This window comes from Lissotriton vulgaris, chromosome 7, assembly GCF_964263255.1.
Source record: "Lissotriton vulgaris chromosome 7, aLisVul1.2, whole genome shotgun sequence".
Taxonomy (NCBI): domain Eukaryota; kingdom Metazoa; phylum Chordata; class Amphibia; order Caudata; family Salamandridae; genus Lissotriton; species Lissotriton vulgaris.
The window spans coordinates 1,570,691,136-1,570,835,314 of NC_141695.1; the positions used below are offsets into that span (position 1 = coordinate 1,570,691,136).

The 144,179-nt window shown below is 46.3% G+C and overlaps 1 protein-coding gene across 7 annotated transcripts; it reads left to right on the forward strand.

The window, feature by feature from the left end:
- Window positions 1-9,273: 9,273 nt before the first annotated feature.
- SPATA2 (spermatogenesis associated 2) lies at window positions 9,274-99,186 on the forward strand. 7 transcript variants are annotated; one of them, XM_086932474.1, is made up of 5 exons: window positions 9,362-9,536; window positions 23,062-23,252; window positions 23,866-23,954; window positions 30,983-31,418; window positions 95,380-99,186. In XM_086932474.1, the coding sequence occupies exons 4-5, from the start codon at window positions 31,104-31,106 to the stop codon at window positions 96,631-96,633; spliced, it is 1,569 nt and encodes a 522-aa protein (XP_086788600.1). In that variant the 5' UTR covers window positions 9,362-9,536; window positions 23,062-23,252; window positions 23,866-23,954; window positions 30,983-31,103; the 3' UTR covers window positions 96,634-99,186. The 7 variants fall into 7 exon arrangements, with proteins under 7 accessions (XP_086788598.1, XP_086788602.1, XP_086788600.1 ...); XM_086932475.1 differs by lacking the exon at window positions 9,362-9,536 and adding an exon at window positions 9,684-9,833; XM_086932476.1 differs by lacking the exon at window positions 23,866-23,954 and having other exon boundaries at window positions 9,361-9,536.
- Window positions 99,187-144,179: the final 44,993 nt, after the last annotated feature.

A 144,179-nucleotide genomic window follows, 5' to 3' on the forward strand; every position in this document is an offset into this window, starting at 1 on the left:
GTCCATTGGGGCGTTGGGGCCTAACCCCACTAAGCAACATGGATGCACGCACGCTGAGCAGGCAAAATACAATTGTATTTGCCAATGCTCCTTACCTTGACCTTCGGTCCTTCCTCACCTGCCGCTGAAGCCAGGGGGTGGGGTGGCGCCGGCTGGGCTGCGGCATCTTGTTTAAGTGGCACAGGGCTATGACCAGACCAAGCATGCGCTGAGCAAAGGCTTCCCTCTTTACTAGGGACCCAAGGGTGCAGCTTCATGCCGCCAGGGCCGCGGCAGCCCCCGGGTCTAAATGGGCGATCAGGGCGAATACTAACTGAGCCCCCCTAGCCAATCCTGGTGCTGCATGCAGCGCCAGGATTGTCTGGCCCACCGGTGCACGTCTATTATTGGGTGTCGCGTGTGGGTAGTAGCACGCACTACAGTATGGCCAATCACTGTATGACTTCAGTGATTGGTCATACTGTAGTGATTGGCCATGGCTGTGTGTGTGGTGACGTTCCAGGCCTGCCACAGCTCACGTCACCGGCGCACACAGGCACACTAAACCTAAACTTGTGCAATTATTCTAGAGATTGTTTTTAGGCAGAACTGGAAATATTCCGCCCTAGTAGCTACAAACCGGATGTAAAAAGGCTTTTTGTTCTGCATAAACTGCATCCTTTTTAAAGAGAAGAATCTTAGCCTTGTCAGTCATTTGCCACGCTGATGAGTCACCATGCTTTGATATGTTCTACTGGATTTTCCAGAGATGTTTATGCTTTGCTTACAGCCACCGTCTGCTATCCTGTGTGCCGCTATTCCCTGTACGTCTGATCCGGTGTCTGGGATGTCGAGAGTGGATGATCTAATAGAATGATGATATGTTGTGCAGGGTGAAGACTAGGAGAATGGGAGAGTTGGAGGGAAGGTAGAGAATGTACCTGCTGTTGCAGTAAACGAAGGGCCTAATAAAAAATAAAGAACTTACCTCCTTGCGAAATGGCTCCAGACTTTTGTATGAAGAGTCTGCCTTCCAACTACAGCATTTTGGGCACAAGGTGTTAAGGACCGGCGTGAAAATGCAGCAAGACCTTGGTGGCAGTTGGGAGGCGGACTAGTCAGAGGCTGCCCACCCTCCAATCCACTGGCAAATGTTGTCAGCTCAGGCTGCTGGGCAGGAGGAGCCCAGTGAGGAGGGAGGCCAAGGTCTGGCACCGACAAGAAGCCACTTGGGAGGAGTTATAAACTGAGGTGATGTCTCCCAGTGAATAGACCTAAGCTGAAGGACAGTCCTATGGAGTCAGTGTTATAAGGACAGCACAGTGGGAGAAAAGGCAGGAAATATCCTTTGCAATAAGTATAATTATGAAATGACCCATGGAGCTTCAGGCGGTGGCCGAAACATTAGGAGAAACATTAGGAGAAACATTGACGACTAGACATGAGCCTTTGGTGGGTCCTGTGTGCCGGTTGATGTTAGTGTACAGCGATTATTGCACATTGCTCCATTTAAATTCAAGTACCGCTGGGCGCATGCATTACTCAGTCTGTATTACTAAAGGGATGCACGCTGCATTACAAGCGAGAACCCTAGTGCACACATAAAGCCTGATAATTTGAGGACAGCATACATCCCTAAATGCACTGGTTAAAGGCAATTTGCATATTTCATGGCACTCAGCACACAGTGACCAGCGGAGATGGTCACAAGATGTCTTGTAACAACGCTATCTAAACGACCAAAAGTAGGTTGACCTAAACTTACCGTTGGCACGAGACTTTATCAAAGGGAAGTAGGGCAGATGAAGTAAGTGGAGGTAAGGAGAGGAGTGGTGGGGTGGGCTGTGGATGGTGAGAGGAGGAGAGGAGAGGATAGAAGAGAAGATTAGTAGATGAGAGGAGGGGGAGGGGATGGGAGAGGAGAGGCAGAGAGGAAAGGAGGAAGGAAGAGAGAAGGTAGGATGGAAAGGCCAAGGACAGAAAAAAGGGCAGGCTGAGCAGAGAATGAAGGGAGAGATGGATGAATTAAGGCATCCACTTCTACAGTCTTCAAATATTACCATTCTACATACTGTGGTAATTACTGTGTAGTAATACCTGTGTACCTGTCATTACAGATTTATGAAGCTCTGTGGTTATACTGAATAAGCAGCTACCTATGTTACATGACATCTCTTTATTATTGTAATAACTGAACTTTCACAATTGCTTTATCAACCTTCCTGCTTTCTCAAATTTGCTTGAAAATGCACCATTTTGCTTCTGTTTTTTCAAATGGTGGTTCGGGCGAGCTCACTGCGCTCGCTCGCAGTAGCGCAGAATACCAATCATTCTACGCCCCCACCACGTTCAAATGTCACCAGCCGCCCCTGGGTATAAAGTGGGTTACCTGACTACATTTGGATAAGATTCTGCTAAGAAGAAACTAAGTACTTCGACTGCCTGCACAACGCTGGACAACTGAAGAATCTCCTTTGGAATAAAGGAGTTACTCTCCTGCAAAAGCAGGCACCTAAACGCATCTGACCGCTTTGTTCACCCAAGCTCCTGAGGACTTAGAAGATTTCAGCAACACAGGAGGTGGGTTCCCGAAGGTCGATCTGCCCTCTCAGCGATTCTGAGACTAGTATCCCTCGCGGGGACCGTGCAACCCGAACCCCTGTGCACTACGCACATTTGCAGTGTCATATGCTTGTCGACGATTCCAGAGCCTGTGCATTGGACTTCGTGTAGTCCTGACCCCGAGCAGTATTTGCACCGAAGATTTCCGGCCTCCACTCTCCGAGTGTCCTGTGGGCTGGTACTTTGCAAACTTGTTTGAGGTCTCCTCGTGATCCCTGGTCCGTAGGCCTGTGGGTACTGGCGAGGCTCACCTTGTTTTTTCTTGGGCTTACCTGGCTACTCCAGACGTGCCGTGACTCGAGTCCCCTGGACCTTGCTGGTCCACTCTGTAACCTGTTTCCTCTGACCTCGTGGGTTGTATTTGTTGCATTTGCAAAGGCTTGTTGGCTCCAGCCGGACATCGACTCCTCAGCACTCGACATCCTTCGTGGGACAGCTCACTTCCTGGTCCTGGTCATCTGCGACATCTCCTGGTCCCCGTGGCTGCAGTCAAGCAACCCTTCATTGCACCTGAAGCACCCGACATCGGTGGGCATTCGACTACCGAGCCCCAGGTCACCTGAAGTGAACCAGACTCTGTCCCCTCTGCTTTCAGGCTCCTCTCACCTTGAATCCAGGCTTGCATTCCAACGGACACTTTTCGCCTTCCTGGCAGCAGTACCTCTTTGCAGCTCTCCATTTAAAATGACGAAGGTTTCCGACACCACTTGACCCTTCTGCACCCGGCTCCTCTGGAAAAGGTAACACGGGTACCTCAGTACTCACTGGTGAGTTGACCTTAGAACCTCCTATGTTCCAAAGGGTTTGCTCGAAGTCCACGTGGAAGTGTCCATAAAACTTTAAATTTGCAACTGCGACTTTCCCGTTGAGTTGTACGGAGAACGCGTCCGTGTATCCTCACTGCACCCGTCCTTCGTGGGCTCCCTGTCACTCCTCTGGGTGGTTCCTTGTGGTCTCAGCGATTCTACGTGCTCTAGGCACTGTGTCTAGTCAAATTGTTGTTATTCTACTATTTTTTTTAGAATATGGTTCGGTCTCCCCCTGGAGCCCGCTGTGTATTGTGCTATTTACGAATGTTCTATTGATGTATTGCGTACTTTGTGCCCTAGTCTCACATAGACTAGTAGAGAGTGTTAAATCAATAAATACATATTTTTATATAACTACTGTGTGGTTCTCCTTTCATTTAGGAGGTGATATTCTGGTAAAACAAGAATGCTTTACATTCCTTCAAGATTAAGCCAGAAGGCTGCTCTCCATAACTACCACTCGGATAGCTTTCAATAAAATTATCTTTGACCTCATACATATACCAGGCCACTTTCTCACAGCCACTACTTTCCCTTTCAGTGATGGCCAGGGACAATCTGCCCTGAGCTCCTTCTCCAGTGGTTGGTGTATTTTGCTGGCAACAAATTTGGCAACCTTATGGTCTAGAGTCCACTCAGATGACCCCTAGGATGATATATGTCAGAAGGGTGAAACATCTCCGAATTCCCGCCATCGGAGTCTGGGGACTCAAAGGAATTGGATCCAAAGGCGCCATGTTCCGCCCGATTCTTTATCCTCATTGGATGTGATGTCCCAATCTGATTTACCCTCCCCTTTATAGGGAATCCCACAATAGAGGTGGAAATTTTGGTGACCTAGCCAGTTTTCACCAGGTCTGTTGACCTCTCGGTGGAGTACATATTTAAGCATGCGTGCAATCTTACAGAAGGTTTCTCTAAGCTTTTCAAAACCTTCTAGGTGCCCCACGTCATGCAGAGGTTTTTTCCCCTCCCGTTGCACTACCGCTAGGCCCTGCCTCTAAGGATGAAGGGTCACTGAACACCCCGGGAATGATCTTGGCCAGCTCATCTACTTGATAGCTAAGGGAGGCCAGAGCTCTGGAGTGCGCCTGGTCTACTGCTGCAGGTAGGCCATTTTTCTTCTGCCTTTTAAAAAGAGGACTATTCATGATCCCTGGCAGAATCCATATTTTAATGAGGATGAGAGCACAACTGTACCTTTAATTCGCCCTCAAAACCTATCTAAGGCAGTTCCCTCGTGAGTGCTCAAATGCCGTGTAAAACGGCTGCAGTACCTTCTATTCACCGCCAGATGGTGTTGTAGCCCTCCGGCCGCACGTGGGGTCAACCGCAAGCAGTGTGAAATGTGAAGGTTGGTCCTAAGGAAACTCCACAAAGCTTCACAGCGGTATTCCCCAATAGCGGGTGTGCTGCCAGTGAGGGTGCTTGTATGAAGTTTCCTCACTTTGCACTAACGCGTCTCACAGGAACGAAGTCTGCGCCCAACAGCATCCCTTCAGGGTCCATAAAGTGCGCCCAGGCAAAATGCCTAACGCGCTTTTTAGAAAGTTGTAATAATATATGCTATTAGCACAACTGTAGTCAGCGCTATTGCTACACTATATATAGCAACGAATTAAGACAGTTAAGAAAGGCAGCGACATAACTGACGAGCAGTGAAGAAAGAGGAACAGGATGGGCTGTCACCAGAGGTGCAACTAGAGGCAAATTTTTGGGGGGGCTGAATCTTAAAGCAATCTTATCTTATCTTAACAGGAATTTATAGAGCGCACGGTCACCCAGAGGTTTCATGGTGCTGATTAGCCAGGTCTTAAGCAACCTTCTGAATCTCAGGAGATTGTCGCACATCCAGATTGCTAGTGGCAAAGAGTTCCAGAATTTTGGGGTGAGGTAAGAGAACCTACGCCCACCCTGGTGTTTGAGCTTGAAGGTGGGGGTGGACAAGAGCTGAAGATGGGCGGACCGAAAGTTGCGGAGAGGGGCATGCCTTATATCAGGCAGCTAATAAATTTGGGGCTCCTGCTGTGCAGGGCTTTGAAGATTATACACCCTGACTTGAAGGCAGCGCGTGGGCAATAGGCAGCCAATGAAGTTTGTCCAACAGAGGTCTAGCAGATAACCATCTGGGTTGCTTGTGAATTAACCTGGCGGCCTGGTTTTGCACCAGTTGAAGGCGCTTGAGTAGGCATGATTGAGATAAATAGAGTTGGAAAAATCAAGGCGAGACAATAAGATAAGCGATCACAACCTGTATCAGGGCGGAGTGGGTAAGCAAGTGGGCAATTTTCCTAATCCTGCGTAGCTGGAATAAGCAGGACGAGACCACTGCCCTCACTTGGCTTCTGAGAGATAGGTCTGTGTTGATGATGACCCCCAGACTTTTCACAGATGAAGAGGGGACAGGGGAGGGACCCAATTCTGCCGTCCAGTAGTGCGGGCCCCAGGAATGTTTGCTCTTCCCCGGTAAGATTAATTTGGTCTTGCCAGGGTTAAGTTTCAGATGGTTTAGGTCCATCCAGCTCTGAATGTGGAACATAGTGGTTTGAAAGTGATGTATGGAATCAGAGGAACTGTCCAGTGTGAAAACGAGCTGGAGGTCATCCGCATAATTAAAGGTGGTTACCTTCATGTTTTTTAAGGAATGGACCAGGGGCCGGAGGTAGAGATTAAACAGGAGTGGGGAAAGGGACGAGCCCTGTGGAACTCCGCATGAGGTCGCGAGCTTAGGAGCAGTGAATGAGGCGAGACGGACTGCTTGGGTTCTGCCTTCAAGGAAGGATTTAATCCAGTTGTATGCAGAACCCTGTGTGCCGGCCTGTTCGACACGGCCCAACAGAATTTTATGGTCGACCGTGTCAAAAGCTGCCGACAAATCCAGTAACAATGCAATTGAAAAACAACAACCTAGGCAACTGGTGTTTTAGAACAAGTAAAAAATATATATAGAAGGACAGTCGGCCACAAATTACTTATAAAGCTCAGATTTTTATTAAGTGGTTAAAAAATCAATAACATAGCAAAATTAAAAATGGACGACAAATTGACAAGATTAAAATTCTGCAAAAAACATAATCAATGAGAAATACATTTTCAAGAGTTTATACAAACACAAGTTAAAAAATTAAGAATAGGTGGCACAATAAATCTCTACGCGCGTTTCGGCGACCAGCGCCTTCTTCTGGAGCAGCCACGTAATTTCTACAAAGTAAAAGCGTATACAAACACAATTATACATTGAATATGCAACATATTTGCAAAGTTAAGATCATATCATCACGAGTTTAAATGTCAGTAGCCACATAGTACCTTTTATAATCACACATGGTCAAAAAGACTCTAAGTTCTAAAACACCAGTTGCCTAGGTTGTTGTTTTTCAATTGCATTGTTTTCCCTGACCTAGGAACTACAGTATCCATGTTTTCAGGGGGTCCTTGATACATATAAGCTGACAAATCCAGTAACACCAGAGCCTGAGAGCCATTCTTATCAGCATTGGCTCTCATAGTGTTCAACATAGCCAGAATTACAGCCTCCGTAGAGTGGGCAGGCCGAAAGCCTGCCTGATGCGACTCTAAGTATACTGTCTGTTCGATAAAGTTGGATAGGCTCTTAGTGACATGAGCCTCTAGGATCTTGGCCAAAAAAGGAAGGAGAGAAATAGGCCGATAATTAGAGGGGTTTGCAGGATCAGCCCCCGTTTTTTTGAGTAGGGGAACCACTATTGCATTCTTAAAGGCACTAGGGACCCTGCCCTGCGTGAGTGACTCATTGAGAAAGGGTAGCACACTGTGTGGTAAAACAGAGAGCGCGTCCCTCATAACATGGTGGGGGCAGCAATCGTTAGGAGAACCAGATTTGACACGAGTCAGTAGATCTGAAAAGGTCAGAGGGCAAATGCTGGGAAAATGGTCCAAAGTGGATACATTAATTATCAAATTGTCCAAAGATTCCCTATGCGATGTGGTGGAAATACTGGCTTTGATAGTAGAGTTCTTATCCAGGAACAAATCGTTCAGGGAATCGCATAAGTCTTGAGTGGGTGTCTGTTCGGGAAGGATCCTCTCGGAGTTGCATAAAGCGTTGACTATTGAGAAGATTTCCTTCGACTTCTTCTGGGCGCCTAATATTCTGTGCGAAAAGTAGGCTGCTTTAGCTCCCAAAATGGCAATTTTGTATTATTTGCGGGCGGATGAGAACTGGAGTTTGTCTTCAGGGGAATAGCGTAGTCTCCATTTCTTTTCTTTTTGGCGGAGCTCAAGGTTCTGATTTTTTAGCTCAGCAGAGAACAATTTTTGGGAGTCAGCGTGGCAAGCACGGGTACATTTAGTAAGGGGGGCATGGGTATTGCAGGACGACAGTAACCATGTGGAAATATTCGCTTCCATGGAGTCAACATCAGAATTGTAGGTGGGTACTGAGCTGGCCAGTGTTTCAGCCAAAGCTTGTTTATCTAGGGCCCTCCATTTTCTTGTCACTCCACCCTCAGTTGTGGGGATCTTGGTCTTAGGAGGCAGTGTGGCATTGAATTGTATTAGATGGTGATCTGACCATATACATGGGGAAATGGTCAGTTCTGTCAATGTAAGATTAGTGGACCAAATTTGGCCCAATGCCTGGCCTTTTATGTGAGTGGCAGAATGAATATGTTGGACAAAGTTCAGATTCGATAGTAAGTCGAGCAGTTCTGCAGCATGAGGCCCACCTAAGGCGTCATTGAGCCAATAGTTCAAGTCGCCTATGAGTAAGATGTTGGTGAAATTCATAGCAAGGTTGGCCAGCTGTTCACATAGAGAGATGGGAAAATTAGGCATGGACTGGGGGGGACGATAAAGTAAGACAAAAATAAGAGCTCCAGAGCTGGAGTGAAGTTTAATGACTATGTTCTCCACTGCTGGCAGAACCAGAGGAGATACAGAAGTAAACTTGTGGTGTTTGAGTATAATTGCGGTGACTCCGCCACCAGGCCTACCTGAGGATCGGTTGGCCTGCAGTATATAGTAGTCCTGGGGTAGAGCAGCCAGTACATCAGGGATAGAGTCTTGGGTCAACCAGGTTTCAATGAGCAAAAGTACATCTGGTTTGTCTGATAAGAGCAATAAGATGTTGAGCTGATGTTTGACTAAGGAGCGTGTGTTAAGGTAGAGAAAGCGAAGGGCGGAGTGTTAAACGATGCTTGTCACACACTTATATACACTGGATTGGACTAAGATTATTATGGAGACTCATTCCACATGGTTCGTGGGATATGAAGCAGGTTTCTTTTCTTGAAATATGTTCTTTAAAGGCTGCGGATTAGATAAAGTTAAGAAAGAAATGCATAATCCCTGCCTCCGGTCCTGACATAGAATGCAATTAAGACTGATTTAGAATGTCGAGTTTGCATTTACACACAGTCGAATAAATATGTATAATCCTAATCTGCTGTGACGTAGTCATTGGAGGGTACCGATTGGAGGGTACCGTACTAAGGCTGGGGACGATGCTACATGAGGTTGAGGTCACAATCCCCAAATCAGTCTTTCCTTTGGTCCATACCTCAGAACAGCTACCTGGCCAGAATATTGTCACGCTGTCCATTGCTATTTGAGGCTAAAATAATTTAGTTGCTTTATCCCTAAATGGAAGTCTCCTCTTGATTTGTCCTGTAATTACGCCAACCTGAGTCACCGTTTTGGTTCCCAGGCGCTCGTTGCCAGTGAGCTATTAGGTAACGTTAAATATAACGATCTTGCATCGGTGTCTAAGATACCTAAACTAGGATTGGCTTGCTAAGCATATGGTCAATTTTCATTGGATGAGGGACTTCATTAGCTGCGGTGTAGAGAATGACCTAACGTAAACTGACATTGGCTGAGGAAAGACTGTCAGTTGTTCATTGGTTGCGTGCCTCTAAGATTTGCACGTGCCCATAGCTCGGTGTTTAGCTGCTGCTCAGCTCCTCCGTCTGTGGGCGGGGTCTAGCGACGAAAGTGAAGCGACGGTGACGCCTTACGGAGTGACTACTGAGCTTGAAGAAGCTAGCGGCGCGGGACTAATGCAGCCTGTTTTGCCTACTAAGCCGGGACGAAGGACTGTAGCCAACTATAAGATACGCTTGACTCGTGTCAACGAGATTTCTGGTGGTAAGTAAATCCACAACACCGGTTCAGAGAGCTGCTTAGACTGCATGTTGATGCCATACTTACTATGCACGAGCCACACGGCCCCTACTTGTACGTCACTACGTCATCTCCTTCACTAGCCTCTGCTACTTCCGGTACTGCGACTCCCCTCCTCGGTGCTGCGACTCCCACCGATGTACGTCCTTCTGTTTAGGAAGGCCTGCAATAGGCGATTACGCCCGGGTTGTCACTGCCATCATTTACCTGTGCATCCGTAGGCCTCCGTCCCAGTCCTTCGCCGGTAGCAGCACTCATCCGGTGAGTCCTCCCTCACCTGTCGAAGCGGCTTTTCCTTTAGGGTCCACGTCTGCCGCAGAGCACGGGACAAGATGCTTATTGTTGTACTTTTTAGACGCTTAGTGGAGATATAAGTGTATCTTTAATTTTTGGTGGCAGTCAAGTAAATAAAAAAACCGGACTGTTACGTACTAAAATTGGGATACGTGTTTTTGAGATTTCAACACTTGTTAAACTGTTATAAAACCAGCAACAAAAGCCCTTCCTTGTATTCGGTGACGGAAGGATATTTTGTGTTGCCACAGGCAGTGATCGGTATGGTTTGAGATCACACGACTGTGCACTGCAACCAGGGGGTTTCCGTCTTCCTTCTTTCCCTAGCAGTGGTGGCTGTGACATTTGAAAGTGGTGACGCTTAAAAGTGCTTGATGAGTGTCCAGTGGCAAGCGAGTGTAGCCCAACCCTCACAAGCGTCCCCCCACCCCCCAGAAATTGTGAAAAAAGAGTTGGCATATAGTGCATTTTCATGCATATTTGAGAAAGCATGTAGGAAATCAATGTGAAAGATTAGTTACATCAATAAAGAGATTTATTTTGATAATGACATGGGTAGCTGCCTATTCAGCATAACCTCACCTGTAAGCACAGCATTTTCATTTACTTTTGCATTCTCAATATTTTGGCAACAGTGTACCTCCTTCACACAAGGTTGCACACAGGGCTTCAAGTGGGAGGAAAATGCTGGGTGGGGGTGGGGGGCTGCCTCAAAGGGGCGTGATTAATGTAATTAAGGGCGTGGCTTAAAAACACGCAAACTAAAAATCTGTGCTTAGATAGTGTGCAGCCCACTGGTATTTTGCCGTTTGTCATTGCATCCAGCTATATGATACAACAAGTAACATACAAGTCAGGATAATTGGCTTTGTCAATGGTTGTTAGTTGCATAAGATAAGCTGCAACTATGGCCTGTAACAATATTGAAAATGCTTCCACTTAAAGCCCAGCTGACACCACGGCAATGTTGCTGCGCCCGAGTTTCAAAAGGAGAAGGCGAATCCAGAGAGAAAATGACTCTTTAAAGGATTTCCCTTCCCCTACAATGCTCACCTGGGTGATGTCATGTCATAACTTCTCCACTAATGAGAAGTGAGCAGTGTGAGCACGCACATATCGATGTGCCTGCTGTCACTGCATTCTGGAAAAAAACGGACCACCTGTGCCAGGGCACAAAACAGAGCCCGATAGACCCGTTTCGAGGCCCCTTTTAAACAAGCATTTACAATGCAACGGTTTCGCCTTACAAAAAGTTAGACACGCTTTCAGTTTTAGTAGAGGAGACCCCTTGCCTCCCACTGCAGCTGAAGCATTTCAGCGCTGTGAATTAACCCCCTCCTGGGAGAGTTAGCTCTACTTTTTCAGAGAACTTTTAAGGCATCTGCAAAGTAGACTCTGGCCCAGGGCCCCAGCCTTTCAAAGGGGGTGGGAGTGAAGGGGAGGTGTGGTGTGAAAGAGCCAGCTCTGTTCTACAGATTTTTGCGCTCATCACTTAAACTATTTCCAAGATTGTCTTTAAAAATTAATCTATTTTTTAATTTATTTTTAATGTATATTACAGACATTTTGCAGACAAAATGTGTTATACAAGGAAGCCATAGCTGGATGGATTAGTGAAAGTATGAATGGATGAGTGAAGGGGTGAATGGAATGATGAGGGAAAGGATGGATAGATGAGTGAATGAGTGGAAGGATGGATGAGAGAAAGCGTAAATAAATAGATGTATGTGTGAAACGGTGGATGTATGCGTAAGGGTGGATGGATGAGTGAAAGGATGGATAGATGAGTGAAAGGGTGGATGGATAATGAGTGAAGGGTGAATGGATAATGAGAGAAAAGATGGATGGATGCATGAGTGGAATGTTGGATGAGAGTACATTAATTATTTTATTGGTGGAAGTGTAGATGGATGTGTAAAAACAGGTGGATGTATTATTGAAATGGTGGATGGATCAATAAAAGGGAGGCTGATGCATCAGTCAGTGGATGGATGAGAGAAATTATGGATGCATTGATGTATTGATAAGTGAAAGGATGAATGAATAGATAGATGGATGAGTGAAAGCGTGGATGTAAGGATGTATGAGTGACATTTCACAAAATGGGAGCGAAATTAGGAAAGCAAGAGGGGGGTTCTAGAAAGAGGGTAAGGTAGCTGAAAAAAGGAGTTTACAGGAAAGGCAGAGGAAGAAGGCGAGTGCTCAAGGAAACTATTCACGGAACCAACTTTACTCTAGCAGCAGTCTGGCTTTTCTGATTTCTGGCAGCCCCCAGGTTCAACTCTGAAATCCAGAATTCAGGTATTTGGGGAAGGTGCCTCAACTATATCGAACCTGCAGGGCTTTAGAACACTAGATTGAGGCAAAGGTGTTGCTACTCAAGAGAGACCCCGTCACTGTAAAGAAATAAGATTCTGGGTGCCGTTACTGTCCAGAGACCACAGAGCAGATGCAAGTCTACACTTTCTGAGACTTTGATTTAGCAAAGAGTGCTTGGAACACAGCACTGGTGTTCTCAGATGTTATAGCCATGGGAGAAAATCCAGCAAAATATAACTCAGGCTGCATCACTCATGTATTTGTGGAGTCCAGAGTCAAAAAATTGAAGCGGAGTCCTTCGTAGTATGAGGAACTGTTTCAAAGTTCAAAAAAATATCCAGTGAAAGAGAACCAAGGCAGATCCATCATCAGTGTGATCTAGAGGTACTAGTCATGTTAGTTACTTCATCTTTAACAAATAGGGCCCCGTTGCTTTAAAATGTATAAATAAATGTCGCACCATGAGAAAGCAGGGTGCCTAGGGAATAACGACCCTCTACGCAGCCTTCTGTCAGGGCAGCACTGTGCTTACTGTAACATGCACAAAAATGTAAGGCTGCTGCTACTTATTATGGTTCTATTTTGAGTAAATACACTACAATCATGGCTTTTTCAATCCCCGCATTGCAACACTTTCTTTATTACCGCTCTTTATCCATGCTGCCATCTTGGAAATGATCACCCCCACATGGCTGCGGCTCTTCATGTTCAAACCTTTATTAGCCTTCTTTGTCTACCCAGAGTGGTACTGGTGGTGCTTTTCTTTCAGTGTTGCAATGCCTTTGTCTTCTCATCACACATTTCTGCAGTATTGTCTTTGTAAGGCCTTAGTCAAAACTCTTAAGATTTGCCTTTTCATGACTTCAAAGGAATCCATTCATTGCCTGACACACTAAAAGTCAAGCTGATTTGAAAAGATTATGCCCAAACTGCTATAATTCCATAGCCACGCCTTTCTTAATCTCGGTTTCTGCTGCGAGTTGACTTCCTTTCAGTGCTAATAAAAAAGGCCTGACCTACATACAATTTTAGGGGAATTATCTCAGTGTGAGGTAATTGAATGGGACACTCAAGAACAAACTTCAATAAAAATAAATCACCAGATGAAGTTGACAGAGTGAGGGGGAGAAGAGGAAACAGAAGATGCGCTGTCAGCCCATCAGCCTGGGCACTGGCGTGCACTAATGTATTATTCTCTGGGTGAATGTTCTTAATGTGCTGCTTTGACAAGATAATTTCCCCTCCTGACAGGTCGATAGTGGACAATTGCATGCCCTGAATGGCACATTTTACAACAAAATTCTCGGTGTCAGGCACAGTGCGCAATTAAGCTTTCTCCCACACTCTAATCATGCTGAAAGGTTGGAATTACCGGGAACAGGGTGAAACTGCCACAAAAAAAATCAATGCTGTACATGTTTTTAAATATAGCAACTTATTACTAAAGTGAATTTATTGTGTGGCTGTCTCAAAAACGACTCGCCTGTGCCAGCTGAATACTGCATGCACTGAAAAGTAAGTACAGAGCGAAGTTATTTTGCGCGTCTCCTGCACACATTACATGTAATGCATATGAAGCTGTTCTAGAGGCGGATTTGGCGCTCATTTCTCGCAGCGACGCGTGCACCAGACTCCATCCCAAAATAAACAAACCACACAAGTGTCAGACCTGACAAGAGTCCAAGGGGAAAAAAAAGTTAATTTGGTGAAGTGCCCTTCGCCCCCACGTGTCTGCCAAGGGACACAAGCCGGCTTTGGGAAGGAACAGCCAAGAGGGAGACAGTGCAGCAGGAAGAGACAGCTGCAAGCTGCGCTTGGCCGGTGACTGCATTGGACCGCGGGATGTTTCAAAACGAGAGAGTAAAAGAAAGGAAAAAGTCCAGACATAGATTGAGCAAAGAGGAACTAGTACACCTCCTGATCACAGAGAAGTGTGACGAGCGGTACGTCCGAGCACACAAGGCTCTTAACGTGAACCCGGGCAATGCCAGGGAGGATGTGCCAGGGAGTACATGCACACGGGTGGATGTTTAAGGAGAGCCCTAGGGCGCTTCAGGCAGGTGCACAAGGGCATGAACCTCGATTCCAGAAGGGGTGGGTGGTAAGGGCACATGCCGGCGGCAGAGATAGGGCACAGCAGGTCCACCCGGGTACATTTATTCAGCCTTCTCGTTCTGTCAGCCCTCGCCTTTCACTGTCACAAGAACCACTGCCCTAATGCAAGCACGGCTAATGTCCCCTCCCGTGATCAGTAGAGTAATAAAATAGTCCTATATGGGGTGCAGCGGAACTTGGTGCCACTGCACCTGCTGCACGACGGATAACTACCCCCCCCCCAATTCCTGTCATCATAGTTACCTAAAACTGTCATAGCTCCCCCCAGTGACCCAGTGATACGCCAGCATCGCAAGCTGCACCCTCGGCCATGGGAGAACCGGTTGGCTGTCAAAGTAAAATGAAAGCAAGGTGAGGGAGTAAACAGCTCACTCTCTGGGTGCGGACTGTCATTAAAGCTACACGTGGGACACTCAGTGAGTTAAACAAAACTCATCCAAGGCGGAGATCCCACGGCAGGATCCGGCTGCTCACCCCGGAGGCACTCGACGCATGCACGGGCGGGGTGCCAAAACCAAACACTGCGTAAAGCAACCCATGACGTAGTGCACACTTTACACCCTGCAATGAGACCCAGTAGGCTTTGAAACCATTTGTCGCAGTAACTACAAATAAAAGCAAGCATCGCACAAGGCACTGGATTCGGGGACCACAACGAGCCCTTCCTCGGAGGGCTACAGAGCCGTCTGAGGGCAGCACACAGCTGCGCTTGCAAAGATCACACGCCACGGCACACGGGAAGCGGTGACTGAGTCCGGCTTCGGGAGAGCACACACTGTAAACAAGGAGCACGTGCACGGGGCTTTGGCTCTTGCAGCTTCACTGTCAGAGCCCTCAGTGCTACACTGCATTCTGGTACTTGCAGTTCAGGGTTTTAGAGGATTATAAATCAAAATTAGCAATGGCATACATTAAAATAAAACGTATAAGACAGAGTTAGTTAAGCACCCTGGCACGGGACAGCGGGAGGGGGGGGAAGGAACGCACTCACCTGGACTTCTTCCGGAGGCCGTGGTCGGCATGAAATGAGGAAAACAAACAGCAAAAAAAAAAAAGTCAGGTCCCGGGCCGCGCTGTGATTGGCTGACGTCACGGGGGTGTCCCGGGCCGGCAGCCAATCACAGCGCGGCCCGGGAATGACGTCACGGGGGTGTCCCGGGCCGGCAGCCAATCGCAGCGCGGCCCGGGACAAAGGGGCGGGGCTTAAAAAAAGCACCAGGAACGCCCCCGAATCGCGTTTTCGAGAGAAAGCGCGATTGACAGCCTCTGTCTCCCAATGGCTAGTCTCCATTTATGGAGCTAACCAATTGGAAACAGAGGCTGTCCTAACCTCACTATTAATAACAACAGATTTCGATCTGGGAGGGGCTTCGCCCCTCGCCAGGTTACGAAACCTAAAAACTGCTGGTGCTCAGCAACGGTGAGACCCGGCTCACTTGAAGCCCTGGTTGCACATAATTACCATTGCAACTGGAATAAGTGACCATTGCACTGTTTGTTCAGCAGAGAGGCCAAGGATTGGATGACCAAGTTTTCTAACCGCTTTTTTATCCCACTGACTGGCACTGTGTAAAAATTTGCCGTGCTTTCAGCCTCTACACCTTTGAACAGTGGCCCTTTAAAAATGCTTGAATGTGACTCACTTTAAAGTATGCACTATACAAGAGAAATATGCTATACACAAATACAACATCCTGGAATTAAATGCTGTTGTTATATTTACTTTATTCGATGGAAAATTCATCATAAAAGTACACAGTTTATACAGTACATTAAAAAAAATAAAAGAGTAGGGGCACAACACTCATATATTTACAAACATCCTCATATACTACTCAGTAAAATTGTCTAAAATCGAGCTCAACGCTGGTTATTTAAAAACCGTAAAAAGCACTTCATGCCCTAATGCTGTCCGTTGGTTAGGTTAGAGGAGCGAGACGCTTGGCCCTCCTGGTACGGGTCTGCCATGCAATACCCAGAAATTTGGCTACCCCACACACCACAGCAGTAGAAGATGTGTCAGTACGGAGGACCCGGAGGGCCATTTTATGGCATCTGAGGCCCAGCCCCATGCATAGCGGTTTTAACCATATTTTCCTTGCAACCCTATAAGCCGGGCAGGCAAACAAAAAATACGCTACTGACTCATTAGGGGCTGCACAGCCGGGGCATGATTTAGGGAAAACACCTTTACTTTTCCACCAAGAAGAAAAGTCATTCACCGGCAAAGTCCCGTGCCTGAATTCGAGGTAAAGTGCTCTGTCCAAGGGTTTCTCTATAAAGTCAAGGAAGGGTTTAAATTTTCTTGTCAATTTGATCTCCAGAAATCGCTGGGAGATGGGCCCCCCTTCACTCCTACTTATGGTCGTTTCCTGTACCCAGTCCCAATAGAGTTTCTTAATCACTGCCTTAGGGGGCGGAGTTTGGCTCAACCATGATTCGCTTAGGCCCAGTTGCACCACCAGCTGCCTTGGGTTGCACAGCCACTTGATTTTGTTACCTGTGTTGAGCAAGATAAGTTCATCTAGGGCCGCAGCGTAATTATGTAGCTCCTGGGTCCTTCTTAGTCGCACCCAGAAGAGCAGTGGGCGCAACCGTACTTTATCGTTAAGGGTGCGCCTACCCAGGTCTAACCGCAGCGGAACTAGCGGGGTGGAAACCGGCAGGGCCACCAGATCTCTCATGAATTTATTTTCCGATGTGGCTAGCTCTGTTATGTTCTCAAACCCCCATAACTCAGAACCGTAAAGAGCTGCCGGTAATACTTGGCCATCATATATTGCTAGGGTCGGAGCCACAGGTTTACTCATCGACTCCTGCTGTTCCCTTAATACCACCCCTGAGACTCTTTTGTGGTTTAGTAACATTTTGCCCAAGTGGTCTTTCCATCTCATCCGGCTATTTACCCTGACTCCCAGATAATCAAAATAATTAACCAGCTCCAAAGGGACACCATTAAGCAAAATGTTATTCCTAAATCTCTTGGAGGGTGAGATAGCCATAAGCTTTGTTTTAGAGGTATTGATGGTGAGACATCTACCAATACAAAACTCACTAAAGCGGTCCAGGAGTTTTTGGAGACCTAAGGGGGATTTGGAGATCAAGATGGTATCATCCGCGAAGAGTAGAGTAGGTGTTTTTTCCCCCGCCAGGGATGGTGCATCTGCCGCTTCCTCCCTCAAGTGATCCACCACACCATTCACAAAGAGGGAGAAAAGGGTCGGTGCCATAACACATCCCTGGCAGACTCCACTCCTCACGGGCACCCTCTCTGTCAGTTTGCCGCGGGTGCCCCATCTGATCCTCGCATAGTTCCCTTCATGTAGCTTCACTATAAAGCCCAAAAGAGCCTTTGGGAAACCCATCTTCTCCAGGATGTCCCACAACCTTGCCCGTGGAACCAGGTCGAACGCCGTTTTGAGATCTATGAATGCCAAATAAAGGCTACCGTTGTTGATGGTCACGGCCTTCCAATAGATCGCAAAGAAACGGAAGACCTGGTCCATTGTGCCCACCTTCATGCGAAACCCTGCTTGGAAGTGGGAGAGAACCTGTTCCTCTTCCATCCTGACACCCACCCTTGAGATGATGACCCTGCCAACCACCTTCTGGATCACGTCAATCATTAAATGCTCATTCTATAACAATTAGTTGTCCGTTCTTGTTTAATGTCAACTCTTTCAGATGGGGAGTAATTTTTCTTTGGAAGAACCTTTGATGGAAAGTGGATTGCGCTGGAGAATATGGCATTTCAAACAGATTAACGGGACATACATCATGACACACGGAGCCCTGCTTATCGCAGCTCCCAGTAGCATAAACTGGTCAGTGCCTTTGGGCAGTTACAGAGAAAGCTTTGGACTATAAGCCCTCTCCTCCATCCTCTAGCTCCTGTGCTTAATTTGTAAAAACAATTATCAGGTCTCTCATCAGGAGGCCACTTCAGCCTATTCCACACATTGACCCCTCCCAAGCGCTATCAATGACAGTAACATCACAACTGCTAACCATCACACTCCTTCAAGTGGGGCAATTCAGACTATTCCAGGCCCCCAAAGCTAGGAGATTAGCATTGGCGGCAGGTACTAGCTATTTTTAACGTATATTGAAATAATAAACAACTGTTATACTCACACTAAATCAGGCAAACAGCCTACCTTGTAGCAGACTCTCATAAGTGCCGGTGCTGCCAAATAAGTGCCAGTGTCCTAAGCAGCACTCTCATTTAACCAATGCAAAGATCACGTCATTTTTTTTCTGTAAACAATCCTTACTGTATCCAGTTCTGCAGTGCAACTCTCATTTGTCAGCACTGCAGCGACTTCTGTATCTTGTCCAATTTTAGTACCATCTTTAGGCAGTTTCACTTCAATAAACACTTCGCATTCCAGCAAGCAAACATTTATTTTCAGAAAAACAAGCAGAACATCAGGGTCAGCCTCAGACTGTCTGGAGCACAAAATGATCACAAGCACCAAAATAACAAGCATTGGCATAGCCAATAGGTCTCGCTTTTGGGACCTTTATAAGTATTTAGTTATGCAGCACAATTTCCTAGGTGCAACAACATCAACTGTTGCGTGGCTAAACACTTATAAGGTCCCAAAGGCGAGACCTGTTGGCTATGCCAATGTTTGTTGTGTTTCTGTGCGTTTCGGGAGGTTTGACCACGCGTCCCGGATTTGCAGGGACAGTACCAGGGTTTCACCTGCTGTCCTGACAGATTTCTGTAAATCAAATGTCCCGGTTTTTAGAGAGAGTTGACTGAAAACGGTGGCAGGTGTCTTTTTATGTTTTACAAAGCAGGGATAGTTGCCAGCTGTTAGAAGAAAATGATTTAATTAACAGGCATGATACTGGCTTCAAAAATTGTATTTTAATTATGTTTTTATCGCCTTTTCTGTAATTCTACAATGAGTATCAGTCTGTGCGCTCAGTTATAATAAAATTGTAGCCCTTCTATTTTAGTGAAATGTCCCGGTTTTTGGCTTAAATTCTGGTCACCCTAGTTTTGGGGTACACAAGAAGCGTCTCGTGCCAGAGGAATGACACTTCTTGAATAGTCACCTACAGCGGGCTTTGAGCTCCTTCCAGGTTAGTAAGGCCTGCAGTTGGCGTTCGCACAGCTTCAGGGAGCAGCACTTTTAATCACTAGCTCCTTGTGCAAAGTTTGAGGGACACTTCGCACGCTTTGGTGAACAGGAACCCTTTAACCAGGATTGTTTCAGGAGTATTTCCCTTTTTGTTGTTAACGGTTCATAGGATACAATAGAAGCAAAAAAGCTGTATAGAAATGACACGGTCTGGCTACACGTTTACCTCTGTGTGTCTCTTCACGCAGCGCCTTGACTCTCTTCGAAGCCTTTACTGCGCTACAAAAATCCGTAAAATAATATGAGAGGTCTTGAAAGTTAACAACCAACACAGGCCTGAGGCTGATAACACACACATCTTATTAAAACTGCCCCTTTGTCTGGCCTACGTAATATCCCACCCACTCGAAAAACATGGAGGAGAAGCGAAAGGAACTGTTTCCCTGCAGGCACAGCTACCACAGAAAGCACCTTGTTGTCTCTGAATATATAACAACTGCGTCACACGGAGAAGGGGGTCACTTGATTTGCAACCGCGAGACGCGGAGGCAGTACCACGAGCGCGCTGGAGATAGTGTTTGATGTCAGTAGAGTCAACTATAAATCTAAGAGCACACATTGTCGCCTCCCAGAAGCTGAGCGCCGGGATTACGCAGGCACATTCAAGCCCTCTGTGTCACATGACTTGTCGGTTGTCGCACCAAGGAGCCATGACGTAGACACACTGCAAGGACACATGTCTGTCGGGTTCACGGAGTACTCCCAGGAAATGAAACGCCTGCGGACATTTACAGAAAAGAGAATTGTCATTAAACGCATCCAAAACCCTGTCGGTGTCTTGAAAGACGGCTTCTATCCTGGGCGAGCAGCACAGCCATACCTCGCCCTTCACTGGCTCCTCAGGCGATGCAGAATGTGGTGTAACAAACACGAGCTGAACGAAAACATTGACCAGATTATCTTAAAGTTCGATTTCTTAATTTAATATTGTCGGAGTAGGCCCAGACCCATTGTTCTTGCTCCCTAAAAGCATAATTAAGATCTCATTTCCAATGTAAAGTACTATACACAGCGGTAAAAGTACATTAAACAAGGAGGGTCCACTGCAGTGCCTCCTTCCAGCAAGTAGAACGAGGCAACAACGACAATCACCGCACGCACAAAAAAAAAGAGGAGCGGGAACAGCTACTGAATCCCTCCCCTCCAGGACTCCGTGACCGAACTCGTGGTTGCCATAGAAATGTTTCTAGAAATCGGCTTGCGACACCAGAAGTCAGGTCACGGAGTCCTGAAAAGGAGGGATCACAGCCGGACAAATCATCCAAACAGGGGCATTGTCCTATGGCAGGCCTCCGTTTCGCGAGGCCGGCCAATGGCAGAAGGGGCGTGGTTTCATGCCCTTTCTTGTTTACAAGAACTCTCGCCTGCAGCAGCGCATGCGGTGCAACGCAGGTTTCGACCTAAAAACAGACTCTAGATAGCTACAAACCGTCCCACATAATGACATTTGCAAATGGGGGCAAATTTGAACTTGTAAAGACATGGTGATAGTGTATAGTTATCTTATGGTATGGTAGACCGCATGCATTTGTGTTTTTGCTTTAGTGAATGTTTAAAAGTAATACGATTGGGGAAAACAACAATAAACCTGAACCCAGGCAGCAGCAAAACATAAAACAGGCTAAACAAACAACCACAACAAAAAAGACCCACACACTGACCTGTTGGAGCAGCCCATCGGACGCTGCCAGATTGCTCTTAGCGTTAAGCTGCCTGACACTGCAGAAAGAACACCCAGCAGGCCCAGTCCTCCCCAGAAATCAAATTCAAATTCACACACACGCTCTAAGGCATCTAAGTGCTTCGATGCCAGCTGTATATCAATAAAATTACAATCTAAAATGTTGCGGTGTCTCATCTCCGCTCCTTTAAAACAGTTTGACGAGCAGCTTCTAACCTGCGTGGCCATCGAAAACATATATGTAACCTGGACACATTTCCTGCTGCTGCAAAGCACTTTAATATTCAACTAGCCAAACTGGACACCTTTTAGAACAGGTCAAAGCTTAATTTCAAAGCAATCTCTTGTTATGACAACGGAATTGGTCAAAGAGATTGGTTCTGGAGTCGCAGCTGAAATGTGAGGCGGATGCCTAAATGCACTTATCTGAGAAATAAAGCACGAGGCCGCTGGGGCTGGTAATCCAAATTTGGGGGGTGGAGGGGTACGGAAATTTGCACTGAATCGGGGGTTACAGACTGTGTCTTTAAAAAAAAAAAAAAAAAAACTTTGTTCTCACGCAAATTTCTGGCAGAATTTGTGCCGGGTAATTATGCCACATTCCACATTTTTAAGCTCCGGACGAAGAACGGCATGGTATTACCTCATCAGTAGTCATTCTGACAGGATACACTCAGAATGGTAAGGTAGCACTGCAAACAGTAATTCCACACATTGTGCAAAGAGGACATTAGAATGGATAGCAGAATCAACCCGTCTGATCTAATAAAAAGGCCTTTTGTAAGTCCTTGTCAATCACTCCAAATACAGTGATGGAGGCCGACGAGGGACTACAGGCATTCATCCCAGTAATCAAATCTACAGAATATCGTGATTGAAGATCTCAAATCTTTAAGGGGCAGTGATTGTAATGGGAAAAAAATGTGGCTTTTTGGTAAGGGCCATTTTGGGGAGAGGATGTAGCTGTTTAATGTACTGATGTCTGCTTCCTCCAAAGCCCACAGCTGACATTCACGTAGGGGGATGTCATCCAGACGAGCCACTTGAAACATGGCCCTGCCCTTAAACGTTGTCGTCGGAGCTGAGGCCCTGTTTCAAACTAACACAAAAATGATATTTACAAATTAAGATTGAGTGACTTACAGTCACAGAGAAGAACCTTGTTGTTGCTTGCTGCCTCCTAACATTGCACAGGCTAGCGAGGGTTCGTGTGCGCATGTTGGGCTGGTCAGAGAAAGGCACCTGTCCAACCTGACATGCTCACTTCACCCCCCCCCCCCCCCCTCCCAGCTACACCATCAATCATGATTCAAGCTCCACCCGCCCATCCTTCACTTCCAAAGGCAAACTGCGGGGCCATGCCAGTGCGCTAAATTGAATCCAGTAACACGTTTATGGAGCTGTCGCAGGGCAGCAAAACAAATCGGAGTGATGCCTGAATAAAGAAACAGCCGCTGCTCCCTAGTAGTAGCGGTTACACATGCAACATTTTCTGGCTGCCGTGCTGGGCTCTATGATGCATGTTACACAGATGGGTAGTCCGACTGTATGTCGGGTTGAGGGAATAACGGCTACAAGTTATCTGAAATGGCACATAACACCCCATACACGCACAAACACCTCCAATCCACTTTATTTAAATTCAAAAGTTTAATTTGACTGATAGGTTGATGTCACAAAATCCTGTGCAACTGTGATAATGAAACAAATTTGCTGCTCTTGTGTTTGACAGTTGAGTATGTAGTTTCACAATGTAACCTAGCTGTTGGTACAAAACTGCAAGCGAAAATGGACGCTCATGACTGATTTAAAACAAGTTGTATCGTCTCTTGAGGCTGAGTGAACCAGACTGCAAACCGTAAAGTGTACATATTAGTCCTAAATGTTCTTGACTAACCAGTACCAATGTTGTTTTGTTACTTGGCAGGTGTAGACTGACTGGCACGGGTAGTAGAGCTCTTGTACTTTCCTCTTCCTGCCAAGCAGCCCGTTTCAATATTATTATTGCTGAATGACGAAGAACAACGGCAAGGAGTTTGTCAGTGAATAACTAAGGAAGGTTGCATCTCATCGCTTTCAGAATCCGCATAGACACCTTCCTAATTTTAACCGCTTTTGGTAGGTACAGCAATAGGCAAATTGGGTCTGGGCAGCGTTGTTCGCAACAGGTGCATAGGGGTGCGGTACACTTGCAGCTGTGTCACTTGTTTGATCTATTGCTTGGATTGGAGCAAAACATAGTAGTCCCCTTTTAATGACGTCATTGGTGATGTTACCTAGTTCTCTCACTTAAGCACTGTTACATTGACTCTCTTGGACCCTGGAAGTTTAAGAAGTGAGGGCTTTTTCATCTACTATTGTTAAAACGAATCTCATTGAGTTAGGTACTTAAAGCGCTGATTTAAAACTCCACATGTCTATACTGTTGGTTGTATGCTTTGTGTATAGTCTTATGGATCACTGATGGTTCTGTTTCCAGTATGAGAGGCTACATCTAGCGGTCTTTTGTGGATCTTTGAGTTAAGTTTTCCTTCATGGATCTGCCCTGAGTAGACTAAAATAGGTTAAGTGTTGAGAGTCGCTTGTTATTTTCAGTGACAGCAATTTCATGAACTCAGCCTTGGGATTCCATTGCCTTTATATTTCACTCTCTAAATCATAACCTGTTGTGAAAAGAAGTACAAATAGAGTAAGAGTATTTAATTGTGGTAAGAGGATTTGTTCTTTATAGGTTACTAATGAAGAATTCATATTGAATTGTGACTGTCAATTATAATGCTAATGATCACCACGTGGTAAGATAAGGAACCTGCGTTTGAGGTAAGTGTCACTGGAGCTTGTTTTCTATCGAACTTGGTGGTAAATTTATGTCACTGTTCAGTATTCTATACCTTGCGCTGGAAATATGTTTTGCAAATAAAACAGCTAGATACATGTGGGATGTTCCTCGTTCTTGACACCCTCAACTTCACTTTATTGTTTTGGGGAAAATGTCCTTGTGCTGAAGGACAGGGCTTGCACTGAGTTTCCTTTTTACTATGCTTTTGAAACAGTGAACTAAGTTGTCTGTCGTATTGGCATGAGCCTCACTTTTATGTTGGTTTATGTTTGAACTTTTCTGAGTTGTTACTTTATTCTCCTTACTAGGGCAAATGAACAATGTTAAAAAACATTCTTCTGCAAAAACTCAATTAGATAATTTAGATCTTCTTTTTTTTTTTTTTTCTTCTAGGATATAGTTAATAAAAACCATCACAAGTTCATCCAATTGTCATTCTAATATTCCAATAGTTAAACCCAAAAAGTATAAAACAGGTAAAGTTCATGTCAGTATAAGGGGATCTAACACAACATTTATAGCCTAGGAAAACAGTTAAAATACAGATGTTGCAATATTAAGATTATTAAAATAATTTAGACAAATCATAATGTAGATTAACTTTTCTTGTGTACAGTTTGACAAACCTTCATGAGTCATTCCAAGTTATTAGTGAAAAAATGCAAGTGCAGATCAAAATATAACTACACCGTGGTGACTACTCCTGTGTGATATTAGAGAAAAAATAATTATATAAAATCACTTTAGATAGCAACTTGACGTCAGAGCATTTTTCCTGAGAATCGAAATTTGCCTAGCAGTGTAACGGTAAGTTTCAATTCTATTAAGGACACGGAGGCGAGGATTATGCTTTTGTACCTTCTTCGCTGTTTATTACAAAAGTCACAGCAGCCAAAAACAAACCAAATAACAACAACCCTACCTTAGAACAAAGGATATGGGCAAAACAGAAAAACAATGTCCATCGACTACAACTCCCATGAGTAATACTAGGCAGTCCATATTATAGTCCTTTCTCAGTCTCCACTGCAGCTAGACAGGACGTCCCCTTCATGGCCACTGCCTCTTTCTTAGCGCGAGGCACGCTATGTCATTACTGATCCTGCTTGGCACCATCATTTCCTATCAAGAAAAAATGCCACAGCGTCAGCAGTGAAAGGGCATCCAAAGCATATAAAATGCAACACCGTCATGTTACCTCAACATAAGACTGGAAAACCTGAGTACTTACTGCAGTACGGGCGGGTAATCTCCGCAGGAGACCGGGAGGGATAATCCTCGCCTCCGTGTCCTTAATAGAATTGAAACTTACCGTTCCACTGCTAGGCAAATTTCGATTCTATGTCCGGACCGGAGGCTTCAGATTATGCTAGTTTAAAGCTTACTTACCACCAAATAGGCAATATCAATCACCGGTTTGAAGTAAAACCTTTTAAAGGTGGAGTCCGAAAACCAATCCGCAGCTCTCATCAGATCCTCTAATCTGGCTCCTAATGAAAACGCTTTTGAGGCCATGGCCCCTCTAGCGGAATGCGCACCGAACTGTTTTGTGTCAAAGCCTGCTTCCTGCATGATCCACCGTACCCATCTGGCGATGGTGGGAGAAGAGACAGCCTTGTGTGGCTTTCGCAGCGCGATTAGCAGCTGTCGTTCGCCCGGAGGGCGAAGTTCCAAGGTTAGGTCCTCATAAACCTTTAAACTGTGAACCACACACAGTTTGGGAGAGTCCACGAAGCATGGATAAGAAATCGACTTTGAAGCACACTTCGTGCGAGGCCCCAAGGTGAAGACCACCCCGTCAGGGGAAAAAACTCTCGCCGTGACATCCAAGGCACGTACATCCGATACTCGTCTGCATGAAATCAGACATAAGAGCATTGCCAACTTCGCTGAAAGTTCCTTCAAGGACAGATACTTATTCGGCGGCCACGACAAAAAAAGGTTAAGCACCAGGTTAACATCCCAAAGAACCGAATAACGCGGTTCTGGAGGCAAAGACAGGCGAATACCACGTAGTAGGCGACAAACAAAAGGATGCTCTCCTAGTGGTGCCCCGCCACTGGTTGGTGGCCCGCCGAGATCGCTGACCGCATCGCATTGATAGTACGATAGGCCAGACCTGCCGCGGCCGACTCCGCCAGATAGTTCAACGCAGGAACGACGACTGCGACCAAGGGATCCAGGTCTCATCGAAGACACCAGCGGGACCACTTATTCCAGGCAGAGCGATAACGTTTTGTCGTGCTGACTGCCCAGGCCTTTGAGAGGAAATCCTCAGCCGGTTTCGAAAGGCCCGGGAGCGACCAACGTCGCCCGAAAGCCTCCATGCCATGAGATGAAGAGAGCTCTGAGTGAGCAGATGATGGAGTTCCCCGTCCGCGCTGAGAAGAAGCCGCGGAAACCGGGGGAGTAGGATTGGAGAATCCCAGGAAAGTTCCAGAAGAACTGGAAACCACACTTGATCTCCACCAAGGAGTCACCATTACCACATCCGCCTGTTGGCGGCGCAGATGGGCCGCCGCTCTCAGTATCATCGAGAACGGGGGAAAGGCGTACGACTTCTCTCGGCTCCAGTCCTGGAGGAAGGCGTCCGTGGCCTCTGCTAGAGGGCCCGGCCTCCAACTGAAGAAACGTGGGAGCTGGAAGTCCAGACGGGACGCAAAGAGGTCCACTGAGAACGGGCCCCAGGTATCGTCCAGCCACCTGAACACTTATGGATCGAGTTTCCACTGACTGGAGTCCCGTAGATATCGGGAATGCCAATCTGCCACCTGATTGTCTTGGCCCGGCAAGTATTCCGCCGTCACCGACACCTGGCGCGCCAGGCACCAATTCCAGAAAACCTTCGCCAAGTCCGAAAGGGCTTTGGAGCGAGGGCCTCCTAGATGGTTGACGTATCGCACAGCCGAGATATTGTCCATGCGAAGCAGGACGCAAGAACGAACTGTGTCCTTGGTCCAGCATTGCACTGCGAAGGACCCGGCCAATAGCTCCAGACAGTTGACATGGAGCTCTTGCTCTCCGAATGACCAGGCGCCGCCTGTAGAAAACTCTGCACAGCGAGCGCCCCAGCCCGCACAGCTGGCGACTGACTCTATCACCAAGTCCGGGACAGGACCGAAAATCGCCCGGCTGTTCCAGGCCTCCATATGCGCGAGCCACCAATTCATTTCCTCCTTAACCTCGTCCGATAGGGGAACCACCTGACCGTACGTCAGGCCCCGACGGAGGTGATGCGCCTTGAGGCGTTGAAGGGCTCGGTAGTGCAGGGGCCCTGGAAAGATTGCCTGGATGGAGGAAGACAGCAGCCCCCACCACCCGGGCAATCTGACGGAGAGACGCGTGCGATCGCAAGATCGTCTGGCGGAGGATGTGGCGGATCTTCCCGAGCTTCCTTGAAGGAAGGCTTAGGGTGCATTGCATTGAATCCTCGGTGAAACCGAGGAATACCACTGACTGGGACGGAACCAGAATAGGCTTTCCGTGTTGATCACAAACCCTAGCCCCTGGAGTAAGGATATTGTTTGGTGCAGCTGTAGATCCAACTGCTCGGGGCACTGAGCCATGAGCAGGATGTCGTCCAGATAGACTATCATCCGGATACCCTGGCTCCATAAAACTTCCATCGCCGGCCGGAGAAGCTTGGTGAAACACCAAGGGGCAGAAGAAAGCCCGAAATGAAGGGCGGTAAACTCGAACACCTGGGTCCCCCACCGTAACTGCAGAAAGCGACGGTGCGGGGGATGAATGGGAACCACAAGGTACGCATCCTTGAGGTGTAGGCGCACCATCCAATCGTTTTGAAGGAGCACATCTCTCAAAAGATGGATACCCTCCATCTTGAAATGCCGGTAGACCAACCAACCGTTGAACTCTTTGAGGTTGATAACCGGACGCTTCCCACCATCTACCTTGTCCACCAGGAACAAGTTGCTCAAAAACTCCGCCGGGTGTCGAGTAGAAAGGCAGATGGCGCCTTTTCGAAGCAGGTCTGAAACCTCTTCGTCGACTAGGCGTGCGTCCGCAGAAGAGAAAACGATAGGAGGAGGGGGCCTGACTTGTCGGGGCTGATCGTAGAATTCCACGTGGAAACCTTGGATAGTCTGTAAAACCCAGGCATCCGCCGTTATTGCGGCCCAGGCCTCTGGAAACCAGGCCAAACGACCCCCCCCATGCGGACCTTGTCCGCCGAGATTACACTCACCGTTGGAGGAGTTCCCAGCAGTATTCTTGAATCCACCACGGCCACGGTCCTCTGGTAGGATAAAAGTTGTTGTAGCTTTGCGAGGAGTTATACTGCCCTCGCCCGGAGCCTTGATTTCTGGTGGTCGCTTGCTGACCACCACGGCCGGTCGCGCGGCCCCCTCCGCGACCGGCCCCCCTGGAGAAACGCTGGTGGAAGACCCTTTTGATATTTGACTGAGCCCTATCTAGGGATGTAAAGGTATTAACAAACTTCCACAGTTCCTTGATATATGGCTCTCCAAAGAGACCCCCTTGGGCCACTGCCCCTGCCTCAGAAGAGGCCAGATCCCCTAACTTAGGGTCTAATTTAATAAGGAGGGACCTTCTGCGTTGTGGACAGCGCGCAGTTCGCGTTTCCCAGGAAAACCACCACTCTCTGCGCCCAGTTAGAAAGGACCTCAGGGGAGATGGCCGCCCCGGACACTTTGGCCTCTTCACCCATGTCCAGAATTTTTGTTATGGGGCCTATGGCATCTAACAGCTTATCCTGGCAAGCCCGCCAGGAACGATCAATCCCTTTCCTAGGGTCCTTAACAAATTTTGCCAAAAAGGTAGCCATTTTTGGGTCTAACTCTGGGGTCAGGGCAACCTTCCCTTTAAGCGTAGGCCTGGGGCACTCCCCACGCAAACAGCTCCTCGCCTCCTTTTCTAAGGGCTTGCGGAGGCGGCCAGCGACAAACTTCGCCACCTTCTCCCCAGGAGTCCAGGCCGCTGACCTCGGATGTATTATTTCGTCCGGGTCTAGCATACCTGAACTGTCCTGCGGAAGTTCGGCGGCGGAGCCCGAAGGCTGCCAAGAACGCTCCGACTCTTCGTCATCATCGGTGTCCGCCGGGGAGGTTTGCGCCGGTGACGAAGGAGCTGAACTGGCAGGGGCTCCCGAGGGGCCCGGGGTTGGGGAGGACGACTGGGCGGGATCTATCGCCTTCGCCAAGAATGCGTCGCGCAACCTCTCGAAGGCGTCTTTATCCACACTGCGCGCCCCACTCGACACCCCTTCCTTACAGGGTCTCTTAGGGACTGGGGGAGAACTCCCTGTCGGGGCCGTAGGATTAACTGGGACCCCTAGATGTGCCTGAGTCACTCTCTCGCACTATTGTATGATACGTGCCGAGAGGCGTTCCTCCATAGGTCCCACGATCTCTGTAACGCACCTATAAATAGAGCTATCTACGGCCTGGTAAAACTCGCCATCATTGAGGTAGCCCTGAGACTCCTCCTCCTCATAATACTCGTCCCCCATCTCTTCCAGGTGCCTAGCACTACCACAATGCCCCACGTATAAGAAGGGACCAGGGTCAGCCTGAAGGATAGGGCAGCAGGCAATAGCCTGTACAGGAATTTGGGGCAGAACAAGCCTGCTCGCAGATGGTGCCCAGTAGAACCGGGAATATAGGGAGGCACACACCCCACTAGCGCGCTTGCCCTCTTTGCAAGACCGGGCCTCTGTCACCTCCCTGCGCGCTAGCAACTGTCAAAGGGAAGCCTTCTAGTGCCCTGTAACGCCCGCAGGCGGCCGCACGGTTAAAACCGCAATACAGACCCCAAACGGGGCGTCAGTAATAAATGTGGGGCTTTATACCGGCTCAATGAGCGTCAAGGTGAGGTGACCGGGCGAGTAACGGCAGAAACGTTCTCCTCAGCGCGGCTCTCTGACGAGACACCGCGCCGAGGAGAACGAGATGCTCTGGCTCCCCCTAGTGGCCGGAGGCGGGCGAAAACGGGCAAAATCGCGTAGGAGCAAGAAATGCCTCCGCGACTGACAATGGGCTCTGGAAAGAAAACGGAGCACAGTAATAAACCCCACAATAGTGAACATACAAAATTAGATACAGAAAAACCCCTAATAATCCACTATCATAAACAAATTGAGAAGAAAGGGAGAAAACCAATTAACTGGCTGTGAAGCAGCGAAGAAAGAGGAAGTGGTCATGAAGGGGACGTCCTGTCTAGCTGCAGTGGAGACTGAGAAAGGACTATAATATGGACTGCCTAGTATTACTCATGGGAGTTGTAGTCGATGGACATTGTTTTTCTGTTTTGCCCATATCCTTTGTTCTAAGGTAGGGCTGTTGTTATTTGGTTTGTTTTTGGCTGCTGTGACTTTTGTAATAAACAGCGAAGAAGGTACAAAAGCATAATCTGAAGCCTCCGGTCCTGACGTAGAATCGAGACTTCCAATTGCTAGAGACTCCAGGACTTGGGAGCTTTGATGCTACTTTGTTGAAGCTGTGAAGTATTTGCACTTTCATGGTCATTTCGAGGCTTCCAAGGAATGCAATCGACGTTAATAAATTAGTTTATTCCAGCAATGGGTAATTGCTTCAGTTTGATTTCTAACACTTGTTAGGCTTTTAAAGTTGTATACAGCAGTAACAGTTTAGACAGCCAATTGTTATATATAAATCTATTAGGGGAAGTGTTTTGTTCTGAGCGTTGCTTCTCGTGGATTGAATGAACGCTAGTCACTCGAGACTTCGGGGTTGGTATGGTTATGAAAGATGCAGATGTAGACTTAAACGTGTAATCAATTGTAATTTCTATGCCTTTCCGTGTACTTGGTTGATGCCTGCAGTACAATGTTCAACAGACCGTAAGAACATATGTTTTTTTGTTTATTTTTAGTGCTACCCCAGCACCCCCCCCCCCCCCCCCCAAAAAAAAACTCACACAACTTCCCCTAAATTCCCCCCATTAACTGTTCAATGAAATTTGTGGAAAAGTCAGTTTTCAGAAACTTACATTAAATTCTTCTGACTTTCAGAGCTTGCTACTGACGATTGAAAATGCCCGTCTGCTACCGTCTTGTTGCAGCCAAGTTCCTTGTCCAAGAAAAGCCATGGAAGAGATGATGTATCTGTGCTTCCCAATCAAAGTAAATCTCAATGGATACAAAATATAAAGACGACTTGTTTAGAAAGTATGTGCACTTTCATGAGTCAAAATTGGATGCATCCGAGAACAAACAATGCTACAATGATGACTACCTTAGAACTGCTGCTTCAGCCTTGCTCAGCCTCCATAAAATTGATCCTTGCTATAGATTCCGGTTGATAAAATTTTATGAGGTGGCTGAAAATTCACTGAAATTGATGAAGTCGTCAAATTTGCACAAACTGTACGAGGCAATTGAAATGTTAGAGACTATTGGGATTAATCTTTTTCTTTATCCATGGAAGAAGGAATTTAAAACCATTAAGGTGAGCGCTTTAGAATATTTTTTTTCTTTGTACGCTTTTTTTCTCATTAAATTGTAATCTTTAATTATGTTGATTAGTTTGCAATAATGCTTCTATCAGAAGTGCTGGGCATGCTAAAAGTATAGAAGAAAATAACTGTCGGTTTGGATGGGTTCCGTTTTCGGCCCGGATGAGGCATTTTGTATAAAGAATTGAGAAAGGCAAGGACTTTAAAAATTATTGCCTTTTTCTTTAGAAAGTGTTTTTATCTAGGCCAATTGTTAGTTGGAATTCGTGTTCCACTCCGGTTTATGAGTTGTTTTTGGTTTTCAAGTCTCAAATTATAAGTATTCATCGTTATAGTTGTATATCCTGGTTAAGGAGCCCCATAAGAGGAATCTTTGTAACCTTGATATTGTAGTTCATGTTTTTAGAGTGGTGAGTAGGATATGATTGGCAAAAGAGTGATTATAATCGAGCTTACACAGGTTAAGGGTTTGTCAGCAGTATATTGGGGCAGGCTCATAGAAGGTTGTTAACCCAGCATAACTATTACTTTTTTGAGACCCTATGGTGTTTAGCAAGTCACCCTTCTGATGGTTTTTGATGTTGGATGTGTCTGGGTACATTTAATAGTATTTGCGTGATAGTTTGATTGTATCCAGGAAGAGGAGTAGTGGATTATATCAACTGCAAGGCTTTTACATAAAGTACTCGTGGCAAGTATTTTAAGTCTCTGTTAGGTGCTGCATTTTCCATGTTTACTTGAAATCTGGTAGCAGTCAGTGTAAATGGAATGAACGATCTAAAGTTGTATGCTGGCGTTTCAGAGAATTCCATGTTTTTCAAGTTGAGGGGATACAGTCAAGGAGGCTGATTGTAAGTTCGATTTGGGGCTTTGAAATGGAGTAAGCAAAGTGCCAGGCAATGACTCTTTGCAGTTGGAGGTTAGCGGAGGAAGGTGTGAAGTAGAAGTAGACGTCAACAAAGGTGTTTGGTGTACAGGTGGCACAAGAAGAAGGTATGCTGTGTACAGGTGGTACACAACTGGTGTCAATATGTTAATTGAGTGTTCCCAGCTCTAGGGCTTTAAGGTGTATGCAGGTAGGTGCTGATTGGCCATAGAGCTTAACCGCATGCGCGCTAGCGGAATTCCGCTAGCGCGCTGGGTTTTTCAAAATCGCACTTTGCGTGACGAGCTGGGCTCGTCATCAGTGTGCGAGCGGGCTACGCCATGACGAGCCCAGCTCGTCATGAGCGTCGAAGGGGTTAAACAGCAGCAAGAGACAAAACAGAGGCTTGAGACGCAAGAGAAAAAGAATGATGGAGCTGGTCCCTTGATACTGTGAGTGGCATAGAGATGTTGGCCACCTGTGTCAAAAGCAGCATAAAGTTTGAAGGGCAAGAGAATGGGTGTACGATTAAGTGAGAGGGTGAAGTTGGTTACATAGCGTGAGCATGTTATTCTGCTGTTTATTATTTAAAGACTTAATGAAGATTTTTGTAGGCTGTAGGTGGCAAATGAAAGTTTCGAACGAATACAGCAGGGTGCTGTTGTGTTTTTTTTGTTTTTTTTTGGAGCTGTTATAGGACAGTAGAGGGGTTTAAGGATGTATGGTGCTCAGTGGCCATGTTGACTAAAGTGTAATGTTAAGAGAAACTTTGATTAAGAGTACTTCTGATAATTCGTTATAACAAATCTTTTCTTCCCCCTTCATATGCAGATTAACTTTTCTCAATTATAATACACATAGCGTAAACCTCCATTCTATCAATGTGTTGCTTTCCAGTGAAAATACCCACTTCATGCTACAGGTACCACAACACCTCAATTTTGCCTTCACATCTGTTAAAGTGCTTTTGAAAACTGGGAGCTAATCTTTGTAGATTTTGATTTGTTCACATATATTTTGGGGTTTTGCACACTTCCTTTTTTGTGTGTTTTCAATTTTTTTCCCCTTCCCAGTACTATTTTTGATCGACGTTTGGTTGGCATGATTACTTTATTCTAATTTGCTGTTCTGCAAAACAGTGGGCGTTTTCTTGCCTCTTGCCAATGTTCAACATTTTCCATATATTCTGCCTGTCTGCAAAATACACTAAATCCATCTGACTGCTGCAAAATATGTTAGCAGCTATTACCCATTAGTTATGTTGTCATAAAAAATGTTTGAATGTCCGAACCTATTGATTACTTTGAGCCTTCACACCAGAGAAATGGGCCTCCCCAGCATTGCCGCATCTGGGTTCACTCTTAATACTATGCAAGCATAACTGACTCTCAAACTTTGATCTCCTTAAGCCAGTAAAGACTGGTAACACCATAGGTTTGGCTGACTTTGTTTGCATTTATAAAACTCTTAAAGCCCTTAACTGCTCACCAGTCCACAATAAAGTAGGTTTACAAATGTTACCCTAATCCTATGGCGATGATTGCAGCCTGTTGATGACTGCATTCAATTAACTCCATCTTACTGATTAGTGTCCTTTAGTTTCTAGAATGAGATGTATAAAAATATGTAGATTTTGTTTGGTGTTTGAATGGATCTACTCAGTAGTTTCACATTGCTTAACACTGACAGGTAGCACTACAATTTAATCTTTTCATGTTGTGCTCAAAATGAACTATGCATAATACTGCAGCAGCAAATGATGAACGGAATGCTGACTATATCAAACATTCACCCCTATTCAGGAGATCTGGGATAAATCCATTGTTTTTTTTTTTTTTTTTTTGCTCACTACACCACCCCAGCTAGGACCTCCCATATGCAAATCAGTCTTGACCCTGTGTCTCACAGGAACAGCCTGGGTTTGTGGATGATTCTATTTGAGGGGACTGAGAAAATAGGCAAAATATAGCAACCTTTTTAGGTTTTTGGGAAAAATAGGAAAAAAAGTGCTGCATGAGTTTTTTTTTTATTTCCTCCTAAAGATGGCGTCAACAAACGGTTTGCTGTGCTAGCCTCGCCATCTTCCCAGCTTTTAGGAACATGCAGAGCTGAATAAAAAAAAAAATAAAAAATATATATATATATATATATATATATATATATGTGTGTTTTGGCGAGGCTTGATGTATCTTCTCTAGAGACATTGACCACACCCCTCACTCCCCACTGGTTCCGTTTTGTGCCTTTGGAAAATTCCTTCTTTTCTGTGGATAATATATTAACATTTGTTCCCCCTTGCGGTGGGAGGTTTCCGTCCCTGATACCTGTATTATTGCTTTTCTGCCCATCCATACCGTTTCCTTGCAATTATTTTTGAGTTTCTTTGGGAAGGCTCTCCTTTCAGCAGGGTTTAGCCTTTTTTTAGCCCACTGAAACTGGCCCTGCTTGCGAGTGTGCACAAGACCAAAGCCGCCTCCCCCTCCTGCTGCAGCAGCCAGTCCTTTGAAACTTACGATATTAATTAGCCCCCGGGGTGACGCACCCTCTAGTGCTTGCAAGCACCTGTCTGATGTTGTGATTTCTAGTGCTGCCATCGGCCCAGCTCCATGCCCCTTTCTAGCAGAGCAATCTCTGCCATGCAGAGGCATTCGTGGGGCACACATCAACAGCCCCCGTACTCTTCTGCCTGCGTGATGAATGTGATCCTATTTTTTAAAGGCTTATCTCTAAGTATTAGTTGCCGCCGGTTATAGTCAACGATAACCGTCACAAAGTGAGAGAAATGCCTTTATTTATCCTTTGAAACATTGGAAGGTTCACAAATGTTATGTTGCAAAAATAAAGGGAGGTCTGGAGCGTAGGATAAGGTGCAGGAGAAAGGGGCGGTGACCCCACTCAGAGCCTTCTCCCTCCCCGCCACAAACGCATCCATGGAGGTTCACACGCGTGGATTAGTGCGCAGTAGCGCCCTCCTCCACCTCCCCAGCCTGAGAGATGAAAAAAGTTAAAACCTGAATATAGCCACCACCTGCGGTTTCCGGCTGACGGAGTGCACAGTCTGCTTTCTAATTGGCAATAATGTTGCAAGAGAGTGCAGTGCCTAAAAATTATTAAAAAGTAGTCTGCTGTGCAGCTGCTCATGTCACGAGTAAGCGGTATACCGAGTACTGCTCCCGGTTTTTAGGTCGAGCCTGTAACAGCGCACATGCGCTGTTCTGGCGAAGACTTTATGTAGGGGCTTCTAAAATTAACCTAAGAATCGCACACGCTAGTGCGTGTGCTTTTCGTTTTGGCCCACGCTATTGGCCTTTGCGTGCCTCTTTTTAACAAAGACAGCACGCAATTTGCCAAATGTGGGCACATTCCTCCGCCCTTGGCCTATTGGTGTCGGTTACCCGCAGACCCGACATCTGTTTGCAATTATCGTGCACAGAGGCGTACGTGATAATAGGAAACAGATGTCTCGGTGTGGCACGCGCACACCACTCGTTTTGTTTATTTTCATCTCATTTTTTAGTATCCTCTGTTCAAGCTCCTTATCTCTGTTAAACACTAATGAGTCGATGGTCCAATTATTGATCAGGAAACCAACAGCAGAAAGACAAATAATCCTGACCTGCTGCAGACAAATTTCCCAGTTACAAACCGAATCCATGTACCCGGCAGCTAGTAAGACAAACTGGCACTTATCTGGCATGTGTTAGAAAGTGCTTCAAATGACTGAGACACTTGACCCAACTTCCCCACGTCCCACCCTTGGTCAGTCTCCACCTCAGAAGGTTAATGCGTAGCCAGTGACGAATCGACCTTGAGTCTTCAAGTGAAGCCCGTCAATGTTTAACAAGACTGGTATTGAGGACGCCATTTCCCACATGGTTACAAAGTCGATGTTATGTTACTGTGTATATGCTTGTTGGCTGTCCTGACGCATTGACTCACGGCACGATTGTGTCTGATGTTCTTTTTCCTCAACGGATCACTTTCCACAGGGCTCAGGCAGAATACATAGATTCCTGATTAGCTCTTTTTTACTCGGACCTTGTTATAATTCTGTTTCCCCTTGCTGGAAACAAATAAAGAACTTTACACTCCTCAAAGTTTGATAATATTAGAACAAAAAAAAGTGTGATCAAATCACAGTTTTTCTTCTGCACTAATCCGCCACCGTTTCTTGGTTTATTATTCATAAACAGTATACATATACTATTTTATTTTCGGTTACACAAGCTGTTTGCGTCTACAATGCTCCAGTTTATTTGAACATGGTACTAAACTTCAACACATTTTTATCACTTAAAACTTTGGTTGTTGCAGAAAGAAAACAACTCTGCTTTAACATTAGAAAAAGGTCCCTGTTGTGTTGTAGCTGACATTATATTTGCTATAAATATATAAACAATTACTTTTCTTTAAGGCAATGTAAACCAGACGGAGGACCTTGATATACTTTGTTTTGGCTCTGTTATCGGGTCTCGCTGCTTAAAAAGACTCCAAACTGATTTTAATTATAATTGGGAAGTTTAACAGCCACTCCAGAGTGCTGTAGGCAGACTGCAGGAACATTCTCAACTATTACATTTTGACAAAATTGAGACGTGCCATTGGTCGTTAAATATACCGCACCTTTATTCTACGCCGGCACGCACGAGACGCATCGCCATTTAAAAGCGCAGGTGCTGACACCCAGCTGCTATATTGTTAGCATCGCCTTTCCTGCGTCACAGGCTTATTCCGTTAGAGGGAGTCCTGGCATTTTCTGAAGAGATTTTTCAAGATGCAATTTTCCTTCGTAGTAGGATTTATAATTCCTAGTTGTTGGTAGGCACTGGGATATTAAGTGATTTTGCCCAGAATCACAAGATGTATTTCTCTCTCCTCACTCTACCACACAATTATCTCTCCAACTTTCTCAACCTACCTCTAAACTCTCTCTCTCACTCTACCTTCCGCTAACTCTCTATCTCATTTGCTCTCTCTTCACTCTACCTCTCACTTAAATATGCAAAGAACTCTATCTCTTTATACCATCTCTCGCTCGCTTTCTATCACTTTTGTACTGGCGCTCTCGCTCACATGAGTAAAAACAATTTTATTACAACTCTTGATAGCTCTTACTCTAAAAAAAATGCGAGACCTTTTGCATTGCAAATGCTTGTTTGCATTGTCCCTGCTTCTGAAACATGTTCTTTAGGCACTGATGCTTTAAGAGCAAAGGCGATTGTCTCTAGAAGTGTATTCTAATGGGATTTTTCCCAGTAGCCTGCGCCTGTAACGAGTATCTGATATTACATTCTGTATGCAGTGGGTCACATGCCACAGACTCGGATACAAAGCAACTGAGCTCTGCAAGAGGAGGGGAATGGGGGCGTGGGGTTTACAAGAGGGGGCTGGAGAAACAGCAGGAAGGGGCTGGAGCTCACAACAGTTTGGAGGGCTAGGAAAGGAAGTGGACAGCGTGTCCCCCCCCCTCCACCCCCCTCCCCCTTGAGCAGCTATGGGACCACCTTAACACTCCAAGCCACCCAGTTGACTGTTTACTACATGCCAGTCTTACTCCTTGGGGAGAAGGAATGGCGTGCTTGCATGTAACCTCCCCTCCATACGTTGTCGATGCGTTACAACACCAGAAAACACAAAATTCTGTAGTTAAAAATAATACGACTCAATTTCATGCAGCGTTATATTTAGTTTGAGGAATACCTTGCGGAAGCATTGAAGGTGGTAAACTGTTTCCCCACGTTTTTAAAGTAAATTTACCACACTAATATGTGCACCTGCGTTGGCAGTGCACAGCGGTGTCGCAGCTCACTGTATACCCCTGTCTACGTGCACGTCTTGCTGTAATCTAATCATAATATGGATGTCTTAGTCCGGTGCTTAATGCGTCTATTGTTGAGGATGCATGCCAGCCGACACCCTTGGAGAAGCTTCTCTTTGGCAGGGATAGACAGCCCTTAACTAAGAGGTTATGAGACTTGTTTTTTATGAAATAACATGCAGATATGTCCATGTCAGTTGGGCATATTACAGCAGTGTTATTGTGTGGCACAGATCCCGTCCTTACTTAGCAAGTGGCAGGGAGCTATTTATGGATATAGTGCAATTCATGTTTTGTGGTCTAGAATATCTGTTAGAGGACGGATTCAAATATGAATTTCAAGTACATTGCCCTTCGCAGAGCACCAAGAGAAATATATATATATGTGTCCGTCTGCAGAAGGTTCCGTTGTCTCCTGAGCCGGCCCAGCCAGAGCCACTGCGGGGCTCTGGAGCATCCCAGGGACTCTGAACTGATCCTCTCCAGCACACACAGCGGCTCCGACACCCGTGCCAAGCCCAAGAGACTGGAGCCCGCAGAGGTGAGCGGGGCCCGGGCACGTGGTGCACGCACAAGATATGGACACAGGTGGCAGCGAAAGCTAGGAAGGAGTCATGGCAGGTTGTCACCACCAACGCATTGAAGAGGGGTGCTTTTAGATCACTGACATTTCAGCACCTCGTCAGGGGCAGTAAGCCCTATAAAATGCAATTTAATCTACAGTAAAGCTGTGTTTTGGCCTACAAAAGTCTTTATCCTAAATTGGAATTCGTTCTAATGTATGTTTTTGTTGTTGCAGTTTTTATATAGCGCTAACTCTACCTGATGGTATCTGAGTAGTTTACATGAGCTCCAGCTCAAATACACACGGTCACGTTCATTTTTTGGCAGGGAGAAGGGTATGGGAAAATTAAGTGATTTGCCCAGACTCGCAGGATGTTTTGCTGAAGCTGAGGCTCCAACCTTGTTCCTCAGTTTAGAAGTCTGCAGCTCAGGCTGTTACACCCAACCTCTATTCAATGAATATTGGTACAACCCAGAGTGTGCCCCTGAGAGCACAGTAAATCTGCATTGCAAGATGTCCACAAGCTCTGCAGCACCACAGGGCTGCAGGCCACGGAGCTCCTTCAAGCACCAGTGTGGTGGAAAAGGGGATCAGTGGGCTGCCCTCTAAGTTAAGGGACAGGCCTCACTAGGAAGAGGATCCTTTAGTGGCACTCCTCGCTTGTGGACCTCCTTGCTGATGGCACTCTTAACTGGTGGCACTTCTCAGATGGGAGATACAGGAGATGGAGCTGGAGGTGAGTTGTGAGGGACCATGCAAGTGTCAGGGTGGACTGTAGGAGAAAAGGTAAAATCATTCTTGAAACCCTTCAAACATATCCTAGTTATTGAGGACTGTGAGTTATACAAAAAAGCCAGAGAAAAGCTGTTCATAAATAGGTGAGTAGAGCTCTGGTCATAAACTGTCACCGGCAGGTTACACAGTCCAGTCCCACTGCGAGCGGTCAGGAAGTCAAGTGCCTACTGGGTTTGTCTGTAGATAACATGCAGGTTACTTGTTCTAATGACCGTAAGATGGCTTGATTGGTGTGTGCCAATGAAATGATTTGAAAGGAGCACTCCCTTATTCTTTTATCTTAATCTACTTGCTAAACATTAACCAGGTGTGCTGCTGAGGATCGTACACTGTCCTTGTGTGCCTGTAACTGAATGAATGTGACTTCAAGTGTTTCCACTTGGCCTCTGCGCACTGTTGCCTAAATCTTAGTGATGAAACTCTCAAACTAAAATTAAGCTCTAATGCTGTTTTGCAATATCAATTAACAATAATTTCCACAATACATTATTCATGTCATCAAAAACATATGCCTTTTACTTTGTTGATCTCACAAATGAATTCTTTCTGTACATAAGTTAAATATGCATCACAGAAAAAAATATTTTTTGCAGAACCGCCCAATGCATTTCAGGCCCCATCGGCCCTTCTTCAGGGGATTAATTAATGTATCACTCCGTGATGGTGTGCACAAAATGATGAGGATGTCTGTGAAAATATCCCATTATAATGCTTTGTTAACAAATCACTCCCCGATCATCATCTAAATCGCGCTTACAAGCGGAACCAGATTACCACTGACTTTAAAATGCTCTCAGAGCCTCGGGGCGCGGCTTCATAAGATTCCTATCCAGACGCTCTTTCTAGTCAAACGAGTCGTTCGTCCCCTGTAAAACCGTAGTAGTTTTGATTGATTGGTGTGTGCACCTACTGTATGTGTATATGGTGTATTCTGGATGAAATTGCATTACCTTACAAATTAGCTGTCCTCCAGTGCTAGGAGAAGCTCTACTGAGGTTAGGAGTTACTATAGCATCCTACAAGTGAGTGATGCAGGTTAATTAGGGTTACACTGAAGCATGAGCTACAACATGACGGGAGGTGTTCAGCCCAGCTGTATAACTCAAGTGCCATTTTATCGTCTTGGTTAGCTGCGAAGATATAGAAGCGGATGCACACAGTGCTGAACATCCAATTTAAGGCCTATCACCAATAACTGGCTCCTCTTTACTTCAAATGCAGCATAAACCCTGTTGGCACCATTTGCTTCTGGTGAGGGTTCCTTGCACAAGGGCCTCGTCCATCCTCAGTCACATTCCCGCTAACTCTACAAACCCCCTCTAATCATCCCAAACCTCTTCCTGCTGCTATGAAATCCAAATAAACACTTGCTAGGCCCTTCCCTCTTCTATCACTCCACTATCCTTTTCAATCCAATTAACAAACTCACATCTCCACCGCTCAAAATAATATCATATTTCCGTTTACTAATTTACTTCTAATCTTGTTTGGGTTCCAGAGAACTGTGCTACTCCTCGAAAAGCACTTTGATACCTCATCGGGGTATGCAGCGCTATATAAATGTAAACCCCTCCCCTTCTATCTCTCCACTATCCTTTTCAACCGAAATAAGTTATATGCCCACTGCTCAAGTACATATTATATTTCCCTATTCTAACTGACCACTAATCCTTGTAGGGTTGCGGAGTGGCGTGCTACTTGTCAAAAAAAGCTTCAATGCCTTCTCAGGGGTAGTAAGCGCTGTACACATGCAATTACTGAATGTAGCTCGTCTAAAGTAGCCACAGCCCGCTTTTGTGTAATAAAGCAGTGTAACTCTCTTGCATCCTTCAGCCATTGGAAGCTCCCACAAACCGTAACACCGAGGGGGTGGTTGACACAGAAACCAGTGTTCCAGTAGATTACCTTATTGGACTTACTTTTGGAACGATGTTACCCAGGGAATTTGTTCTTGCTTGACAGAGGATATTATGATTGAGAAGAAAGCACCTGGTGGGTGGTTTAGGCCAGCATGCAGCCTCGGAGTGGGATATCTGTTGCCGTTCCACTTCATGATGCTGATCCCCTGAAGAGATGCATTGGTGATACTTCTGTGTGGCTGCTGAAGGAGGTATGTTCATGTTGTTTAAGCACAACCTGAAATGATTTTGACCTTATGTAGAGTTGCTCCCCGCAATGTGTAGTGCCTTTATCCATTTCCATATGAGGAACATTAAACCACTATAGTGCAGTATTTTTCTGTTCTGCATCAGCTTTCGTTGTCTACTTTTTGCTAGTACTGTCTAATGAAATAGGTGAAAGTGAATTTATCATATGATATATATATATATATATATATATATATATATATCTATATCCTACGGGCGGTTGCCAGTAGGTAGTTATAGTTAGGACCTAGCTACCAAAGGAAATCCGCAATATTCTATTGGGAATAATTTTGGCGCCGGTGGAGGAATTTGCGTGTAATTTTCCAAAATTTAGGCCAGCTCCGCTCCGCTTCTTCCCTGCATGTTTCGGGGGGATTCGTCAAGCGGGGGCCGAGAAAAAAGGGGTGTCCCAAAACGTGTTTTCCCCATGTTAATTTCCATAGGACGAATAGACAAGGCTACAGCCCGAACCCCTGAACGGAATTACACCAAACTTTGCAAAATTGTAGGGACTGGTACGCAGAAGTGCCTTTTCTATATTTGGTGAAAATTGCTCCAGTGGTTTTTACGAAAATTAGGTTAAAAAACACATATATATATCTATATGCGCGCTTCCAGCGCTTACCGGTACGCGTACCGGGGAGAGAACCCGGCGCGACACGGAAGTCCGCGAGCGGAAAGCTGATTGGCTCTCGGGTGTCTGTCAACATTCTAAACAGTCTGGAGAGTCCGCCATCTTGTGTCTCGGTAGAATCGAGACACAAGAGGTGAAAATAAAAAGGTGGAAATGATTATAAGGGGGCAGGGTAGACCCTCCCTGACCCCCTAGGTTTTCTGAGGGGGCCTAAAAGGACCCTGAAGGGCAAAAAACTATTTTTTTGGTTGAAATTTTCGCGGGTTAAGCGCTGGGTGCGTTCTAATGTACTCTTCCCGGTACGCGTACCCAGAGCGTACCACAGGGAAAGACAGTGAAAGAAAATAGTGTTAAATAAGAATTTGGATTGCTTAGGGGTAGGGTAGCTCTAAAAAGAGCTGTTGTGTTATGTGGGTAATTTAAGTACCTACAAGTAGGTACCGATGCAGAGTCTAAAATTTAAGAGAGACTCTGTTCCCCTCATCTGAGAAATGTACACCGTCTCCTCTGTAGATATCTTGCATGTTGTAATGCAAGTTATTGTGGTATATGGAACTCATATCATAGTCTCTCAGGAAAGCAGAAACAGATCCTTTTGGGACCCCCTGAGAAGGTCTAGGGGGTGAGGGGCACTCTACCCTGCCCCCTTTTCACGTTCTGAACTATTATATTTCACTCTCTTCTGTAACTACACAAAATGGTGGCGATAGGGTGCATCCGAGACAGACAGTGAGAGAAAGGAGGCAGGAGATGAAGAAGAGATGTCAAATACACATTGGAGAAAATATAGTGGGAGAAGGGAAGTAAATATGAGTTGCACTCTATACTATAAGTCTCACATTATACTACAATCACTTCGCTACTACCTCATAAATTAGAAATAAAAATGAATAATATGTCAACCAATTTTTAATTTCTAAATATTAATTTATTGTTCAGAATTTTCATAATTTAAAAGAACTTGTAACATGTCCTCATCAGGAATTTACTCTTCAATCATATCATCAGGAATCTCCTCATGAAAAGTCTTCAATGATGATTGTTGGAATTCTATGGTATCCAAACATTCGATAAATTCTTAGTCAAGAGACTGATCAAAAAAATCATTTGTCATCTCCTCCTTGTGAAAATATTTCATTATTGGTGCTGTCAATATCCGGGACATTTATAATTTCAATAAATGTAGTTGAAAAATCAAAAGAAATTTCCATGGTCTCTTCATTGTGATCTATTTTATTTTGAAATTTCTTGCTGTAAATTGCAGAAAAAAGTAATCACTTTCATTTATCGTTTTTATTAATACATAATATAAAACTAGCTTAATCAAGTATTTAGTTCTTTAAAATTAATTGGGCTGTGTATAGTATCAGGCAGGAACTAGAAATATATAAAGCATTGCATGTGATGAAGCCTATCTTAATCCATAATTATAACAGAATGACTGTAAATAACTAACAGAAAACATTTTTCAAATTATCTTAAAGTGTACAACATAGTTCCCCTTACAAATTAACAACTCACCTTTTTTTAAAGTAGAAGAAGTTAGTGCTGTGTAAATCAAACACCAGAAATTGAGCACCAAAAATTCCTCACAAATGTACCTCAGACAGTAGTATCACAAAATGGCCGTGTTTTCCTCTCATTTTAGATATATACATAACCAATCAAACTTCATCACACACAAATTCAAAACCAAAGTAACATTTTAATTGGTTCTAAATTTCAATACTTTCAAATGTGTTTTCCCCATGCAATTTTCCATAGGACATTTAGACACAGCTACAGCCTGAACGGAATTACACCAAACTTGGCAAAACTTTCCATATTTGTTTAAAATTGCTCCAGTGGTTTTTATGAAAAGCAACTTCAAAAACACATATATATCAATTTGAGCGCTTACTGGTACGCGTACCGGGGAGCGCACCTGGCGCGCTACAGAGGTGCGCGAGCGGAAAGTTTATTGGCTCTCGGATGTCTGTCAACATTCCAAACAGTCCGGAGAGTCCGCCATCTTGTGTCTCGGTAGAATCGAGACACAAGAGGTGAAAAAAAAGGGAAATGATTAAAAGGGGACAGGGTAGACATCCTATCCCAGTCAAAGTGCCATAGTGCCCAGGTTATATATGGCCCTGATTCCCTGTAATTCTTCACACATATCACTGGACTTAACCAATTAAAATTCTAATGTCTGTTAATTTTTGGCTGAGGAGGGTCCTCCTGTAGAAACTCATCAGAGTCACTGCTGCTTGGTGCTCTTCCAGCCATTCTTTTCAAAGAATTTAAGAGGAGAAACAGGGAACAGGTCTTGCTCTCTCCAAAGTGAAAGAGGTAGTGAAGGAAATGGGTGGGGTTTTCATTAGTTGTAAAAAAAAACTGTTAACAACCAATGAAAAGTGTCATTTTAAGGTCACATGACTTGACGCGCTTACGCTACGCGCTCCAGAGCGCTGCCGGCGGTGCTTACGCGGCACGTACATAGGCGCTTCTGGGGGCGCTTTCGCGGCGCGTCTGAATGACGTTTTGCTAGATTTTCGGAAATGCCTTTAAAGTTAAAATACTGTTATTTAAAATCAAAAATACTACTTTTATAAGTATGCCACTAAATGTCTTGCATTATTATTTACTTTAAATACATACTTATATATTTTTTTGCACGCGCAAATAGCGCTCTCGCTACGTGTACGGGTGCGCGAACCCTGAGCGCTCCGAGGTAAAATGATTAAAAAAAAGCCACAGGAAAAATACATTGAAAAACTAATTTTAGAAAAATACACATTATATAAAAAAAATTATAAAAAATATAATAGTTATAAAAAACAGCTTTTTAAAAAACGTAATAATTCACTTTAAAAATCGTAGGTTACAAACTCGTTACAGTAAGGAATTAGCTTTTAAAAAACCTTTGAGATTCACTGAAAAAAACATAGGTTTCACACTCGTTATAGTTAGGAATTAGCATTTATAAAACCTTTGAAATTCACTGAAAAAACCATAGGTCTCACACCAGTTATAGTTAGCTGAACATTTTACTCCTACAAAACCATTGAAATTCCCACGTTACAGTTAGTTGGACTCACTATAACTCGCGCGCCCACAATCCACTGCCGATGATGTCACATTACATCATTCATGACATGGTCAGTGACATCACTGATGACATCTCAAATTACATCACTGATGACATCACTGATGACATCATCCAGTGTCTGTCTGTTTCTGTAAAGTTTAAATATGTTTTACATATTGAAGAATGAGTGGATGTATAAGTGTCTGGATGAAGGATTTAGAAGGTGCGTGACTGACTATGAGTGAGTGATTAAATGTGTCTTACTGAATGCATGGGTTAGTGACTAAACTGTCTGAATGTGTCCATTATGTCTGTTGTTGTGTAAGCTGCTGAATGTTTTGATCGGTAGCTAAATAAGTGGCTATATGGGTTATTGATTGGTTGCCCAAGTATTTGTATGTGAGGCTGAGTGTGTGTTTGTGAGTGCCTGGGAGGTGTGTGACTCTGTGCATAGATGTGTGAGCAGTTGATTCATTTGGTGTATGAGTTCAAGAGTGCATGTGGAAACAGCTGTATGGGCGGTTGACTGTGTGCATGGTTGTGTTGGTGAGTGAATGGATATCTCAGTGCTACATGTCCAAGTAAGTACATATGTAAAACATAGTGCTTGGGAGAGTTGGCATATGTAAATGACTATACATGGGAGCCTGTGACTGCGTAAGTGGCTGTATGGATCAATGTGTACTTGTATCAGTGATTGTAAAAGAGAGTAAGTATGTGTTAGTATATGTTTGAATAAGTAAGGTGTCGTGTGTGTGTGTGTATAACTGTATAGACGAGAAAATGGGAGTGTGATTGATTCTTTGTATGACTGACTAGGTGTGTGAGTAACTCCAGGGATGAGTGGCAGTGTGTGAGTGTCTGTATAGGTGTATGAATGCATATGATAGTGTTGTATTGATGAGTGACTGTATGTATGAGTGATTTTATGGGTGAATGAGTGGATGTGTGTGTAGACCTAGGAATCACTGAGTGCGTATGTAGTAACTGGTATTGGTGTGTCAATGGTTTCAAGAATGGTAGTTTGTATTTAACACTGGGTGTATCAAAGGTTATATTAGAGTGTGATGAGGTGTATCATATTATCACATGGATGATGTCATCAGTGATGTCATCAGTGATGTCATTTGAGATGTCATCAGTGATGTCACTGACCATGTCCTGAATGGTGTAATATGTGACGTCATCAGCTGTGGATTGCGGGTGCGCAAGTTATAGTGAGTCCAACTAACTATAACGTGGTAATTTCAATGATTTTGTATGAGTAAAATGTTCAGCTAACTATAACTGGTGTGAAACCTATGTTTTTTTCAGTGGAAAAAAAATATATATATAATATATCTCTCAAAGCTATTACCTTCTTATCCTTTGAAAGAAGAGACCGCACTCTCGGGAGGAGGATCAAGGTTTTATTTCAGACCCTCTGAGCACCAGACGCGTTTCGGCTACTGCCTTTGCCTACCTTTTGTACCACTGACAAAGGCAGTAGCCGAAACGCGTCTGGTGCTCAAAGGGTCTGAAATAAAACCTTGATCCTCCTCCCGAGAGTGCTGTCTCTTCTTTCAAAAGATAAGAAGGTAATAGCTTTGATAATAGCGGGGCACGCCCCCCGCAAACAAGCTCCCGTGCCTGAGTGCATGGTTCGGCGTGAAAAGGAAGCAGAGATATATATATATATATATATATATATATATAATATTCCAACCACTCCCGACTTCTCTTTAATAATCGGACTCCAACACAGGAATACGTTTTCGCCATTTAGCTTTCGTTGATTTCTCTTCCGTTTGGCGCATTTCGGCACACCTGCCTTGTTCACATATGTGTGTGTGTGTATGACCGCTTTGCACCGCTAATATTTTGAAAATTATAAACGCTATCCTGACAAGCAGAAGTCAGCATATTGAAGAGTCAGTTTCTCGTTGTGATGCCTGCATGCATCTATGAGCGTTAATTGATGTGTGTGTGTGTGTGTGTATATATATATATATATATATATATATATATATATATAATATTTCATTCCAAAAGACAACATGGACGCACCACATTTTTCCACTTAATGTAAATATATATTTTTTACTACTCAATAAAAAATTACGGAAATAAAAAAAAAAACAGACCCTTTTTTTCAGCGCATGCGCCGCTCTGGCGAGACTTTTAGTAAGTGGGCTTTAAAAAATCCAACCACATGCTTTTTGTGTGGCCTAAAGCGTGCGGTTACACGCACAGGTGGCATCTGGCTTTCCTCTCTATCATGGTCACGGCCACCCTTACACTCGCGGGACGCTGCAGCTGCATTCACTTTTGCCGCTGCGCGCGCGCCCCACTCGAGTGCTTTTTTAAAATTTCCTTCGCCAGATGTGCCTCCTTGTCCTTGATTTCGGCAGCTTCTGCTCCACGGCTCCAAGACCGGACGCCCGGGGCTGCATGCAGCTCCTTTTGCCTTGACCTCAGCGCCTGGACTTCGGAGCGCACTGCCGAGAACACACCTCTTCCTTTGCCTAGAGTGCCTACTTGTCCTTGATTTCGGCGGCTTCCGCTCCATGGCTCTGATACGGGATCCCTGGGGCTGCATGCAGCTCCTTTCGCCTTGACTGCAGAGTGGGGCGACGGAGCGCACTGCTGCGGACACACCTCTTCCTTTGCCTTGAGTTCAGCCCTGCATGCTCGCTGGTGCCTCCAATGCACCATACACACATGCAGCTTCTTTTCCTAATGTTGAGCGTCTGTGCACTCCAGCCTGGGCAGCTGAAGCACAGCTCCTTTCTCCCGGGTGTCGGCTACACAGGCTCGGTCTGCGAGGTGCGGCTGGAGCGCTTGACACTGCCCACTGCCCCCGAACTCTGCTACTAGGACATCCTATTCCCAAATGCAATATAGTACAATGAGATACCATACACTGCATTATGATAACCTGTTTCATTGCAATAACGAACGATTCTCGGGCTAACATAGGCGCAAATTACGGAAAACTTCTTACACATATTCCAGACCTCATGTTTCCCGGGTACAATGTGCATGAGGGAGTCACTCAGGTCTTGCCCTTGCTTTTACATTCTTTTACATTCTGGGACTTGTAGTCCTGATTAACAGTCGTGGAAACAATAGATTACAGTTTCACCCAGTCAATCGTGCATGCTTCGTTTCTACAGAGTTGCACAGAAATAGAGAGACTGGCGTTTCAATAAAAGGGTTTATTGAACAGTCCTATTTCTCATGCAAGCGATTTGAACTGCTACAATCGTAAGACAGAATGCGAAGTCTAATACAAACAGCGTTAGCAGTAATATAAAATAATCAATAGCATGGTTTGCAGCTATGACATAAAAAAAATACATACATAAATAACACAGGCTAAAAGACTCAACTGGTGCTTCTAAAATAATCCTACCCCAGTGTACCTAACCGAAGTCTAGTACGAGGAAAGAAGTAGGTGCTGTGTTAGCTATAGTTTGGTTGTGCCAAGAATTGCCAAAAGTTCCTCTAGGTTCTAATCTGCTCCATACCTTAAAATGAGCGAGTTAGTATCTATTTCTCGGGACTCGATCTCTAACCCCCCGCAAGGGAAGTCAGGAACACTGGAGCTGGATTCTCGGCGAGGAGGATGACCGCGTCTGGTTAGTGCGTCAGTTAGGGAGTTGACTTCCTTCGGGACTTACTGTGGTGAGCCGCGTCATGCAAGTGGATAGCCGAACCGCACTGTTCCTTGCCATACCAAGTGAAGGTATATTTATACCTTGAAGGTGTTTAGGAATGCTAGTATTGACAAACAGTCTGGCATAAGAACGTCATGAATGAACACCTAAGGAATATATGTTGTTGCATAATAAATGAGTTCTTTGGAGAAATCAATATCCAGGCAAGGGGAAGTCCTAAAGGCTTAAGAGTCTGGTTTTCCAAGAACTCGTTGTGACGAAGAGGATCGAATGTAGTTGACCATGCCTGTATTTGGGTAGCATGAGCAATGCCTAAATAAGGGCTGGATTTCTATGCCTAAATAAGGGCAATGTGAATTATACCTAATATAAGGGCATGGATCGGGAAATCTATATACGGTATCTAAATCGACCCACAACAATCTAACCATCAACCTCACTTCTCTCCTCAATCCATCATCCTTACTTCAGTTCACATTTCTTCCATGATTCTGTGTGACAAGGCCTACGGCTTGGGTTAGCGCAGCGGCGCACAGTGTGCCATCTGTTTCTTCGTGTGCAGCGGCAGGGACAAGCGCGCATGCACCACTCCAGGACTTGTTTAGGCTGCTTGTGTCTTTGGTTTAAGCTTGTTTGGTAAGGCGCTTGCATGCCAGAAGCCGTCAATCAATCAGGAGTTTGTTAAAGCGCAACTACTCACCCGTAAGGGTCTCAAGGCGCTAGGGGTGGGGGGGTGCAGGTTCCATTCCATCATGGAGGGGGTCTGTCGAAGAGCCAGGTTTTGAGGCTTCCTGCAAAGATGGGGAGCGATGTTGTCTGTCTGAGGTGGAGCGGAAGGGCGTTCCATGCTTTGGCCGCGAGGAAGGAGAAGGAGCGGCCTCCCGATCTGGTCTTTCTGGTGCGGGGGACCTCGGCGTAGGAGAGCTGGGCTGATCGTAGGGTCCTTTGGGGTGTGTGGAATTTGAGCCGGCTGTTCAGGTATGCTGGTCCGGTGCCGTGGAGGGCCTTGTGTGCGTGGGTGAGCATCTTAAAGGTGATTCTCGCCTCGACGGGGAGCCAGTGGAGTGTGCGCAGGTGCTTGGAGATGTGGCAGTGTTTTGGCAGGTTGAGGACCAGTCTTGCGGCGGCGTTCTGGATGTTCTGTAGCTTGCGGATGAGGTTTTTGTTTATTCTGGCGTAGAGTGCGTTGCCGTAGTCTAGTCTGCTGGTGACCAGGGCGTGAGTGACTCTTTCGGTGTTCGAGGGGGATCCATTTGAAGGTCTTACGAAGGAGGCGGAGGGTGTGGAAGCAGGAAGATGAGACAGAGTTGATCTGGCGGTCCATTTTGAGCTCGGAGTCCAGGATGATTCCCAGGTTGCGTGCGTGGTCTGTGGGGGTTGGTGGGGTTCCGAGGGCGGTGGGCCACTAGGTGTCGCTCCAGGCGTCTGAGTTTGGGCCCATGATGAGTACTTCTGTTTTGTTGGTGTTTAGTTGTAGGCAGCTGTATTTCATCCATTTGGCGACGGCTTCCATGCCTTCTTGACAGTTGCGTCTGGCGGTGTTGGGCTCGTTGGATAGGGAGAGGATGAGCTGGGTGTCGTCTGCGTATGACACGATGTTGAGTCTGTAGGCTCTGACGATGGGGGCAAGTGGAGCCATGTAGACGTTGAAGAGCGTCGGGTTGAGGGAGGAGCACTGGGGGACTCCCCAGGTGGTAGGTGTGGGGTCTGAGAGGAAAGGGGGGGGAGTCTGACCCGTTGCGTCCTGCCGGAGAGGAAGGAGCAGATCCAGTCGAGGGCCTTGTCCTGGATTCCTGCGTCATAGAGTCTGCGTATTAGGGTGCGGTGGGAGACTGTGTCGAACGCCGCTGATAGGTCTAGGAGGATGAGGGCTACTGTTTCTCCTTTGTCCAGTAGGGTGCGGATGTCGTCTGTTGCGGCGAGGAGGGCGGTTTCCGTACTGTGGTTTTTTTCTGAAGCCGGATTGGGAGGAGTCGAGGATGTTGTGTTCTTCAATGAATGTGGCGAGTTGGCTGTTGATGGCTTTCTCGATGACTTTCGCTGGGAAAGGGAGCAGGGAGATGGGTCTGTAGTTTTTGAGGTCAGTGGGGTCCGCTGAGGGTTTCTTCAGGAGGGGGTTGACCTCGGCGTCGTCGGGGAACGAGGCGGTCGCCAGGGAGCGGTTGATGGTGTGGCAGAGCATGGGTGCGATGGTGTCAGCGGCTCTGTTGAAGATGTGGTGGGGGCAGGGGTCCATGGGGGGCCCCTGAGTGGATTGACTTCATCGTCCCTATTCCGTCCTCATTTTGCATTTATTAACAGCAGTCCTCATGGCCCCGGAGGGCTAAAAACTCGCTGTAATGCTGGCCTCATTATTAAGCCTGCCTGTGATCATACCAAAGGAGTCCGGACCGGGCAGTGTGAGGGTTACTTGAGGCTGTGTTGCATGATCGCGGGCAGCTGCCTTGCTCAACCTAGGCATGGGGGACCCAGCGAGGTTCACCCCAATGAATTTTGCCGGGTGAGTGTGCCCCTAATTTTTAACATTTCGTGGGGACACTGATTTGCTTGATCAGGCAGCAGAACAGCGTAAATCCTCAACGCAGGTCCCGATCTTGCTGCTTCTGAATTACTGTAATCAATGTTGTAAGCGTTCAGGAGTTCCTGTAACCTACATTTAGGGCTTAATTACTGCATGACCTGGAATAGAAGCGCAGATGCGCTGTACCTATGTGTTCCCTGAAATTGAATATGTTTAGTCTCTAAACCGTATGGCATTAGGTGCTCTAATGTTCATTTTTTTTTCTGATTGCCAAAGCAGTCTCCTGTCAGGAGGATGCTACGGCTTCCCTTCCTGTGTCTTGTTCATTGAAGGTAAGTTATGGCTTTATTTTGGGAAGTATGCCACAACGTGAAATCTGTTCTTCAACCACATTTGTAAGGTCCCAAAAGCAAGACCTATTGGCTATGCCAATGCTTGTTGTTGTTAAATAACAAGAGGTCCCAGATATTAAAAGTTCCAGGGTCTCTTATTTTTATACCAACCTTGCACCAGTCTACATACACACAGCACCCCATCACTACAACATCTTATTTTAAAAGGCCTCTGGCAAAGAGCCCCCTTGAGGGACCCGTTGGGCATTGAATCACCGGCCCAGCGTGGAGCTGCCCAATGATGAAACATTAAACCCATCTGAGTGTGTGAGGACTCTTGCTTCTCAGCAACCGAATCCCCGGATATGCTTAATCTGACCCCTCCCAACTTCCTGACTTTTCTCTTTCTTAATATTTGAGGAAGTGCATACTCCACTTCTATGTATCTCCCATGGCAAGGGGGCATTAGACAGTTATTACTGTTCCTTACCCCCTTTGTTTTCCAGGAGGTGACAGGCAGTGTAAACTGACCTGCATGTCCGCACATCTAAGTTAGGTAGGTGGACATAGAGGTCAGGCGCAGGCGGTCCCTACTCGGTCCAGACATGGGAGGGGTGCCACCATGCCAGAGATGGAGCAGTCTTCCCCCACGGTTACACCAATGGTCGGTCTGCATATATAACTGGCGGCCAGGCCATTATCTTCACAGTAAGGATACTCTGTCGCCATTGCGAAGGAGTATCCTTACAGCTGCATCTATAAATCCAGTACTTATCAACGTATCTGAATATTGAAACCAAGGCTACTGAAGGTGAGCCATAAAGGCACGCTAAGGCACCAACTGCTTTATTGTCAATTAACACGCCATTCATGCACCAAACACAAGACTTTCATACCGCCGCTACGGGCCTAGTCCAACAGATGAGTGCGCTCACATCAACATACCACCGCCATTCAAGAGCCTATCCTAGCCACAGGGCGGAATCGCCATTAAAAACAATCTCCCAAGCAGTCATCAACCAAATTGCACACAAACACACCTGGAACAACCCTTTGTAAACACATGTCCAGACATGTTGACAGTTAGTGCATCTACAGCCTTCGCAAATGAAAAAGCAGTTTGACTATATTTTACCAACTGTCAAGTAACCTCCTCCATTCTGAACATTACCGAACTAATGCCTAGTGAATCTTTTCTAATGGCTCCCATGGCAGTCACATGAGGCTCAGGAAGACCTGTTTTACATGCGTTTGTAGCGCATACAATGTGGTAAAGCCATCTCCTTCCAGTTTGTGGATGCAAGTTGCGGGGTGTCAGCAAATGCTTTCAGGGGACTACATTGCTCGAACTGAGTGGGCATATCTACCTCTGAAGCTAAGGCAAACATGCTGGTGAATACTGCCTAAATTCCCTAAAGTAATAAGCCACACACATTTCCTGTGGGACTCGTTCACTGACACTTCCACTTGTTTTATTTCTTAATTTTTTTGATTTTATGCAACAAAAACTAAAAAAAACACTCAACCAGTGCACGGCTCATCTCGAAGAGGAGGAGAAGTTCCGTCATATGTCAGGACAGTACATTGATAAATAAAAAAGCAGTACATAAGGTTGAACTGAAATACTCCACTTTTGCCTTCAACGTATGAAAACTCAATTAGGAACTTGTATCATAATCCATGTTATTAAAAACGGGTACAGGACCAAGTATAATGTATGATGGTGATTTTTGCATTTTTTACAATGATAATACCCATTTCATTATGTGTCCAAATTTGTGCAGACGACGCAGTGCTCAGACAGTAAACCGGTATATCTACAACAAAATGGAACAAGACACTGAACAGATCCCAAAGTTACATAGGATTTTATATCAAATAAACATAGGCAGAGATCCTGTTGTTCATATTTGTTATCTCCTAGTGAATCATACCATGTTTTGAAAGCAAATTAGCAACTTTTTTTTAAAAAAACACGTTTTATTATAGTTTTCAATTTTAGACAAACATCAAATAATTTTCTATAGCAAGGTGCATATAACCAGAGAGAGTGTTGGAACCAACGTGCAAGATGCAATTATTTAAAGCATTCTATGTTTGGCATCGTCTCTCCTTCGCACTCTAGTTCAATCATAAACTAAGGCCATGAAAAATAATCCCACACTGTACATCAACTTCTCAACATACGCTTCTGACATTGTCAAAAATGTAACCCTAATCCAACTTCCCAAAACGACCCCCTCCCATCCCTCTCCCCCAGGCATACCCCTGCCAGTTCTCCGTACCAGTTGCAGTTTGTGTGCATGTGATGTTGTACCTCCGCCACATATCGGCTGTATCAAAGCAGAGTGTTATGGTCAGCAGCTGCAGAATTATTACATCAATGCATTAGAACCCCCATAACCTGTCTGACTCATGTAGAATCTATCTGGTCTCTTTCTACAGGGGAAGGTGTCCCAGGTTCTTCATCGCTATGGCTGTCAAGGGTTTTGAGGAGCTTTGCCAATGTTTCCCATGCCTTTGCCGCATCTAGTGCCTTATCGCTCCTCGCCCTCTTTGCCATCTGCATCTGAGCTATGCCCTAGCAGTCAGCCCATTTAATGAACTCTTTCTTCCAGCTATCTATGTTTGGGCCCCTCTGCGCTTACCAATGCATAGAGATTTCCCGTTTAGCTAGCAGGAGTCCCAGGTCTATGAACTTGGTAGTGATTTTATTTTTAGCCATATGAGGAAACCAATGCAATATGTACGGTCCTATGGCCATTTCCAAGTCCCAGTCAGTAATTGCGTTAAGCAATGCCACCACTTCAGGCCAATATGCGTCTAAGTGTGGGCACCCCCAAAACATGTGGAGAAAATCGGCTCGCTCCCTACGACCGCGCGGACAAGTATCTGATTCTGTGTGAAAGTATTAATTAAGTTTCACTTGGGTAAGGTAGGCCCTATGCAAAATATAAAAGTGCACAAATTGGAAGCGAGCGTTCCTGGTGCTTTTCCATGCCCTTTCTACAGTATGAGCTGAAGCTTTGCCCGGGATCTCTATTCACACATTCTCCTCCCATCTGTGTCGCAACATAGTCGGTGGTTAACAGCTCTCCTGTGTTAATCATCTGTGTAGGCAAGTAACCACTTTACAGGTTACTGCTTCTGTTACCAAATATTGGCATCCCAGTGATGATGTTGGTTCAATAAGGCCCTTCTTCCAATGTTGACGCATAGCTGTAGTGAGGGCTTCATGTAATAGAAAGTCCCTCCCCCTAATAAATCATACCTCTCCTGCAGATTGCTAAAGGGAATCCTCATACCATCAACATATAAATCTCCTATCGCAGATGATATGTCTACTTTTTAACCTGCAGTTAGGCTTCGAGAGTCGACAGAACAAAAGTTGTCTGACTAAAGTTCCCAAGAAACCTTGGAATCTTGGGCCCTTCAATAACATGTCCTGTATGCAATATGTGCAAGAATGCTTCAAGACAGATTTTACAATGTATACCGGGTCGCTCGGTTAGTTGGACAGTTCTGGTAGGGTAAACCAATTCGGGCGAAATGCACCTTTTGTATTATGTGGCGAATGTTGTCACACCTCATGATCTGCAATCATGTTGGCGACGTGACACAATGCAAAGGTATGCTTTTCTCAGGTAATCCATTTACCTCTAAGGGACAGTCTAAGGAGAAGAGAGGCCCATTTTACTTTGTTCGCTATCTCTAGGAATACTCTTGTATGTGTAGGTGAGAGCGCTTTTGCCACATAATACAAAGGTCAACTTCTCCTGAATAATTAGTTTACTCCACCGGAACTGTCCAACTAACTGATCTAGAAGTATTCTTGCACATATTGCTCACATGATGCCTTATTGAAGTTTCCAAGATTCCACGGTTTATAAGAAACTTTATTCAGATGACTTTTGTCCTGAGACCCCGAAGACTAAATACAGGTTTAATCGTCAACATACCCTTACTAAGTTGCTTTCAAAACGTAATATGGTTCACCAGGAGATACTGTATATGAACAGACAGGATCTCAGCTTAGTTGTTAATTATACATTCATATACAACCTTGGCATCTGTTCACTGTCTTGTTCTAAGTTGCTGTATACATATTAGTTCTCTGTCTGAGCACTGTCTGCTGCACTGATTTTGATACATACTGATATTTATATTGTCCTGACACTATAAATGTGAGCATCATCATGAAGGAAATTGTGACCTGTATCCTTTTTCAATAACATTGATGATGATACAAGTTAGTAATTGACAGCACAATTTCTAAGTGAGTAGAAGTGTTTGTGGACGAGTTTCTACTGGACATTTGTTTGACTTGTTACACTTACTTTGGTCCTCGTCGGCAATCGGGGTGGTCCTTTGGTTGCATGCTTAAGTTCCCTCAAAAGTACTTCAAAATCTAGTCAAGACTACATTCTTGCCACACAGGGTACTCCGTGACAACGTGGCTTACGTCCCATCCACCATTTTGTGCATTGTGGGGACTAAGATACACATGTTAATCGACAAACAGAACACCAAGCATGCTCTGACAGTGGACAAAGGAGTCAAGCAAATTTTATGACTGCTTGCCTAGTGAAGTAGTGGCCCATGGAAGTTGTGCATCCATGCACAGCCAATTAAAGTTTTACCATACACAACCCCACCTCACTCAATTTCCCAGCACTTCACTTTTATATGGTACAACCTAAAGCAAGTAGGAAAACGCATGGCCTAGATCGGCACTAGGGGACAGTAAAAGCAACTCTCCTGCCTCTTTCCTTGCTTAGAGCAGTCTCTACACCAACAAAACGGTATTGTCTTCTTAGCTGTTTCAGGAATGCGATCGGCAAAGTGTCGATCCTGCAGCCTTGCCATGTCATCCAGAGCATATTAAGTGGAGGCTGCTGCTTCTGTAGCAGTAAGACTTTCATTGACTTTCAACTGAAAGTCAAGGAAAGACTGAGTCCCCTTGGTGGTCTGACTATAAACAACATACACATTGTATGTTGCCATCTGGATTAGGTGGGTAAACTGCTTCTTAAACCAAGTGCGAGTTTAACGACTCGCATTGTATGGCTCAAGAAAAACCTGGTTTTTCTTGTACACTCTTCCCTTGTACTTGTAATCCAGTATACAGATAGGCTTGTGAATTTCAGCCATCTGACCCCAAACTGTGACGGAGGAAGTGCTCTCAACATGAATTGTAGTGAGCCTGTACGCATCATGCCTATCAGAACTTGACTGAGAGTAATTCATTGTTACGCAGGACAGTGCTCTGGGTTATTTGGAGCGTCTTCAAGCTCCTGGGGAAATCCTTTGTGGCAAGAACGAACCGTATGCCATAGTGGCAGCTTTGTAGAGCTCCTTTATAGAAGTTGCCTACATAAAGGTTATAACCTTTGTGAAGGAGTTTCTGGATAAGCTCCTACGCAATCTTTCGTGTGACTCCTAGCGTCGGAGTGCACCCTACCCAGAGTGGAGTATACACTCTAAAGCTGTGTACTTGGCAGTAGAGCTCTCACACAACATGTACAACTTGATGCCATAGCAAGCTCTTTTTTTGGAATGTCCTGCCTGACAAGCACCCCGCCCTTTGTACAGGATCAGGGACTCAATTGCTATATTCTTTTCAGCGCTGTAAATCTCTGGAAAGCTGTTAGACAAATGTACCAGGACAGGCTGTTTTTTGAAAACCTGTCATTTTTGGGGACTGCTCACCGTTTCTGGTGAGCTGAAAATCCTCTAACTTCAGTAACCGAACAAAAAGTAAATGTAGGAAGGCCAACTGAAATCAGAGCAAATGTAACAAGATAAGATTTAAAGGCATCTTTATTGCTCACAAAGTGAAGGAGCAATAAAGAAGCCTTTAAATCTTATCTTGTCACATTTGCTGGCTTTCAGGGGTCAAAAGTCAGTTTGTCTTCCTGATTTATATTTCTTTCTGTGACTCAAGTTAGAGGATTTTGTGAAGTGAACTGTGTGACAATTGAACTGTGCAAAGCATGTGAAATTAAAGGTTTTAAGATGTCAGGCTTTTTTTCTAACACAACACTGAAATAGCTAAGTAGACTCTTCAAACATTTCAGATATATTTTACTAGTTATGAAGACACATTTTTGTAATTCTATGGTGATTTTTTTTTATAGGATCAAAACAAATTTTCCTTGGTGATGTGCAAATTTTAAATATTTTTGCGGAAACCCAATTTCCAAACATTGTTTATGCGCTATTATCAGTAAAACGACATGTTAATGGGAACGTTTTGTGGCCATTTCAATGAAAAATATGCTATTTGTAAATAACTGTGCACTACCACAACATGCTTTAGTAATATATTTATGAAAAGTGAGTTGTTAAACATGAACTGGGAATTATTACTGCTCCTGCCCAGATGCCAATGCTATTCGTGAACTAAGAGGCATGCCAGAGATCATGTGTACTCTATATATGTGCTCGATTCTTGTTCTACATGGAGTAAACATTTAGTCTAGTAAATAATACATTTTTTGTACAGCAGAAGTAGTGAACTTTCATATTTGAAGGTGATCTCATGTGATTATAAACAAAAATGCAGCTTCGTAAGACAAAATATTTGCATAGGGTCACACAATTTGAGACCAATTCACGGGTCAAGTACATTACAGTTAGGTCGAGTAGATTATTCAAGTTACCAGACTTGCAGGTCTAGTAACATTATATGATTTTCCGAGCCCTGGATTCCTATAACTGCAATAATTTGCAGACATAGTTTGGTGTCAATTCTTCAACTTAGTAATCACTTATTACAGGTAGAGCCCATCCGGTGCCCATGACAGTATAGCCCACAACCCCATTTAGGACTCCTCATGCATCCAGCATCTTACCTGAACCCCCTCCCCCCCCCCCCTTGACAGATGTACACCTCTTTTTTTCTTCATGTAGATCCAGTGTTTTCCCTCCCGTAAGCAGATGCGTGCGAAGGGTGTCCCATATGTTGTTCGGGCTTGAGGTTGGCGGTAATAACTCTGCATATGTAAGTGATTGCTCCTGACAAAATATTGGGTCGTGGATCCAATTCTTAAATTTAGGGGTCCACTCTGTGCTCCACGTGCAAGGTACTATAGACTTCATTAGCAGTAACCCTAACGCAGCATATGTTTTGTAGGCCACCTCTATCTCCTCTGTGTATCCCAGCATCGCAATGAGCGGGATGGAGGTATCCAGGATCCGATCATTTTCTCCATAGCCCCAAACACCTGCAGCCAATAACCTATAACTGGCTCACACTCCCAAGCCACATGCAGATAATGCACCTTCCCTCCCACAGCGGTCACATTTATCATCCCGCAGTTGAAAATTGTACATTTTGGCTGGGGTGTAACAAAGTAGATGGAAGTATTTGAAGTGGATTATACGTGGGTGGCTAGTAGCTGGGATGTCTAGTTTGTTGGCAGCAATACTCCCATTGCTTGTCTCACAAGGATGCACCCATATCAGTCTCCCAATGTGCACGAGATCCCAGAGGGACACCGTCGATTGTTGCCTGTGTCCTATGATAAAGCAACAAAACCAAGTGTGTGGGATTGGGGCATTGAAGTAAAGTATGCAACAGAGCTAATATGGGAGGTTTGTGTGGAAACATAGGTGTAATGGCTTGAACATTTTTGTCTCAACGTTAAATAGCTGGATAATTACATGGGTGTGGGCTTAAGCCCCTGGAAAAACTGTTCTTGGTCACGGAAAATTCCATGATCATATAGGCCCCCCCCAAGTTAAGACTGACTTTTTGTAATAGTTGTCGGCAAGGTAACTCTCGAGTCACACTGAGGTCCGGGTGATGTTGGAGGTGCAGCAAAGGCGAGTACAGCAGTGGAGCAGCTTGCTTCCTAGCCAACCCTCTCTAAGCCATAGTAGTACATGCTCATGTGTTAGGATCCACATTTCTCTCCCGGGGCCTTGTCAGGATGAATCATGTTAACAGGGTTGGGCCCATGTAACCCTGTTCAATAGCAGGATGCAACATTTGGGGTGGAGGCCAAAACCAATATTTCACGAAATGTGTTTGCGCACATTAGTAAGATAACTCCATGTCTGGAGCTTCGAACCCGCCCTGCCAAAGCGGCAGTGTCCTTATCGCCCATTTCAAACTGGGCTGGCGCCCCTGTGAGATTGGGAAGGGGGTAAGTTCATGCCATTAATTAACACCCTTGTCTGTGTCTGACTGTATAGTAGTTCAATCCATGAAAGTAAGGTGGAGAAGTGTGGCTCAAATGGTTAGAGCGGCAGACGCTGATGCAGAGGTCTGGTCCGGGACCATGGTTCAATACCCGCCTCGGCGGGTCTTGGGCTCAATTTCCTCGGACCTGATGATTCTCGCCTCGGTGCCTATTCTAATCATGGGTCCCACTCTGCAACTCTGGGCAATAGCTTGCTTAATCTCCACAACGGCCCCAACAGCGCTGGGATTCCTGGCTTCACCTTGGGGGTGCCCTGGAGTGGACATTCCACAGGGAAAAACCAGGAAGGGTTCCTAAGCGGTATACAGACAGCGCCGGGACACCTCCGTTGGAGTTAGCTGTGCGCTTTACAAATGGCATTTACATATTTACATTTACAAGCCCGGGGTATTCTCATTTGGCGCAGTATCCCCACAAGGTAGTCCCCCTCCACAGTCAAACACCTTAGTGGCGTCTAAAAAGACTGTCCTCGTGGCCAGTCAGGATCATCATTTTGCATCAGCGAAAAAAAGGGTGCAGAGGTTATACGTCGTCGCACCCCCAGGTGTAAATCCTGGCTGATCAGGCAGTACAAGGGATTTCATAAGAAGGCCTAAATGATTAGCACGGGCTTTGGCGAGAATCTTAATGTTACAGTTTATCAGGGATAATGGCTGATTGATTGACACCTGTTTTTAGGTTTACCTGGTTTCAATAAGGAGATGATTACAGCCTTGCGCATAGTCTGGGAGAGAATCCCTGTTTACCTGGCTTCTTCATATACCTCCTTAAGAATAGTTGTCAAATGTTCAATATAGGCTTTGTAAAAGTCGGCCTGGAGGCTTTCTGGACAGTGAGCCTGCCCTAATCTTAATTGCATCACCGCCGCCTTAATCTCATCTTCCTCAATTTCAGCGGAGAGGAACTCCCTCTGTGTCTCTACCAACCATGCCAAGGCCACATCATCCAGATATGGGTTTAGGTCAAGCGACTTTCTTATTTTAATAGTGTAGAGGGTTTCAGGCGTGTCTTAATGGATTTAACTATTCGGTTCCTGTATTTCTAACACATAATTGGAGAAACAGGGTGTACATATAGTTTCCGCCATTGCTTTCCCAGGCCTTTCCCCCTCGCCATATTGACGGCCCCAAAATTGTTTGCCCCTAAATAAGCATTCCCGTTCTGTGGTATCCCTAAATTCTGTCCTCTTGTCCCTGAGGGTGGTCTGTATCTCCCCATTAGGGGAGTCAGTTAATTTTCCCTCCGGACGCGTGAGTTCTGCTTCCAAACAGGTGAGGGAAATACGTTTTTTGCGTAGGATCTTACCTCCCTTCGCAATGCATACACCTCGGATGGTGACTTTGAAGGCCTTCCAAACTGTTACAAGCTGAGAGACCAACCCCATATTACGCTAGAAACATTCTTGTATTTCCTTTCCCCCTTCTGCTCTAAACTGGGCATCTAGCAGTAGTGTAGGGGTGAGCCGTAGTGTGTGCGCGGTAAGGTGTACTATTGTCATTTCAACAGTGGAGCGATCTAAATATGTGCACGCTAAATGCCTGACCTGCCTTACCCAGGGGCCCAGATCTCTACAGGCGATCCAGTCATCCAAGCGCGACCACGTGATGTGCACCGTAGAATAGTGAGTACCCTTCTCTTGTGAAGGGTGGAGATATCTCCATGCATCTAGAAGGTAGTTCTCTACAACAATATTCTGCACCTGGTGCTTAGCTACAGTGTAATGGTGGGTTTGAGGGTTTGAACTATCGTGTTGCGGCTCTAATGCAGTATTAAAATCCCCCGCTCCGGATCACAAAAGTGGATCCTATGTCCGCCACTTTTCCCCACATTGTGGTGAAGAAATCAGGGTAGTTATTATTGGGACCATAGCAGCATACCAAGGTGACTGAGTGCGAAGTTAATCGACCCCACATAATACTGAAACAGCCTTGTGTATCCTGAAGGGATTGCGTTGCTACATAGGGCGTATGTCTTATAATAAATATCGCTGTGCCTCTGGTGTATGTGGAGTAGGAGGCAAAACACCTATGTTCCGCCCATCGACTGGCAAAAGTAGGAGCAGTCCAGGGGCTAAGATGTGTCTCCTGTAGCATGGCAACTTCAATGTTATGTCTGTCTTAATATGCCAGGACGTGTCTGCATTTGTGGGGGTTCCCCAGCCCCCGGACATTTCAGGTCAAGAAATGAATTCCCAACCTCTTCACTTGTCCTGTAATGGGATAAATATGAAGTGTTTTTGATTACGTGTGCGCTGTCCATGTGACTATATACATGTAACAAATTACATGTTGCCCACCCAAACTGTCTCCCACACGATGCAATTCTGAAGGCTTTAGTCCCCTCCCACGACGACAGCCCAAACCTGTCTGAGTCAAAGTTTCCACCCTCCCCAACAATCTTAACCAAAGACTTGGTTGAGTAGCCCTGGGAGTGGAACCAACAATGAAACACCTGGGCAGTAAACAGTATAGCACGAAAGCAGGAGCTGCCCACCTGACAGTCCTATGGAGGCCATTGCTCTCACCAGCTTCTCAGCAAAATATAAAACCCAAGGCAGAAACAAGAGAACTAGTTTTTTTTAAATTAAATTTGTACTTTATTACACCTTCAAGTTGCATACACAGCCGACATCGCCTACAACCCGGAGGCCGGCGGCATCAAAAGGTCACTCTCCAATCCCTGGGTAAATGTGAGACACACAGCCGTAAGGACCAACAGCCCGGAGGCCTGGCTGCGTAACTGCAGGTGTAGAAGAAGTGTACAGCAGTTTCAGTCCATGGGAGCAGCCGATGAATGATCGCAACACATAAAAAGAAAAGCACACCCAGCAGCGCAAGCAATATCCGTTCTAAGCACAGTTTGGCGTGTCAGGATGGTACGGTCAGTGTAGACACCCAGTAAGAACTGCGTGAAAACCCAGGGACGGAGTTGCTCCATCGGGGAACCAAGAAAAGGTGTATAAAGAGAATCAAAACCCTCGGGCAAACACAAGCCCACCCACCCCAAAAAAAACTTGCCAGACTACCGAAACCTGTGCCCACCCGCCTACTCCCACCATTCAATGCTACCACAAACCCCTCAATAGGGCCATGGGTGTCAATCGCACTTTCACTAGGGCGAAATAAAGCTCAGGTGGGGGATAGCGCCTTTCGACAACTAGGACAGCCGTCCCAAGCGACCCTACAACACAACACACCTTGAAGATCAGGCACAAGTCACCACTCACTCACAACGCTAAGGCTCTCAACCACCACACTCCTCATCCACAGCTGTCGCAACCCCATCCTCCTGCAGCACATCCAGCTCCTCTCCCTCAGGATCCGACTCACCATCCACTTGTGCACTCTGAAACGCCCTGAACAACCCCCAGAAGTTTTTGGGGCGACTCTGTGGAGGCAGAAGTTCACTATACACCTCTGATTGCGTGCAACAGTAGAGTAAGTCTGCCCCCCATCGCTTCTTAGTGGGAACTGGCCCCCGCATCCAACAAAGTGCCACCAGACGCTTTGCCATCAATAATGCCATGTCCGCAAGCCGCCTCACTGCCACCGGAAGCGGTTTGGAAAAACCCAGCAATGCGAGCGCCGGATTGGGCAAAATCTCCTCCCCAAGAATAGTGCTGAGGTCCGCAAAGATCTCTACCCAGTACTTATGAATGGCAGGACAAGTCCAGGCCATGTGGAGAAAGTCTGCCGTGTGAAAGTGGCAGCGCTCACATTCCGCCGAGTCCCTCAGCCCATACCTATGCAGCCTTTCGGGCGTGTAGTAGACACGCTGTAGGAATTTAAAGTGCACCAGACGGTGTCGACCGTTGAGCGAGATTTTCCTAGTGTTGGTAGCGCAATAACGCCACATGTCGTCTGAGATAGGAGATTGGAGGTCATCTTGCCAGGCCAACCGTGCCTTGGAGGGGGGGCACTGCCGGTGTCTATCGCCCAGTGTCCTGAGAGCTGTAATCAGTTTGCGAGAAGAGGGGGTCTTGATGATATACGTGAGCTCCGGCACTTCCTGCGGTTCAGCCAGTTCCGGGCCCAGCATGGCAAGGGCCGCTCTACGAACCCTATGATATTGAAAGCTATGGAGCAGCGTTGCCCCGGGACAGGCTTGAAGGACCTGCTGCAACGTCTTCAGGGTGCCATTTGAGAAGAGATCTCCCATGGTAACAATACCCAAATCACGCAGCGCCTTCAGGACACCTTTCTCCGTCAGTGGGGCCAACCAGGCTGCCCAGTCCACGCGGAGCAAAGGTGAATACAGCAGCACACTCTCTCGGGAGCCAACCAGTGCGTGCCAAGCATGGTTCGTGGCAGCGATCGAGTCCAGATTGCCGACCCTCCGGTCAGGCGGATAGCATACTGTTGCCGGGAGCGGAATGGGGTCTGCAAAGAGTCGTTCCAGTTTCACATGAGGGATACCAGGGTCCCCATGAATCCATGTATGAAGATGCGCTCCCTGAGCGATCCTATAGTACCGCTCCAGGTCTGGAGCCCCAAGGCCCCCCTGTTCATACGGAAGGGTAAGCGTTTGCCACTGCACCCGCGGCTGCTTCCCCCCCCACGCCAGACGGATGAGCGTCTGGGTAAGTTGCCGGAAAAAGGCTTTGGAAAGGACCACCGGTATATTCGTAAATAGAAAAAGAAACCTGGGGAGGACCACCATCTTCATGAGTGCTATTCTGCCCATGAGAGAAAGCGGGAGTCTGGACCACACTTCTACATCATCCACCAGTTTGGAATAGGCGACCCCATAATTCTCGCGAATCAGGACCTCCGGGTCAGTATGTATGCGTATCCCTAGATAGCGGATGGAGTCCGTGGTCCATTGCAACGGGTACTCCGAGTCAAAAGGGAGCGTCACCGGTGTCAGGGGCAACGCCACTGATTTGCTCCAGTTGACGCGAAGGCCCGATAGGGCCCCGAACCTCACCACCTCCCGGAGCACCGCAGAGAGGTTAGCCTCCGGGTCCCGGACATACAGCAGAGTGTCATCCGCGTATGTTGAGATACCAATCTGGTACGTCGGAAAATTTATCCCTTAGAACCGGTGATACTCTCGTATAGCGCAGGCGAGGGGTTCCGCCACCATGGCGTACAGCAATGGAGAGAGGGGGCAACCCTGACGCGTGCCCCTTCCAATCTCGATAGGAGCAGTGACTAGGTTCCCTATCTTCAGCCTCGCTGTGGGTTTGTAATATAGGGCTCCCAACATCTGTAGAAACGGCTCACCGAGTCCAAACTTACGAAGGACCCTCAGCATGAACGACCACTCGACAGAATCAAAGGCCTTCTCCATGTCTAAGAAGATGGCTACAGCCTTGTGTTCCTGCTTGACATGTTGGATCGTGCCCAGTACCGTGCGGATATTATAAGTGAGATTGCGTGAGGGGACAAACCCAGCCTGCTCTGGGGCAACAAGGTCCGGGACCAGCAACGCCAAACGGGTCACAAGGACCTTGGCATACAGTTTCGCGTCCACATTGATCAGCGACAGTGGCCGGTAAGAGCCACATTGATTAGGGGGTTTACCTGGCTTCGGGATGGTAATAAGTAGCGCCTCTCTCATGGATTTCGACATGCTGCCCTGCTGACAAATGTCATCGAACAAGAGCATTAAGTACGGGACAAGTTTGTCCTGAAAGGCCTTGTAAAAAGCCACTGTGAGACCATCCGCTCCAGGAGCACTACCAGACTTCATGCCCTCCAGTGCCTCCGTTATCTCCTCCTTTTGGATTGGGGCCATAAGAAACTCCCTCTGCCAATCGGCCAAGAAGGGCATTTGGATGTAGCTTAAATAGTCGTCGATTTCCTCCTCAAGGTGTGCATCCCTCGAAGAGTAGAGTGCCGTGTAGTATGAGTGAAATTCCGCCAGGATATCATGCTCCTCCGCCACCACTTCCCCAGCAGCTGTCACTAACTCCTCAATAACCAATGGGGGTCTGCTGTTGCGCATCAGTTTAGCCAGTAGCGCACCAGGCCGCTCCCGTTCCCCATACACTTGTGCTGTCGCATATTTGCCCATATGTTTAATTTCCCTATCTGCCTCCTCCTGAAATTCCCCTAGCAAGGACTGAAGTGTGACTGCGTCCGTGGCATCACCCGAGTCCACCGCCCGTCGATCCAGGTCAGTGAGCTGTGTTTCAAGCAGTTGCAGCCGGCGCCTGATGGCCTTAAGCACCCCAGAGTGCTTTGCCATCGTCATCCCTCTGATATACACTTTGAACGCATCCCATAGCACTTGAACGCTGTCCACCGAACCCACATTGGTAGCGAAATAGGCCTCTATGTCTTCGGCCAGTTCCCCTCTGAAAACCTAGTCTAGGAGGGAATACGGGGGGAACCTCCAAGTGAACGGGGGAATCCTCCTAGGAGGAGCCACCAGTAATAAGAGTAAGGGCGAGTGATCAGACAGCGTGCGCGGCAGCACCGTACACCCCTTCACCGCATCGAGCAGGGAGCGGGAAACAAACCAATAATCTATGCGCGTATGGATGTTGTGGTAGGCCGAGTAGTGAGTGAACCCACCCCGCCCCGAGTGTCTATGACGCCACACATCAAGCAAGTCAAGTTTCACACATTCTGACAACAGAAGCAACGCAGAAGCAGCAGGGGATCTAGGGGGGCCCGCAGATCTGTCCAGTTCTGGGTTCAACACCAAGTTAAAGTCCCCCCCCCCACAGCATTCTAGAGCCCACGAATTGCCTGCAGCTGTCAGCCAGCGAAGAATAGAAATCTGGGGAATCGTAGTTGGGGCCATACACATTCACCAGCAAGAGATCATGATCCTTCCCAACACAACGTGCAACCACATACCTCCCTTCCGGGTCCACCGCCACCCGTGTCAGCGACAATTGGGATTTGGGATTAGCCCAGGTGAGCACCCCCCTAGCATGCGTGGTGAACCCCGCAGCAACACAAGCGGTACCAAGACCCCTCACCTGCAACATAGGACTGGAAAGCGGCAGATGTGTTTCCTGTAGCAAAGCAATGTCAATTCGGTGGCGCTGCAAGTACGCTAAGACCTTCCAGAGTTTACGGAAATCGTTAAGCCCTCTCACGTTCCATGATAGCAATCGCAGAGAGCCTAGGGCGCTCTCTGTTCCTAGAGACTCAGTGGTCGACATAGCAGGTTAGAGAAAATAGTATGGCAGAGCAGACGAAGCAGCAGACACACTGCAGTAGCTGGCAAAAACAGACCCCCCACCCAACGGACCCCGAACCCCATACAACATGTCAGCAACAGCACAAGAACATAGCCAACAACCACCCACCCACAGCCGACCAACCCCAACCCGGTCAGACAGAGCATGGCACTACCCACCCCGAACCCACCCGATACACCCTACTACAAACCCAAGACCCCCTGGAGAGTCAAAAAGCCGAAAGCGCAGGGGCAGAGGTTCTAGCTAGACTATAATACACTCTAACAAAGACCAGATACAGTTGTTGCTCCCCGCCCCACCCCCATTGCATTCGACACCCCACCTAAGCTCCAGCAGGAAAGCAAGCAGAGTGATGGATAACCAGTCCCAACAGTCCACGGGGAGCACCCCCCCTAAAACAACAGTACAACAGTAGAAGTCAGAGGCCTACTCAGTGGCACCACTCCGGGCCCAGTAAACGTGGGGTCAAAAAACGAAGGGAGAGAAAAGGCACATCGGGTTCTGTAATGCAACACAAACAGTCACTATGACGTAGCCAAACCTGGCTCAGAGGCGAGGGACAGATCAGCCCTGACCATCCAAAGACACAGCCTCCTCCTCATCTGCACGTTGACCCCTCGGGCTGTTGCGCTGTTCCTTAGCCCATTCCTAAAGCGACTTTTTCAGGTCCGCTGGGTCGGTGAAAAAGTGCGAGTGTCCCTGTTTGTTGATCCGGAGTTTCGCCGGGTACAACATGGCATAGTCCAGCCCCATATCTCTCATTTGTTTCTTATAGGGGGCGAAGTGTTTCCGTTCCTCTTGTACCCTCGCAGTGAAGTCAGGATAGAGGGAAATGTTCATGCCTTCAAACTGTAAATCCCCTTTCTCCCTCGCCAGCCGTAGGGCCAGATCGCGGTCCCTGTAATTCAAAAGTTTGGCAATGATTGGCCTCGGCGGGAGGCCGGGCTGCGGCCTGGGACCCAGAGTGCGATGGGCCCTCTCGACGATAAACATGGGGGAGAAGACGTCTTCCCCCAGCAGCGTGTGAAGCAACTTCTCAACGAACAGTTCCATCTTTCCAGTGTTGGTGGATTCCGCCACCCCTGTGATGCGGACGTTGGAGCGCCGTGAACGTGCTTCCAGGTCCTCCGTTTTGTCCTGTATGACCTGTAGGAGACGGCCAAACTGCTTACGATCCTTATCCCACTCCGTCTGGGCCTCCTCCGCCTCCGTCAGCCTACGCTCCGCCATATCCAACCTCTCTGCGTGTTTGTCCACCCTCTCGGACATCCGGTCCATTCTGAATGATAAGGCGTCAATTTTTGTGCCAATCGCGGACATACTCTCTTGCAGACCTTTCTCCATGGTACCGAGCATTTCGCGAATGTCCGCGCAGAGCGAGCTATCAGCCGTCTGCGACGAGGTGTCCGGAGGAGCCCCCTCCGCGCCCCTTGGTCTCCGTTGTTCGAACGTGAGCTTCGGCTGATTTCTGTCGCCCTTTCCCATGGCTGTGCTCACAGTGCGTTGACTAAGCAAAGAGCAAGAGGCGGCTCGATGCAGGGGGGGCGCCAGGAAAGCGAGCTCCGTGTAGCAGTCCAGTGCGTAGCAAAGAAGGAGGCCAAAAATGGCGGCCGCAGGCCGCGTTGTGCAGGCGAGACCAGGGGGACGATCCCAACCTCCAGACTCTCACCACGCTGCAAGTCACAACGCTGGTTGCCGAGAAGCTCCGGCACACTCCAAAGAACACGTCCCGGCACCAATGTCCTTCCAGTCCCCAAGCAGACTAGAGTAGCGGTGTCGCCCGCCAACCGGCGTCCGTAGGGTGAAGTTTCCCGCCGTCTGGTTCTCGGGCCACTCCGGAGCGCCCCAGGCGTCCGCCGATGAGTCGCAGTAGGCACACTCGCAGGGGCAGTGCGACAGTGATGAATGGTGAAAGCACCGGTGCAAACCAGTCCAGAAGAAGCACAGGATAGAAGGCAGCCCGGCAGACCGGGACCACACAGGGACCTCACGCCGCACGTAGCGTTACGTAGGGCGGGCAGCTTCCAAGGATAGTCCGCGGATTGCGGGCTGGTCCGCCACGCCAAACTCCGCCGGCCTGTTGATCGATGCCACCACCGATTTCGACCCGGGAAGGTGCCCCCAGCAGCACCAGGGACCGTAGATGCAAAATCCGTCCCTGCTAGGGCCAGTGAGGCGTCAAAAAGGATATCTTTGACGAATATTAAAGGGGCTCAGGCGAGGAGCTCAGCTCTCACACGTCTTTCATGGACGCCAGCAAGCTCCGCCCCCGAAACAAGAGAACTAGTTATCTGGTGGGGATCTCCTAGTGGGCTAACACCAGAAGGCAAGGCAGTGCTTCCCCAGCTCCTTGGAATGGGTGGGGTGCCCGGAATCATTCTCATTTGGGTCCCAATTGGCCACTATAAATACTGTTCTAAGAGTGGAGTTGGGCTTTCACTCTTTTGGCTGCGTATTTCAATGTTCAGTATAGTTCCACGTGTGTCCAGTGGAAATTCAAAGACCGAAATTACTGTGGTTTATATTCGAGGCTGCATCATAGTGAAAATCAAGGAGGCCTCGCCCAACCGCGTTTGCACATTCGCTGCACAAAGCTATCACATCTGCCATCGGGGAGGTCTATCAGGCTACTGAGTGTGTCGTGACATCCAAGGCCGTTCTATTGACTTGTTTAAAAAATGTGTTGACATGTGGGTTTGTGAAAAAATGCTGCTTTCCCTGCGAGAGATGTGGAGACTCGCTGGGTCGTGCATGGCATAGTCTTGTTCAGGCTTGTTGTAGCGTCCGTTTAACCTGCACAAATATCCTCCTGCCTTCCTGTACCGCCATGGTAAAGTCAAGATATATCGCAATGGTGTTCCCTTCGAATGTGAACTGACGTTTTTCCCAGTCGAAGAGCCATATCCCGATCACGGTAATTGAGGAGCCTGGCAATGGTGCCACCTGGGGGAGCCCTGGATATTAGTGAATGATGTGCTCTCCCAATTACTAGCTGCACGGAGAATGCATCCACTCCGAAAACGTTATGCAGCAAACGCTCCACATAATTTTCCATCCTCCCTGTGTTTGTGCTCTCCGGTACCCCTAGGATACCTATGTTGTGTCTTGAATGGTCCTCCATATTCAATAACTGCTCCTTCCTGCTTTCTGACGTATCTTTAAGCTCATAGATTCTATGTTCCGCCTCCTCAATGCAATAATCTTGCTTCTCCAGTTTCTGGGTTATGAAGTCCATGTGGGTAGACCTAGTCCATTTTGGTCTTTTGGACATGAGGCTCTGTTTCATAGTCATCAGGAGGGATTTCATGTCCTCCTCGGGGATCGGTTGTGTAGCATGGGGCCGTTCCGCCATGTTTTGCTCTATCGTTGAGTGCATGTAAATATACAGGACTCAAAGGGCAGCTTAACTTGTTTCCCCTCTGTTCTGCCCTTATCATTTCCCCCCAACGCCACTTAGGGAGCCTCATCTGTGGCAGCTCGCTCAGTTGGAGGCTTCTAACAGAGGTCTTTGCCCCCTCCCCCACTCTCAGTGGGCCTCGTAGTCTCACACTAGTACAACTATTCAGCGGGGGCCCTCTATCCTCAGTCCCAAACCGGGGTGTTCTGCAATGGAGTACTGGTCTCCTAGCACCTCAGCTGTTTTCCTCCTTGCCAAGCGCAGAACCCCTCACTGACCAGCCGAGGTTGCGTAGTTCTCCATGCACAGGATGTTATCCTGGTTAGGCCTTGCACAACCCTTATTTCATCATCCCCCAATGAGTGTGATGACCCTCTCACTACATAGTTCCTCCGTGCGCCCTCTCTGATGCGTCTGGGCCTCAGTCCACCTTCAACTTGCATTCACGGCTGTACCCAATCCTGCTGGAGAGAACCGTCTCAAGCCGGGCCAGAGGAGGCCTCTCCCAGCAGCCTCTCCCGACCTCAGCGGCTCTCTGAGCTGTTTGTGTGGTGCAGTAGTTTCCCCTGCCATCCTCATGCCATTGTATCTGCATGCAGTGGCCTCTCTCACCGCAGCAGCACCAGGCATGCACTCACTGCAGCCCCGTAGCTTCACTTCTGGGCTGCGTCTCTCTGTCTGCTCTAGAGGATGCGCTTCACTCTGGCCGCCGACCCAAACAGGGTAAACTGCCAGCGAGAGGGTACCCGGGGGGCCCTCCAGTTCGCAGGGGCCGCCATTTAAAAATCGTTGCGGTGGGTAATTGTGGCAGGATTGGGAAGTTTATTTGTCCCTTGCCGCAGGTCCCTCACACAGTGCAGCCATCTTGCGTGTGCACCCTCTAAGACCCCTCTAAAAGTAATTTCCTGAAGCTACGGATCTCCCTTTGATCTTAAAAAGCACACATTTACATAGTAGCCGCTACAACTTTGTGCACAGCCGTGCTCCTTGTAAAATATCACATTGCTATCCCCAAGAGCACTGGAATTATGCGTAAGAGCACCATATTTTCAGGCGGGTTGACTAATTAATGCAGCATAATGCGTCACATTTTTCATAGTATTACTTCAGTGCCTTTTTCATTTATAAACACAGTAATACTGTCTGTTACTGCAAGGTACTAATTCTCCCCAACCCCCCTGGTGGCCTAGTGGTTTCCTAAATGTAGTTCACAGTGCGGGGAACAGTTTCTGGAAGGCCTTGTTTAAAAGGGGAGACTCTCTCCCCTTTCAAACAAGTCCTCCCTGAAAGCTGAGGAGGCAGTTTCGGGCATTATTTACTCACCAGAGCTGGAGAGGACTCAACTGCTCCTCAAGTGGGGAGTCTGTGACGTCATTGTTCCTCATAGCGCCCTGATGTTACAAATCGGGAGCGGGGATGGGGCCTGACGAAGAAGCCATTCCTTGTTGCCTGGCCCATTTAATAAAAAAAAATGGAACCTCCAGTGTAGGCAACGCAGGATCGCTTGTAGTCCTCCCCAGTGTCTGCTAGTAGTAGAAACTTTCGTGGAGATGATCAGTACAGCATTGGAGAAGGGGGACCCGCAGCTAAGTAATTTATTGAATTAAAAAAAAAACTATTAAAGTGATGATAAAACAAAATAACTCAAGTTAAAATAATTTCATAGCAAATGTGTGCAATTAATAGAAAAAATGCATAATGACTGCGTTTTGAAAAGAAACACCCACCTGTACTCATTGACAGAAAATAAAACCAGTTAACTTGGCAGTTCTCAAAAAGCAACAAATCAACCTCTTCTGTTGCCACTTTTAATAAAACCACTTGCTAGCTGCACAACAGAACTTTTAAAACTCATTGCAGGTGCTCCCTGCAAGTTCAGACACCACCTTCTATGTGCTTATCTTGAAAGGTAGTATTTTTCCTTTTTGTAAAGTTGGGCAACGTGTACAATGATCTCTTGGGTAGTCCTGCAGAGTCTCCAGTTTCCAGGACTGGCCTTATTCCCCTAGATCAAATCTAGATCCTAGATCCTTTCTTCTACTTTCTTAAAAAAAAAAAAAGCAAAACTGTTTTAATGTGACCTTGAAAATAGGAGTACATTACTAGAGCATGGAGATTCATTATGGTATACACTAAGTAGTCCATTTAAATGCCTTGGATTGTATATAATTATAATTTTGTATTGTTTTCAGCATTAAGCCATAACAGTTTCTACAATTCAGAATATAAAAACACATATTTGCCTTACATATACCAGGGTTCATATCTTGAAGCAAAGTGCAATATATTTCCAAATTCAGAATACTGAACTATGTACATAAACGCTTTGAAATGGTGCAAAGACTGTCTCTTAGTGTAAAATAGGAAGACCTACCCTTATAGCGAGGCATACAAGCTCCATACCCCTTCCTCCCCCCATTTTTCATTTTAAGTAATACAAATGTATCATTTCATTACTTTATTGGGCTACTCAATAAATGCAAATATTTAGCTTGATTCAAAACCAAGTCAACTTAAATCCAATAAAAACCAGGTTAACAAAGGATTTGCTTAGATGGATATCAACAAAACAAAATGTTAACACTCCCTCAAACCCTAGTGGTAAGGCACACATAACTTGGATCCCCCCACCACCCCCATGAAAATCCCCCTTGATCCTTCAATGTATTTGTACTTTACAAGACCATATGGAATCTGTAGGAGCAGTTTAAGAACAGGGTTGTCAAAGATGTACAAAGACACAAAGTACTGGGCCAAATGCTGACGTACATCTATAAAATTAATTGGGGTATACTGTTCTGATACAGGTCATGGTAGTATATTAAATACCTGCAACCCACTCAGTCACTAGGCGCATCTGCTAATTTAGGCACCTGCTCTCACCCAATCGAGGGTGGTATGCTTCATCATTAGGCTCTGCTGCTTGTTGGGCTGGCTCTGCAATGCCCAACGGGCCCCTCAGTATTGGGTTTTTGCTGGAGATCTTTTAATGCCAGATGGAGCCTGGGTATGTTAATCAGTACTAGCAACTGAATTGGACGATTGGTGTAGGATGATTAAAATTGACTATAGGTACTAAACAATCTTTAAAAAAAAAAAAAAGAAAAATAGAAGATCTACTTCAAGGTTAAAAATACAAAATGAGAAACAACATGAAATGTTTCTAGTGCTCTCTTTTAAGTAGCCTTTCTTTGGTACATAATACGTAAAGGGTTAAATTAGATTGGATTCATGGTCGACGTGTTTCATGACTCTTCTGTCCCTAAGGATAAATGGCATTTCATCAAGACCCTTAGAAACGTAGCTTATCTCTAGGGATTGATATCGTCAACCTAGAGGTGTGGTTAGTGATCCGCCACCTCTCTGAAAAACGCCCAAAAATTGGTTGTGTCTCAAACTTAAACTCCCTATGTGTAGGTTGCAGTTTACATACCGATGACCTACTAGGAACAGCAAATATAACCAACCACAATCTAAAAAGCCTCTATGAAACACTGGTGTGGTATGACTCGTGATGATAGTGAAACAATTAAAAACATGCTCAATTTGTGTATGGTGACATCACTCCCTTTGTAGATATTTATGTACCACACACATGCTCAAATATGCTCAGACCATGTGCAAGCAAAGTGTGTACCCAAAATACACCCATGCAAGTGCGTTGGTAATAACGCTTGCTTCTTTCCCTCCTATATTAAGGAAAGGACCCCTTGAGGTACATAGATTAACAGCCGTTCTCCAGACTTCTAGCAATGAAAAGGAACATGGATAAAAATCCTCTGGCCTGCTTGCGCAGAAACAGCATGCTTACCGGTTACAAGCACTAAATTTCTCGAGAAGGAGTGCTGGTCGGTTTGCCTACCCTAGATGGACAAATATATTGAATGAACAAATTGCTTAACTAAAAATGCATATGCATGGTGTGATTGTCAGGTTCCCACATAGTTCTCATAAAATATTATAGATGTTTAAGCCATCCAGATTACATTTAATCAGCTGTATGTATGAACAGCAAAGAACCATATCCAAATGCAGCAAACACAAGGAGATGATGGACTCAGCGCTGAAACATTTCAGTTACTCATCCAGATCTGGGTTGAATCCATCATCGCTCTTTAGCTCACTTTGCCACCCCAGTTCAAACCCAGCCATATGTAAATCAGTTTTGACCCTGTCCCTCATGGGAACTGTCCAGCCCGACCTGCCAAGCTAGGTATCTCTGCTGAGACCACTTCTGCCACGAGTTGTTATTGTTATTGTTATTTTTGATTTGTAGCGCGCTCAATCACCTACAGGCCTCTAAGCGCTCGGGAATCGATGGTAAACAACAACTTTGACAGTACAGAGGGCATCCACTAGCCTACGTGGCTCACAGGGCTCTCCTGAACAACAGCGTTTTCAGCCCCTTTCTGAAACGTAGGAGGTTTCCTTCCTTTCGTAGTGGCTCAGGTAGTGTGTTCCATAAATGCGGAACCAGCACCGAAAAGGCTCTACCGCCCTTGGTGGCAAGTTTGTACCGAGGGCAGACTAATAGCTGAGAGTCTGAGGACCTAAGAGCTCTCTTTGGGCTATACATTGCCAGGCGATCTTTGATGTAAGCAGGTGCCATGCCATAGATGGCTTTATGGGCGATGCACAGATTTTTAAATTCCACTCGCTCCTTAATAGGGAGCCAGTGGAGGCTTTGTAGCAGGGGGGATGCTTTAGTGTGTCTTGGCTGTCTGAAGATAAGACGAGCGGCATCATTCATCACCACCTGTAGCCTATTTAACAAGGTTTTTGGTAGGCCAAGGTAGAGGGCATTTCCATAATCTATGCGTGAAATCACAGTAGCTGCGACGATGGACGTAGCATAGATTGGGAAATGATAGGCACTAATTTCCGTAGCTGTCGGATGATATTAGTACAACTGCCCACCACTGAAGAGATTTGGCTGACCATAGAGAGGTCACAATCCAGTTTGATCCCCAGGCTCTTCACGTTCAAACTGGGTTTTGGGGCTGGACCTAACTCTGCGGGCCAGTAGAGGTCACACCATGGTGAGGTGGTAGATGAAATAACCAAGACCTCAGTCTTGTCTGGATTGATTTTTAGGAGGTTTCCTGTCATCCACTGGACCGTGTGTCTCAAAATATTCTGAGTGTGGAGTTGGGCGGTGTTTGTATTGTCAACACTCAGCAGCAGCTGCGTGTCGTCTGCGTAGTTATATACTGTGCAGCCCATACTCGCCAGGGAGGCAATCAGAGGCTGCAGATATAGGTTAAACCGCAGTGGGGATAGGGCCGAGCCCTGAGGTACCCCACATTCTATTTCTCCCACTGCGGAGATTTCTTCTCCGAGTTGTATTCTTTGTGTCCTTCCTGACAGAAAGGACTGCAACCACTCGAAAGCCCGGCCTTTGATGCCAAAGTCACTCAGCCTTTCCAGTAGCAGCGCATGACTGACGGTATCGAACGCCGCTGAAAGGTCTAATAAAATCAGGGCGCTCGGTTTTTTACCGTCAGCCAAGCCTCTCAATTCATCCAGCACCGAGAGCATCACCAACTCGGTGCTGTGGTGTGTTCGGAACCCTGCTTGTCGTTCGTGAAGCAGGGAGTGGGACTCCAAGTACATGGACAAAGATTTTAATACATGTTGCTCCAGTACTTTAGAGAGGAATGGTAGCTGAGAGATCGACCTATAGTTTTTTAGTATTGCGGGGTCTGCGCCAGGTTTTTTCAACAGCGGTCTTACCCGCGCTTCCTTAAGTGCTGCTGGTAGTTGTCCTAATTCCAGGGATCTATTTAGGAGATGGATGACTTGCTCCTCCAATAGTGGACGGGCTGCCTGAAAAACTTTAGGTGGACAAGGGTCCGCTGGAGATCCAGATTTGATTCTGGCCATCAACTGCTGCAGGCTCAAGATGTCAATCTCTGGAAACAGTGTGATAGCACAGTCAGTTTGATTTTGGGGGATTATAGGTGTAGCCATTCCATTAAGCGGCCCATTTTTTATGTCCTGGATGATGGTTCTTACTTTCTCCAAGAAATAATCCTGAAAGCAATTGCAGTTTATGGGAGACTGAACGCTGTCTGGTTTTTTGGTCAACTCCAACAGGATCTTAAAAGTCTCTTTCTGCACGTTGACTGCCTTACTTAGACGGGATTCGTAGTACTCGGCTTTGGCAAGGATGATGTGTTTTTTGTATGCGTTCAAGGAGGCACGGTAGAGGTTCCTGGCTGAGTCCAGTTTAGTTTTCCTCCAGCTTCTTTCTAGGGCTCTAAGTTTCTTTTTATGGTCCCTCAGTGCTGGCGTGAACCAAGGGGCATCCTTACCCGGGCCTTTTAGCGCCTTCATTTTTATTGGCGCTATCTGATCAATAGCTAGTGTCAGGGAACGCGTTAAATCCGCGTATTGCTGATCTAGACTATGATCTAAGTTCGGGGGGCAATCTCTGGGCAGGAATACCTCGGTCAGGGTCCTCATATCGACCTCTGCCCATTTGCGGGTTTTCCTAGCCTCCAATGTTGGTTTGATTATTTGGCCCTTAATACGTAGCTCACAGGAAATTAGGTAGTGATCAGACCAGATACATGGGGCAACTTCTTTCAGCGTTAGTGAGGGGTCTGTAGTCCATACCAGGTCAAGGGTATGACCTTTGGTGTGCGTGGGGACATTCACGATCTGTTTAAAGTTTAGCGCTGACATCAAAGTGTCCAAATGGCGCATAGGAGCGTCCCAGTGAGGTTTATCCCAGTGCAAGTTGAAGTCTCCTGTGACTAAGATTTTCGAGTAGCGAGTACAAAGGTCAGATATGATGGGGGCGAATAAGTCCTGGAAGGTTGGGGTTGCGTTGGGAGGGCGATAGACCGCTAACACCACCCAGCATGAGCTGTTTACTGTGACTTTCACCCCAAGCAGATCAGCCAGGTCGACTGTCTCTGATAGTAGGATTTCTACTGACAGCATCTTTTTGAAAATCACAGCTACCCCTCCTCCCCGTGTGTTTCCTGGGCGGTTTTGCCATAAAGCATCATAGCCGCTAGGGAGGGCGGCCAGGATGTCTGGCATTGAGCTCTCACTCATCCAGGTCTCTGTTAAGGTCAGTATATCAGTGTCGTTGTTTTGCAACAGGTTATAGACGTGGACGTGGTGGCAGTGGAGTGATCTGGTATTTAGATATGCTATTTTCAGGGTGGAGAATGCACCTTGATGTATAATGTTCAATGGTTTGTAGATAGCATGTGTTCTTAGTATCTTCAGGGTGTTGTTATCAAGGCAAGCCTCACCCTTATCCAGATTACGTAGGTCTTCCGAGGTGTAGGAGCGCATTAGTCCAGAGGTCCCTGCCCCCGAGCCCGTCCGTGCGCGGACGGGCGCAGACGGGCTGGACTCTGGCGCGACTCCGCGCACGCTCCGGCGAGCCCACCGCGCGTGCCCGCTGCGCGTCAGCATGGCTGTCTTAAATACTGTTCTAGCGTCCTTCTGACAACTAGAGCAGCCAATCCTTGCTTTGGATCCTTGCCCTCACCAAAGATGTCTTCCGTTCAGGCAGTGTGGTGCCCTTCCCTGATAGAAAAGCTCAGCTCTAAACACAATAATGTGGCGAAAAACGGGTGCAGGTATGCAATCACAATGATTTTTAAAAGCAGGGTACAGTGCCTAAATAATACAGCAAAAAACGGACAAAACGGGGATTTTTAAAAATTCAGTATTTCGCTCTCATTAAGTGTACAAGTAATATACATTTAGCGGAAACACCTCTGATCTGTCCAAGAGGCTATTCCCAAGTCTCAAGAAGGTCAGAAACAACCGGACCCAAGTCATTCTAGTGGTTCTGCAATGGGCACAGTATCGTAACTGGAAATCCTGGCTATGAGCGTCTGTCTTCTGGTCAACCTGCCCCTTTGGGAGAATCTTCTGTTGCAGTAACAGGGAAGGGTCTTGCACATGCTCCACCTTCATGCATTGAAAACTGAAAGACAACAATTAAGGATTTCAGAAATCCCCCTCGAAGTTTGTGATGTTATCTTGGCAGCCAAGTGTCCTGCTGCAGAAACAGTTTGCGCCTGCTGTTTGGATATGACTTGGTGTTTCTCACGCCACGTGGACCCCTCTTTCTGCGCCTCTTGCTGAGGTTTTGTTTGTTCTTTTTTTAGCCCAGCAAGGCATTGCGCTGGGCACCGTTAAAGCTTCTTTGTTAGCCATCTTGGCTTTCTTGCAGCTGCTGGATCAACTCACCTGTTTTAAATCACCTGTTGTGACTCTGTTTTTGAAAAATGTTTGCAACATTTGTTCACACATACTCCTTTTGTGATGCCCCAATGGGGCCTTAATTTGGTCCTTACTTTTCTTACATGCTTTCTCTTTGAGCCCCAGCTTAGCTGTCCTAAGCGGCTTTTGACGTTGAGATTATGGTTCCTGATGGCCATTACATTGGCTAGGAGGGTAAGTAAACTTCAGGCTCTGTAGGTCCAACCTCCATACACCAACATCTTCTGTGACAAGCTGGTTCTTGTGATAATTGTCTCTTTTCCTTCGAAAATGGTCACCCCTTTCCACATTGACTAGAGAATTAATGTGCCTACCTTTTAATGCTCAGCCTCATCCTTCAAAGTAGGAAAAGAGACTCCATCTTTTGGGCACAAAAAGTGCTCTGTCTTTCTATTTTGCTTGCCCCAAAGATCATTGGGTGGAAGATCAGATCTCTATTTGGTTTACTGGAGAGAAGGGCAGTGCTGTGCAGAAATTAACCATCTGCAGATGGACAGTACTCTGAATAATAATCTACTAAGCACTGGCGAAGAAGTTACCCCTGATGGCTTGCCGGCTCACTCCGCCAGGTCTAAAACCACCACCACCACCACTGCTGCATTAGTTCGTGGGGTACCTCTTTCGGACATCTGTCAAGCTGCCACGTGGACGTCCCTCCATAAGTTCACAAAGCACTAGTGCTTGGACAGTCAAGTCCGTCGTGATGTCCATTTTGCCATTCTGTCTTCCAGGATTTTCAGTGTAAGACAGTTCATAGGCACATCTCCAGGAAGTTATTTCTTGGGTAGCTTCTCTAAGATGAGGAATTTGCAGTTGGAAGTCTCTATCAGAAGAATGTTACTTTCCTTTTGGTAACGCCTTTTATGGTAGAGACTTGATCGAACCACAAATTCCCCACTGACCCTCCCATCTTCCCGCTTTGCAAACTGGGCCCATCCAAAAGATCCCTTAAGACATTGCAGAATGGTCAAAAAAGTAACATTGGTTTTTACATGACTGGTTTTGGCGCAGAACTAGTCATGAAAGAAACTGTGTCAGTGCGCCAGGGTGCTGCCTATATAGGGAATGTGGACTCTCTGTGGGGGAAGCGGCCCAGCGTGTCGTCCTATCCACCTTCCCCTCCTGGGGCGTCGGCGGACCCCTTGCCCTGCGCTAGGCCCTCAGCGGCGCCGCAGGTGGCTCCGGCCCCAGCGCCGACTGGTTCAGATCCAGGCTTGGAGGATGTGGTGCTGTTGGGGTGCGGCTCCTCCGGAGAACCTCCTTCAGGCCACAGCATCTCTGCCTCGCTGCAAACGCCCGCGGGAGTCCCTGTGATGTTTCGGGAGGTTACTGGAGCTTGGGTTGCATCCTGAGCCCCTCTTGGTCCTTTGACAAGGTGGTCCTGTCTAAGGCCGATGTGACGCTGCTACGGCATAGGCAGCAGCTGGACCATGCGGAGCCACAGGAGTCAGTGGACCCTCCTCGGCCCGCTCCAGGTCAAGGCTGGGTGAGGACCCCTCGTCCCTCTCCGGGCCCCTCTCGTCCCTCCGCACAGGCGGCTGCCTCATCGGAGGTTGTATTGTCCCTGGTACCGCCACATGAGTTGACGAGCGATCTCCGCATCATTCTGGGCCGCGGCTGGCGGAGGGCTTCATGTCACTCCTAAAGCCAGTCTCCTTCCCCCCACACAGGGGGCTACCTTGGCGGGGGTCGGGTCCTGTTCGGCTCCAGCTCCACTCCAGCCTCCGATGCAGGGTGACTTGGAGGAGCCTTGTCCGGTGATGCCGGATGGTGCCGACGTTCTGCCTCGGGCAGCGGACTCTACGGCTCCATGCAGGGGTCGTACCGCGGATTTGTCATCGGACGCTCCTTTTCCGGAGGTAGGCTGTATATTGGTGTCGTCCTCCCCGGAGACTAGTCGCCATGTGGTGTCTTTTTCACCGGCGACTAAGGGCGGCTCCCCGCCCTTCCTGAGGCAGAGGTGTTCGTCGGAAGAGCAGCAGGTACCTCATTCTTCGGCTCCTTCTGACTTCCAGGTCTGGCCCTTGCCCGTTCCGGTTGGCCTTGGGCACCGCCACCTTAGTTTGTAACAGTCGCCTACGGAGGAGCTGCTTTCTCCTCTGCGGGGCCCTACCGTGGCGGCTGCAGCCTTCGCTCACGCGGTGTCCACGGCTGTGGGATTCCTGTGCATGGGTGACCTGGTGGCTCACTTTCCGGCGGACCATCTATTGAAGGTCCTCCACCAGGGCTCTGGTGGATGGAAATGTTACTTCCCTTTGAAGGTTCGCTCCTTTCTTCCTTGACTTGGCTTGGAGGCGTCCTGCCTCAGGGGACCTGGTGCCTCCACATCTTCTGCACCGGCAAGGAAAGATATGACAGGTCACACGTCCCTACGGCTCCGTGCAGGGGTCGTACCGCGGATTTGTCATCGGACGCTCCTTCTCCGGAGGTAGGCTGTATATTGGTGTCGTCCTTCCCGGAGACTAGCACCGGCAAGGAAAGATATGACAGGTCACACGTCCCGGCGCCGCGTGACCGGTCGTATCTTTCCTTCACTCCTCCGGCCGCCAGCCCCCTTTTGCTGACTACTTTTCCCTCCCTGCCGCCACTGTTGACTCCCCATCCCGAGAGGCCTACTGGCTGGACTCTTGGCGGTGCAATATGTTCACTTCTTCCATTGCTGCCCTGCGGGCCCTTAACACTTTGTGTGTGCTGGCTAGGGCCTCCTCCTGTTTGTGGGACTCGGCTGAGTTTCTGGAATCTGCAGCGTCCCAGGATGCTGGTCAGGTGGACTTACGGCATCATGCATTGGATGGCCGGGAGCTAGCGGCGTTTTATTCTCCGCTTTGCTCTGGACATCTCAAAGGTGCTGGGCCGGGCCTTGGCTCGTCAGTCGCTCTCCGTTGCCATGCTTAGCTCCGGGACGGAGTGTTCCCTGAGCATATTCGGGAGCGACTCATCGACCTTCCATTTGATGGCAGCCTGTTGTTTCATGCCCCGGCTGACTCCGCCATCCAAAGGCTCTAGGCAGGGCTTCGTTTTTCTTCTCCTCCTCCGCCTCCTCCATCCCCCTCCTCAGTGACTCCTGAGTTGGGTGGATTTTGGGCCTTCTTATGCAGGTTGTTCTGGCTGTGGAGTGTTTTCTGGCCATTTACGTCCTTCCTTGGGACTTTGGCATTGTTGGCTGCTGGACGGCCCTTTTGTTGAGTATGTGTGTGTGTTCTGCCGGAGTTGTTGCGCAGACTTGGCCCTGAGATTAGGCCTTCTGCTTTGCTTGGGCTGCTAGTCAAGCCTTCCGTGGGGGTGTTTTTTTCCCTGTGGCTCTTTTGTTTTTCCTCTGCTGCGGAAGTTCTTTCAAAGAGGGTTCCCATATCTTGGGACTTAACGTACCCTATGTGGGGTAGTGGTAGCTGTCATATGGCTTGCGCTCTGCTAGGGGTTCTGATCGCCTTCGGGTGCCTGTTCTCCATGGCGTTTATTTAGGTTGCTTTTGCTTGCTGAGGTCGTGTGCGGGGCCACTCGTAGTGGTGTGCCCGGGCATCTCCTCTTCTCCCTGCTCCTGCCCTGAGGTCTGGCATTCTCATTTGTTCTCCCTTGCCAGGCGCCGCCTACTCTGACTTCCTGGGGCCTCGGGCTGTTCTTCTTGCTTCTGACGGCTTTTGACTGCCGGCGCTGTTCTGGCTGGCAGGTTGCTCTCCATCTGGAGTGGGTTCGCCTTCTTTTCCCTAGTTTCCTTGGGTCCTCTAGGCTTCTTCTTACGCTCTTCTTGTCTTGGCTTTCGGCAGTAGCTGTGTTGCCTTGTGGGGGAGTACAGTGCTTCGGCTTCTCCGGCCTTTCCCTTGGTTCCTCTGCTGAGAGTGTACAGGCCTCTTAAGCCTTCTTCTCCTTCCTACATCCTTTTGGGGTCGGTGTAGTTCTGCTTGTGGGGGTTCCCATTGCCTGGCAGGGACTAGGTTCTACCTGGTCCCCAGATCTGGTTCCCTGTGGAACCCTCTGTTCTGTATTGGCTGGTGGGGTCCGTTCGCAGACCCTCCTTCCCAGGGGATGTTGCTAGGGTATCTATTCTACGTGACGGAATCTGCGGCTAGTAGTCTCTATCAGATGTATGAGTTACTTACCTTCGGTAACGATGTATCTGGTAGAGACGATTCTAGCCGCAGATTCCTTCCCACCCCGCCCTTCCTCCCCAATTCTGCGAGGACCTTTGGGTTGATCTTCGATACTCGCCTCCCGATTGGGGACTGTGTCTCCTGTGAGTGCCTTATTGTTCTTGACGGGTGGCTCTGTCTGGGGGCGGTTCATTCCTCCTTTGTTCTTTGGAGGATGGGGTTCTGGTGCTCCAGTGCCCTGCTGCTCTGGCTACTCCATGATTGGTGGGGGGATTGCTTGCTATCCCTGTCCTCCCTCCCTTCCTTCCATTGCTATCCTCTGATTAAGGGCCATCTGGCCATGTCTTGCCCTTGTCCCTTTTGGGTGGTTGTCCTCTCTGTTGGGGTGGCTTGGAGGTTTGTTGTCCCCGTCTGTCTTGGGACTCGTCCCCTTCCTTGCTCAGGATGGAGGTGGTAGGTTTACTACTTGTGCCATGACTTTCAGGCATGTTCCTTGCCTCCTTGGAACAGGGGTGGGAGGCTGACTATGTGCTGGCACGGTGGCTGCGCAGGGCTCTCCTTTTTCTTTCTTCTTTCCTTGCCTTTGGGTTCTGCGGTGTTGACACTACTCTGGTGGTGTTAGTCACCGTTTCTTTCCAATTTTTCTGCAATTTGCTTCCACAGTTTTTTTTTATCTGGTGGTTCCGCGTTGTGGTGCGGAAAAGTTCTCCGAAAAAAAAAAACTGACGAATGCGCGCCGAGGCGGATCTTATATGACCTCGCTGACGTCACGTATGCGGATGACGCCTGGGCGGAGTCATGTGATGTCGCCCCACCCCCGCCGCGCAGGGATGCTGTGGCAGAAAAGTTTCCGGAACCAGTCTCACGCCTGGGAGTGATTCTTTGTGAAGGAATCTGTGGCTTGAATATTCTCTACCAGATATATTGTTACCAAAGGTAAGTAACTCGTACAGTAGCTCTTTACTGTTGCAGCAGGGAAAGCGACCGTCTTCACACAGGTGAATAGCCGGTCTCAGTTTGCTGCTTCGTAGGCATTTCGTTTTATACTCAGTTGGACAATGGTTATTACAAGACTTCAAACTATGAATTACTAGGCGGTTCCACATGGGTATAAATTAGATATGGAAAAACACGGGGTCACTAGTGACCCTAGACTTTAACCTAACTCTCTACTCATCCTTATTGTAATGTAGTTCTAACAATGCTCAACAAACGAAGTGTTCTACTTTTTAATGCATGTGTATTTGGGTTGAATGCATGTGTATTTGTGGGTGTGCTTTATCATTTTACCACCCCCAGACCTCTTATCGGATTCTGTGCATCCTTGGCTAAGTCAATCTCCTGCTCCTATTGTCCAATTATTCTCAAATCTATTGAAAACACAAAATATGTACCGGTATGCCTGTGTGCTAAGCCTTTAAGATTGCTAAAAGAGTCTTCCTTTTGCTACGACCTTACAGGTCATGCACTCTGTTCTTAAGTAAAGTCTTCATCTCTTTCTCATCAACAAAGGTTTTTAGCCTGCACAGCTCTTTCTCCACGTATAGCTGTGTGACCCTCTCAACTGATGTTTGCTGTTGTGCTGTGTTTTCATATGTCTTTTCCTCCATAACATTCCCCACACTAGTTGAGATTTCCACTACTGGTTCTAGACTTTGGTCTATACGTGGCACTAAGTGATATGTGTCGGCCTGAGCATCTACTACATGTGGAGGTGTCCTAACTGGAAACATCCCTCCTGCTTTGGGACCAGTCCTTCTATAACATGATAGAAATAATTGCAAAGTACAATACACGACTAGTAGGACCACAGTAGTAGACAACAAGGCTCTTAACAGTCCCAACATCCAGGATGGCAGAAAAGAAAACCACCTGGTAAAACCAGTTATCTGTGGCACCTCCTTCATCTACCATTTTCTTCTGTAGATTATGCAAAGTTTGTATTGCCTGTGACAAAGTTCCATTGTTCACATTGTTTGCTGGGATAAAGGTACAGCAAGCTGTTCCTATTTTGGCACATATCCCTCCTTCCATGGCCGTTATAAGGTTAAGTACATAACAGTGCTGCATTATAATCAGTCTCCTAGCACACCGCTCTTCCTTTATGGTATTGAATCCATCTTTTGTAGTATTGCTGCACTTGAGGCGTCCCCATCGAGTTATCTGTAACCATCAAGCATTTTGCCTTAACCTGAACAAATTTGTGAATGCTCCCAAAGAACAGCCATTCCTTTTGTGAGGGACCACAATGTTGTCTATTGTGGCACTACAGTTGTAATTGCATCCTACTTTAACATGTCCTCTGAAACACAAAGAAACAAATGTTAGTCTCAGACTGTCTGAGGACTTACTGTACTATCAAGCCTAGTCTAACGGGCAACGTTGTAGTCTCATATCCGCACACACTTCTTTACTGCATCCTGACTAACATCGGTACCATTCCATAAAGACATAATCCTACAGGAAAAATCTGTAACAGAATGCTATTGATTATGGGCAAAAACTAATCCAGTGACTCTAAATCCTGGCCTACGAACACAATCTGGGGATAAAGGATTCATTAAATGGCTATTACAATCCGCAGGCGTGTTACTCCTAAAAACCCTAAATCTAAAACCATTTGTATCCATTCTGTGGTGGTAGAACAGCCTGTTTTCCTCCTGCGTGATATCTCTTCCTTAATGTTGTGTCTATGTGATGTGTAAGCATATTTAAAACTTCTGCTAAAGCCATATTTTGTGGAATTGACTAGAGAACATGCCACTTTGACATGTATTAGTGGTATTTGAACGTTAATCCTACACAAGTAGATATGCAATAGACCTAGAACTGTGTTTTGGGGGTACTTCGTTAGTTAAATGTAGCCTATCTGATCCTGTAGCATGAGAAATTGGAAAGCAGATGAAGCATGCTTAATTGGTACTTTCTGTCATATGCTAATACCACACATTATCTGATAATCTGGTATGAACACTGAGTCCCAGCATGAATAGAAAGTTCTCTTCATAGGTGTGAGAGGTAAGAGCAAGAAGAATCGTTGCTATGGAAGAGCAACAATAGACATCGTAATACGAGACAAAAAGGAAGACAAAAATACATAACTTTCGTTCTGTTATTTCCAAGAATTGTCCAGAGGCAGAGGTGGAGGCGGGTACTTTTACGATGACAATCTTCTTCCTTCCTTTTTCCATGTACATGGTCTATGGTGCTTGGTGTGTTGCTGGATTCAGACTAATATTGGTGAGATAGAGTTTCCTGCCATATAGAGGGTTGTGTGTGTGTCGGGGGGGGGGGGGGGGGGAGAGGATCACCATGGTTACTGTAAATGGCATGTCGAATCGGAGCTGTTCGAATTTCCAGACAAAGTTGTGTACAAAAACCTTGTCGCTATACGCGCTACTGGGAGGTTGTCCTCAGCGGTGGCACACTTCTCTTCTCTTCACCGTTCTTTAGCCCACTCTGCCACAGCTACCCTTAGATTCCCTAGTAGTTTCAAACGCTAGGAAAAGAGCAAATTCACAAACATCAGGCGAAGCACCACCTCCTGATAAAGAATCAAAGATCATAGATGCTTCAGGAAAAGAATAGCTGCCCAGGCTACTAATGCATGGCGCATTGCCAACACACAGGCCCTCCTCGCAAGATACGACAGGGCTCACTATGATCAGCTAGAGAAGCTCTTACAACGTCTACCTGATCAATATAAGGCACAAGCAGATGACCTCATACAAGAGGGTAAGCTTATATCTAATGCCTCCATTAAATGCGCACTAGATGTAGCAGACACTGCATCCAGGGCTCCTTAGATGTCACGCGTGGCTACGCATTTCAGGATTTAAGCAAGAGGTACAGACTACTATCTTAAATCAACCATTCAACCAACAACAATTGTTTGGTCCAGAAGTACACAGCTCTTGAAAAAATCGAAAAAAGACACTGACACAGCCTAGTCTATGGGAGCTCTGCAATCCACCCAAGCAAGAGGCTCCTTTCATCGCTCCTTCTACAGAGGAGGCTCCAAACAAGCTGGAGCAGACAATTCAGCTTCCTTTAAAACAAATACACAAGCATCCTTTAATAAAGGATACTTTAGAGGGGGCTACAGAGGTAATAACAATAAGGGAAGAGGTCAAGGTAACAACAACAATCGATCCTCTTCCACCACAAAACAGTGACTTCCTTCAGCTCCCCCAACAGCATACCACTCCTGTGGCGGGGAGATTAACACAGTTCCTACCTGTCTGGAATTCCATCACAATAGACAAGTGGGTAAGACAGATTATCCAGTATGGTTACTGTAGGAAGGTACCTCCTGACTATGGTTGCCCCCAACTTTTTGCCCTGTGTTTTAGCTGGTTTTGGACATAGTCGACCTGGGGCCCTGCCAATCAGGACCCCAGGCCTACAGCTCTCTCTTTAAAATGGATTCCATGTACCCTAGGTACATTTCCAATTGGTACTGGGCCCCCTTATCAGACCCTGTAACTCAGGGCATAGGTGTACCCAGGGCCGCCAGGGGCTGCAGCATGTATTATGCCACCCCTGGCTGGCCTTCTAAATTTGACACAACTGGCTGCATGACAGCTGGGGCGAAGTCGTGTAATCACCCTTTGCTTTAGGTATAGTAGCTCTATATCTAACCATACAATGGACACCCGAGTTCCTATCAGTCACTCCTATGGCAGGCCTTGACAATCCTGAAGGCAGAGTGCGTGGGCTCGTGTGAACTAGGTTTTGGCCCGAGCCGAGCCCGGTTGCAGCTTGCGGAATCAAGACCCAATGGCTGTTCCATGATAACGCGTACCACATCGGTAACTTCGGTGTCGCGTTATCAAGGCATGTCGAGTAAAGTGTCATACGAATCGGGATGCTGCCCTCTCACCAATTCTGGCGACGAGGTTAGCATTCCGCCCTTCTAGAGGGACACGACATGTACGTAACTGTGAACCCCGGTTAAAGTTAACTAAAGCCTCAGCTCCACAAAATGGATGCTGCCACCACAGACACGAGTCTGACCTCCTGCTGCTGGGAGTCCTTCCAGCGAGGAGAGCTTGGACAAAGGGTTTCCTGTCGAGGGCGGTGTTCGCACCGTCCCAGACAGGGTTTGTGTATTCTGGGTAGGCAGGGCTTTTGCGAGAAGGTGACTGCGGAGTGGCACCCCGGTGCTCACTACGCATCTGCCGGTCAGAACCAGTTCCAGGGGCGCCAGCCCTGGCCTGGGGAAAGTCCGGCAGGGGAGAGGGGTGTAACTACCCCCCTTCCTGGTCCCACCCTTAGGGCAGGACCTAGTCATGTACCCACCCCTTTCTTTAGAATAAAGGCCGGAGCGGGGACCCTTCCAAATTAGATCATCTTTGAATCAAGAACTACTTTCTACGAAAGGACACTCAAGACTCTTCTCAAGATTTCTCCCTTGTGACTAAGGAGTAGTCACCCTGCATCAGCGGGCACCATCTAAGAACTCTGCGGTTTGCTGCAAGTCCTTCCTCAAGGATCCGACGGCCCAGCTCGACGAGAACCGGCTTCCCTGGCACCTCTGACCTCTACCCACGTCATCAGCTCAGCTGTGATCTGTGGGTGCGACGAGACCTCGAGGGACCGGCCATCATCAGAACCTGCACGCTCTTAACCAGCACGACCACCGAAGCAATTCTCTGGTGAGTGCTCTGGGGTCCGAGAAGCCCCGACCCTGAGCCGCTCCAGCACCGAAGTGCAGTCTCCCAGCATCTCCACGATCTGCGTGGGGCCCTTCTGCTCGCTGCTCAGCACGTTGTCTGGTCACTAGCCGCTGGCTTGTGCCCTTCTGTGACGACATCCGACAATCAACACTGCTGGTCTGGTTGCTCCAGACTGGCCCTTGCTTCCATCTTTGCGAGAAGCACCCCGGACCCTCCTGGTCCACTCACGACGCCATCTTAGGCCCACCACGTGGCCCTGAGATCTGCCAAGGCTTGTTGCCCCATCCTGGGCCCAGCGACGCCGACAGCATCATCCTTCGTGGGACAGCTCGCACCTCCACCGTGGTCGCCGACAACGCCTCCTGGTCCGTGAGACTGCAGAGCCTAGCGTCGCCCACTCACCTGGTCGAGGTGACGGCCAACCGGTGCCTTCCTGGTACCCTCTGACTACTGGCTAGTAGTATGAACTTGGTCCCCTCTGCTTTCAGGTATCATCAATCTCTGATCCAGGCTTGGATCTCTACGAACTATTCATCACTGGTCGCCGGCCAGCAACTCCTTTTCTTCCGGCTCCTGGCTCGTCAGCGAAGACCCAGACGCCTGTAAGACTTGTGCAGCCGCAGCCCTCGTGGCTAGGTAACTCGGCATTTCGGTGCCTGCATAGCCTCTTTACTCTAGGGTCCCGAGTCCCTCGCTTCCGACTTGCCTTATCGGGTCCGCCCGAGACCTTAACCTTTCCGTGTCCTCGGACACTTTTTTTAATTGTGCACTTGAAGTATTTTCCTAAGAGATTTTGGTTTGTGCTTAGTACCCTGTCCTCATAAAGAGCACAGGGCTGTTGTGAATCTTAATAAATATCCTGTTTATTTTCATAACACTTGTGTGGTGTCCTTTCACTTGGTGTTCAAGGGGTACATGTGTGGTAAACAGCTGGCTTAACACGCCCTCTCGAGTCTTTAGCCTTAGACTGCTCGTATCCACGCTACTAGGATAGCTGGTCTATAGGTTGACTTACAACCAAACACCATAAGGGTCGTTGGAACGATACATAGCGGTCGCTAGAATAGCGAACGTTGCATATCGGGCCAACTTCTCACAGTTACTGCCTAGAGCTTGCAGCTACCCCTCCAAATATACCACCCAGACAGCGCCCAATGTCCACAGAACATCTAACGCTGCTCTAACAAGAGGTTCTGTCATTGCTACATAAAGATGCAATAGAGCTAGTACCATTGCAACATCAAGGAACAGGGGTCTACTCACTCTACTTCCTAATACCCAAAAAGGATGGGACACAGACCAATTCTAGATTTAAGGCCTCTCAATCTGTATATACACTCATTTTCACATGGTCACTTTATAACAAGTGCTCCCATTATTGCAACAAGGTGATTTCCTCACTACACTAGACCTCAAAGACTCCTACTTTCACATTTCCATACATCATTCTCACAGGAAGTATCTCCGGTTTGTGCTAGAAAGACAGCACCATCAATTCAAAGTCCTTCCATTCGGGGTCACAACTGCACCAAGTGTTCACAAAGTGCCTAGCAGTAGTAGCAGCACATTTCAGAAGACAACATATCCATGTCTTCCCATACTTAGACGATTGGCTCATAAAGGCCAAGTCATTCAACCAGTGTGTTCAACACTCATCTCCTACAATTCAAACACTGCACAACTTGGGGTTTACAATGAACCACACCAAGGCACATCTACAGCCTTCACATGTACATCAATACCTAGGGGCTACCATAAACACCAATACGGATACAGAGCATTCAAGCCTTAGTTACAAGGTTTCAAAACCAACACTCTCTCCCAGACATTGTTCATGCAACTAATATGCATGATGGCATCTTGCATTTTGTATTGTACCATATGCAAGACTGCAAATGCGCCCATTGCAGGAATGTCTAGCACATCAGTGGAATCAGGCACAAGGACAACTGACAGACCTGGTGTTGGTTGACAGCCGCACGCATCGCTCTCTGCAGTGGTGGAACACCAAAAACTTGTCCAGAGGGCGGCCGTTCCTCGAGCCTGTTCCACAAATAGTACTGACAACAGACGCATCCCTGACAGGATGGGGAGTACATCTGCTCCACCACACAACTCGGGGAAGATGGACCGCTCAACAAAAGGTGCTTCACATCAACCACCTAGAGTTGCTAGTGATTTTCCTGGCACTAAAGTCCTTCCAAGTACACATACAGAACAAAGCGGTCTTAATCCGGACGGACAACATGACAGCCATGTACTACATAAAGAAACAAGGAGGCACACATTCCCTGCAACTGTCCCAGCTCGCACAAAACATTTGGAGATGGGCCATTCCACACAATATATATCTGCTTGCAGAACACCTTCCAGGAGTTCACAATCAGATAGCCAATCTGTTAAGTCGACAGACACAACAGATTCACGAATGGGAACTGCATCTGCAAGTTCTTCAACCATTCTTTCACAAGTGGGGTCATTCAGACATAGACCTGTTTGCCACACACGAAAACGCAAAATGTCCACCCTTCGCCGCCAGGTTTCCATACCCGTTGTCCAAGGGCAATGCGATATGGATGAACTGGTCAGGCAGATTTGGGTACACTTTTCTGCCGACCCCACTAATACCACTAGTGGTACGCAAGCTCAGACAACAGTCTCTCAAACTGATCCTGGTAGCTCCCACATGTGCACGCCAACCGTGGTTCACCACACTGCTGGAACTCTCTAGTTCCACACCAAAATCTGTCTGACACCATCCATGCTAACGCAGAACCATGGAGACAACATCAGGCATCCAGATCCAAGTCAACTGAATCTGGCGATCTGGCTCCTGAAGTCTTAGAGTTTGGTTACCTTAACCTGCCACCAGACTGTATGAATATCATTAAAGAAGCCAGAAGACCTACTACTAGAGCTTTTTATGCTGCTAAATGGAAAAGATTTGCCATTTACTGCAATAATAATCAAATTGATCCTTTAGATGCTTCCATCCAAAATATTATCTGTTACCTTCTCCATTTACAAAGATGTAATCTAGCTTATTCATCTATACGTTTACATCTTGAAGCCAGTGCTGCATATCTACAAAACAGACAACATATGTCATTATTTAGAGTACCAGCAATAAAGGCTTTTATGGATGGACAAAAGCAAATTATTCCTCCTAGGTTACCACCCTCTCCAGGGTGGAACCTAAACATTGTTCTTACCAGGCTCATGGGACCCCCTTTTGAACCTTAACACAAAGGTGAACTACAATTTCTCACATGGAAAACAGCTTTCCTCGTTGCTATTACCTCTTCGAAGAGTTTGTGAGATTCAAGCTTTTACTATACAAGAACCTTTCTTGCAATTACACCGTAACAAAGAGGTTCTAAGAACTAATCCTAAATTCCTTCCTAAAGTAATTACTCCTTTTCATTTAAACCAATCTGTCGAGGTACCAGTGTTTTTTTCAAAACTCAGACTCATTAGCAGAAAGAGCTATACACACACTAGATGTCAAAAGAGCTCTTCTCTATTACATAGATAGGACCAAGTCCTTACGCAAAACAAAGCAACTATTTGTAGCCTTCTCTCCACCACATAAAGGCAATCCCATTTCTAAATCAGGAAATGCCAGGTGGATTGTTAAATGTATACAAATATGCTATCACAAAGCAAAACGCACATTAACAGTTCCTCCTAGAGCACACTCCACACGCAAACTAGGAGCCTTCATGGCTTTCTTAGGAAACCTTCCCCTAGAAGACATCTGCAAGGCAGCAACATAGTCTACAACAAACACATTCACTAAACACTATTGTGTTGATGTGCAAGCAAAGCAGCAAGCTGCACTAGGCCAAGCTGTCCATAAAACTCTTTAAAACTACTGCAACAGACACAGGTGACCACCGCTAGGGGAGACACTGCTGCACAATCGATGCTAAGTGTACAATCTGGAGCTCCTATGCCTTGAACGGAAAATTCTACTTGCCAGTATGCATCTGTTCTTGGCATGTAGAGGTGCAGATTTGTTCACGCCCTCCCGCCTCCCCGGGACCTGTATCTGTTCCAGTTTTATCTTAATTAGATATACACGCATGGACATCCTTTCTTCTTTCTACTAACTCCATCATTTCCCATCATGGCGAAAAACAATCTTAAGGATGGAGCCGATGCCCATGCGCACTGTCATCAAGGGAAGAGTCCCCTATCTCGTGACTACAAAGACTTCTTCCAAGACAACAACATACAGTCATCCGAGCCCAACACCAGGTGGCGATCTAGTGATAAGTGTACAAATCTGCAGCTCTACATGCCAAGAACAGATGCATACTGCTAAGTAGCATTTTCCTTACTCATCACCACACCCATAAAGAGATTCACTCACCCAAACAACTGTTTTCACTTAGTCTTAACCTCATATACCTACTAAATCAACTATTTACACATCTTTCGACAGTCACACACGTCCCACCCAACCACACACACACACATTCATTCACTATCCCTTACAAATACTCACTTAACTAATTAATAACTAATGTAGACTTTCACATACCTAGTAAGCAACTTATGTAGTAGTTTACACAACAAGAGATAGTGATACAGGTATTCACAAAGTTTAATCACTATCCTATATATTTAGTGAGACACTTTAAATTCGTCACTTAGACACTCAATCACTTTGCTACTAAATCCTCGTTTCAGACACTTATGCATTCACTCAGTGTTCAAGGCAGATTCCTATATATATATATAATACTTATTTAAATATCGTAGCAAACCACATTCACTGGATGATGTGATCAGTGATATCATTTGAGATGTCATCAGTGGTCATCATTGATGTCACTGACCAGGTCATGAATGATGTAATATGTGACATCATCAGCAGTGGATTGCGTGTGCGTGAGTTATAGTTAGTACAACTAACTATAACGGGGGAATTTCAATGGTTTTATACGACTGAAATGTCCAACTAACTACAACACCCCTGAAACCTGTGGTTTTTTCAGTGAATTTCTGAGGTTTTTTAAATGCTAATTCCTAACTATAGCATGTCTGAAACCTATGGTTTTTTTTCAGTGAAAAAAAAAAAATATATATATATATATTTTTTTTTTATTAGCTTCCCAACAGAATTCCTTTCGGGTCCCTTGACCCAAGAAAGGTGGCGTGGACGTCGGCGGAGTGCTTCCGACGATAATCCCCTCAAATTCCAACAAACATGAAGTTCATAACCCACGCTCTCAGGAAGCAACGAGGAGACACCAAAGTATGGCCAGTGCTGTTTAATCCACAACGCGTTTCGCCGACAAACGGCTTGATCACGTGAATTACCGCTATCGAATCAATGGCATATGTTACAAAATAAACTCCCCCCTTTTATATTCATAGGCGTCTGACACTTGTCAGTAATATGATAATTAGTTTGGTACCCGAGCAATGTTTACTGTTTACAACATTCTCTGCCTGTGTCACATTTCCATCCAGTTGTCATGCATAGTCACGGGTCTTAATTAACCCGGCGTTGTTATTAACGACGCTTCTCACGCATTTTGCGTGTATGGGTGGAGCTACGCCTTACACGGGGACGGACCCATTGCTTTATTATGATTCTATTAAAGTTTGGGGTTTTCTTTGTTGCTTTGTATTATAAGCACGCATATGCACAATTACCAATATGATTTGCAATATATTTTCGCCCCAAATGAGAAATTCACGTTGGTGTAATCTTACGTCATTTTGTGTATTTATGCGTGTGAGAACTGGTAACACTGTCACGGTGTCTATTTACATACTAAGACAGTGATAGAACACGTCTTGATTAACAATTTTTTGTTCAAATATCATGGTTTACTGAAAATGTTGTGCTAAGTCCTATTTTGCTGTCCATGTTTATTTTGTAACATATGCCATTGATTCGATAGCAGTAATTCACGTGATCAAGCCGTTTGCCATATATATATATATATATATATATAATATACACACACACACGCACAAATATCCTGTTCTCAAGAGAGGGATCTTGAACATGCGAGGACTAAGAGGAAGTCCAGGCCACCACAAAAGTCCCTCATAGGCATATTTTGGACAGAAGATGAATGAGTTCTATTAAGCCTATTATTATGATTTCCAATTTGAAGTTAGTTATGAGGCAATAGGGAGATCCACAGACTTTCCTGTCATGGGAACATTTCCAGATGTGAGCGGATCCTCCTAGAAAAATTGAAACTTTATCAAGTGGTAATTGAACAGAGCATATAGCAACAGTGGTATCCTAAACTTGTAACTCAAAGTAATAAACTTTATAAAATGTTCAAAAAACGTGTGTAAAGCATTTACTATTTGCATAAAGTTTCATTTTATGAAGAAAAAAAGGGGTTAAATTGAACCTATTAGAAAACTAGTGTTTGAGTAATGCTTGCTGAACTTGAAGTGGAGTGGATTTTCGACTAGATTTTGTTCCACAGGCATAATTGGAAGGATTGGCAGAAGTATTTTGCCCATTGTAGTTCAACTTTGCTTTTATCTCTGGGGTTATCTGAAGAAAATAAAGATTTTTTACATTTGAGATTCCTTCCATTCAACAAAAAAGTCTGTGACTTTAAAGGAAGGGTCAGTTATTGGAGAAGATGGTGAGGATCAAACTTGTGCAATGGATGCAGTTACTGTTTAATATTGCAAATTGTGTAAACAGTTTAACTGTTTTGAATATTTTGCTGAAAACCTTGCTTATCTTAAAAGTTTTTGTGATAATGTTTTTCTTCTATTTCAGACATATACTGGACCATTTGTTTATACTGTAAAGTCCAAATTACCTGAAGAGCACATAAAACAGATCTTAAGTTATATGGGATACGACCACGAACTGGGTATTGGATACAAGCTGAAGGAACTTGTGGACCCAACCCAAGTTAAAAGGATTTCTTTTGAACTTTTTTTGGCAAGGGTGGAATGTGAGCTGTTACTTGAAATTCATGCACAAGTCAAAGATAAAGGATATTCAGAGATTGATGTTATTACAGAGCGAAAGAAGAGCAATGAAGATGTTCGAGGATGCAGCGATGAAATGAAGCGAAGAGCAGAAGGAACTTTAAACACATCAATGGCAAGAATGATACTTCAGAAATCTGCTAGTGAAAGGGCATCCAAAGACTACATCAAACCAAAAGTGACCAAGCCATCAAAATCGGTTGATACCTACGACAGTTACTTGGAAAGAAAAAACAAACCTCCCCTTATGACATCCTTGAGTCTTCGAAAAGAGCCAATTGTTACAACCTTGGATGACATAAAAGATGAAATAATTCGTCCCTCTCCTTCTCTTCTTAAAATGTCAAGCTCTCCACATGGGTGTTCCGATGACTTTTTGCACATATCACCTAATCCGAATGGAGTGTTGCGAACAAATGCCACCCCTTATAGTTCTTACTATTCTTCGCAGGATGATCTGGATTTATATACTGATCCAGACTCTCGAAGTGTGGTAACATTGAAAAGACCCGAATCTGTAAAACCAGATGTCTGGCTGATAAAAAATGATACCACACAAAACTATCAGAAGCGTACACATTTAGCCAAAGAGACTACTTCTGCACAGTGCCAAAATTGTGGTGCATCTTGTAGCACCACAGCTTGCCAAAATTGCGACAATATGATTATTTATAGACCAGATTATCCCATTGTAAAACAGAGTGGATTCTCGGTGAAGGCGCCTCTTCAAAACGACACAGTTTCCCCTGCTTCTGCTTTACGTGAAAAACCCTTATATTGCTCACAAACTTCAACTCAAGAAAGGGCTTCTCAGAACAGCACAAAACTGAAGGCAGGAAGCTCAGTACGTTGTGGCTTTTGTAACAGAGTTGGCGCTTCAAACACATGCATGATCTGTTCAAAAGTCTCTTGCGATGAATGTGTTAGTTTTTACTATCATGACTACTGTTGCAGAAAAAGTGAACACCATAAATTTACTCCCAACAATCAGTTAAATTACAAATCTACCCAGATGTCCCACCTTGTTTTTCGATAGACTTTATATTTTTTGCAGGAAAAGGGCTATGGTACAAAATCATCGAACTTTTTGTCTTTGATAGAAATATTTCACCGAACTCTGAACTAGATGTTCTGAACGGTTTGGAAATGGATAAACTTTGTCATTCCTGTTTTTGTTCTTTCACAGTAGATGTTGATATCATACAGGTAATGCTACTTAACTTGGTCCTGTTGGATCATGTCACTATCAGATGTCGCCCTTTAGACCTTTGGCGCCTTTTTGACTTCAGCTTTTTAAATTAAGATTAGTATATAGATTGAGAAGTACATCATAATATAACTAACTTTTTTGACTACAGTGATTTTTGTTGATATATATATGAAGTGTAAAATCTATAAATCTATTTTCTAATTGCATGGTGTCGAGGGATATAGACTTAAGATGGCCGATCATCATTATTCTCTGTTTAAATGCTAAATCAGATACTTGCAACCATCTCCATTCTATAATTGTGTACACTCTCAATAGTCTTCTCGTATAGTACTAAAAATGTGAAAATGTATACAGTGCATTTGAATTATGCAGTCTTTGCTAAAAATCGTTCCACACAATTATCTAATTTAAATCTTATGTTTCATTTGTAGTGCACCCAATTCTGTGTGCTGTAAATATGAAATTTCACTTAGTTCCAATTATTTTCAATAAATATGCTCATTATACTGTTGTACTTAAGGTTTGTAATTGTTGTAGTTGTGCAAAAACTCCATGAAATTGTGTATGTCCTTTCAGGGCTCTGCTTGCACACAGTATATGGTGTTCGTGAAGGGAACCTGTTACTGAATATTGCCTCAAGACAACTTTACACTGTAAACATGGACACTAAGCTATGTCTCTATTAGTAGTGCCAAATGAAAACACTCCTTTCCAAAGCATGTGTCTGTAAGTTGGGCAGTATGCTGGCCGCCAAATAGAATTCAGAGGTGCCTCGCAATACTAGGACTGTTCGACAGAGGACACATATGGTGTATCTAAGTTCTTGACATGCTGTTTTTTTATTTTTTATTAATATACATATATTTGTTATAGACTTTCTAGTTTTTATTTGCAAAATATTGTAATTTTGTTTTCAATCAGAAATGTGATATTTTGGAAATGTATTCTAAGTTAGGCATATATGCAAAACATATTGCAGGGAAGCAAATGTACTTTTTTTGCTTTCAACATTGGTAGAAAATTCCCCAGAGTGCTCAGCAGCTTGTTGCCCGTTCGGTTTTTCTCGATTTTTGGATCACTCCAAGTGGGATTCTCAACTGCTGTAGTACATCACCAACATTTCTATTTTAGAGGGTTGAAAAATCCGGTTTCATCTGATTACTAAAAGTATCTATTTTGACTGCTTGCTGTGATGCACATTAGAACATATAGACTTCCTCGAAATGAGACAAAGTAGAGCGAATTAAAGGGGTGAGAGGGAAGTCGCGTCATGTTTCTTTTCCAAGTATTTAATCACTTCTCAGTCAACCTGTCAAGTGCCTTTTTGTTTCTTTCAGCCTAGAGTAAGGAGTGATGTTTATTTCAGTCCAGAGTAGGGAAGGAACATCGTAATGAAAGCTCTGATTGCCATACTAAATGTACAAGTTTTAAATGGTGAGACCTGGATCTGAACTGAAGATGGGTGACCTATTAGTAATTGTTCAGCCTGACTGTCTTTGAACATATTGAGCCATGAAAGGGAACGAGGACACACCATGTTTACTATGCTATGATGTAGGATTTTCATCCTGTTTGCCCTGGCAGTGTATGCTGCATGACAATGGAGTATTATGGCTTGAGATGTTAGCATTTGTAATGTTCATGTGTCCTGCAAAGGACTCAATATCTTTTTATTTAAAAAAAAAGCCACAGAAAAGGTTGGCAGCTAAGGTGGGCGTAGCCCTTAAATAGACCGTTTTCACTAATTTCTTTAAGAGACTGACCAATTTCTATCAATAACCGGAAACGTTCTGGCTCCGTAACTGGCAAATTTCACAACCTTACCCCATTAGGGAATATGGAGGAAAAAATTACATAATAAGTTAATGAATGCTGCAGAGGTAGACAAAAAGTAACTCCTAGGTGTAATATTTGACAAAAGAGCATTACATTATTAAAGTCAGTTTTTCATCGTTGTCATTTAGAAGAATGTTAATAATGTACATTGAATTTGAAAAACATGTATTTACGGACTGTATATACTGCAGAATTTATACAAAATCTTTACTGTGACTATTAGTTGAGTGATTTTTTTAAATTGTTTTTTCTGAAATTTATTTTTTGCAAATATATATATAATAGTATATTTCACTAGTATCAATCCTATATATGGTAATTTGCAGCAAAACAGTAAATTAAGGAATAAATTGTGATGCCACGTAACTTACTTGTACAGTGAACATAGTTGTTACTACTTTACAAAAGGGTTATTTGTACATAATACCACTGAATAATGTTATATAAATTGTGTTGACATGCAAGTAATTACATTCTATTTTTGTGTGATCTTGTATGAGATTGCTGTGATTGGGACAGTAAAAAAAATGCTAATTCAAACGTTGCCTATTTTGTGTCTCATTTTCATCACAATATAATAGTGCATTTCATATGCCATTATTAGGCTGTTGGGCAGTTTATTGACACATTTGATTGATCCTGAAATACATTTTGGATGCTGGTGAAATATTGCTTACGTTTAACAAAGTTTTAAATTGAGCTTGCTTGCTGGAGGATCTTCAGGGAAGTACAGTAATGTTTATACCCATGTCATGTTATGGATTTTAAATCAGACCTGTAAATGCTGGCCATTATAACTCTGTAAGCGAAGCCCTTCGTCCAGCAGGCAGACCAGACACCTTGGTTCTAAGTCCCGTGTTGGAATTAGTTTCCCTTTATGCTAGTCTGCTACACACCTCTGGGTCATGAAGCTGGTGGTCTGCAACTCAATTAACAACTCTTCATTAAGCCTCACCTGTGTAAAACTGCAGTGTAATACTTGCCCCATTTTGAGCTTAAACTTACTCCTATTACTGCCCAGGTTCTTTGCTAAACTCCTGAGAGCAGAATGTAGTTCTGAAGTGCCCTCTGAGTTTTACTCTTCAGCTGTCAGGAAGTTTCCTGAAATTACTGTTCTACACCATGTGACTCACTGCGGTGTAAAGAGGCCTGCCTTAGTACTATCTGAAAGCCATACATTCTGCAGTCCTGTTCTGCAATTTGAAATTGTTGCAGTATGTACTTTGCAGCTCACTTAACCACCAACAATTTCTCCTAGTGGGACCAGAAGCCACTTCCTTTGTGACAAAGAAAAGGCATCTTACAAAATTGCCAGAAGAGCCAAACGCAGACTTGCTGATGATGACCACATGACAAAAGTGGAGTAAAGCGGGGGGGGGGGGGGGGGGGGAGCGGGGGGGGGGGGGGGGGGGTGACCATCCAGTGTCATCAGTGGCTCCATAACAGATGGGGAGACTTGGGCAGTTCTTGAGGAGGAAAGAAGGAACCCCCACGTTTCAAAGTACAACTCTTTTCCTCAGCCCCTTGCAATGCTAACTATTCTTAGCGATTGGTCTTCCTACACTGCAGCTGGGTTAACTCTTGGCCATGGGTGACACAGACCTCGCAGCACCCCCAATGGTTCACTGGCAGCTGGGCTGATTAACTTCTTCCAGGCAATATCTCCTCTGCAAAGTGCAATCCAAAAACCCAGGCACTGTTCTGGGCAACCCTGCAGCACTTCCAGCCGAAAGCCTATTGACTCCGTCCTTAGTAGTAGGAAAAACAAAGTCCCATTTAATTGTGCAGATCCTTGCTTACTGCCATCTGTGTTAAAGAGCCTGAGGGAATAGAACACAATAGATCCATTTTGTGCCTGATCCATTTTGTGCCTTTAGAAACATTGTGCAATTACTCTCAGATTTGACTTTAAGCTGTCAATATGAGGAGCTGGGTTTTCCTTAGGTTCTTTGATTGTCAGCACTTCGACTAGTTGGCTTATGAAACACCCAGGTGGCAAGCAGAGCGACACATTGCCTTCTGGAGTGGGTTGGGGTGGTGGAGGAGAGAAGGGAATGAGTCCGTTGTTTATTTTACCTTTTCACTGCTTGGGACATAGGGGGTGTTGAGTCCACCTTGTGTGTAGGATGAAACATGCATGAATGCAGTTTTCATTGTTTGGAATATTTCTTTAATCTCCGATATACTGTTATTTAAATGGCTAGATGTGGTTCTTTAAAATAGTCCTCTTTGGCTCCCCAATTTGTGTAATCTTGGACAGCAGGCAAGTGCCTGCTACATTGCTTTCAGTTGAATATTGGACATTACAATGTACACCTTCACCCCACACGCCTTTACCACTTGAGCATTACAACCGATGTTCCCTCTAATTTTTTTTCCTCTGTGCACTGCAGCCAAGGCTGTGTGCGCCAAGTATGCAAGTGCAGCCGGCGAGTATTTAAATATGTGGCAATTACCACTCAAAACCTTTGGTTGCAATGAGGTTGAGAACAAATGCATTTCACACACATAGCTCTAATTAACAGGGTCTTGTGACAGTTTTGCACTGTGGAGACAGATCATCATGACATTAATTGTTTATTCTAGTTGCACCTATACTTCAGGCTTAGAAAAGGACAAGACTCAGAAGGGAGCCCCATTATAAGATTTTACTGAATATTCTTGATTGGAGAACTGATCATTTGGGGGGGATTGATGGAAGACTATTAACGAGAATATATATTTAGCAAGTTGACAGTTACTTAACACAGTTACATTTTGATGTACAACGTAATGATTAATTTCTTTGCTAAGAGGAAGTGTATGAAATGTGCCCATCTAGGCCAAACATAGACTGTGGGGAAGGGTGGCTCAGACAATTAAAGTCAATTTTGGAAAAGGTGATGGACAGAGTTTCTGAATGATGCAGAATACTCCTACCCAGTCAAGAGATCAGGGCTTGATCCATCACCGTTTTTTAGCTCACTGCACCATCCCAGCTTCAGAACCTGGCTATATGCAAATGAGTCTGTTCCTGTCCCAGTGCATGATGGGAACAGGGCAAACCAAACTACCAAGCTAATTCTTATACTGGGAAGGAGACAAGTTACCGGGGACCGGTTTCTGGCATTTCAGCCGTCGTCGGCCCGGCTTGCTTGAATCCTGATGGTGCAATGAGCTAGGGACTCCCGTCTGAGTATACCCTCCCACACATAGTGTGGATAAAATCAATTTTGGAAAAGGTGATGGACAGAGTTTCTGAATGATGCAGAATACTCCTACCCAGTCAAGAGATCAGGGCCATTACTAGATGTGACACATTTGCGCCTTTCGTTGGTCCATGCCATTCTTCCAGTGCTGGTAAATGATATCAGGGTCAACTTTGCTATTTAAGAAATAGGCCTTTGTCATCATCAGCATAACCAAGTGATTGTCCTCCAGTCTAGTTCTTGATTTAGACTTGATAATGTTCAAGTGACTGAATCCTGGTTCACAGTCTGCACTTGATGACTTAAATGTTGGAACATGGCTGACAAGCCACATAATGCAAAGCATGCTATTGGTTGGGTATTCAAGAACGGCAGGTGGTATATGTCAATATCACTCAGCAAACCTGAGAAAGGAAAGATAAAATGTAGTTCTTGTATACATTTATCAGGATACTCAGTGAAAAAATATTGAGCTTTATGTCACATCCATTTTGTTTTTATAGATCTACTCGGAGATGTTTTAACCCATAGTTCTGGGCCAGGACCCCAGCTTTTCAGGGGGCTCCCTGAGAGAGCTAGCTTGGTTCTGAAGAGTCGTGCTCTAGTGACCCTGAATAGTTCTTACACAGATTGTAATGGATTCTAACACATCACCCCGATTCAAAATAAATAAAAGGAAAACTATTTGAAACATACATTTTGCAGAGAAATTATGAGTTTGTTTAATTCTTTCAGATCAAAGCAGAACCTGACATATTCATATGCTACAGATATTTGCAGAACTGCTGCTGTGTTAAAATATTGGAAACGCCTCACTATCCCTAAATATTAGATGTAAACACATTTAGAATGCCATGGCTGGTTAATGGTTTAAATCTCTAGCTAAGCGCCCACCCAAAGTCAAAATGCTATATATTTGCTCTATGACAGCTATGAACACCCATCGCAGTGCTAGAACAATCTCAGGGCGCATTGCTGATATTGCACGAAAATTGTATCTTCGATTCGACCTGTGATTAATAAATCAGGTTGTCGAATTCTAAACTGTAACACAAACCGTATTAATAAATGTTAACTATTATTTGTCCTATTTGTATGTTATATGCTTCGTAATTTACAAATACTTGCTTACTATGGCTTGGCTCGAGAATTCATTTTCGTGCCTGCCTGTCTCTAGCGCCAAATACAGCGCTTCTCTGGAACTGACATGCTTACGTCTGCCTCAGATCGGCCTGGTACATTTTCAATATTGACGTGGTTCTGCCCAAGCAGCTACGATCTGAATAAACCATGAGCATAACTGATGCTTAGCTGACAGAAGAAGCTTAAAAAGCTGATATCCGTCGTAGAACTGAGCATCAGCTAAGGTGTCCGAGAGACCTCGACCACCATCTGTAACCTGATTGTAGAGCGGGGCGGCAGCAAAAACTCATCTACCTGATTCAATCAGTGCCCACAGCAGCAGGCCCAGGACCTCGAAATGCGCTCAAAGTAGTGGTCGAAGTGGGGGGGAACAAAGTAGGGGAACTGTGGGCGGAGACTCAAAGGGTGGGGATAACCCAAGGATCGGATCAGTGGGAGGAGTCAGAGGTGTGGCCAGAATGTGCCGAACACCCCAATTTTTAGTATTTGTTTGGCATTTCACCGACCAGTTACAGCTTATTGTGTTATTTAATTCAACCAATGGATACACTTGATTATTTAAGGTTTAATAGGAGTTGGTGGCATTTAAATACATTCACAAAATTGGATGTTTCCAATCTCACAATGTCCCAAATATGCTTAAAAGTGGAATCACAAGCCATTTGTCTCCAAAGCCATACATTTTCTCTCATTAGCACTTCTCCTCCCTTCTTCCACAAGAGCAGTTCAAACATGAATGGCAAAATATCCTAGTTTGCAAATATTTCCTATATAATTATGGCTCTGCCATATTTGCCATATAATACATCATCCACTGCATAATCTTAGTTTTAACTAATCATTTTTGTTGCTCAAACGGATAAAAAGTTACTAAAAAACGAATTGAGTTGCTGCAAAGTGGACGGCCCTTTGCAAAGGTTGACTGATCACCTTTCTCACTCGTGCATTTGTATGTTATACAGATACTGAGGCAGAATTTTTGCAGAGATTAAACATGTGTAAAAATGTCTAAATAATAAAGTATAAGAAAATGTATTGCAATACGCTGCAGCCTTTTTTGTTGCATAATTTAGTCAACATTGCGGCATCATTATGTCCCTAATTGCTGCATAATTCCAGGGGGTCCAGAGCAGATAGCACATCTTAAAAGTGCTTGTGCATGAAGCAGAGAGACTGTGAAGTTTGCAAACTTAGTTTGGTGTGCGTGCAAATCCTACATTTCCGATCCTTGGTGAGTTGCAGCTACTACTGCTGAAACCAGGCCAAAGGAGGTACCAATGGGTGCGGTGGACAGGCCTCTATGGCAGGGCCGGCTTTAGTGCTGGTGGCGCCCTGTGCAACAATGTTTGTTGGTGCCCCCAATGATCTCCTACGACTCTGACTCCCTCACTACCACCCTTTAACAACCCCCCTCAAGTCTCCATAACCACACTTTCTCGAATGCATTTAATTTGATTTACAGCACCACTCATTCCAGTGTACGGTGTCAGAGCACTTTACATCACACACACTACTCAGAGACAATCATTTATGTGTGTGTAAATCACTGTATAGGAAATATTACATAAGACAAACGACTACAAGGTGTAGAAGCCACATGACAACCATACTAGTAGGCAGTATAGTTTAATAGCTCACTGTTCTATGTTAGGATTTTAATTTATAAACTTGATGAGGGCTCATCTCCGGTTCCACTTCTTGGAGGTGAGTTGGTTATGAAAGAATCCGTCCCTTCTTGGAACGACAAGAGTTACTTCCTGAAGGGCAGGCAACCCCATGAAGGTAGAAGAGCCTCGTGGGAGAAATGAAGAGAACCGGAAAATGAAGCCTTGCACACACTGGTGAGCAGTGAGTGCAGTGATGGCGAGGTTCACGCACCAGCCCAGTCGTTGCATCAGATTTATCCTCAGCTGCAACAGGGAGACTGGCTATGTGCTATAGACCTACAGGATGCTTACTTCCATGTGCCCATTGCACACAAACACAGGAGGTTCCTGTGATTCCAAGGTCGGCGCCAATTATTATCAGTACACAGTACTGCCATTCGGGCTGAAGTCTGCGCCCTGAACATTCTCGAAGTGCATGGCAGTGGTAGCTGCACACCTGAGTAAGAACAAGGTGTTTGTCTACCCATACCTGGACGATTGGTTGATCAAGGCCTCCTCCTTCTCGGAAGCTCAAGCGCACTTCCAGAAGGCGTGCGTTCTCTTGAGCAAGCTAGGGTTACACATCAACATCTCCAAGTCTGTCCCGACTCCGGTCCAGTGCATACAGTACTTGGGAGCCTCCATCAATACGCTGTCAGCAAGCGTGTCTCCTTCGGAGGAGAGGCTATTATCACTCTTTCGGAAGGCGCAGGCTCTTATGACCGCTCCATCTACAACAGTGAAGACGGTGTCTCCTCTACTGGGGTCGATGGCCTCTTCTATCTTTCTCACGCTACACGCTCGGCTGCACATGAGACCATTGCAGGAGTGCTTGGAGGATCAGTGGGATCCGAGGAAAGCGTCTTGGGACGACAAGATACGACTGTCTCTGCATGCTCTTCAGTCTCTGAAGTGGTGGTGTTCAGCGGAGAACCTCCTCAGAAGGGTTCCCTTCCACAAGGACATTCCCACACAGACTATCGTGATGGATGCCTCTCTCCACGGCTGAGGGGCGGGCTCCGGAGACTTACAGATTCAAGGAACGTGGTCCCCGACAGAGTCCACGTATCACATCAATTTCCTGGAACTCAGAGCTGTTCACTTGGCACTGAAGGCCTTTCATCCGTCCTTCCAGACCAACTCTCTGCTTGTACAGATGGGCATACGACCACGATGTATTACCTCAACAAGCAGGGGGGCTCGAGATCACGCACTCTGTCGCAGGAGGCGCAGGCGATCTGGCGCTGGCTTCTAGCCAGAGGACTGACTATGTCGGCTAGCCATCTACCAGGTGTGCAGAATGTTCAGACCGACGCACTGAGCAGACTGATTCAGGAAAACCACAAATTGGTCATAAACTATGAAGTACTAGGAGGAGTCTTCACAAGGGGGGACTCCAGACGTAGATCAGTTTGCCACCGCCAAAAAACAGCAAATGCAGAGACTTCGCCTCCAGATACTACCAGCAGGGGACGCTGGGGAATGCGCTATGGATCAACTGGTCGAACAGCTTTCTGTAAGCTTTTCCACCCATTCCCCTGATTCCGGCGGTGCTCATCGAGCTGTCCGAGTCCAGGGCGCGGATGATCCTGATTGCCCGGGAATGGCCCAGGTAGTGGTGGTTCACAGACCTGCTTCACTGGTCTCTCCTTCCTCAGATAGGGCTGCCGTGCCGGCCGGACCTTCTTACGAAGTTCAGAGGGCAGATGGTGCACCCCAACCTCTCGTCTTTGAGTTTGGCGGCATGGCTCCTGAGATAGTGCAATATGGCCATTTGAATGTACCAGAAGATTGTATGGACATATTGAAGGAGGCTAAGCGACCTTCCAATAGGACTTCGTATGCTTACAAGTGGAAGAGATTCTGCATCTGGTGCAAGTCCAAGAACTATGATCCAACGACATGTAAGGAAGATGTCATCCTTCCGTATCTTCATTTGTCGCAGTCTGGCCTTAATTTCCATTCCATTAAGGTTCATCTTGCTGCGCTGACTGCCTACAGGAAATGTCCTTCACAAACTTCCTTCTTCCAGATCCCTTTGATCAAGGAATTTTTGGAAGGCTTGAAGAAAGTGTTCCCTCCTGTCCGGCTTCCTTCGCCTTCATGGGAATTGAATGTGGTGCTGTCCAGATTGATGAAGGAGCCTTTTGAACCGATTCTTAAGGCTTCTTTGCAGCACCTGTCCTGGAAGGCGGCGTTCCTCGTGGCCATCACATCGGCCCGCAGGGTGAGTGAAATTCAGGCGTTCTGTTGCCAAGAACCTTATGCTGTATTTCATGCTGCTAAGGTGGTTATGCGTACTCACCCTAAATTTCTTCCAAAGGTTATCTCTGATTTCCATGTTAACCAGACCATAACTTTACCTACGATTTTTCAGAATCCTTCGTCTCCAGCCGAAAGGTCTCTGCATTCCCTGGATGTTAGGAGGGTGTTGAAATTTTATCTGGATAAAACCAAAGATATTCGTAGGTCAGACCAATTGTTTATCAATTATGGATCAGTCCGGACCGGTCTTGCTACCTCAAAACAGTCCATCTCGAGGTGGACTGTGTCCTGTATACAATTTTGTTACCAGAAGGCTAATAAGACCTTAGGGGGTAAACCTAAGGCTCATTCCACCAGGGGCAAAGCTGCCACGACTGCTTTGCTACGTAATGTTCCAATTGCATAGATCTGCATGGCGGCCACTTGGATGTCGGTCCATACCTTTGCTAAGCATTACTGTCTGGACACTGATGCCAGGACAGGCGCTCAGGTTGGGCAGGCTTCGCTGCGAAATCTGTTCGCACAGTAGTGGTGTTATTTCTCTTCTCTCCACTGCCGCTTTGGTGTGGGGATGGGCTTGCCATTCTACTCACTAGATTATGACTATACACAGAGATCCCTTACTACAGAAGGAGTAGTTTCTGTCCTGTAACTCCAGTTCTGTAGTAGGGGTATCTCTGTTCTAGTCATAAGCGCCCGCCCTCCTCCCCGGTGGAGAAAGATATTCATTTAAGGAATGCTACAGGTCTGGCGTGTTACGCCTTCAAAAAGAACTGAAAGTAAAAGGGACCTGCTGTGCATTCTGGGATACTGAGAGTTCTGGAAAGTTCTCTTAAAGGCACAGTACCCTGTTCTGAGCCACATAATGGCAGCCTATGGGGCTTGTCTCTCCACTACTTTCTCTATCATTCCAGAGGCTTTTGCTAGTAGGGGAAGGTTTTTCTCTGTGGAGAACACTGGACAGGCTGTGCTGTTTGTGGGATTTTGGTGGAATCTCTAGTTGAAGTACTGGACAGTGTAGCCTGTGGATATAGGCTGCATTATCTGTCTTTAAATTCTCTCTTAAGTGTCTATGCAGGTCTGCATTTTTTGACAACTTGCTCCGGGGTCCACGCACATGGGCGGGACTATTCACTAGATTATGACTATAACAGAGATACCCCTACTACAGAACTCGAGTTACAGGACAGAAACTACTCCATCTTATCTTTGAAGCACTTTAGAGTGCATGGGTGCCTGTAGGCGTTCCAGCACTAAGTATGCATCCAGCTGACCAAGACAGTGGTAGAAGCAATCAAACAGCAATGTTTTCAGGAGTTTGCGCCCAATGGGGCTAGTCCAGCCCGCAATGCCAGGCCAGGTCCTCCCTCTCCTTGTGTTTGCTTTGTTTGCCCTAAGTTGGCAGGTTATACCCATATGTGGGTGCCTTGCTCACTTAGCCACTGGTTTTAAGCTAGCCTGGCTGATTGGGGATGTTACCCCGAAACTGGTCCCAAGATTCTTGTTTCCGGTTCAGGAAACACCTGGCTTGGCAGTTTGGGCAACCACACACCTGTACAGCCACTCGCACTCACTCAGCGACCACACAAACACTGACTCCCACCTATACAGCCACTCGCACACATCCACTCGTAGACCCAGAAAACCACTCACACAACCACATCCACACTCATGCTGCCACTCAAAGACCCACATAGCCAGTCGCACACGCACTGACACCTAGGTTACATAGACATTATAGTTAGTAAATAGCATTACAAAACCATAGAAATTGACTGGAAATAACACAATCAGATGGAAATGTCTAGCTGCAGATTACTTGCTGTTGAATTACCCCCAGGCCCTAGAGTGGATCCGAAACATTTTCTACAGCAATACCCCTGCACGTCGGTAGAGGGCATCGAACAACTCCGTAACTAAGTCTCCCTTTGGATGAGATGTCCACAGATTCAATATAAGCCCTCCCCGGATTCCCCAACATCAGTTTCTTCCTTTTTGCCCTTCTATATGGATCACGAGAATGGTTCCTCTGGCCATTCTTGGCCTCTCGATGTTTTATCGATGACACTACTTTTTTTCTGATATCCTAAGGGTCCTGTGGATGACAAATGTTTGCCCCAGACACTCTTATTTGTATGTGGTGTCTGGGTTTTCACCAGGACTCCGAAGAGTGCGGCTCCGGTCATCAGCTTTGCCCGTCGGCGCTGCAGGAGTGCTGCATAACTCTCATGGCAACAAAGTGGTCGCGGGCCACACGTCTGTTGTGGTCTTCTTGTTCCAAGGACCGCCAAAGGCCCGGCTTCAGGAATCCTTCTGTGAGCATCCGTTGTCCTCGATGTTGATTTAGTAAGTCATGCTGTAAGTGGTTGAAGTTGCGGCCTTCCCTGTGACTGAATCAGTTGAGAGAGTATTCTCTCTCCCTTCATGCTATAGTTGGTTCTTCCCTCTGGCATGCAACCGTGCCCCAAGGAGGCCAGAGGAGCATTGACTGAATTCACACTGGTGGCGTCTTCTTTGAATCCGTGGTCGGATCAGTCTCTGCCCTTTGGGGTTTCCTACCTGCGATGCCAGTGTCTGTTCAGCCGGCTCCGAAGTAGACGTCGATGGCACCAATTGCCTCTACTGTATCTCTACTCGGACGTAGATGTGTCGCCACATCGACGTCTGGAGCAGTATTGCCAGTGCTTCTCACCCCTAGCTATCTTTCTCCTCCTTCAGAGAAGCCCCCAGCTTTTTTCACTTCGGAGGACAGATGTTTTGGTGGAGTCTCTGATGACATCTCAAAAACCAATTACCGGTCGGTAACGGCCGAAATCGGCCGTTACCGCCCGGTAATTGGCGACCTACATCTGGCCCTTGGTCTTTAAGTTTCTCTAGGGATAGGCAAGCTTGCACTTTAATGAAGGCTATCCATCCGGCTACTGACTCCTGCCTAATAAACAAAGTACAGGCTTATATCTCATAGAACTTGCACCATGGAGTGCGCCGTAACTGGTTACTATTGAAGCAGGGTATGCTCCCTTTAAATACCCTACTGGCGAAATGGTATGATTCATCACCAATATGTAATCTGTGCAATAACTGTCCCCAAGATGTTAATCATGTATTATTTATCTGTCCAGCTTTGTTACTATGCCGATGGAACTGGATGAGACCAATATGTTTACAGCTATCTATCCTCTCTGCGTCAGAAGTACTAGAATCTCTTTATGCCCCCCCCTCAATGAAATGTTCTATCAAAATGTTTAACTTTTTAATGTGCTTTTAAAATCTATATTAAGGTTCATCAGATATGGGTGTAGATGCATATATTTACTTTGTGTGGGCGATTTTTTTTAATGTTCTGATAGTATTTTATGGTATATAAACTATCTTCTTTACAATTCTCTCTTAAATCCTTGCACTGATGGCACAAAGATCACTTTAATATCCTTTACTGTATGATTTTCTGCTGTTTTGTTAACTGAAAACTCTCTGATTCCTGGCTACCGTTCAGGAGTCTCGGATTTCTTGTTGGGGAGGAACACTTTATTGTGTCTATTTTATTGCAAAACCACATCTTTTTTTAATATGTTAGTGGTTTGGTGAATTATATGGACCTCTTTGGAGTTCCGTAATCATAAATGAATAAACTTGAAATTTGACCTTGGATGTTCATGTGGCACAGGGGTATGGCAGTATTCCAGTCTGTTAAGTACTGATTAGCACTATTGGCACTGTACCATACTAGGCAAATGGTTTCTTTTTTCCAATTCAATTCAAATAATCTTTATTTCGATCATAAAAGATGTACAAATGATTTCCATCAATAAAAACATTATAAAGTGTGCTATACATTTTAAAAACAGTTCCCCAAACTCATGGTTGCAATCTGGTTGCTAAAAAATGCATTTTAGTTAAAAGAAGGAGGAATCTGTAACGAGACTAATATAGAAGGTAATAATAAAGAGAGGTATTCATGCAGCTAAAGTGTCCTTAATAATTTTTGCACGTAATCGCCACATTGCCGTCAGAAATTTTGCCATTACAAACACTGTTGGTGCCGATAAGTCTGTCTTAAGGACTCTGTAGGTCGGAGCATAAGTTCGGAAGCCCAAGTTCCTTAAATGAGGGACCAACCAATAGCTCCTAATTCTGCTGTAGGCTCTGCAGAACAGGACCACGTGAAGATCACTTTCCAGTTTATAGTTGCATGCTGGGCACACCCCTGAGTCCAGATTACCTTTCCAAGATTTAGTAAGGGACCTCAAGGGGAGAGAGCCATACCTCCATTGCATATAGATCTTCCGTACGAACACAGGTGTCATACCGTCTAGTACATATTCAGGGCTGTAAGAATCTTTTGCCTTGATGAATGTGTCGGTTAGGTATCCTTCCCGGATAGAATTCAAAGATTTCTGAAGCATAGCGCTATAGAATAGATTTGAAAGTTCTTTTCTAGAGAGCCGTACGGACACTGTTTCCGGGTTGGACCATAACTCTGGGACTCCGAGCATAGTACACATGTTCCTGATGTACTTTATCCACTGGATTTTGGTGGCATAGTTTGATCTAAGAAGTTCCTGCAGTTCATTTCTGTAATGTACCAGGTCCTGACTGCTCCACAAACGCCTCCAGTAGGTCAAGGGTTTAAGGCCCAGTTCCTCCGTGATTGGTCGTAATCTCAAGTCCATTCTTAGGGGGAGAAGAGGAGTGCTCGGGGGGAGTGCAGCCAATTGGCTTATAAAATTATTTTCTGCAACCTGTATGGTATGTAACAGTATGTGTCCCCATAGCTCTCCCCCATAGGAAATGCCCCCCTGGGCTTGGGCTTTGTAAATATGGATGGCGGGTACCAGTGGGCGAAGAGGAGATTTTTTGGCAATTCTTGTAATGGCACCTGCCCTCTGGACTAATTTTGTGGTTGCTTTTATTTTATGTGGCAACCATGTCAAGTTCTGGTTGAGGGTTATGCCAAGATATTCTATTACATGAACTCTTTCTAGGGTTGTAGATCCTAGGCGGGGATTTGGGCAGCTTTTGGGTTTGGGGTTAAGAATCATACATTTTGTCTTGGAGGGGTTTATTTCTAGGCCCCTTTCGTTACAAAACCCCAAAAACCCATTCAGGACCCTCTGAAGCCCCATTGGTGTTTTTGACAACAGCAGGGTGTCGTCCGCGAACATAATCGCTGGCACCCTGCTGCTGTTCAATTGTGGCGCATCGATGTTAGGGATCCTGCTCAGGTGCTCTATCACCCCGTTCACAAATAAGCAAAACAGGGTCGGTGCCAATACGCAGCCCTGCCTTACCCCTCTGCGAACGGGGAATCTGTCTGTCAGTCTGCCGCCCTTTCCATATCTAACTCGGGCATAGTTGTCAGTATGCAGCCTGATTAAGATATGGAGAATATCTCCTGGGACACCCAGCTCAGCCAGCACCGCCCACAGTTTAGCCCGCGGAACTAAATCGAAGGCGGCATGGAGGTCCACAAAGACCGCATACAGTGTCCCACCTTCTAAGAGCACCGTCTTCCAGTAGATAATATTCAGTCTAAGTATTTGGTCGACTGTGGAGACTCCTTTTCTGAATCCCGCCTGGAGAGGGCTTAGGATGTCAGTCGCCTCCATCCAACTTAGTAGCCTGTTGAGTATTAATCTACCAAATAGCTTCTGGGATACATCAATGAGGCTGATTGGGCGATAGTTGGCTTGGAGCAGGGGCGACCCCTTTTTAAAAATCGGGACCACCTCCGCTCCCAACCAAGTATCTGGTATTTTCATTCCCCGCAGCACTGCATTGAATAACACCATGAGGTAGGGTGCCCAGATTCCAGGTTCATGCTTGAATAGGTCACCCGGCACCCCACCCAGGCCTGGTGCCTTTCCAGAGGACAGCCCTGCTATCGCCATCCTAATGTCTTTTACGATAAAGGGATCAGAGGTCTGTCTATCAGGGGTAGTGGGCAATGATGATTCTGTCCCCCCATTCTCTAGGGATTATAACTGCTGAAAGTGTTTTTGCCAGACATTTGCAGCAATGTTAGGTTCAATTGACGTAGGAAGATCCCCACATCCGTGATTAATTATTCTCCAGAATCTACGGGAGTCTCTTATTGCCAAGGACTCCGATAGATTCTCCCAGTGCTGCACATCCCACTCTATCTTAGCGTTGGCTATAAGTATTTTATTAGCCCTCCTTCTGGAGCAGATCTCTTCCCTCGGGCCTCCTGCTTTTATAGTAGATAGGTCACGTTTTGCAGCTCGCCATGCACTATTAAACCAAGTGCCTTTGTTCAATCCCTGGGTTCTAGGTGGTCTGGTGCAGAAGAGGTCCGCTTCGAGCTTCCTGATTAAATGTTCGTGTACCTGTGCGAGATCCTCACTACTTTCCTTCGTGGAGTCTAAGTTCCCTAAATCAAAAGCCTCCTCTAGGATTGGTATGATTCCAGCGTAGAGGGTGGCTAACTTATCTTCGCTGGAGGCAAGATTTTCCCATCTTATCCTCTTCCTATTGTTGTCTAGGAGGTGTCCCTCTCTAGGCTTTTGCTCACTTAACGCACTCTCCTCCAAGCAGGGGATGGCATAATCTACTTCTATAGCATTGTGATCACTGTCCTGCCTAGGCGTTACTCTAAAATCCACCACCCTTTTCCAAGCGTGCAACTGTACCAGGAAGTAATCTAGTCTAGATTCCCTCCCGACTTTATTGAACGTACATTTGCTCGGGATATCAGACCTAGTGCGTCCGTTACACTAAATCTCACCCATGGTTTGAGAGCTTGTATTTATTTGTACGGCCAGCGTTGTCCATGCTCTAGGAGGGGGAGCCTCTGTTGGAGGAACCTACCAACTTGAATCCTCCTCTAGGGAGGGTCCATCAAGTAATCCAGGTAACGGTTCAAAGTGCAAATTAAAATCCCCCCCTATTAAGTATGGTATGCCCTCTGGGATGGATTCTAGAAGCCGGGACAGTACCTCAATGGTTTTGGAGGTGGCAGCTATTGGGACTGGCCCCGAGTAAATATTTATTACAAGTAATTTGTAAAGTCCCGGCCATTCGAGTAGAACAGCCAGTATGTCCTCCGAATCCACGGTGTATCGTGAAGCTGAGCAGCCTAGGTCGGAGGCCACCCAGATTGCCAAGCCTCCAGATGGTCGGCCTCTCCCTCCCCATGTAGCTTGTATCGAGAATGTCTCAAAGCCCCTGTACATGGTCTCCTCCCTTGCCCAGGTCTCCTGAAAGAGACAGACACTTTTAGAATTTATTAGTTCGGCCCATACGTCCGAGTCTATTTTATTGGCCAGGCCTGCCAGATTCCATGAAAGCAGTTTTAATGTTTGAGGGACATGGTGCCCAATCCCCTTCGTGGTTTGATTAGCCATTTGGTTTGTGTGGACTGGTCGGGGTAACCTCTGTATCTGCCCTTGTCCCATGGATGAACCCTCCGGGTTAGTTCCCCTTTCTTCTCTCTGTTGGGAAGGACCTGAATTTCTAGTAGGAGAGTTCTCCTCCCCATGGATAGAGTTACGGGGATTTTGAGTGCCTTCATCATGCCCTGATGTTTGCCTATGTGCCCTTTCTTCAGAGGCCAAATGTCACTCCACCAATTCGAGGCAGTCTATCGGTTAAAAATCGGTAGAAACGGTGGCTGGTAATGTCTAGGGGGCCAAGGTACTTCTCTTTCGTATCCACCCATTCCCCTTCCTCTTCTATTTACAGTCTCCCATCCTTGGGGGTCATCATAAGTTGGCGGGTAGTCAAGAGGTGTTCGCATTTGGTTATAGGGGATTCTCCTCCCTCCCTGGTTACCCCCCCAATTTCCCAGTGAGTTATGGTGGTGTCCCCGTCTCTGGTCATTGGGTATATGAGTGTTTGCTGGGTAAAAGAACGAAAGATGGAGTGGGTGGATGTTATTTCCCTCATCCTCTAGAAAGGAACCACAGATATATGAGACTGTTCCTGGTTCTTTAAAGCTCACCAGTATACAGTCACCACTGATTGTTTTAGGTCTCTTTCCTACCCACGAGACTCTTCTTACCATGCGGATGTTGCTGGTCATACCTCTGGGAAGTGGTCTATGTGTGGATAACCAGTTGATTACTTTGTTTTTTAATGAAGCCCCTATCTCGGTTGCAGCCGGTTTTAGTTCAGGTACCCCAGCTAGAATAGCGGTTTATGGAGCTACCTCTGGCGGAAGATTAACAGTAACTGTTTTTTGTGATTTTGGCGCTGTGTTATTGAAATCCTGGGAGTTTTGATTGGTAGTTGATGAAGATTTCGGTGGACTTGTATGTTGTAGGTGGGAATGCGTGGTATCAGTGACTGAAGATGTTTGTTGTGCATTAGGAGGTTGTTTGTGGGGGACACCTACTGGGGTCGCTGGTATAGGTGGTTTGGCTTTTAAGTTGAGCGGTTGGTGACTGAGGGGTTTGGAGTTTTTGGTACCGGTTGATGTTATTGCGGCCTCGTTGCTTTTGACAAGTTTCGGAGGGTCGGGATTCTTTTTATGTTTCGGGTCAGTATTAGGGGCTATAGGACAAGTAACCTCAGGTTTCCAGCTATCCATGAGCTGTGAGGCAGTTTCTCAATTTTGATTAGTCTTGCTTCCATTTTCATCAGGCGGGCTTCTAAGGGACTTAAGATTGACTTAAGGAGGTTTCCTATGTCTGCTAATGTTATGTCCTCTTCAGCTAACTCGGTATTGTGTTCTAGTGCAGGAGGTGGCAGTTCAGTGGTAGTGTTATTGGCTGGTTTCATTCGTTGTCACCAGTGGAGATCTATCCTGTATAGTATTGTCAATGGTGGATGTATTGTGTATTACCCCCGTCTTAGTTTTTTTTGCCTTCCTTTCCTTATTGCTCTGTTTCCCTATTTTCCTTTTTTGAATTGCGCCCTCCCTTAGACCCCGATCTGTGTTTAGCAACCCTGTTAAGTTTGGGGTGTTTGTTATAGGTGGATGTTCTTCCCTCGGTGGGATAGGGCTTTGTGCGGTTAATTTAGTATCTTCTCTCGTGTTTGTTAAGTTTGGCGGTTGCGTGATTTGTGTCAATGGCAGTGAGAGAAGACTCATGTCTTCGAGGTCGCTTAGGGTTCCCTCTGAGAGATCTATGCTGATAGGTGGCTGAACCCCTCCGCAAGCTCCAAGCTGCGAGCTGTCTATATTCCGCCTGTCCTCTGGGGTTTTTGCCATCGCTATGATACCCATCGACGATCTACGGACCCACTCTATTTCTTGCGAAATGCGTCTTTCTAGGAGAGTGATGTCATCGATCAACAGAGATCCCGCCTTTAAAAAATAATTATCGATTTTACCTTGGGTAGGAGCGGGTGTCGTTGGTCCAGTGACAGCCAAATTTGCTTTGCTCCTCGTCTCCATTTTACTCATAGTGAGCAATATGTCTTGAGGATGCAGGGAGAGGCCAGATGATCGAATGAGGGGGAGAGGCAGAAGGAGGGACAATCAGGATTTAAGGGGGAGGCCCGGTCCGGTCACTAACTTTCTCGAACGGCCTCAAACGGCCCGCTCTTTGCCCGGTGTTCGCCCGCGCTTCACCCGCTCGCGTCCCGCGTTCGTGCAAATGGGCGGGGTTAAGTAGGAGGAGGAGTGGGCGGGAAGAGGCAGCAGGTGTGCGCGATGGCCTGGCGCAATCACCTGTGGGCCTCGCAGTCCCGCTCCCGCTGGAGTAGTCCTCTGAGTGTACTCGGGGTCAGGAAAACCCGGAATGGAGCATGCCGGCTCCCGCTGTCGCACAGAGTTCCACTGGAGCTGTCCGTATGGTTAGTTCATTCAACAAGTCCTGTGTTAGCCAAGATTCGACTTCGAGCGGCACCAAGTTGGATGCAGGGGTATTGGAGTAGCTCAATTATGCACTTTAGACGACATTTGCACTTTATGGGAGATTTGTTTTTCCAATGGGGTATTGGAAGATGAATTGGCTGAATGGCTGTTTATACTGATTTGTTTGACAATTTGACAATTGTATTTATGACATTGTAATGTATAAAGCTATATTCCCTTTGTAATAAAAATATATATATATATAAAAAGGTTGGGAACTACCAGTGAAAGAGCAGCAGGACTTAAAAGTGCTCCTGAAATAATATCCCAGACTTATTTTCAGGAAGTCGCAGGCAGTGCTTGTTTAGTTGGGCATCAGGTTTGCACTGAACCCAGAGAAGCTGTAAAAGCCTTACCAAATTCCAGAGGCTAGACGTTTGGATACTCTGGAGGAGGTAGTACCAAAGAAAAAGATTTTTAAATCTGGGAGTTAAAAACATCCAAAAGCAGCTGGAACTTACTAATTGTCCTGGTATCCAAGGAAGGTACGATAAGATTTTGTATTGACTGCACAAAAATCATTCAAATGTTCGTTGTACTGTTGCCCATTGCCACATGTAGACAAAATCATGGTACAGCTGAGAATACTGAATATATTACTGCCCATGAGCTCCTAATGGGATTCTGGCAAATCCCCTTAAAACCCTGGGATAGAGAGAAGACAACCTGCTTCCCATTGAATGAGTTATATTCTTTTACTGTCTTCCCCTTTGCTCATCGAGGTGCACCAGCTACTTTCCATACTCGGGCTAAGCGTGTAGCAGATTTAGGGGCCATTTTTCTGCTCTTAAGGATGCGATGCTACATATTAACCCCAAGAAGAGCAAGTCAACTAAACAGGTCAAATACCTAGGTTACTTATTGGGTCAGGAATAAATTAGACCCGAAGAAGAGAAAGTGTTAGCTATTAAAAACTACTATTTACTGAGAGTAAAAAGGCTATTTGAGCATCATAAGTTCTTGTGATGGTAATATAGATTTATCCCTAACTTCTTGCATCTCCATAGACAGATTTGCTAAAAAAAAGTATAGAAATACTAAAATTAGGTGTCCACACGAGTCTGTGTTAACAGAATTTGAATAATCGAAAGCCCTTATTTATTTAGAGACTATGTTAAGGTTCCTAGGTTTTTCGGACGTATGATTAGGGGTTGTTTTAATACAAGAATATGTGGAAGGACACGAGAGACCTACAAGTCATATAACTAGGAATATGTATCTCATGGGGAAAAGATTATTCTACTTGAGAAAAGAATGTCCCATAATATTATTGACAGTGAAATGATTTGGATATTATCTGTGTGTGGACAGCAGTGCTGAAATTCTGACTCCCGAGCATTACCTATCGTGAAATAATCACACACCATACCACCATGCAGCGTAAAAGGCCATTTTCTTAGGGGAGGGTTGCAAAACAGTTAATCTTGATGTAACATTAAAATAACATCAAACATCTCTAATACGTCGTTCCCTGCTTCACCCAACAATTCTCACTTCTCACCAAACTTTCACCCAAACACCCATACCATGCTCAATGCTTTTCCCTTTCACTCACTAACCTCCTTCCATTTCCCAATCTCTCTCACTTCCCCTACCAAACATCCTCCAATAAAACCTCTGTTCCAAGAATCCTGCACACCGTCTTCTTCCCCTGTGCTCCTTTCATCCCACCCGAGGGGTGATCTGCCTGCATGTGACTCTCCACCCCCCCCCCCCCCCACCAAATATTGCCATCCAGGAAAAACCTGTAATGTGTTTTACTGTCCCCCAATGGTCATCTGCACCTCAAGGAATTCAGTGATATGCCCCTCAACACCTAATCTTGTTACACAGCTTAATGATTACATCCTTCATTAAAGATGTACCCTATCATTGCCAAAGAGACACTGCTCCTCCTCTTTTATCCCCCCCTTGGGCTATCACTAATGTGTATGGACATGTAAAACACTCTCATCGCTCTGTTGAGCTTCCTCTGAACCTTGTCAATGGCTGCATGTTCCATCAGCACCTTTCCACTGCACAAAAGCATTGTTCGCCGCTGAGCTATTCAAGCCAAGAGTGCCATCTACTGGCCTCAACATGTAAGTATCAAGTAAAATTAGTATTACGAGTGCTAAAATAAAAGTACAGCATATAGAACGATAAATAATTATTGTAAATTAAATTAATTTGAAACAATCCATGCAGCCTAATGTAACAGATATTGTAAATAAGCTACTTACACAAAAATCGGGGTTCAGGAAAATCGTTGTTAAGACATCGTAGTTAATAATGCAGTAGTGGTTTGAAGAATGTGTGGTTCAGGTTAGGTCGCTATTGTTACTTCATAGTTCAGGACCCGCGTTATTAAAGATGCGCAGGGCTTTAAGTGGGATGAAAAAACTGGGGGGTCTCTCAAAGGGGCGTGGTCAGTGTAATTAGGGGCGTAGCTTTAAATCACTTACGCAAAAAATCTGTGCTTACCATAGTGTGCCGCCCGACTTGTAATTTGCTGTTTCCGTCATTGCATCCAGATATTTGATACAAGTACCATCATACCTACAATAAGTAAGTAATATTGGCTTTGTCAATGGTTATTATTTGCAGAAGATAAATAAGCTGCAACTATAACTTTTATATAATATTGACAAAGCTTCCAATTAAATCCTTGGGGACCCTACCACAATGTTGCTGCTCCTGAGTTTCAGAAAGAGAAGGGAAATCCAGAAAGAAAATGACTCTAAAAGGATTTCCCTTTCCCCACAACGCTCCCCTGGCATGACGTCATGCTGTAACTTCTCTACTACTGAGAAGTAGTAAAGTGTGAGCAGCGCACATCCATGTGCCTGGTGCTGTTTCGAAACAGGTCTCTATCGGGCTGTGTTTTGCGCCATGGCACTTTTTTTCCAGACTGCAGTGACAGCAAACAGCGATCATTGCAGTCCGGGAAAAAAAACGGGCTGCCTGTGTCAGGCCTCAAAACAGAGCCCGATAGAGACCCGTTTTGAGGCCCTCAGAAAAAAACTGCCGGTGCTCAGACCCCTTGAGACCCGGCCCACTTAAAGCCCTGAAGATGCGTGTTAGAGGTTGTTTCCCGTCTGGCCCTGTGCCTTACTCAAAGCCATGAGCAACACCACCAGCAGATGAAAAGCAGTAATCCTCCCTCCGCGTTCATGACAGAATATAGCCTCCTGCCTGCTCCCTGGCCAAACCGGAAACCTACGCAACTCATTCCCCGGGCACGCATCATAGCTGCCCCACTCCTGCAGCCATACCCAATTGCCCCTCCCTACTTGATCCATTTTTGATCTCCTCAGCCAAATTCCCATTCGGCCCTGTTCCACCATTTTTCACTGTGTAACCCCTTGAGTCCCGGCAGATCATAATAATTCACAAACCCTGAATGGACCAAAAAACATCCAAATCATGCATAACCTTCAATTCGCCACTGCAAAACCATAACAACAATCAGGCTAAACTGTAAGAAGACCCTGTAACAAGTCAAAGATAGCCTCACGTAACACCCCGCACCACACTCCCTACCCCCTTTCAGAAACCTCCCCAAAATCTCATCCCTGGTCACCTCAAAACACTAATACAATTTTTCATTAAAAAAACCACAGGACAACTTGCCCGTGATGGCCATGGACGATAAGCCTTGTCATTTAACGTCATACCAAAATATAACACTCTCCCGTCCATGTCACTGCGATCCTGTATCATTATTCTCTGCGGGTGTCTCTCACAGGCCCGGACTGGCCATTGCGGACACCGGGCATTCCCCCGGTGCGCTGCAAGGGTGGGGGCCGGTTTAGGGCCCCTGGGGGCCGTTTTTGTTCCAGGGTCGTTTTTGCAGTGTTACTGAAAAAACAGCCCTGTAACAAAATCGGCCGAAAACCGGCCCTGGCAAAGAGCACGGTCGCACCCCCAACACCTCCAGGGTGTGGGGGGGCCGGCCGAGTACTTTGCCAGGGCCGGTTCTGGTTCCCAGTCCGGCCCTGGTCTCTCAAAATCCCAAAACTTTTTCTATGCCAGACGGTAGCTCCTTCTGTTATACTCAGCTAAAGAACTCTTGATCAGCCCAATCACTGTCACTTCCCCATGCCCAAATGACGGCAGGTAACAGCGTCTTGCTGCTGGTGCCAGTCTGCAGAATCACTGCCACTGGGCCCGGGCTGGTAGAGTGAGGGATCGGATGTTAGACTCTCTTTTTGCTTCTCCATTTCCTGCAGCGGGACCTGTTGAGGTCTGTTGCTACTGAAACCGCCCTGCCTTCTCGTTATAAAATAGCGGAGGCCCCCCATAACTTGCACCACAAGATGGCAAGCGGCTGTGCACTCCTTGCTAGGCCATAGCGAGATTTTCCTGCTCCCCCCACCTGGACTTCTTTTGCTGAGCGTTCCGTCCGAAACTTTTAAGACACTGTCTGTTTATTTTTTACTGTATTACATTTTAAAATTGACTTTGCAATTGATGGTATGCTTTCTTTCGGTCCTCCCAATGAGGATAATGCACAATGCAGACATTCCCTAACACTGTCTGAAACTTAAAAGATCCATAGTGTCTGTATATTTTATATTTTATTTTATTCTTATTTATGTTATTGTATAATTTGATTTTGTTATGGATGAGGTGCATTTGTTTGCCTAACATAACTTATGTGCTTTTCAAAGACCATCTACTTTGCATGCTGTTACTCTCTAGTCTGTGTAAATTTTATAATCTCTTGTGCGCCCTCCTCCACCCTACCTTCGTGGCTCCTCAAGAGTACGTCCAGCCCACTGCTTGATTGCTAGTTACGTCTCAACATTCTTACCATTCAATCTAGCGCCCATCTAACCCCACCCGGAACTCTAATCTCGTGTGTTACGGACCCAACTCCTGGTACATTAATTACCCTAACAAAATGACCAGTAATGCAAAAAAGAACTTCATGCACAGCATTCTAAAACAACACCCTGAAACACTCATTGTAGATAACTATCACTCAGCGACCAACAGCAACACGAAAACAAACTTAATTTTCTACACTAATGTCCTGGCTCAATGGAAAAATTGCTTCTCTCTTCACTTTTAAATCGCCAAGTCAGTAACAATTCCCAATGGTGAAAAAATCTCCACTACCATCTCCCCAACCTCCAAAGGGGATTTCACCATTTCCATTTACAGAACTGGAACCCTTCTCATACAAGCCACCGACCCTCACCTCACCACATTTGACCGCCACTTCCCCACACTTCTTTCCTTGCTAACTCAACAGAGCTCTCAAACCCTTGCCCCCCTATCCCTCACTACCCTCACTAATATCGGGGAACCAATCCAATCTCCCTGCCCTGACGAGCCTCTCCTCAACTCATGGACTTCCACCATCACTCACTACAACCACACCACCCTTATTCTCACTCTCCGTCGCCAAACAACCACCATTCTCACTTCTACTGATCCCTCCAGGAGCAACAAACTCACAACTAACAATCCCCCCAAGGCCAAGCTTAACAACTTGGTCTCTAACCTCAGCCCTCCGGTGACTGTTATCCCACAGACACTCTCATCTCCATCCCTGAGAATCTGAACCCTCCCCCACAACCTTCCCCTACCACCTACACCGGCCCTGCTCCCCAGACCCTTACTTCCCCCTTGACTAACGTAATTTCCAATCGGGTGGTCTCTCTCCCCCTCCTACCACTGCATGCTCCTCCCTCCGATGTCGCACTCCCACATTCACAATCTGCCTCCACCACCAATCTCACTGACAATGCCCAGAACCCTGACATCCATCCCAGAATTCCTCTCCCTCCTCACTTGGACACCAGTCCCACCTCTCCTACACTGAACTCCTCAAATAGGAACATGACAATACCGAGTCCCCGCATACAACCTCCGACTCTCCTATTCCCATGGACTCCATCCAACCCCGCACCCCTGCTCAACCCCCCTCCATAGAGCCCAGTCATCCCGACCCCTGCCTAAAACCTTAAACTTCCTCAGCTCTATAGCACAGCAACTGAACAGAATAGAGCAGAAAATGAACTCCCTTGCTGCAGATTTCCTTCACCTTCAACAACACCTTCTCAACAGGGCCAAGCCTACGTGCTCCCTCCCCCGAGGTGTTGTGCTCCTACTTCACTCAATACATCTCACATAGCCCCACAGAGCACCCCACGACCCTCCAGCCCATCCTCGAGCCAGTCCCTCAGTCCCAATAGGGATAGCAACCCTTTTCGGCACCGAAACCTACTGAACGCTACGACCCCCACCTCGCGTTGGACCAGAAGTCAGCCCCTGTCCACATCCCTGTTATTATCAGCACTAACAGAATCGAGAATACTGTCCACTAGCCTAGACCCCCTGCTCATTACACCTCTATACACCTAACTCCGCCCATCATCGAGGCTCCTCGTCCTCTCTCTTGCATGCTCCTAAACTGCAGATCAGCAGTACAACACGCTACTGAAATTGCTGAAGCTCTTCTTGCTGAAGAAATTGACATTGCCTTCCTCACAGAATCCTGGCTCAATGCCCAATCCACCCCCATTCTTGACATTCTCACCCCTCCAGGGTACAACCTCATCAGACAAGACAGGCCAATCCAAACCGGGTGGGACTAGCCTCCATTCATAGAGATGGAATACAGATTACCAAACTGCAGAATGGCAATCGTTTGAATTCCTAGGCGTTGAACTCACCACCAAGGGCACCCCACCCATCAAATTCCACACCATCTACCATCCTCCTGGAGAGCGTACCCTTTTCCTCGAAGAACTAACAGACCTAATAACACGATTCTCCTTGACAGACACCAAAGACGTGTTCTTGGGTGACCTCAATATCCACTGGAACGAGCCAGAAGACTCCACTGTCCTGAACCTTTCCAACCTTCTGGAAATATACAACCTCAAGCAACTCTGCAATAAACCAACTCACATCAAAGGTGCAACACTAGATGCGATCATAACAAACAATGATCTGATCTCCTTGAGAGAGATTACTCCCATTGACTGGTCCGACCACAACCTCATTCTGTTCAAGATTGACACACTTGTCAGCCTCCAACTTTTTGTGTTGTCAAACCTAAACTCTTAATCAAAAAAATACCTTTATCCAAACTTGAAGCCACGATTCATCCCTATCTTCAACTCCATTTCTTATCATGGATGGCTGATGACCTCACTTCTCACTTCAACTCAAGAATAACAGAGGTCTTAGACCAAGTAGCTCCTCTCAAACTCAAACAACTGAGGAGAACCAAATCAAAACCCTGGTTTAACGTGGAGCTGAATGATGAACGGCGCCAACTCAGACAAACGGAAAGGTCTCGGAGACAAAAGCCCTCGTCCCTGCACCTAACACATCTGAGATCTGCTCGACGGTCATACAAAAAACACATCTTCAGTGAAAAGGCATCTTTTTTTCGCAGCCAACTAGATCTGGCAAAAAACAGACCACGAGAACTCTTTAACATTGTTAAAAGCCAAACTAATTGCACTTCCTCTCAAGAAATCGAAGCCACCAATGAGCAATGTGAAGAAATTGCCACCTTCTGCACCAATAAAGTCTCTAAAATTGATCAATCCTTTTTACAAACTGCTAACCCCCCTTCCCCCTTAACCAGCCCCCTTCAACCTCCATGGACCTTTTGGAAAGAGCTCTTAACAAGAACAATCAGACCTACCTCCAGCTAAAAAACAATGCACATTGGTCCGACTTTGAGCTAATATCGTTAAACGAGGTCTTCAATATAATTTCCAATCTAAAACCTTCCTCCCACACCATGGACCCCCTCCCTTCCACAATCATAAAATAACTCAATCACACCATTTTCCCTTTCTGGACAAAAATCATCAACGCCTCTCTCACCTCAGGCTGTGTCCCAGACTCCCTTCAACTAGGACAAATCACACCCATTCTCAAGAAACCTGCGCCTGACCCTAATGATCTTAACAGCCTCAGACCTATCTCTAACCTCCCATTCCTTGCAAAGTCATTGGAGAAATGTGTTCTCCTCCAACTCAATAATCACATTGATGAGTTCAATCTGGTTTCAGAAAAGGCTGTAGCACGGAAACAGCTATGCTCAACTTCGCCAATGACATTCACTAGGCCCTAGACGAAGGTGATGCCTGCCTACTCATCCTTATTGACCTGTCGAAACTGTCCGGCATTAATGGCACAGTACTAAAATGGTTCACCTCCTTCCTTCCACACCGCTTGCAACAAATTAAAATGAACTCCATTCTCTCAAAGCCAACTAAAGTCACACTTGGGGTCCTGCAAGGCTCGATCCTCTCCCGTCCTCAATCTCTTCATGGAGCCCCTCACAATCATATTGAAAAAGCCAGAGTGAATTACCACCTTTACGTTTACGACACCCAAATCTATTTCAGGATCAAGTCGCCCAGCGACATCCAACTCCTCAATACTACCCTAACCGTGATCCATAACTTGGTTCTACGTTAACCACTTAAAGCTCAACCCAGACAAAACGGAACTAATCCTATTCTCTCCAAAAAGTAACCATCATCCAATCCAAGAGTGGGTCAAGAATCTGGTTGCCCTAAACTGCCCCCTTGCTCTATCCGACTCAATTAAGTCTCTAGGCATCACCCTTGACAAGAACTTATCAATGGAGGTTCACATCAAAAACTCTGCAAAAAGTGCTCTCTTCTCTCTAAAACACCTCAAGAAACTGAAACCTTTTCTACCCCACGATGACCTCAAGACAGTAGTCCAATCCCTAGTTCTCTCTAAAATCGACTACGGGAACGCCATCCTTACAGGGACTCCTAAAGCTCACCTAGCCCCTCTAAAAGCAGTGCTGAACATGACTGCTCGACTCGTATCTGGAGTTAAAAGATTTGAACCCATCATTCCAGCTCTCAACTGCCTCAATTGGCTTCCCATGGAAGGGAGATGTATCTATAAATTGGCCTGCATCACACACAAAACACTTCACTCTCCTGCCCCCAACTACCTGAATAACAAACTGAGTAGAACAGGTCAATCCAGAACACTAAGAAGCTCACTCCTTATTTCTCCGAAATTGAAAAAGAAACCACCCAATAACGATCGTTTTCTGGCAACGCTCCCAGGATATGGCACGCTCTCCCTGGAGTCCTCAGATGCAACCCCCCCTTCTCCTGTTTTAAAAGGGACCTTAAACACCATCTCCTAATCAAATACTTTCATGACCTACGTCAACTAACCTAGTCTTCTTTATCTGAGTTGTTTCCTCTCTCTATGGACATTGAAGGATAGTGGGTGACCGGACTATGTCACTCTCGCCTTTTCTTTTATTGCTCTCTCCCCCTCCGCTGCACTGCATATTTATTTATTTTTCTGCGGTTTGCTTCCATACTGCCGGCCTACTATGTAATGTAATGTCCTTCTGCTGCCTACTGTGTGTATGCAAAGCGCTCTGATACCTACGGGTCAAGCTAGCGCTATATAAAACTGTAAAAATAAAGTGAAAATAAAATTAAATAATGAGTCAGCTATATCATTGTTCACACCTGGCACATGTTTAGCACTGAAAACAATGTTCAAACAGAAACAGCCCAGCATAAACTGTTTCAGCAATTGCAAAACTCTCAGATCCCTTGCTCTTTGTCCATTGACCAAGTCCACCTCGTCATGTTTTCTACATTGAACATCACCATCCTGTTTGCCAGCTGTCCTCCCCACACTGTCAATGCCACCAACAATGGGACAAATTCCAGAAAGGCGACCTCTGATCCTGCTGCAACCAGTGTTGTTTGCAAAAAACACAGTTGATGGACAGAATGTAGAACAATGTCATACATTCACCCCAGTACAAGGATCTGGGCCTAAATCCATCATTTTTTTGCACTCCACACCACCCTGGGTTAGACACTGGCTATATGCAAATCAGCTCTGACCCTGTGCCTCATGGGAACAGTCCAGTCCGAACCTCCAAGCCATGTCTTTCCCAGACCGGAATCAAGCATCCAAGGACCGGTTTCTGGCTATCAGCCTTCATCAGCCTGGATAGCTTGACTCCAGTGGTGTGGAGAGCCTGGGACTCACGTCTGAGTATACCCAGCACACTTGGGGTGAAAATTGCAAAAAACACAGTTGATGGACAGAATGTAGAACAATGTCATACATTCACCCCAGTACAAGGATCTGGGCCTAAATCTATCATTTTTTTGCACTCCACACCACCCTGGGTTAGACACTGGCTATATGCAAATCAGCTCTGACCCTGTGCCTCATGGGAACAGTCCAGTCCGAACTACCAAGCCATGTCTTTCCCAGACCGAAATCAAGCATCCAAGGACCGGTTTCTGGCATTCAGCCTTCATCAGCCTGGATAGCTTGACTCCAGTGGTGTGGAGAGCCTGGGACTCACGTCTGAGTATACCCAGCACACTCGGGGTGAAAATTGCAAAAAACACAGTTGATGGACAGAATGTAGAACAATGTCATACATTCACCCCAGTACAAGGATCTGGGCCTAAATCCATCATTTTATTGCACTCCACACCACCCTGGGTTAGACACTGGCTATATGCAAATCAGCTCTGACCCTGTGCCTCATGGGAACAGTCCAGTCCGAACTACCAAGCCATGTCTTTCCCAGACCGGAATCAAGCATCCAGGGACCGGTTTCTGGCTATCACCCTTCATCAGCCGGGATAGCTTGACTCCAGTGGTGTGGAGAGCCTGGGACTCACGTCTGAGTATACCCAGCACACTCGGGGTGAAAATTGCAAAAAACACAGTTGATGGACAGAATGTAGAACAATGTCATACATTCACCCCAGTAGAAGGATCTGGGCCTAAATCCATCATTTTTTTGCACTCCACACCACCCTGGGTTAGACACTGGCTATATGCAAATCAGCTCTGACCCTGTGCCTCATGGGAACAGTCCAGTCCGAACTACCAAGCCATGTCTTTCCCAGACCGGAATGAAGCATTCAAGGACCGGTTTCTGGCTATCAGCCTAGATAGCTTGACTGCAGTGGTGTGGAGAGCTGGGACTCACGTCTGAGTATACCCAGCACACTCGGGGTGAAAATTGCAAAAAACACAGTTGAAGGACAGAATGTAGAACAATGTCCTACATTCACCCCAGTACAAGGATTTGGGCCTAAATCCATCATTTTTTTTGCACTCCACACCACCCTGGGTTAGACACTGGCTATATGCAAATCAGCTCTGACCCTGTGCCTCATGGGAGCAGTCCAGTCCAAACTACCAAGCCATGTCTTTCCCAGACCGGAATCAAGCATCCAAGGACCGGTTTCTGGCATTCAGCCTTCATCAGCCCGGATAGCTTGACTCCAGTGGTGTGGAGAGCCTGGGACTCACGTCTGAGTATACCCAGCACACTCGGGGTGAAAATTGCAAAAAACACAGTTGATGGACAGAATGTAGAACAATGTCATACATTCACCCCAGTACAAGGATCTGGGCCTAAATCCATCATTTTATTGCACTCCACACCACCCTGGGTTAGACACTGGCTATATGCAAATCAGCTCTGACCCTGTGCCTCATGGGAACAGTCCAGTCCGAACTACCAAGCCATGTCTTTCCCAGACCGGAATCAAGCATCCAAGGACCGGTTTCTGGCTATCAGCCTTCATCAGCCTGGATAGCTTGACTCCAGTGGTGTGGAGAGCCTGGGACTCACGTCTGAGTATACCCAGCACACTCGGGGTGAAAATGGCAAAAAACACAGTTGATGGACAGAATGTAGAACAATGTCATACATTCACCCCAGTAGAAGGATCTGGGCCTAAATCCATCATTTTTTTGCACTCCACACCACCCTGGGTTAGACACTGGCTATATGCAAATCAGCTCTGACCCTGTGCCTCATGGGAACAGTCCAGTCCGAACTACCAAGCCATGTCTTTCCCAGACCGGAATGAAGCATTCAAGGACCGGTTTCTGGCTATCAGCCTAGATAGCTTGACTGCAGTGGTGTGGAGAGCTGGGACTCACGTCTGAGTATACCCAGCACACTCGGGGTGAAAATTGCAAAAAACACAGTTGAAGGACAGAATGTAGAACAATGTCCTACATTCACCCCAGTACAAGGATTTGGGCCTAAATCCATCATTTTTTTTGCACTCCACACCACCCTGGGTTAGACACTGGCTATATGCAAATCAGCTCTGACCCTGTGCCTCATGGGAGCAGTCCAGTCCAAACTACCAAGCCATGTCTTTCCCAGACCGGAATCAAGCATCCAAGGACCGGTTTCTGGCATTCAGCCTTCATCAGCCCGGATAGCTTGACTCCAGTGGTGTGGAGAGCCTGGGACTCACGTCTGAGTATACCCAGCACACTCGGGGTGAAAATTGCAAAAAACACAGTTGATGGACAGAATGTAGAACAATGTCATACATTCACCCCAGTACAAGGATCTGGGCCTAAATCCATCATTTTATTGCACTCCACACCACCCTGGGTTAGACACTGGCTATATGCAAATCAGCTCTGACCCTGTGCCTCATGGGAACAGTCCAGTCCGAACTACCAAGCCATGTCTTTCCCAGACCGGAATCAAGCATCCAAGGACCGGTTTCTGGCTATCAGCCTTCATCAGCCTGGATAGCTTGACTCCAGTGGTGTGGAGAGCCTGGGACTCACGTCTGAGTATACCCAGCACACTCGGGGTGAAAATGGCAAAAAACACAGTTGATGGACAGAATGTAGAACAATGTCATACATTCACCCCAGTAGAAGGATCTGGGCCTAAATCCATCATTTTTTTGCACTCCACACCACCCTGGGTTAGACACTGGCTATATGCAAATCAGCTCTGACCCTGTGCCTCATGGGAACAGTCCAGTCCGAACTACCAAGCCATGTCTTTCCCAGACCGGAATGAAGCATTCAAGGACCGGTTTCTGGCTATCAGCCTAGATAGCTTGACTGCAGTGGTGTGGAGAGCTGGGACTCACGTCTGAGTATACCCAGCACACTCGGGGTGAAAATTGCAAAAAACACAGTTGAAGGACAGAATGTAGAACAATGTCCTACATTCACCCCAGTACAAGGATTTGGGCCTAAATCCATCATTTCTTTGCACTCCACACCACCCTGGGTTAGACACTGGCTATATGCAAATCAGCTCTGACCCTGTGCCTCATGGGAGCAGTCCAGTCCAAACTACCAAGCCATGTCTTTCCCAGACCAGAATCAAGCATCCAAGGACCGGTTTCTGGCTATCAGCCTTCATCAGCCTGGATAGCTTGACTCCAGTGGTGTGGAGAGCCTGGGACTCACGTCTGAGTATACCCAGCACACTCGGGGTGAAAATTGCAAAAAACACAGTTGATGGACAGAATGTAGAACAATGTCATACATTCACCCCAGTACAAGGATCTGGGCCTAAATCCATCATTTTTTTGCACTCTACACCACCCTGGGTTAGACACTGGCTATATGCAAATCAGCTCTGACCCTGTGCCTCATGGGAACAGTCCAGCCCGAACTACCAAGCCTTGTCTTTCCCAGACCGGAATCAAGCATCCAAGGACCGGTTTCTGGCCACTTCTCCGCACACCACCTTCCATACCAGAAAAGCCATGTGCCCCCTCCACATCAAAAATAATTTTTACCTGCCAGACTGTGTTCTCTTCCAGAAACATCATTGTCACTGCATTAAAGTCCTCCAAAAAGGTCTTTCTGATACAGAGGTAAGCTCTCAGTGCCACAGAAATCCACATTCTCTGGTGGGGCAAAACTGATCCTGACATAGCCAAACCCAATCGTCTGCAGAACATCTTTGCTCCTCTCAGTACTCTGAATGCAAAATTCAAGAGTCCCAGCAACTTCTGCACCTTTCTCAAATCAATTCACTGATTACCTTGTTCAAAAGTTGTTGAATCTCCTGAGCCTTTGCCCGAGGCAGTCGTGCCACCAACAAGTATGTGACCAGCTCAATACTCGGAAATGTCAAAACCTTACTGGGCCCTTTTGTCTTTTCCAGAGCCAGTGGAAATCCCAAGTCCAATACCAATTTCTCAAACTGTCTCAGGGCCCTGAGGCAATAATCTGAATCCATCTTGCAGACAAAAAATCATTCAAGTAATGGGACTCCTCAGAGTGCCCACTCCTCTTAGACAAACACCCATTGTAAAAAGGTGCTGAAAGCCTCAAACAAGGCACATGGCATGGCACAGCCCTGTCCACATAGATGGCTCCTCCAAATTGCATGCCTAACATTGAAAAGTCATCTGGGTGAATGGGCAACAGATGAAACACAGATTTTATATCACATTTTGATAGCTCAGCTCCTGACCACACTGCCTCACCAATCGAATATCGTTATCCACGAACTCATACACCATTTTAGGGTCTTCTATGGCAATGAAATTGTTGACTGAAACTACCTCTGGCCACGAAAATGATGTATCATTCTAAACTCCCCCTTCTTAGGCACCACCCCTAATGGTGATATGATCAAGTGTGATAGGGGCAAATCAAAAAACAGACCTACAGTTCAACCTTCTTTCATTCTCCTTCTGCCATTTCGTTGCCACGACCACCAGAGCTTCCTTTGCCAACCATAAATTGTCCGCCCACCTACATCCTATAGGGCCTGGTAAGCAACCCATAAACCCTCCTTGAATCCATTTCAAAGTAAAAGCCGCCTCCTGGTCTGGGTAGACAGCGACCCATGGGAGAAAACCCTCCACCTTAATGGGCAAAGGACCCCTTTGGCCCAACTGGACCCTGATGTCCCCTCCCTCTGGTCGCCCTCCATTGTTCTGTGGGACTGGCCAGAGTGAAGCTCTGAGTAATGGGGTGCCTTTTCCAACATTTTGAAACCTCATGCTTGACCTTACATGGGTGTCTGGAGCAGAAACCTTTGTTGAATTTTCAGCATGCCCCAACGTTGGGTCCCGTTGACTTTGGCACATATCCGTGCCCTACTGAGTGGGACGGGGCTGAAAGTGCTGATATGCGATCAGAGGGCTGCTAGCCTTATGCATTGATGCTGTGGAGTGTGTCAATGACATCCACTGTATCCATAATTCTGAGTCTGTCACCTCCCATGGTTTGTCTGAGTTAATACTCACCCATTCCCTACACTCCTTGTCATAGCTGAGCCACGTGTAGCCCCCAAAGTGCATTTGTGCCTTCCTAATAATATCCATATACTTGAAAAGTGCAATGGCCCCGTCTGCATGTTTCCTGCAATAAACACCGGCATAAACTAGAAATGCTGATGTCAAGTTTCCCATAGTAATGGGAATCCTAGGTGTCCTCGTTAGTTACCACTACTCCCTGGACCCTTCTTTAGCTTTAATGTATCTGTGTAATAGCTTGAAAACATCCACATACTCATTTTTCTAGATCCTCTTCTTAGTGTTATCATAAATGTGGGACCCCAGAGGACTCGCTAAACCCATGTAAGGAAGCCTTTTCTTGTTTGTCTCGTCCTCCTTGGTCTAGTCACCCTTTATCATCTCACCCCTTTGGGCCATCTGTCTGAACTAATTTCCCTTCCTTGATCTTATTGCTCCTTGCCTCTTTTTGGTGTCGTCCGTGTATTTGATGCATCTTTTGCTTTCACCCCCACCCCATCAATGACCTCATCCCCCACCAACTTACAAGCCTTTGCCCCAGTTCCCTTCACGTCCCACACTAACCACCAATCTCTATTACCTTAAAGTACTTTGCCAATGTTCCTTCTGTCCTTGTGACGTCCTCTGCTTGCCCAAGCCTGTTGGACAGCGGTGCTACCTTCTCCGCACTTGACCGCTGAAAGTCACCTACTGCATTTTCCGTTGCCTCACCTCTCCCTGGTTTTCCTGTCTCTGGCACACCCACTTCTTCATCATGCAGCTTACCTTCCTCCCACTCATCGTAATCCAATGTAAACTCATCCTTTCCTGTGCCCTCCTCACGCACTGCTCAACACACAAATGCACCACTCTTTCTCTCAGGCATGTCAATCAATCAATCAATCTATCAATCAAAGCATTTGTACAGCGCACTACTTACCCGTGAGGGTCTCAAGGTGCTAAGGGATGGGGGAATGCTGCTACTGTTCAAAAAGCCAGGTCTTGAGGAGTCTTCTGAAGGTCAGTAGGTCTTGTGTCTGCCGTAGGTGGGTAGGGAGGGCGTTCCATGTCTTGGCGGCGAGGTGGGAGAATTATCTGCCACCGGCCGTCACTGTTCAGATACGGGGGACAGTGGCCAGGGCGTGGTCGGTGGATTGGAGCTGGAGGGGGGGGGGTGGTGGAGAAACTGAGTCGGCTGTTGAGGTATGCTGGTCCGGTGTTGTGGAGTGCTTTGTGGGTGAGGAGCTTGAAGGTTATCCCCTTTTATTGACAGGGAGCCAGTGCAGGTCTCTCAGGTGGGGTGTGATGTGACTGCGGTGGGGGATGTTGAGGATCAGGCGTGTGGAGGCGTTCTGAATCCGTTGGAGCCGTTTCAGGAGTTTGGTTGAAGTTCCTGTGTAGAGGGCGTTTCCGTAGTCCAGTCTGCTGCTGACGAGGGCCTGGGTGACCGTCCTTCTCGTTTCGGTGGGGATCCATTTGTAGATCCTGCGGAGCATGCAGAGGTTGTTGCAGCAGGAGCTAGAGACGACGTTGACCTGCTTCGTCATGGAGAGTGTGGAGTCGAGGATGACCCCTAGGTTGCGTGCGTGGTTGGTGGGCTTTGGAGCTGTTCCTAGTGCGGTCGGCCACCAGGAGTCATCCCAAGCAAAGGAGGTGGATCAGAGGATGAGGACCTCCATCTTGTCCGAGTTCAACTTCAGTCTGCTGTTTGTCATCCAGTCGGCGATGGCCTTCGTTCCTTCTTGGAGGTTTGTTTTGGCAGTGGGGGGGTCTTTGGTGAGGGAGAGGAGCAGCTGGGTGTTATCGACGTAGGAGATGATGTTGAGGTTGTGCACTCGTGCGACGTGAGCAAGCAGTGCCATGTAGATGTTGAACAGCGTTGAGCTGAGGGATGAGCCCAGGATGATCTCTGTGGCTTTGGAGCGGAAAGGGGGGAGGCAGAGGCTCTGTGTTCTGCCAGAGAGGAAGGAAGTTGCCAGTCCAGGGCTTTCTCTTGGATCCCAACATTGTGGAGGCGTGCTCGTAGTGTGTGGTGGCAGACCGTGTCAAAGGCGGCTGGCAGGTCCAGAAGGATGAGGGCCGCGGTTTCTCCATTGTCTAATAGGGTCCTGATGTCGTCGGTGGTGGCGATGAGGGCAGTTTTGGTGCTGTGGTTGCTGCGGAACCCGGACTGGGACGGGTCCAGGATGCTGTTATCCTCGAGGAAACTGGTCAGTTGTTTGTTGATGGGCTACTCAATGACCTTCACCAGGAAGGAGATGGGTTGGAAGTTCTTGAGGTCTTTTGGGTCCGCCTTGGGGTTCTTGAGCAAGGCGTTGATCTCGGCGTGTTTCCAGCTCTCCGGGAAGGTTGCTGTCTCGAAGGAGATGTTGATGGCTTTTGGGAGATGGGGTGCGATGGTGGTGCTTGCTTTGTTGAAGATGCGGTGTGGGCGTGGGTCTGACAGGGGAACCAGAGTGGACGGAGTTCATGATCTTGAGGGTGTCTTCGTCGTTGATGTTGGTCCAGGAGACCAGGCGGTTGGTGCGGGTGGTTGTCGTGGAGGAGGAGGTCTCAGTGGTTGCCGAGGTGGTCGTGGCGTTGAGGCTGTTGTAGATGTCTGCGATCTTGCGGTGGAAGAAGGTGGCCAGCGAGTCGCACAGGTGTTGCGAAGGAGGGATGTTGTTGGTGTTGGAGCTGGAGTTGGAGAGTTCCTTCATGATGTTGGAGAGCTCTTTGCTGTTGTGTGAGTTGCTGTCTAGGTGGCCTTTGAAGGAGGCCCTTTTGGCGGATCTGATGAGGTGGTGGTGTCTGCGGGTGGCGTTCTTGTGGGCTGCGTAGCTTTCTGGTGTTCGTTGGTGGATCTAGTTTTTCTGTAGCTTTTGCAGGTTTGCTTGGAGACCTGGAGGTCTTCAGAGAACCAGCTTGCTTTCTTTCTGGTGTGGCTGTTGGAGGGTTTCTTGAGCGGGGCCAGGGTGTTGGCGCAGTCGTCGATCCACTTTCTGAGGTTGCGGGCGGCGGTGTCAGGGTCTGTCGGGTCTGCTGGTGGACTCCGGGCGAGGGTGGTGGTTAGCTGGTCTCTCTCCAACATAGATTATCGCTCCTGGTGAGTGCCAGTTGACCGTGTCCTAGGCGTATGGAGGGCCGAAGCAGATCCCCCACCTCTTCAGCCATCGTCCAGAGGCCGTTCTGCACCCCATCTGCATAAACTAGTAAAAGGAAGGAGAGAATGCAGGGAAACATTACGGAGAAAGCACTGGACTAAAGAGGGTTGTAGAACTAGGGATAGAAGAAACACAAAGGAAAGACAGACGAAGTGGGATAAGTGTAGAATAAAAAGGAAAGAAGTCCTGGAAGGACCACAACATTGAGGATGCCGCACCATGGAATTTAGTGCCATTGAGGGAGCCCAAGACAATGATTTCTTCCAGGGATGTCCATAGCATAAGGACCAGGCAGACAAGACTGACAGAAGAGAGGATGCGGTGACCCAGTCCTAGAGGATGAAGTAGCGGAAGAGTGGAGAGATTGGTGATTTCCCGGTCCAAACCAGGAAATGTCAAGTTCTGTCATGACTCGAGGAAGGGTTGTGGCAATGCCAGAAGTTCCTCAGGAACCACTAAGGTGGGACAAATAAGGAGAAGAAATCAGCGAGACCAAGGTGGCAATAAAGCCCACAGCGGTGAAACAAAAAGGAAAAAAAATGAAAAACAATAGAAACTTCTGAGTTGAAAAAATCAGTGTATGAGTAAAAGAATGCAGAAAGATAGTCTGGAAGTTACGGGGCTAGCAGACAGAAAAAATATTTTTAAGATGGCTATGAAGGGCTATGCATATGAGGAGGTGATCTATTAGGGGAAACAGTCACTCTACAAGATTACTAGAATAGTTTAGGTATAGGTTCACATCCTAATATTAATACTTCTCTGTTGTCATCTTTGAGGGGCGGTGATGTACTGTGAGAGCACAAAAAATGCTGCTGGACTAAAGTACCTCTGCAAGGTTGCAAGCCAGTATGTGCAAACTCTTAGAGAGAACAGACATAAGAACGAACTGTGAGACTGCGCCTTGAACAGATGTTATCACATTTTACTTAACCTGTTAATAAACAGCGTAAAAGGAGTTTTTGAAATCTGGAACACTTTGCATTGATAATCATAATATATCACTCAGTCACATCAGTCTATCCCTGCTCAGTGATTAACCAAATGTTGACTCACACTTAATAGGGAACATGCTCTCAAAGTTTCCTCATTAGAAATGCCAATGGAAGGTGAAGTACCTATTTATTTTATTTATGTGTTTTATAGAGCGCGAACCTGACCCTTTAGGGTATCGGAGCGCTTTACAGGGAGCATAGAAGTGTACAATAGGCATGGAATCACAAGTACAAAAGATAAAGGGGCGAGGGTGCTGGATATATAAGGGATAGAGGACATGTATGTACAGTTTACATTTATGAATACTCAAGATAAGGCCCCAGGATTCTTGGTGAGGTAGCTCGATACTCAGATGGGAGGTGCTAGTCGGTAGTTGGTCAGGTTCTCTGTGTTGGTAGAAGGCAACATTTAGGAGCGGAATTTACCCATAAGGAACGTTTTGGCCTCCTTTTTGAAACGTGCCAGAGAAGGGATTCTTCTGATTGCGGGTGGAAGTGATATCCATATTCTTGGAGCAACCCCAGAGAAAGCCTGATTGAAATGTTTTTTTTTTCCAGAAATATGCAGGTTGGAGTAAGAGGTCTTTGGCGGACCAGGAGTTTCTGATACTGCCGGATATCACACGTTTCTGTGCAAGATAGGCAGGGGAGTTTGAGTATAAAGCCTTGTGTGTGATGCAGGCCAGTTAAAGTTGTATTCTCGCCTCTAGGGGAAGCCAGTTCAAAGCTTTCAAATGTGGTAAGATATGGTCGAATTTTCTTGAGCTTGTAAGAAGTCTGGCGGCAGCATTGAGGCAGGCTTTTAAAGATGCCAGGGAGATCCTGGGTAAACCCAAGAGGGTGAAACTGCCATACTCCAGTCTGGAGATTACTAGTGCTTGGACTGCACTTTTTAGGTCGGAGGCGTCGAGGAAGGGTTTCGGTTTCCTAAGGTAGCTCAAGTGCAATCTGGCTGATTTGGCCATCGAGTTGATGTGGTCCCGCATGTTCAAATTGCTGTCCAGGGTTATTCCCAGTGATTTTGCTGAGTGCACAATGGTCGGTGGGCAATCTAAGGCTGTGATAGCCTTGATCAGTGCCGGTCCTAGGCCTTCTGAGGCCCCGGGCGAAAGGGAAGATGTGAGGCCCCTCCAAGTGACATCACCGAAAGTGACTTCGCAGGACTTTTGATCTTAGTTATTTGGCATCAGTGAAGCAAACTAATGTGGATATCAGTAACATGGACAAAAGTAGAGGGAATGGAAAACAGGTGAGCAAATATCCATGAGTGTAACATTTGCCGTCTCCTTGAATGATTAGTTGGACATACCCCCAAATTCCAACGGAACCAGAGGGGCAAGAAAACAGCAGTATACATTTCACAGCCGAATCTGAAGGAGGAACAAAACAGGATACATTAAGTTGAACTCTGAAAAATAACACAGTAAAGAGCCCAATGAGTTCATTCTGACAGGGCAATATTTAATAGGTACATTTGTTGTGACAAATCAATATCTGCTGTGTGTTTAGCACTACATGCTAAAATGCGATCTTCCTAGCCTTTCTTCTGCTAAAGGCATCAATCATTTCGCTGTAGTCCAATGTTGCTGCAATAGGCTGATGAGGACTGAAAGCCCGAAACCTGTTCTAGGATTCTTGTTTCTAGTCCAGGGAGGACCTGGCTTGGCAGTTTGGGCTGGGCTGTTCCCATGGGGCACAGGGTCAAGACTGATGTGCATATATCTAGGTTTAAACTGGAAGGATATGGTGAGCAAAAAAACAAAGGATTTAGTCCCAGATCTCTACTGGGGTGAATGTATGACATTGTTCTGCATTCTGTCCATCAACTGTTGTTTTTGTATAATGTAAATAGGCCATTGGGTTACTACGTTTGTCTGAGAGAACCTTTGTTACTTGCAGTTTATTAGTTAAAATCATACCATAGAACAATGCACTATTAAACGATACTGCCGACTAGTATGGACATATGACTCCTACACCTTGTAGTCCTCTTTCTTACATAACATTTCCTACACACTGATTTACACACCTATGATTGATTGTGTGTAGTGTGTGTGATGCAAATTGCTCTGACACCCTACACTGGTATGAGTGGCGCTATAAAGTTAATTCAATTCATCTGAGAGAGATTAGTTATGGAGACTTGAGGGGCACTTATAAATGGTGATTTTTAGGGAATCCATGGCAGAGGTGGTCAGTGCGAACTGCCAACAAACATTGCCGCACCAGGCGCCACCAGCGCTAAAGCTGACCATGGCGCTAATTGCTCTCCTCTCTGCCTTTTTCCACTTATGAAAGTTAACAAGGATGGGCTACTAGGGGAAGGCAACCAGCATGGCCACATAGGATAACCCTGTGGTCGAATTCTGAAGAACGAACTCTTGGAAATAAACGATCAAGCGGTACAACAGGACAGGAACCTATAGCTCCTATTAAATGGTGGATTGAAGAAGTAAAAAAACAAAAACGTCAAAATCACTTTTGCTCCTCCTTCCTACTCAGTAAAGGAATCCCTGTACCAATTAAGAAGCAATCTGTAACGTGGACCCCTACATCGCCCTTATATTATACAGAGTGTCCATTTACCTTTGACATTTAAATGCAAGAATAAGTGACTCTGCAAGCAGACATTATAGCACCACTCGCCTCCCTGCCCCCACTCGGGCGCAAATCATGATGCCCAGCTGTCAGTATCTAACCGCAGTGCACCAGACGAAAAAGCACAGTGAGGCGCATTGATCTGTGTCAGAGCCCCTTCACGGGGGAAATTGGACTGGAATAATGATAATTGTCATAGGAAGTCAAACCATTAAATGGCGATTTTCAAGAGATAAAAAAAAGTCAGCCAGCAATTAGTCAAAAATACGGGAATATGCTGCCTGTAATAACGGAAATATCCAAATGTGACCTTTCTTTGCTGCACCACAATCGCACTGAGCTACCAATTCATTCTTTGAACAACATGACTACCTCTTTGTAGTGCCGACAAAAAAGGCAAACCTTCAATTGTTGCAGTCTGTTTGAGGGACACAGAAAGAGGACTGTGGCTGCTCAATGCAGTCTAGAGGTTATGATTACAAACACACTTGACAAATTAAGCCTTTTCTTTCCATTAATCGTTATATAGATCATCAATATTAATTCAGTGCTCATGGAGCTATTTAAGTACGACAAGCATTATTACCCCACAGATTTGTAATCATTTAGCTTCAGAGCTGGCAGTGGCAGACACAGAACGCAGACCTCTGAGACTAAACAAATTCGCATAAGGTCTTGGAGGTTTAGTGGCTCAGCTCCACATTTAGGTTGTACACTCGATAGTGCGCACAGTTCAGATTCTAATGTGATCAACTCAGCCTGTCATCGGTCCCATATCGACAAAGTGTACTCCTTTCACTTGACAAATAGCAAGTCCTGCACATCATGCGTGACACCACAACGGTTTGATCATAGGCCAATCTGACAACCCACACCATTTCAAACAGATACAGATGTAAGTGAAAGTGATTTGCATATGTTACTTTACTGATCCACTATAAGCTTGGGCGCTGCTACCCTAGGCAAGTGAGTCATTCTATTAAAAAACATGACACCAAAACACTTCCAAAACAGGCCACACTTCAAGTTTGCTCTCCTCGAACCAAGTGCTTCTGCAAGGTATAGCATGTGCTCCCGATACGTAAATGCACTTCGATGTCTCATCTTCTGTTTGAAACGCTATATGCATGCGAATACAACACAACTCATTTGCAGTAGTGCCTTGAAGCCATAGGACTGTAGCAGCAAGCGCTGTTCAAAATTGTTGCATTAATACTGCAAATATGTGAGCTGCTTAAATCCTCATAGATCAAGGCCAGGTGGTCATAGTGCCCTAGTATGCCGGAGATTAACACATTGTTCTTCTCAGACAGGCAGCATGATCAGCATCGATCGATCTTTAGACAACATTTTAACTTAACTGAAGCAAGCAGGTGACGGTCTCTTACCTTAACGTAGACAGTCAACACACGGACTCAACGAGGAGGAGGATAGGGCCCCGCGATGACGTCGTCCGACTCCTGCCTGGCAAGCAGCCCTGCCCTGCCCACGCGGCCCGCCGCCCGATCCGACTTCGTAAGTGTGTGACTGACTGACTTTCAGCCCAGTGCCAGGTCATGTATGGCGTGTGCGCATGCTGAGTGCGTCACACTGAGCGGGGGCTGGCCATAAAAATCATGTCCAGGGCCGTCATTGGTAGCGCTTTCACGCGCTACTAGATTGACGGCCCTGGGACCCACTGCCACTGTCACCTGCATGATGAGGACGAAGAAGATTCAAGGCCGGCGACGCCGGCGTCACGTCACCACCACAGGGCACGCACCACCACCACCAACCAAGCTAGGTGGTGGGGGTGCGTGCAGGCGTCAATTGCGAATTTGCGCAGACACCACAGAATTGCCGATTGTACGACTACCGTACGTGCAACACAACAACACAGTGTGGAGAACGAGGCCAGAGGCCTGGCTGGTATTGAAACTCAGTTAACTCCCTGCAAATAAATAAACACACACATGACACACATGACTCGATATTATAATTTATTGGACGGAACTTGGAAGAATCAATGCACTGTGCTGCTGTGCCATCATCATTTATTATTCCCGCAACTGCGGGGGCGGCGGCGGGGCCACCCTGAGCGTGAGTATTGGACGGAAGAATGCACTGACTGTGCTTTGCTCACTGCGTAGCGCTATTCCCCAGGGGCCAGGCTATCATCATTTATTATTCACGCAACTGCGGGGCCGGCGGCGGGGCCCCCCTTGAGCGTGAGGCCCTGGGCGGCTGCCCATACCGCCCATGGCTAGGACCGGCCCTGGCCTTGATCCATATCTGCATCTAAGGATTGGTTTTTGGAGGGGAGATTAGGAGAAATTCAGTTTCTTTTGTATTGAGTTTGAGTTGATTGGAGGTGAGCCAATGGACGGTTGATTTCAGGGCCTCATTCAGGGAGAGAATCTCCTCGAGAGATGAGGTTTTGATGTGGAGCTGAGTGTCATCAGCATAGATATGGTAGGAGATATTTGCTATGTGAAGTACTTCGGTAAGTTGTTCAAGATAAAGGTTGAAGAGGGTAGGGGACAGGGTTGATCCTTGAGGGACTCCGATCGTGACCGGAGAGGGAGCAGATAGGTTGCCGTTGATTAGGAATCGCTGCAATCGGTTTTGGAGGAAGGATCTAAACCATTCTAGAACAGAGCCATCCAAACCCATCCTGAGTTTGAGGCGCTCAAGAAGTTTTTCGTGGTTTAACGTGTCAAAGGCCGAGGATAGATCTAGGAGGATTAGAAGGCAAGTTTTCCCTTGGTCAAGGGCTTACAGGGCATCGTCAATCATGTGGAGCATGATCGTTTCAGTACTGTGCCCAGGTCTGAATCCAGATTGGAAGTCATCGAGAAGGTGGATGTTGTTGATTTGTTGGCTTAGTTGCTGTTGTACACACTTCTCCAACACTTTAGCTAGGAGGGGGATGTTGGAAATAGGTCTGAAGTTGTCGAGGAAGGCTTTATCCAGCGATAGCTTTTCCAAAATGGGGAGGACTTTGCCGGGTTTCAGAGAGTCAGGAATGGATCCCTGCTGGAGAGAGGCGTTGATTATTCCAGTCCAGCTAGGAATAATGGACTGGGTGACGGCCGCTAGGCAGTTTTAGGGGAGCGGGTCATTGCAATGGTTATTCGGGTTTATGGACGATAGGATTTTAGAGATGGAGTCTTCGTCATAGAGTTTGAAGTCGGTCTAGAGTGCTTGATTTTTAGTTGAAATCTGTGGGGGCATTGTAGGAGGAGGAGGCAGGTCAGGAAGGGATAGAGAGTATGTGGCGGCACTAAGTTCGTTTCCTAAGGTTGTGACTTTGTCAGCGAAATATCAGATGATATTAGAGACTTGGGGGTTTCTTTCAAAGTTTTGGCCAGTTTCTTAGATTGGTGTTTGACCAGTTCAAAGAGCTTGCAGGGTCTATTCTTGGCGTTCTCAAGTTCAGATCTGAAAAATTATTTTTTAGACTTGAGGATGTTCCTATTGTAGCCATTTCTGGCCTGATTGCCAGAGGGATCTCTTCTCATTATTGAGGGATCCAGTGACCCAGGGGTTCCTGTCTGATTTGGGTTCTTTTTATCTTTAGTGGGGCTAGGTCATCCAAAATGTTCGAAATAGTTGCAGAGTAGTGATTATTATTATTGAGGTCACTAACCGTTGTGATATGTGAGGGGGGAGGGTCAGATTTGCAGTGAGCCTCCAGTTCATTGTGGTCCAGGTTCTTAATGTCTCTAACCCAGCGTTTAGGCAGCACTGGTTGCGGTGCCCTTGTCTTGTGGGTGCCCGGTAGTAGGAATGCGATGGCGTGGTGGTCAGACCAGTCACAAGGGTCTATAGAGACAAGCTTGACTGTTGGTTCCTTAGAGATGATCCAGTGAAGAGTGGCCCCTTTCGAGTGTGTTGGGAGTGAACAGGCTTGGATCAGGGCTTGATCGGTCAAGAGGTCTTTGATGGCGTTGACATGGGGGTCATTGGAGTCATTCCAGTGCAGGTTGAATTCACCCCATCTTTATCAATGGAGGAAATCTTAGCTGTGATGAGTTCCATGAGGTGGTCTGTGAAGGAGTCGTTCGTGTCTGGGTGGTGATAAATGATGTGTAGGTTGCACAGTAGGGTGGAGTTGATGCAAATGGAGAGTGCAAGGTATTCTCAAGAGTCGGAGGTATCTACCAGAAGTTCAGTGACACTGAGGTTAGAACGGTAGAGGCAGGCGATGCCTCCTCCTTTCTTGGTAGATTGCCTGTCCAGTCTGGTATTATTGTAGTTGGGGGGGGTACTAAGAGGTCCAGGCATGGAGATGAAGAATCGTTAAGGCATGCTTTTGTTAGAATTGCTAAGTCGACATTTTTGTGCAGGATGAGTTCAGCAATATCGGCGGCGTGTTTAATCGCTGATCGGCAATTGATTAAGAGGCCAGACAGAGAGGAATCGGAGGGAGTGTCGGGAATGAGGGTGGATAGGTGTATAGGTGCTAGGTTCCTTTTGACCACACTTCTGTTGCGGAGGGTAGCTGATCTGTTAGGGTTAATAGTGACCGTGCAGAAGGCATGTTCGGCACTCACGTCTAGAGGGCAAAGGGTAATAGGGGCAGAGTTGTAGTCACGGAGGATGGCAAGGATTCCTCTTCAGTGAGGTCTAGCGGACTAGGGGTGGCAGGTATAGAGTTGTAGGAGAGTACGAGAGCTAGAGTTTCCTCCGAGAGGTGGCAAGGTTGCTTGCAAAGGTGTCTCGAGGCTAGCAGTAGTGGGTGCTTGGGGATCTCTGTGATCTGGGGGGTGGAATTCCGCTGGGTTTTGAGGTTGGCGAAAGAGAGTTCAGCGAAGTGAAGGAAGTTCATTAGATCCAGTATGGAGATATGAGTGCTCTGAGTTAATTTGGCAGCACTGGAATGCAGGGTTTCAATATCCCTATAAGAGGGATGCGTTAGAGGGCAGGGGGACAGTTCTTCTGGTGTGGTACCATCGGTATCTCTGTAAGAGGAGGCGTTAGAGGGCAGGGGCAGTCGTTCTGGAGCAATACTATGTGCAAGCATTGGAGACCGGGTAGAAGGGGTAGCTTGACCTGTATCATAGGTTTTCAGTGGCAAACCGGTCTCACGGTCAGCGAGGGGAGCTAGCGGGAAGGAGGCCAAAGGTCTAGAGACTAATCTATTGGCAAAGCTGGGAGATGTGCTACCGAGGTTGGGAAGATCAGTGGTATAGACTCTTAGAGGGGTGGTTTGTGGGCTGGACGGGCAGGCTCGACCTGCATCAAAGGTGTTTGGAGGTGTACCGGCCTCATAATTAGAGTGGGGAGCTAGCGAGGAGGAGATCAAGGGCGTAGGGACGATTCTTCTGGTATGGCCGGGAACCGTGCAAGAGGGGGTAGGATGATCCATGTTGGAAACCTTTAAAGGGGTGGTGTTGGAATGTGGCTCTATATATACTGGACCAAAGTAAGGTACAGTGTGTATAGAGTCCCCAGAGGTTAGGCAGAGGCTAAAGTTAAACATAACCTTACTCTCTAAAGTGGTAGCTTGGTCGAGCAGTAAGGCCGTATAAGAGGAGAGTGTTAAGCATTTGTTGTACACACTCAGTCAGCAAACGGTCTCATACACTCAAGAACTGAACTCTAGTCTAATTGTTTTGTATCAAAAGATATAGTTGTTTTATTTTAGAACCAACAAGGTATCAAAATATACTTACTCAGGGTGAGTTACTTTAGATAAATACTTTTCAAATAGGCAATGGACTT

Excerpts from the sequence above, each read along its gene's own strand:
- SPATA2 (XM_086932472.1), top strand. The coding sequence starts at position 31,104 with ATGGATACAAAATATAAAGACGACTTGTTTAGAAAGTATGTGCACTTT. Across the intron at positions 31,419-95,379 it reads AGGAATTTAAAACCATTAAG|ACATATACTGGACCATTTGT; the intron begins GTGAGCGCTTTA and ends CTTCTATTTCAG.